Source organism: Nannobrachium achirus, assembly GCF_963921795.1.
Source record: "Nannobrachium achirus genome assembly, chromosome: 18".
NCBI lineage: Eukaryota > Metazoa > Chordata > Actinopteri > Myctophiformes > Myctophidae > Nannobrachium > Nannobrachium achirus.
The window spans coordinates 21,282,844-21,427,022 of NC_137825.1; the positions used below are offsets into that span (position 1 = coordinate 21,282,844).

Sequence of the window (144,179 nt, forward strand, 5' to 3'; positions counted from 1 at the left end):
CTCTCTCTCTCTCTGCCATACTCCACTGCCTTTCATATTTGTTCCTCGCGCAGCCCCTGCATCTCCTCGCTCGCCCGTTTTATTCCTTTTATTACGGCTCCCACTCAATACATATATCGTCGTTGTCGGGGCAGAAACCTCGTATCTCCAATAGTTTCAAATTTGTACGTTTCTTTCGCAAAGCAAAGCCCTGCTTCATCGTACAAGGCCGTCGCACAGAGGTAGTGAAAACAGCAGATCTACAAGCACACAACGCCTCGCGGCGCGAGGCGTTGTGTGCTTGTAGATCGGCTGTTTTCACTAGTTTAAATCATTTTTAACATGGTAAATGCAAAACCAACGGTTTTGGACATACAAGGTTTTCACCCCGACAACAACGATATATTTTACCCCCCACACCACCCCTACCCCCACCTTGAAACAGAGAGAGAGAGGAAAAAGGACCCCCACACACACGCACACACGCACGCATGCACACACTCCAGTAGCTATTGTCGTGCATCTTCCTCCCCATCTCTCACTTGTTGTGTAAACAAACGCCTGCCGTGTGGTTTTTGCTGTAAATCCCTGGTTTCTCAACGGCTGGTCCCGGGGCCCACCAGGGGTCCCGTATGGAACCCGTAGGGGTCTGTAACTCTGAGACAGTACAATATTATTAATATTTCATTCTTTTCATCTTTTAAAGCCATGGTCAATTCTCAGTGTTAAATTAACTCTGGGAGGGATGTTTGACAAATGGACCCTATACTGCCTATAGTTCTGTTTGGTTCCATCTAGTATACTCTGTGCGGGTCCATTTGGTCAGCTCCCTGGAGGAGGTTGAGATACTTTAGCTATTCAAAAATAGAAGATCTAAAAGCTCATAGCGCGGCTCTCGGTGCCGCGCTATGAGCTTGTAGATCTGCTATTTTTTTTAAATCATGAAAATGTCTGCATATCTTTGAATATATCCACCTGTTTCCGCCAGAATTTACTGTAGAATTATCTGTGGGACACATCCGGTGAACAGCAGACATACAAGCTCACGTCGCGTCGCAGATGCAACCGCTGTGAGCTTGTAGATCACACTCGGCTGCGACGCCGGAAATGCTGCACGCCTTCTGTGCAATGCACGACGGGACGTTGGAAATTTGTGGATATATATATTTTAAAGCTAACTTTTGTACTCAAATCTTTGCTTCTGACGTTTGTAGAATCAGCCTCATGTCTTTAATGGGATGTAATGCATTATGTGTGAGTGCCGATTTCCCACTTAACACGCCCTCTCGACACAACCACACGCCCAGCCTCTTGGGGCAACCCACCCTCCCTCCACACCCCTCCACGTTCATCAGGATCACTGGGCTAACTATAGCTGAATCAAGGCTGAATCAAGGCAAACAAGTTCACACAAGGTAATGGCGCAGAGCAAAACAATAACTGCTAACATCTGTGAGACCAAAAAAAAAGAAAAACAGAGCAAATAAAGAACCCGGGGTAGAAGAAGAGCTCATAATTGCATCGCTGTCATATCTCCCTGGCATCCCCCCTCCCTCCCCCTTTCTCCCACCATTCGATTTTAATCTTTAATTTGGCTCTTGTTAGTCATTAAAAGATGTAACGGAGGACTGGTGTTTAATTAGTGGCAAGTGAATAACGGGAAGATTAAATTATACATTGATTGTACTGTTTTTATTGTCTGGGTCTCGGTTGCTGGCTGGCGTTAGTTAGTTAGCCTTCTTTGACTGCAGGGGGTCCATGATGTGCACACAGCGCTGCTATATCGTCGTTGTCGGGGTTGGAAACCTTGTATGTCCGAAACCGTTTCTTTTGTATTTATTATTTTTAAAATGATTTAAACTAGTGAAAACAGCCGATCTACAAGCACCCAACGCCTCGCACCCGCGAGGCGTTGGGTGCTTGTAGATCGGCTGTTTTCACTACTTTTGTGCGACGGCCTTGTATAACGAAGCAGGGCTTTACTTTGCGAAAGAAACGTACAAATTTGAAACTTGGAGATATGAGGTTTCCACACAACAACGATATGCACTGTGTTGATACAGAGAGACTGATGTTACTCTGGTGATGAGAAGAAGAAGAGGAAGAAAACACACCCTTCCTCTTTTTACAGTAACTCACTGCTGGAGGTGTGTGTGAGAGAGAGAGATGGAGAGGAGAGGGATGGAGGGAGAGAGAGAGAGAGAGAGAGAGGGATGGAAGGAGAGACGGAGAGAGAGGAAGAAGCAAAAGAAATGGGAAGGAGAAGGGCAGGCACGTGCACACATAAGACATCAAAGGGGGCTTGAGTCCCTTCCCTTTTATCCGTCTGTTAAAAAGTGCCCTCTTGGGCGCCTGGTGGCCTAGTGGACCAGGCGCATACCATATAGGCATTGCCATTTCGGCATCAATGCCTGTCGGCGTCGCCGGTTCGATTCCCGATCCGAGCGACCTTTGCCGCATGTCACTCCCTGTCTCTCCCCCATTTCCTGTCAGTCTACTGTCCTATCCAATAAAGGCAAAAAGTCCAAAAACAAATCTTAAAAAAAAAAAGTGCCCTCTCCAGACCATGAATGCAGTTTTTACTATGGTGAAAGAAATGCAAATGCCCCTCCTCTTTCCATGCCATTTCTGAAGGCAGCATTCACGTCTTAGTTCAGTGGGATCAAGCACCGAAAATAGCCGACATCCAAGCTCACAACGCGTTGCAGCGCAACGCGTTGTGAGCTTGGAGGTCTGCTATTTTTGATATTTTCACCAAAAGGCTTTTTGGAAATGTCATCCCCTGCCTCTATAACATTCTCTGCACGTCCCTGGGAGTGAGTGAGGGCGGGAGAAAGACGGTTGTAAGGACAAGTGTGTGTGCGTGCGTGCGTGCGTGTGCGCGTGTGCGCGTGTGTGTGTGTTTGTGTGCGTATTGTGCGTGCGTGTGTGTGAGAGAGAGAGAGAGCAGGTGGACTCTCTCATCAATATTTAAGCACAAGGTCAGACAGGCAGTGCAGGGAGGGGAGCAGTAGAGTGGACCCCGTTAGGAAGCTGCGGCTGGAGGATTTGTCCAGCTTGTAAAGGGGCTTAAAGCCTCTTTGTGCCACCGGCCAGCCCTTTGAAGGGGCAGGGAGACACCTGCTGGTGGCTCCGGGGCACAAAGGGAACAGAAAGGGCTAGCCGGCCTGGGGCCAAGAGCTCAGCCTCAGTCCTCAGCCTCGGCCAGCATGGCTTCCTATTCCGTGGCACTGCAGGCATTCGGCTGGCTCTTAACAACAGGCCGGCCGGCTGGCTGAAGTATAGGCTACTGTATGAGCAGCACACAAGTTGCATTGTCCCACAGGCCGCAGTAAGAGCTCTCTGTGTCGTCACGTTGTGCCTTTTGTTGATACACAACACAGGGATTTTTACCCTTTTTCCATTTCAAGGACCCCCGTTTCACTTTCAGTTTAGTTTATTTACAGCTCTTTGGACAACAACATACATATCGTCACTGTCGGATGAAAACCTTGTATGTCCAAAACCGTTCGATTTGCATTTTTCATTTTAAAAAGGATTTAAACTAGTGAAAACAGGCGATCTACAAGCACACAATGCCTCGCGGTGCGAGGCGTTGTGTTCTTGTAGATCTGCTGTTTTCACGACTTTTGTGGGACGGCCTTGTATGATGAAGTAGGGCTTTACTTTGCGAAAGAACATACAAATTTGAAACTTGGAGATACGAGGTTTCCATCCGACAACGACAATATACAATGTGCATTAGTGTGCAGGATGGGCAAGACACAATCACATTAGAGAAAAACGAAAGGAAAGTCCAAGGCACAGGTTTTCAAGTCCATTTGACATATCAAAGTGTCCATGATTCTGGTAAAGGTGGAAGCGATATCATGTTTTCTATCTCTGGGTCCCCTATCTACTCTGTGTTTTACGTTCCTCAATGTTAATTGAATTCTGAATGTTTACCAGGGATGGGACCATATAAAAATGACTTGTCACGGCTATTGTGGCCAAAATATTTGAGATTAACAATATTACTGCGATGATCAAAATATGCTTAAAACTCTTAAAAATGCCACTTTTGTTGACCACTTGAACCTCAGCATCCCTATTCTGGGTGTAGGAACGTTTGGCATTTGGTGGAGAGTTGGTGTGTTGTGAAAGTGCTTTTTACAGCTCGGCAAAAGCTAACTGATCCCGTATGTATGACAGTTTCATGACTGTTTTTTCATCTCTGCGATGTGATTGTGATATAAACATTAAAAAAAAAGAAAAGAAAATGCTTTCAGACTGACATGCTATCTGCATCTGAGAAAAAAATATATATATATTTCAATCTCTCGTAGGCCTACACGCCGTCGTCCGACCTCCCTTTTGACCTCTCCGAGGAGTTAAAAAACAAATCCGCTCCATCTGCGGTGAAAGCGGAAGGCGAAAAGCTCACCCCATATGTGTTTATTTATTTTTTATGTTCAGTTTCTTTTTTTTTCTTCTTCTATGAGCGCTTTAATTTATGGAGAGGAATGTACCGGGGTGCAACCTCTCCCCTTCTCAAGTACAGGCATGAGCACAGCCTCCACCAGGCAGCATAAAAGCTCTTTAACCGTCTAGCGGAGTAGATTACTGGCCCTGCCGTTAAATCCAGCCAGAGACCTCGGAGGTGCTCCATTATACACCGTTGCACGGCGGTGTGTGTCGCACACACACACACACGCCGCCCAAACAGCAGACCTACAAGCTCACAGTGCGTCGCACCGGCCACGAGCGGCGGGCTTGCAGGTCTGCTATTTGCGGTGTGCGACACAGCGCACAACCAAAGTATACATCAATCCCTTAAGTGAGCGTTATTATCAGTATGGTGCAATGTACTGTCTTCTCTCTGCTCTCTACTCTCTTGTCTCTCTCTTGCCCTCTTGCTCTCACCTCACCGGTACTTTGTGTTCTGGAATTTTTCACTGTGTGAAGGTAATGGAGACAGAAGTGGTGCGTGCGTGCGTGCGTGCGTGCGTGCATGCGTGCGTGCGTGCGTGCGTTCGTCACAGACAGTGGTGTAAATTAACTAAGTACATTTACTTAAGTACTGTACTTAAGTACAGTTTTGAGGTATTTGTACTTTATTTGAGTAGTTCCAGTTTACAGTACTTTTACTTCTACTCCACTACATCTCAGGGGCAAATATTGTACTTTTACTCCACTACAATTATTTGAAAACTTTAGTTACTAGTTACGTTGTAGATATAAATGATTATATATTATATAACATACATTAATCCACTTAAGCCCTATTTTATACCTGGGCTATTTGAAAATAGCCGATCTACAAGCTCACACCGCGTCGCATTGTGAGCTTGCAGATCTACAATTTTGTACTTTTACTTTTAGTACTTTTAAGTACATTTTGATGCCAATACTTTCATACTTTTTCTTACGTACATTCTGAATTCTGGACTTTTACCCGTAACAGAGTACATCTACATTGCAGTATCGATACTTTTACTTAAGTACAAAATGTGAGTACTTTTTCCACCACTGTGGAGAGGGAAGTCGTGCGTGCGTGCCTGCGTGCCTGCGTGCGTGCGTGCGTCACAGAGCAGGGAGAGTGATGAGCAGAGTGCTGGAGTGAGAGATGACACACCAGGGGAGAGAGGGAAAGAAATGCACCGTGTAACGGCAACCAGGAAGAAGGAGAGGGAGAGATAGAGCCAGACAAGGCCCAGATAAAGGAAGAGGAGAGACGGAGGAAGATGGAGAGGCGTTTTCCCCCGTGACGTGCGCGTATTAATTCACCGGGGAGGGGGGAGGGGGGCCCGTGCTCGGCGCCGAGCCGCGGGTCACCGTGAGTTATGGCCGGTTTGCGTGTAGCATGATATTTATTTGACGGTGAGCGCGACATTAAATCAGAAACCCCCCCGCACAGGTGAAATTGATAACCTCTAATGTCGGGCGTAATGCTTTTAAACTTGCGATAATGTAACGTAGCCTTGTCAGATCGCGGCCCCCATTGTTTGCCTTCATGTGAAATAACTGTGCCCCATGAATACATAAAAAAGAAACCCAAAGTGTTTTCCATGAGCGGCTTCAAAAATCGCTAGTGCACTTTTAGGGGTTATAGTTGTAGAATAAGTTCACTACAAAGTGGGGTGCAGCAGCAGGGACCCTCAGGGGTTCCTTGAGAGGTTGATACCCCAAAGAGAGATTAGACGTTTGCCCGGGACCCACACTAGTGAAAATAGCAGATCTACAAGAGCTCAATGTGTCGCTTTGCGCCGCGTTGCGACCTTGTAGATCGGCTACTTTACTTAATTATTAATATTGTTTATCTATTGAATATCTATTGAATGTACTATATATATATAGTATATAGGCCTATATATGTATATGTATATACACGTGTATAGATAGGAAAAGAAAATGGAATATTTTTTACCGTAGAAAATGGGCCCGTGTGACCCACAAGTGGGTCTCGACCCACTGTTTGGGTCCCACAGTGATGTGTAGAACATGAGTTGCAGTCAGAGAACATGTCTGGACGCCGGGTTACAGATAATTGTTAAGCAGCAGGGATGACATAATGGCACAGTAATGTAAACACAGAGACCATGCCAAGTCCATGTTCTCACTGGGGCGGGTTGGAAGGGCTGGAAGCCTCTCCCTGTGCTGAGGTAATGCTCTCCGCTGCTTCCACAGCTAGGGTGGACCCTGCAAAACATACTGTGGTGGAAAAAGTACTCACATTCTTTACCTAAGTAGAAGTATCAATACTGCAATGTAGATGTACTCTGTTAGGGTGCCCTCACACCAAAGTACCTATGAGAGTGGAATCCGCGTTCCGCCAATGCATTTCAATGAGAGTGAAGCGGTTTCATGCCAGTTCTGCAAAAAACGCTCCCTACTCATAGAAATGCATTGGCGGAACGCGGATTCCACTCTCATAGGTATTTTCGTGCGAGGGCACCCTTACAAGTAAAGGTCCAGAATTAAAAATGTACTTGAGTAAAAGTATGAAAGTGTTGGCATCAAAATGTAGTCAAAGTACCAAAAGCAAAAGTACAAAATGTTTGAAAATAGCCAAGGTATAAATTACGGATAAAGTGTTTAATGTATGTTTGATAATATTAGAATTTATATCTGCAAAGTAACTTGTAACTAAAGCTTTCAAATAAATGTAGTGGAGTAAAAGTACAATAGTTGGATCCCAGATTTAGTGGAGTGAAGTCAAAGTATTGGAAATTGGACATACTCAAGTAAAGTACAAATACCTCAAAATTTTACTTAAGTACAATACTTAGTTACTTTTCACCACTGACTTGACTTTCCACCATGGCGTTCTCCTTCGCACCTGCAGCCATCAGTGATGACAAAGCACTTGACCCAGAATGCTGGAGTCAAAGTGTGGACACTCCTGGTCAAATATTATGACCCAACTGCTAAGTGAAAAGTCACTCTGTTAAATTTGGTACTTCTTTGACTTGAAGTGACTGGAGAAAATAGCAGATAGACAAGCTTGTAGATCTGCTATTTTGATTATATTTGAAATGTAATGCATATTTGAAATGGTGAATGTGGTTCATTCATATTGGACTTTTCCTCATTTTCCTCATGGAGTGAAAGTCATAAGCATCCAAAAATAAAACGACAACAACAAGTAAAGTGCAAAAGAAAATCACATTAGTAGTGTTAATGTGAAATACAGTACTCAAGTAGACGTCTACTTCGTTACTGTCCACCTTGCTTGCATCTGTAGACGATTGCGTGACAGCGAGACCTCCTCCTCCCCCGCCTGTGCTGGCCTCCACCCGGAGGTGTTGTTAGCAAGCGCGGGGGCCCGGGCGTCCGCTTGTAGCGCTGACCCACGCGTCGGACGGTCAGGGCTTGTTAAGGATGTCACACACAGGGGGGGCTGGGAGCAATGTCATCCTTTGAGCTCTCCGATGGTGCTTGTCACCTGCCAAATCGATATCGCCCCTGCTCGGCTCCCAGCGCACGCACGTGCTACAGAGGAGACACGCGCGCGCGCGCGCACACACACACACACACAACGCCAAGTACGCACTCGCTAACCTGCAATATCCTGGTGGCAGGGACGTGCTGGACATTGGGAAAAGCGGGACAACTCCCGAACGGCCGGTTCATTCCCGGCCGGTCCAGGCCGGCCATTAGGAAAAATAAATAAATAAAATGTCGGCCTTTGTTCCATTTTTTGGGCTGGGCGGCCAACAAAGTAAATCGGCACTGTCGGGCAGAAACCTTGTTTCAAATGTGTAAAGCAAAGCAAAGCCCTGCTTCATCATACAAGGCCGTTGCACAAAAGTAGTGAAAACAGCAGATCTACAGCAGATCTACAAGCACACAAGTGTGCTTGTAGATCGGCTGTTTTCACAAGTTTAAATCATTTTTAAAATGATAAATACAAAACAAACAGTTTTGGACATACAAGGTTTCCACCCGACAACGACGAAATATAACTCATGTAATTGTCACAAATCTTTGAGTAGCAGCAGCGCTATAGAGAGATCTCTCTCTCTCTATAGCACGCAATGAGGGCCTCTCCAACTCTTTTTCCCGGGCTGAATCAGGGGCCCAGCATGTCCCTGCCTGGTGGTGATGGGGTTATGGGGTTGGCAGCTTACCGGGGAGGAAGATCGTTTTGTAACTGTTTTGTCTCTCTCTCTCTCTCTCTCTCCTCCAGAGCGCCACAGTTTGATGGCTGGCAGATAGAGGCCACAGAGAGCGCGGACAATCAACATGAACTCTATTCCGTCCATGGACAGACACATACAGCAGACCAACGACCGTCTGCTATGCATCAAACAGGTGAGCTGCCGACACACACACACTGATCCCCTAGCCTGCACTCCACCAGAAAACTACATCCCCCAGCCTGCACTCCACTAGAAAACTACAACTACACTGATCCCCCAGCCTGAACTCCACAAGAAAACTACAAGGTGGCGATTCCCAACCTGTGGGCCTGTAGGATGTTCCAAGTCGGCCCCCAAATTATAAGATAAAAAAAATTCACTGTAATTTTTCTTTAAAACCTTGAAAAAATCTTGAACCAAGCCGGCAGTCAGAATGGCTGGCGTGTTAGGTGGGCAGATGGGTGGGCCACCCACCACCAAGGCTTCTTGAGGTTTTCAAATGGGCCGGGCCGAGATCCAGAGCAGGTTGGGAGCTTCTGAACTGAAAGGCTTTGTTCAGACTGCAGTCCAACCCATTGGTTTGTCTGAGGGTGTAGAAACGGAGTCAAATGGACCATGGTTTTGAGTCAACTGAACAACACTGATGATTCGTCTGTGTATATAAAGAGAACAATAAGTCAAAGGGATGTGCTATGGACACACGCGTGTGTTCTGGTTCTTTCTCCTGCCTATGGGATGAACAGAGGTGAGCTTTTCCACGAGAACCGGAGTTGGTTCCGAACCGTAAAAGTTGGTTCCGAACCGGAACCACAAACTCCTTGGTTCCTCTGGTTCCATCATGGTTCAATCTGGTGGAAACACAAGCCGGTTCGCAAGAACGAACCAAGGAAAGTAAGTTGAACCAGCACTGGTTCTTTGCCGGTGGAAAAGGCCCCTCAGAGTTATGCAGAACTGGAAGCAGCAATGCTCTCTCTCTAACGGCCTGTAGCATCAAAACTGTCCCCTCTGTCCCCAGACAGACAGACAGAAAGACAGACAGACAGAGCCTTTTATCAGGGCTAGTGGTGGTGGGACTCAGGTTACTGACTGTGGGGTCAAAGACGGTTTCCTCTGCTGTCTGTCCTGTCCTGTCTCAACCCAGCACCACTCACTCACTCCCCGCCAAGCTGCCTTTGTTCTCCTGCTGCCGGCCCGGCCTTTACTACAGGATGAGTCTCTCTCTCTCTCTCTGGCAGAATTAAACGTGCACTACGTGCGCTAAAACCCCCGGGGCTACGGGGAGAGAGAGAGAGAGGGTGGGGGGGGGGGGAAGGTTTCAGCCCCCCTTTGATCTCTCATTTAACTTTGACGGCACTGTTTTGTTTGCTTTCTTCTGGCGTTGTTGTGTGTGTCCTCCTGCCTCCACCCGAACGAACCCCCCTGCCCCCCCCCCCCCCCCACACACACACACACCCTTTTTTTCCGCCTTATTTTTCTTTTATTTCACCACTTGAGAAGAAGTGGGGAAAAAAAGTACAGGAAAGAAAGATTGTTTGAGACATTCTGTAAGGGGCTAACGTGTTCGCACACATCGCTGCAATGTCTTGTCTGCTAGCGCCTAGCTGCCACCCTCGGTGGGGAGCGCAGCGCTATTAAGAGGTCTGTTGAGAGATAGAATTGTCCTGGGACTCTGCTAGCACAGAGAGAGAGAGGCAGGGAGGGAGGGAGGGAGGGAGGGAGGGAGGGGGGAGGGCAGTGGCGTCAGTTCAGCAAAAGCTAGGGTATGGCAAAGATGGGAGTCCACACATGCGTGCGCGAAAAATCGGGGTTTGTCCGTTTTTTTCCCCCGGGTTTCTGCGGTTCCTAGGGCTGGATATGGCAGCCTGGAACGGTTGTTCAAGTGCAGCTAAACTTTGGCGTGTTAGTAAATGTGCCACAATTAACAATAAATGCATTGCACCTGTGCTGCTGACCTGCGGAACCTGAGAATATACCATTTTGTCAAGATGGGGAGAATATAATTATAATACCTTGTTAAAGTGACCATTTTGTTAAATTTTGCATTTGTAGTTATTTTACTGTGATTTAACAACATAATAACCAGCACAGATAGAAAAAGAGACATTGATGGATTTATATTTAAAAGTAACTTTTATTTTCCCCCCTGGACCCAGGGTATGGCAGCTGCATACCCCTGCCATACCCAATTGACGCCTCTGGGGGAGGGAGGGAGGGAGAGAAAGAGAGAGAGAGAAGGAGAGAGAGTTAAGGCCCCTAGTGCAGAGAAAGGCTTTGATGTTTCACAGGTAATAAGCCCAACACATTCTCTGTGTCTTTCTCTCTCTGTGAGTCTAAAGAATCCAGAGGGTTCGTTTAACTGCGGAGGGTCAATTCACACTATACTCTCATCTCTGTTGGATAATATATGTATGTATACTTAATATCATAATCCTCCCTCCACCTGTTCATTAGTCTTATAGGAGGAGGTGGCACTGGAGTCATTTTATATTAACCCATTAAGTGCAACTGTGCAAAAGGCCTGGAACGCATTATTTTATGCTTTAACTATTGAAAAATAGCAGATATACAAGCTCACAGCGCGGCACCACTGACATAGAAACAGATTTTTCAAAAAACATTTGAAGGATTTAGAAGACACTAGAATCGGGTAAAAAATATTTCACGATTAAAAAAAAAGAAGCAGATCTACAAGCTTGCAGCCACGCTGTGAGCTTGTTGATCTGTGACAGTGACATTTTGCTGTCATGACTCCAAGCCAACAGGACCGTGATGTGACAGTGGTCCCGAGAAGAGGAAAAGGGGAGGGTTGATTTGCATGTGTCCTAGTCTTACATCAGGGTCAAATGTAGCCATTAACCCCCTATAGGCACAAATTTTACCACTTAAACCCCTCTATACCTCGCTGACCGCGGTCCCCCAGGGGTCTGTACTTGCCCCCCCATTCCAGTGGTTCTCAACCCTTTCAGACCGCGACCCCCAAAATAATCATATTTTAATTGGACCCTGACGAGCACTAAGAGTTGAGGCATTACATTTTGTATAACACGGTTCTATTGTGAAAATAGCAGATCTACATGCTCACAACGTTGTGAGCGTGTAGATCTGCTATTTTTCACAATTTCTGCCTCTAATATTTGACAATTTTGGCCAATGTTTAATTTGTCAGAGGTATTAAAAAGTCCTTAAATTGTCACTTTGGAAATGTGCAGATGCCCTCTATACAATGAAACTTTGTGTTGGTTTGTTTACTGTTGAGTGAGAAAACAATGTTGCACATTAAGTTAATCCCCCCCAAATAATGTGGGCCCACAGGTTGAGAACCACTGCCCTATTCTACAAGTTCGCGATGCACCGCAGCTCGTAGAGCGTCTTATTTTCGCGGGAGCGTTTGTTCGTCTATATTGTGACACGTCCCAGAACGGGGGGTGGCTAGGGTTCATTTGGTCAAACAAGCATCGGCCCCAACGTCAGCGGCACATGGGCAAACATGCCAATTAGACAGATCCATGGCATCGGGTGGGGGGGCTCCAATTCATCAAATAAATGGTTAAACGGCGGGTTATTTCAAACCAGCCAGTGAGAGCCAGCGCCCTGCTAATAGAGGCAGCTTTGTTGCGGCAGACAATCAGGGTTTGGAAAGGCCCGTATAATAAATACCATTTATGTCCTGCCAATTAGACTAGCGCTGAGCCCATTCAGTTGGCCTTCCATTCTCCCCTCTCTCTCTCTCTCTCTCTCTCTCTCCAGGGGCGTCACACTGGGGGGGAAAGTGGGACTGAGTTACTAGGGCCCAAGGAAGGTGGAGGGACCTTAATTATTATTTTATACTTTAGCTATTGAAAAATAGCAGATTTTCAGCACTGCGAGCACTAAAAGCAACTAAAATTTTGCTTCTGGGGGTCCCTGGTACTAAATATTTTGAGATGGGGGTCCGTACCCAAATACATATCATTTTGGGGGTCATTCACATGAAAAGGTTTGAGCACCACTGACATAGAAACATAATTATGTTTAAAAAAAAAACCTAGAAGGATTTATAGAATCGTGCACAAATCTTCACGATTTTTCAAAAATAGAAGATCTACAAGCTCGCAGCGCGGCACTCGGTGCCGCGCTGTGAGCTATCTGCTATTTTTCATTGGCTGAAGCACAAAATAATGCATGATAATGCGTTCCCATTCATGGGGGCCCACAGTGAATCCTTGTACCCAGGGCCCAGAATTTGGTGTGCCACCTCTGCTCTCTCTCTCTCCCTGCCTGCACACAGCCACGATCAACAGGGGAGATCAGAACAATTAGCTCGCTATCTCCCCCTCCCGGCTCGCCCATTGTCCAATATCCACCCATTAAAATAATTAAGGGGAAAATATTGTAAACCAATCCAGCTGTTTGCTTTTAATTGAAAGTGTGCTGCGCCGCACGGATGAGAAAAAAACCTGGACGTCTTGAAAGCAAAAAATATGGACGGCGGGTGTCGGTGGCTGGGAATATGAATGAAGCCCCGTCCTTGCCATTGTGCTGTTGTTTTGTGGGGGGAGGATGGGACACGTCGTGTCTGAATGGGCCCGGGCCAGTTCAGCGGACAGGGGGACAAATTGATTTTGTTGCTCAAATGATGAATTACTGCCGAGCGCCATGATAAAGTGTAGGAAATTGGAATCGGTTGTTTGTGATTGAATAGCGGGGGGAAGAGTCGAATGGCAAATCATTATACGCCGTGGTCGTTTTCAAATTGGACCGTTGTTGTAGCATTGTACTAATGTCATTTGTACACAGCGACGCAAAGGCATTCTCAGACTGCTGGGAATGATGTGTGTGTATTTTGACCATGAAACCTAATATCAGTATCCAAAACACGTTGAAATCGGACAACTGTTTGTCCTTGGTTTTTCCCTGACAAAATAGCTTGTATATCTGCTATTTTTGAAAAGTCGTGAAAATGCTTGCAAATCTTTGAATATACAGGTATGTATTTTTAGAGCGCACATTTGTAACTCAAATTTTGCTTCTGGGTGGTCCCTGGAACTAAATATTTTGAGATGGGGGTCCGTGGCCAACCACTGACATAGAAACATAGGTTTTTCAAAAAACATTAGAAGGATTTAGAAGATTCAAAGGCTTGCACACATTTTCACGGTTTTCGGTGCCGCGCTGTGAGCTTGTATACCTGCAATTTTTTGAAAGTTAAAGCATAAAAGTCAGATGAACCGTAGTGTCCGTATTCTAGGGCGAACATTCGGAGAAAATAGCAGATCTACAAGCTCACAACATGCCAGATCAGCCATATTCGGCTATAAGAGATTTGGTGTAGAGGGAACAACGTGATTTGCGATCCAAATGAGCCCTAGGGGACCCGGGAGAAGTAAGTATGTAGGCTTTAGTGGTAAAAGAATAATAATAAAAAAGATTCATGGCTGTAGATTCAACCTCCAGTCCCTGCATAATTTAATGATTTTAAATGAGTGTGCATGAATTAATAAACTGTTATAATATGTAAGAAAGTAGTATTACAGAAGCAAATGTATGTCCAAACACATGACTATAAATGGAGCAAGGCAGCAATGCAGCTTTTGTGTGTGTTGGCCTGCGTAGCACATGGCCCAAGTAAAAAAAAAAAAAAAAAAGTTTGCGCAGGAAATCGACATGTTTATGTGTCTAACTCCCAAACACAGACCTCTTTAACCACACAAACCCTACAGCTATCCTGTGGCAAACATTCAGCGACCTACATCTACAAACTCACAACGCATCGCTCCAGGACCTTGATTTTCTCGTAGATTTCTGGGGCGGAGAGGTTTGGCTTAGAGCAGGGATCTTCAACAGGGGGTCCGGGACCCCTATGGGGTCCTCAGAGTCACTACAGGGGGTCCTCCAAATCTTTGTGTGGTAGAACCTTTTTTCTCCTTTTTTTATATTAACCACTTGAACCCTAGTCTCCATATACTGAGAACTTTAGACAAAAATAGTAGATCTACAATCTCACAACGCCTCACAGCGCTGCGAGGCGTTGTGAGCTTGTAGACCGACTATTTTCGAGAGGGAAAAAAGCACACTAAGTACAGAGTGAAAGGTCAAGTTTATTAAGTATTGACGGTTCAAGTGGATGATTGTGCTGTCAAACGATGAAACTATATGTAATCTGGGGGTCCCTGCTTCATCTCTCTCTCAGCTAAGGGGTCCTTGGCCTGAAAACGTTGAAGAACCCTGGTGTAGAGGGGGGAAAAGGAGCCCCTGGGGGACCCCTGCCCGGTCAACTAAGTATATAGTGTTTAAGTGGTTAACAAAAAAGAAATGTTACCGAAAGAACATTTTCTTTAGCAATGCAGTCTCGACCATAACCACATAGTTTGTCATCACAACGGCCTGTCGTCCTGGTGTGTTGAGAATCGCTCTGCTTGTGAACACGTCGGAAAGACGTGCAGGGATCCTTGATACTGCATGCTATGCGTTCCAGCGACAGTATTTTCTTTCTGCGCGCGGTGGGGGGAAGCAGGGGCGTCACAAGGTGGGGGAGATGTGGGACTGAGTTACTAGGGCCCAAGGTGGAGGGGCCTTAATTATTTAGCTATTGAAAAATAGCAGATATACAAGCTCACAGTGAGGCACCGAGTGCCGCGCTGCGAGCTTGTAGATCTGCTATTTTTGAAAAGTCGTGGAAATGTGTGCAAATCTCTGAATATATGTACTTTTTTCAGCGAACTAAAATTTTGCTAGTGGGGGGGTCCCTGGAACTAAATATTTTGAGATGGGGGGTCCGTGGCCAAATACATATCATTTTGGGGGCCCTTCACATGAAAACATTTGAGCACCACTGACATAGAAACATAGTTTTTTTTTTTAAACCCTTAGAAATGATTTGAAAATCTTCAGACTCCGCACACATTTTCACGATTTTTCAAAAATAGCAGGACTACGAGTGCCGCGCTGCGAGCTTGTATATCTGCTATTTTTCAATAGTTAAAGCGCAAAATGTGAGTGGATCCTTGTACCCAGGGCCCGGCATTTGGTGCGACACCCCTGGGGGGGAAGTCAGCGTGCTGTCAAGGCGCGCCGGTAGGATGATATGTACAGCGCATGGGCTTTTGGCAGAAACCACTGTATGAACTATCCTCCTCACGACAGGAGCACTTCCTCAAACTGTAAATGTCAATACTGGGAGATAAAGTGGAAGTGCCTCCTTACGTTGGCTGTGCTGTGCAGCTGTTGGGTTGCTGCATGCTGCTGCCACTGTCTGTTCCTTCTCCAGGATTATGTACGTTTAATGTGCTTTCATTACTCTGGGGGGTATCGTTGAGTACACTGTATAATGAGCGCAGTTAGCTCAGCGGATAGCCGGTCTACAAGCTCACAACGCGTTGCTTAGAGCAAGCGGGTCTCCAATGTTTTCAGGCCAAGGACACCCTAGTGGAGAGAGAGATGAAGCAGGGACCCCCACAACCTTTTAATAGATTCCATATACAGTAGTTTCATATTGACAGCACAATCATCAGTGTATTTTGGATTCATGTCAATTTGTGTTTTCAGATATTTAACCACTTGAGCCGTCAATACTTAATAAAATGTACCTTTCACGCTGCACTTGATCTGCTCTTTTTCCCCTCTACACCAAACCTCTTTGCCGAAAATAGCCGATCTACAAGCTCACAACGCCTCGCAGGCGAGGCGTTGTGAGCTTGTAGATCGGCTATTTTTGGCTACAGTTCTCGGAATTTGAAAAAAAAAAAAAAAGAAAAAATATATATATATATATATGTGTGTATGTAATTTGTCAAATTCAAGTAAAATTCTGCAGACAGGCCTTTTACTTGTAACATACCACAATATTCTTATATTGTTGTATTGTTACTTTTAATTAAATAAATACAAATATGAGTACTTCTTCCACCTCTGCCCTGTGTTGTGACTCTGATTGGAGGGAGATGATTTGCGCTGCTCTAATGTGCGCGCACGTGTTTGTGTGCGCGCGCGCGCGCGTGTGTGTGTGTGTGTGTGTGTGTGTGTGTGCATGCTCGCTAGCTGTCACATTGTGTTGTGCTGCAGATGTGCAGAACGCTGCCTGTAGATCAAGTCGTTTGAAGAAATGAGTAACAGTGGATGATTGTATCTGAGGAAGCAGTATTGTCTGGATGGCAGCATGTTACCATTCTGTCTTTGTCTCCCACTCTCCCTATCTATCTCTCTCTCTCTCTCTCTGGCTGGGCTGAGCTTTGACTGGAGTTAATCTGAATATAGCCGATCTACACGCTCAATACGAGCGTGTAGATGGGCTGCTTTTGGCGCGTGAAGCGGAACGTGTTAGTGCTAGAGAGCAGTGGTTCATTGCAAGGACCCCCAGATCTTCACGTGTTTGTCTGCCGCTCCTCTTCTGAAAATATTTTGTGCCAATCTGTACAAGATTTGGGTAAAATCAAATGTAAAAAAAATATATATATTCAAAATTCTTTGAAATGTGATTCGTTGTGAGCTTTACAGATCTGCTATTTTCAAAAGGTCCACGTCTGTACAGCCGGTTAAAGTGGTTGAACTGTTTTTCGATGCTATACTGCATTAACTGATTTAGCAGGGGACCCCCTGGAACCCCCTCAAGGACCCCTGAGGGTCCCCAACCCCACTTTGAGAACCACTGTTGTGCTAGACAGAGGATCTCTCTCTCTCTGTGTGTGTGTGGGTGATCCTCTCTCTTGTCTCTCACCCGGGGAGGGGGAGTGGGGGGTGTGGGTGGCACGCGGGCAGGGGGTCTCCTGGCTACTAGTTTAGGTTTGATTGGTGGGTCTTGGCTGGAGTAGGGGGTAACATCTGTGGCGTGGCAGTGCCAAGCTTCACCGCGTGACAGCCACACTGGTGGGACCAATTGTTCAGAGAGCAAAGAACAGTAATCACTTGGAGGCAGGCAGAGTGCTGCTGCTGCTGGTGGTAGTGGTGGTGGAGTTTAGGGATGGGACGATATGAAAATGTCATATCACAATTATTGTGACCAAAGAAATCACGATTTACGATATTATCACGATAATCAAAATCCATTATCCTGGGGCGGAACATTTAAAAAATAGCCCACAACGCGTCACAACGCGACACGTGAGCTTGTAGATCTGCTATTTTTTGGCCAAGACATCTCATCAAAAAAAGACTGTATCAAGTACGTATATTATAAGTACCTTTTACCAATTATAGAGGGTTTAAGTGGTGCCGGATATGCAGCAAATAAAATGTGAATTGATCCCAGTGCATGACGGAGGACAATATCACGATAAATTGAATCTCAGAGTGTTTTTTATCACGATAAACGATAATATCGCGTATCGTCCCATCCCTAGTGGTGTTATACCCCCCACAACCCCTTTCCTGCAGACCTCCGTCAGGGGTGTCACAACAAATTCTGGGCCCTGGGTACAAGGATTCACTGCGGGGCCCCCCATGAATGTTCTTCATAGGAGTTGGGGTTTTAACCCACTTAGACTGGCAACGCATTATTGCGCATTATTTTGTGCTTTAACTTTTGAAAAATAGCAGATATACAATCTTGTAGATCTGCTATTTTTTGAAAAAATTTGAACATTTGTGTAAGTCTCAAGAATATTTCAAATGCTTCTAAGGAAAATACTACTGTATGTTTCTATGTCAGTGGTGCTCAAACGTTTTCATGTGAAGGACCCCCAAAATGATATATATGTATTTGGCCACGGACCCCGATCTCAAAATATTTCGTTTAGTAAATTTTACTTTCCGATGTGTTCGAAAGCCCCCCAGAAGCAAATTTTTTGTTACAAACGCTCGCTTAAAAATACATATATTCAAAGATTTGCACACATTTTCACGACTTTTCAAAAATGGCAGATCTACAAGCTCGCAGCGCGGCACTCGGTGCCGCGCTGTGAGCTTGTATATCTGCTATTTTTCAATAGCTAAAGTTTGAAATAATTAAGGCCCCTCCACCTTGGGCCCTAGTAACTCAGTCCCACTTTTCCCCCCCTTGTGACTCCCCTGCTCCAGACCTCCATATTCGCTACAGCTACAGTACACTGATTGCTTGCGCGTACGTATCGCGCTCCCAGACTCGTCTAAATTTAGCATCTGTGAATGTGGAGTTCCTCCGCCAAGACTTTATCCACCAGCAGAATTCTTATGCCCCCCACCCCACCCCAACAAAGATTTACCCTGTGGTGGGGTGTGGAGGGGAGGGGTGTTGCAGCAGTGGGCTCGCACATACATGCACTAAAGATAAACAAGACTGGTTTCATCCGGCCCCCGCTTGTCAAACTGCCTGCTTTGTAAATTGATATGAAATCTTTGCCTTAATGAAATCCTGACCTCTGCTGCCCCCTAAAGGTCGTATGGGGTACAGTCGGTCGCTGCATGGGTGCTGCTGCTGTCTTGCAGTGGTGGAAAAGTACTTGATTTTTTTTTTTACTTAAGTAAAAGTATCAATACTGCAATATAGAAATACTCTGTTACAAGTAAAAGTCCGGAATTCAAAATTAACTCAACTACACATGTATTGGCATCAAAAATGGACTTAAAGTACCAAAAGAGTTCACTAGTTCAAAATGTATACAAAATCTAGTTTTCAAATAATTGCAGGGGAATAAAATTAGCTACATTATTTGAATCTGAGATGTAGTGGAGTAGAAGAAAAATATGTTTTTCACACTTTTTAGAGCATATATATTTCTGTTTTTTGTGCACCCTATTTTCAAATACCCTAAAAGTCCAATCTGAATGACATATCGGCCGGTACTAATCAATTTCAACCAATTATCGTGACATGCACAACAGTTTTGGACTTATATACAACAATATATACAATATAGGTGTGCGTGTGTGTGTGTGTGTGTGTGTGCGCGCGCGTGTGCGCGCGCGTGTGTGTGTGTATACAGTATATATTGGCCTAGTGATGATCATAGGTGACTCTATGAGATGGTGTTTTCAACAGTGGCCAGCAGCCAGCCCAGCCCAGCCCGGTGTGTAAGCTGTATACAGTAGTATACAGTAGATGTCCCCTATGTGTAGTATACAGTAGATGTCCCCTATATGTGTAAGCTGTATACAGTAGTATACAGTAGTTGTCCCCTATATGTGTAAGCTGTATACAGTAGTATACAGTAGATGTCCCCTATGTGTAAGCTGTATACAGTAGTATACAGTATATAGATGTCCCCTATGTCTCTTGTTGATGTACAGTATGAACGACAACAGGATTAGTGAGCAGGGCTGCAGCCAGGGTGTGGAGCAGGGGTGGGGGAGTGTGTGTGTGGGGGTGGGGGGGTGGGAGGGGGGACCAATGGCGTAGAGGTGAAGCTGAAGGTCAAGGAACCCCCCCAGCTGTCAGATAGAGTCATACAGGCCGAGGCCTGTGTGACCGCCCAAACCAGGTCCTGTGTGCAGTGGTGGAAAAAGAAAAGAACTCTCATTTATTTGTTAAGTAAAAGTGTAAATACTGCAATTTTAAATACTCTGTTGCAAGTAAAAGCCAGGAATAAAAGTAGGAAAGTGTTGGCATCAAAATGTACTTAAAGTACCAAAAGTACAAAGTACAAAATGTTTGAAAATAGCAGATCTACAGTACAAGCTCACAACGCGGTGAGCTTGTAGATCGGCTATTTTCAAATAGCCATGGTATAAAATTGGGCTAAAGTGGTTCATGTATGTTCTAGTAACTAAAGTTTTCAAATAAATGTAGTGGAGTAAAAGTACAATATTTGGATCCGAGATGTAGTGCAGATGTAAGTAAGTATTGGAAATTGGAAATACTCAAGTAAAGTACAAATACCAAAACACTTTTTTTTATTATTAAGCACAGTTAAGTAAAAGTTACCTTCCACCACTGGTCCTGTGTGCGACTATTCACATGCAGGCCTGGCCATACAGGGAGATTTATTACACTGGATGGGAAGGCACGGACCCACAGAGTGCAAAGTGGAAGCATGCTTGCTTGTGTCGTTTGTGTATCGGGAACACACCCTTCACTCAAGTGCATTGAAGGGTATTTCACTCTCAACAAAGAAAAATGGGCAATTTTATCATCTACCCAGGCCTTTGGGAGCACGCCAGACATTTTTGTTCCTCAATCTCACATTTTCTTTTTTTCTTTTCTTCTTCTTCTTCTTCTTATTATTTTTCATTTTCCAAAGAAGTTATTAAAAATAAATAAAAAAAGCAATTGAAAAAACATGGCCCCTCACGTATTAGGAGGGCAGTATTAGTCACCAGAACCAAGGACGGGTGCTTTCAATGAAAATAACATGGTTAAAATGAGTGCCTGATGAAAATGAATATCAAATATCTACCATGCCAAACCTCTTCGCCAAAAATAGGTGATCTACGAGCTCACGATGCACCAACGTGGTGTGTAGATCAGCTATTATTGGCTAATGTTCCCCTCAGAATATAGATGTTCAAGGTTTATACTTTCAACCTTTTCTTTCAACCGTTGCCATTTTGACATACCATTTCCTTGCAGTGACGGCCAATATTTAGTCGTAAGAATGCTGCTCTTTTGTTCGCCGTTAATCTAAATTATTCAGGATTGGTTTGCCTCTTGTTGCACTAGAACCCTGGCTGACTAGTAACAGGCATCTATCTAAAGGTTTGACAGCAGCATCTATTACGTCTCTGTCGGGTCACGGGTGGAAACCTCAAAGCTGTTACTTTTCAGGATCCAACTTCAAAAGTAGCAGATCTACAAAGCACAATGCTTCACGCCACATTTTGAGCTTGTGAATCTGCTACTTTTTCTGCTTTTGTGTGACTCTGTAGTGCAATCACGTAGGACGTTGTTTTATAAAAGAAAACACAAAAAGCTAAAATAGGTGGAAGGTTTCTGCCCGACACCAACGATATAACATACTTCTTTCTATCAAAGTTCACATGTGTTTTGTTGTAATGTTTGCAACCTTAAAGTGTTATTGAACCCTAACTTGTTTCTGTGTTTTTTTTCTCTCTTTTTGCCCCCTCCTCCACGGCCGTCCTCCAGCACTTACAAAATCCAGCGAATTTCCAAACGGCAGCGACGGAGCTGCTAGACTGGTGCGGTGACCCCCGCGCCTTCCAGCGTCCCTTTGAGCAGAGCCTGATGGGATGCTTAACGGTAAGCAGCCCGCAGGGGCGTCACAAGGGGGGTGGGGAAGTGGGCGTGAGCTACTAGGGCCCAATGTGGAGGAGGGGCCTTTTATTGTATACTTTAGCTATTGAAAAAGTAAGCCATTTACCATGAGAGGGAGTCGGTTGTTGGCGGGAGGCTGATTTGTTGGCTGATTTGTTTGTTGGCTGATTTGTTTGGCACTCGGCTTCGCCTCGTGCCACAACCCTGAAACAGTGGTAAATCAGCCAACAACCCACGACCCTCGAATGGTAAATTGCTTTTCTACCACTTCTACCATATAAATTAAAGAAAACACAGTTGTAACTTGCAAGTTTATTTAGTTATACAACTGCAACACAACAGTGGGCGGGGTCCATGATGAGCCAACTCAAGGTTGTTGACAGATTTACCACTGTTTTAAGCCAATCAGAATCCAGTATCTGAACATGTGACCACAAAAAGTGGTAGAACAGCAGATCTACAAGCTCACAGCGCGGCACCGAGTGCCACGCTGCGAGCTTGTAGAACTGCTATTTTTTAAAAGTCGCTTCTTGGGGGTCCCTGGAACGAAATATTTTGAGATGGGGGTCCGTGGTGGGCCAAATACATATCAAATACATATTCACACGAAAAGGTTTTAGCACCCCTGACATAGAAACAAAGTTATTTTTTTCAAAAAACCTTAGAAGGATTTGAAATATTAAAAGACTACTGTAATTTTCACGATTTTTCAAAAGTAGCCGATCAAGCTGCATGTGAGCTTGTATATCTACTATTTTTCAATAGTTAAAGCACAAAATAATGCGTAATAATGCGTTCCCAGTCTAACCCCCTTTCCCCCTATGAAGAACATTCATGGGGGGGGGGGGATTTGGTGTGACACCCCTGAGCAGCCCGTCTCACACCGCAGGGTTCAAGGGCGGGAGAAGGGCTGGTAAAACAAGTGCTGCATTGGCTGTTTATGTAACTCCCTTAGGGACGCCGGAATACCAATGTTCTTCTGCTGCCTGATCTTCAACCGAGGTCGTTGGAAAAAACTAAAGGAGCGCTCACCCCGATGGAAGCTATTGGAATTTAGTCATCTCTCATTGACTCGGGCCACGGCGTGTGTGTTCTGTAGCTAGCTTATGAAATCAGCTAAATCCATGAAACACTTAAGAGGATGCGGCAAACGTCCTCAAACCACAAAGCAATCAATGCTCTTAAAGAAATAAGGCTCTGTAGCCTTTAATTCCCCTATTTAAGTACCTATTGGCTTTTTCCCCGACTTGATTAATTGAATTCTGAGCATACCGTGGCGTTTGTATAAAGAAAAATTGACTTAACTTTTTGTTAGGAGGAGTATCCTGCAAGACAAAATATGTTAAAATCTTCCACAAGTTGCATAGCAATTGATTTGTTTTGATTGGAACTCGGGACACAAAGGGGCGGGGATAGTTTCCCGACAAGGTTATGCTAAACAGCCTAAGGAGATAAATTGTGTCAAGAAAGAAATGTGCTTCTTCCCTCATGTCAAATGTATATCGTTACTGTGGGGCGGAAACATCGTATCTCCACTTTTCTAAATCAGTGGTTCTCAACCTTTTCAGGCCGCAACCCCCAAAATAATCATATTTTAACACCCTGACGAGCACTAAGAGTTGAGGCATAATTACATTTTGAACACGGTTCTATTGTGAAAATAGCAGATCTACATGCTCACAACGCCTCACACACAGTTTTCACAATTTCTGCCTCTATGACAATTTGGCCAATGTTTAATTTGTCATTTTAGAGGTATTAAAAACTCCTTAAATTGTCACTTTAGAAATGTGCATACCCTCTTTACACTAAAACTTTATGTTGGTTTGTTTGCTGTTGAGTGAGAAAACAATGTTGCACATTAAGCTAATCATCTGGGGACACCCCAAAATAAGTTGGGGACCCACTTGGGGGTCCTGACCCACAGGTTGAGAACCACTGCACTAAAGTAGCAAAAAAATAGCAGATCTGCTAATATGACGCGTTTTAGCTTAGATCAGTAGATTTTTACATTTGTTTTGGAAACAAAGTTTAAAAGTGAAAGTGGTTGAGGCTATCCGTGTGTTTCATAAACAGTGAACTGTTGAACTACTGACACGCACTAACAAGAGCTTGTGTGACTAAATGATAACTGCATTGGAACCATTGGAACGCCACTTATTTTCCCCCACCACCCGACAGCGACGATATATACCGCTAGTATCATAGCATAACTTCCTCCGGATCCTGTGCAATCAGGACATGTGTCACATTCTGTTATCCAATTATGAGCGCTTTCTGTACGGCTTCTGTGGAGTTCAGCGAGGCACGCACGTGCCTTTCTCACTCAATTAGAATAAGGACTGACTTAAGACGTGTCAATCACTTGTCACCCTGGGCCATATCGCGGCGTAATATGCAGATGTTCACACAGCGCCTCCAGCGCTGGATAAGAGACACATATAGCTCTGCTCTCAGGGGTGCAATTTGTAATCCTGCATACGGAACAAGTGCCGTAGTATACGGACTGGGCCAAAAGGAATGCAGAGTATTTGTACTCCGGATGGGTTTGATGATTGTTTGTGTTATTGCTTTAATGTGCGTCAGCGGGTGACTTTCCACTCTCTATCTCGTGGTTCTCAACCTGTGGGTCGGGACCTCCAGTGGGGTCCCAACATGATTTATTTTTATTTTTGGGGGCTGGGTTATGACACTGACTGAAGTGACAATTTAAGCCTTTTTAATGCCTCAAAGAAAGAAAAGAAAAACTACCGTTACTGCATCAAAGGTAATCGACAAACTATGCTATAAAAGCTGGTCAAACATTGGTCAAATTGTCAAATATTTTATTTAAGAGGCAACATTTTTCAATATTATTTTGGGGGGGATATGATTATTATTATTTATTTTTATTCTTATAACCAACCGCTTGGATGAATATATATAGTCTTAAAAACACGCGTGTCTCACCCTAGGAAAAACCACCACAATTCTACTGGCCACATCGTACAATTAAGGTGCTGAAATTAGAACAACAGCCACTTGTAACATCCTAGACTGAAATTACCATGTAGAGTAAAGCGCTCCCTTTTTGCGCCTTTAGATTCTAATTAGACAAGTTATGCTCATATATCTCCTTAATGGGCCTCTCTCCTACCGGTCGGATAGACAGTCAGCGTATGCTCTTTCTCTCCCGTGTCACATCAGACCTACTGTATACTTACAGAAGAACTTAATGATATGGTGCAGGCAGCAGCTTGCGTTCAGCTGTACAACCTCAGCTACAGCTCCATGGATGGGTGCAACAGCAGGGTCAGTTACTGTGTAGGCCAGTAACGTTTTTGTCTAGTTTAATCGTAGTCTTTTGAATAGAATAAAATATAGTTTAGTAGGGGCGCCCGCTGGCCTACTGGTCCAGGCGCATACCACATAGGCATTGCCACATACTGTAGCCATTGATGCCTGGAGGCGTTGCCGGTTCGATTCCCGATCCGGACGACCTTTGTCACTCCCCATCTCTCCCCCCATTTCCTGACAGTCTACTGTCCTATCTAATAAACGCATAAAAAGCCCCAAAAACAAATCTTTAAAATTAAATTTAGTTTAGTCATATTTTAGTCATCTAGTCATTTAGTCAAGTTTTAGTTTTAGTCTAGTTTCAGTCGAGTAAATATCATACGAATTTGGCAGACTAAATCTACAAAGTTGATTTTATCAACAATGATGTATCAGGCCGCAACGGCTGATTTTACACTTGGTCGCATGGTGAAAACAGCCGATCTGCAAGCTAACAGCGTGTGGAGGAGAGCTTATAGATCTGCTATTTACAGAGTGCAACCCTCGAGCACAACCAAAAGTTTCTCGACAGCAACGATATAGGGCTCGCGTGGTTAAGAAGATGCCCCCCCACCTCCCCCTCCACTTTTACAAATGGAAGCCTGGTTCTATCGGGGCCATCGTGCAGGATCCAGGAGGCCCAGGCTATAACATGTCCTTGAGGTCAGGCGGATGGGAGGAGGAGGAGGAGGAGAGGAGGAGGCCTCTTTGAGCAGATAATGGCGCTGCTAAATCACTGCAAACGTGTGCCACTTAAGGCTGATTTACAGGGCCTCCTGTGGCATGCAGTGGGGCTTTCACTTAATGCTTCCTCTCTCAGTAGGACGTTGACGTTGTTGCACCCTGGCTCCACAGCACAGGCACGCCGTCTGTCTGTCTGTCTGTCCCCCATGTACTAACCTCTGTCCACGCCGCCACATGTTGGCCGGACAGTCTGTCCCCATGTATACCGCCTGTCCACAGCCACGAGTTGTCCTGTTAATAAGCCACTATGGTTCTCAAGCTTTTCTCGTGCCAACGACCCTGCAAATTAATGTGTTTGGCCATGCAGACCTCTGTTTAAAAAGGTTTTGTACCAGGGACCCCTGTAAGATTTGTGTTCTTTGAAAATATTCCAAATGTTTCACTTTTTGCTTTCTAGATGAAAACAGAAACGAAATAGCAGACCTACAGTACAAGCTCACAATGCTTGTGTTGTGAGCCCAAAGTAGGGTCCAGGGGGGACCCCCAGGGGTCCTTGAGGGGTCCCCAGCAAAATGTGTTTATTTTCCTGATGAAGATCCACAGTATGGTTGAAACGTTCGCCTTGTGATAAAACGTTTGTTCGCGGAGCTATAACTCAGATATTTTACCTCTCTTTGATTTCTGCATTTTCATCCAGCACCGGTCCTAAATACAGGTCTAAGACGTGTACACAGGGCCCTGTTTTCACCAGTGCCTTACCCCTTTTCCCTAAACTTCTTTGAAGTTTTTTTCTATTTTGGAAAACATTTTTTAGTTTTTCAAATAGCCGATCTACTACCCACTGGCCTAGTGGTCCAGGCGCATACAGTACTGCATAGGCCCTAATGCCTGACAGCGTGTTTGAGTCTCGACCCTGAAGACTTTTGCTGCGTCTCACTCCCCATCTCTCTCCCTGTTTCCTGTCTACCTGCTGTACTCAATAAAGACAGAAAAGCATCCAAATATCTTTTTTTATAAATAGCCTATCTAAAGCTCAGAACGTGTCGATGTACATCGGCTAGTTGAATACATTTAAAATGATTTTCAAAATAGTAAAAAGAAGTAGAAGTAGTTTGAGGATAAGGGTTGAAGGCACTGGTGATAACAGGGCCCACAGTCAGTCTCCTTGTGGAAGGCGAGCAGTTTGTCCTACACACTGCTCTCACTGCTTGTGGTGTTTTGTGTGTTCAGGTGGTCAGCCGCGTAGCCGCGCAGCAAGGCTACGACTTGGACCTGGGCTATCGGCTCCTGGCCGTGTGCGCTGCCAACAGGGACAAGTTCACTCCAAAATCAGCAGGTAAGAGCAGATTTTCTTCTCGTGTGCTTCTGTCTCCCTCCATCTGGCCATGCAGGCCTCCGCGGTGTCTGATATACACACTGAAATCCCCACCGTTGGATATCAGAGGGACTCTTGTTGTCCGTCCATTTATGCCCTCCCAGAGTTAACCCATTTAGAACGGGTACACAGTATTGTGTATCATTATTTTATGCTTTAACTATTGAAAAATAGCAGATATACAAGGTCACAGCGCTGCGAGCTTGTAGATCTGCTATTTTTGAAAAATCGTGAAAATTAGAATTTTAAAGTGTCTTTTGAATCCTTTCTAAGACATTTTGAAAAACCCTATGTTTCTATGTCAGCAATCTGGCCGGCCATCGTAAAAAAAAAAAAAGGTCCTTTTCACTTAACTGGAGCTCAGTTAGTCTGTTCTTGAGAGACTACTATGTCAGTGGTTCTCAAACCTTTTCATGTGAAGGACCCCCAAAATGATATTTATTTGGCCACGGACCCGCATCTCAAAATATCTAGTTCTAGGGATCCCCCAGAAGCAAAATTTGAGTTACAAACGTTCGCTTTGAAAATACATATAGTCAAAGATTTGCACACATTTTCACGACTTTTTCAAAAACAGCGCGGCACTCGGTGCCGCCCTGTGAGCTTGTATATCTGCTATTTTTCACTGGTTAAAGCATTCAATATTTCTAGGCCTAAATGGGTAAGTTAACAACCCGGAATTTCGCTGTGTATGCTGGCCGTGTTTTTCTGCGACATACGGTAGTCACACAGTGGGTTCTAACCGACGTCCCAATAAAGTTTTGCCTGATAGTTTGTTTGGCTCCATAACAAAATGTTTAAGCCCAGTCCTGACCTCACGTTATTGTGCACCATATTTCATTCAGTTTTATTAACGTCAGAGGCCCTACAGGCACAGTCATTTAAAACAGACACAATATGTACCTTGCTTGAAATACTTTTAGTCATATGGCAGCGATAAGGAAAATGACAGACTGTCCCTTTCTTTCAGTATTATTTATTATAGCAGCACCTTACTGTCGAGCTATACAAAAGGGACCAACGCTAAAGACCCCACAGCCCAATTTGTTTTGCTCTCTCACTTGTCTTTCACGAAGACTGATACACTGAACAAAATCCTCGGTTTGTTGCAGAAAGCCTAAAAATAATACCTGACTTGACGTTGAGTTTGTGTTTTTGTGCAGTGCGACGGCCAGGTTCTAGTAGTGATGGATTCTTTCAGACGCTTGTCGGCTGCTATTTGTTGTAATCAAGCTAGGGGGTAAAAAGAGCATGCTGTGGCACGATGGCAATGAAGATGTATAGGCTGTCAGAGGCTCAGAAGATAACTGTGGTTACGCTGGAAATATTTTGTAGTCCTTCAACGGTTTTTGATTTGCAGTTTCCACCTGTCTTGGGTTAACCCATTTAGGCCTAGGATTATTGACCTATTAACTATTGAAAAATAGCAGATATACAAGCTCGCAGCGCGGCACCGAGTGCCGCGCTGCGAGCTTGTAGATCTGCTATTTTTATGCAAGTCTCTGAATATATCTATTTAAAAGCGAACATTTGTAACTCAAATATTTGCTTCTGGGGGGTCCCTGGAACAACATATTTTGAGATGGGGGTCCAGGTGGCCAAATACCTGTAATTTTGGGGGTCCTTGACATGAAAAAGTTTTACTACCACTGATTTAGAGGAAGGATTTAGAAGACAGGTCAAAGATCGGCTCAAAGATATTCAAAGACTTGGTTGCGTTTTCACGATTTTTTCAAAAATAGCAAATCTACAAGCTTGCAGCGCGGCACTCGGTGCCGCGCTGTGAGCTTGTATATCTGCTATTTTTCAACAGTTAAAGCATAAAATAATGGTTAAAGTGGTTCAAATCTAACGCGACTCAGGGCGCGTTCCAGGTATTTGAGTGTTAAGAGGGAAATGTGTTTCTGCTGACTGCTGCGAGGGCAGGGGTTCCCGAACCTTTCAGCTCCAGAGCCAAAAGATACATTTGGTGTCTCCCGACCCCAGGACCCAAACTCACAGAAATACATCAGGAATTAACCACTCAAGTCCTATTTAAAAACTAGTAGATCAGCTATTTTAACTGTTTATTTTTCTTTTTTCTTTAGAGAAAAATGTTGGATTTTCTTTTTTAACTCATTCACTGCCAAGCATATTTAACCAAACCACTAAGCACTGCAAGCTATTTTTCGTTTTTCCTTACCTTTCCAAGCAGTCACAGAATATCATTCTATTTTTCAATCGACCCCCCGGTCGATCACAGACACACACACACGCTTTCACTGCTTCCAGTGAAAAGGTGACGATGTAAGCCATTTACCATGAGAGGGAGTGGGTTGTTGGCTTCGCTTCGTGCCACAACCCTGAAACAGTGGTAAATCAGCCAACAACCCACGACCCTCAAATGGTAAATTGCTTTTCTACCACTTCTACCATATAAATGAAAGAAAACACAGTTGTAACTTGCAAGGTTATTTAGTTACAGTCATTAATTGTTTCAGTGGGCGGGGTCCATGAGCCAACTCAAGGTTGTTGACTGATTTACCACTCTTTTAAGCCAATCAGAATCCAGTATCTGAACATGTGACCACAAGAAGTGGTAGAAAGGGGAGCATAAGGCAATAGGAATTGAGTGAAAAGGGACCATACGGCAACAGTGAGTCAGCAATAAGGCAGCATAAGGCAGTAGTGAGTAAAATGAACTCATCAAAGGCACCGCTTACTTCACACTGGGTGTGATTTTTCACGGTGGTACAGTATGAGCCTTCAAATCAGGTGATATTGACTTCCATGTTGTTCCCATGTTAGCCCTGGGAGAGGAATCACATCCTCTCTCCAATTAAGTTCTTCTTATAAACGATCTGACGTTGATGATTCCATATCAAATCTCAGCCTGAGACTCGGCGGGGTTTTTTGATCAGATTGCTGATTGATTCCATGTGAATAATTTCCTGCGGCGGTACAGTGTAATTTGCAAAGCAAGAAGCGAGCAGTCTGGTCCAGACAGCATCTTTAGAAGCGTATTTCATGGTCAATTATGTATGTGCATAAATGCTGTGAATGGTTTTAGCAGTCAGATGAGAGACCTGCAACGTGCTGCAAGAAGGGAGGAAGGCGAGTGAGAGACGGGGAGGACAAGCCAAAGAAAGGGAGGCAGCCTCAATGGAAACCACTGTAGAGTCTGCATTCTTGTGCAAAAAGGCTCCGATATTGTGAAAGCGTCACTAGTGGAGGCCCCAGACAAGGAGCTGTGTTACTTAAGACCAGGGGTCTTCAACAGGGGGTCCGGGACCCCTAGGGGGGTCCTCAAAGTCACTACAGGGGGTCCTCCAAATCATTGTGTGATAGAAACCTTTTTCCCCCTCCTTTTATATATTTAACCACTTGAACCCTAGCGTCCAAAAATAGCTGATCTACAAGCTCACAACGCCTCGTAGCGCGAGAGTTTTGGTGTAGAGGCGAAAAAGAACAGACTAAGTACAGAGTGAAAGGTCATGTTTTTTAAGTATTGAGGGTTCATGTGGTTAAATATCTGAAAACACAAATTGACATGATTCCAAAATACACTGATGATTGTGCTGTCAAAACTATATGGAATCTATGAACAGGTTGTGGGGGTCCCTGCTTCATCTCTCTCTCAACTAAGGGGTCCTTGGCCTGAAAACGTTGAAGTCCCCTGCTTAACTCTTTGCGTGCCAGCGCCCTCTAGGGGCCAAAGAATGCCAGCGCATCTCTCATAGGCGAGCGCTTTAGCTTCCAGGACTTCAGCTTCCAGGACCTGACGTGCTCACGTTGATGCACGGCATGGAAATGTCCCGGATGAAGATGCTAACAGAATGGCTATTCCCATTTTGTCATCTAAAAGATCATTTTTGGGCGATTTCGCCGTAAATAAACCTCGCGCCGCTTTCCTAAAACACAAAAAAGAGATATAAGCCTTTAAAGATGCGGTCTTTCATTGGATTAGGCGGAGATTGGCGATTGCGTTCGCAAATTACGGCCGGCCGGGACGTTGTTAGCTTTCGGCTAGTAGCTACAAAAATCAAGCCAGGCTTCAGAAGGCCTCTTATCATTTTATTCATTTAATTAAATAAAGCCGAACTACTTCGGGATCGGCACACTCGTGTACTCATCGGAAGCGGCGCCGAACATCGGGTGAACATTGGGGAGCTCAAAAATGTATTTTAAACCATTTTTAATGGAATATATCGTCGGACAGAGTAGAACGGCTAGCTGGCTAGCGGCTAGTGAGCCAGGACCACCCATGACTCTACAAGCAGCTCGGGGTAAGTGAATTAATAAAAAAAAGATTGTATTGGATTGAAATAAAGCCGAACTAGTTCGGGATCGGCACCAGATGAGTTAAGACGGAAAAAGTTAAGACTAAGCGCTGTTAATATGTTTAGACATACGTTTTGGGGCGGTTTAATACATCTTTAGTTAAGATTATAGGCACTGTTAATGTTGTTAAGTTTAGACATGGTTCTGGTGTGGTTTAACACGTCTTTAGCTAAGATTAGACACTGGTAGTATGGTAACGTTTGGAGAAGAGAAGAAAAAAGCCAAAGAAAAGGAGATAGCGTCAATAGAAACCACTACACACAGTCTGCATTCTTCTGCAAAGGCTCCAACTTTGTGAGAGCGCCGCAGTATATAGAGGCCCCAGACAAGGAGTGTGCTAAGACAGAAAGAGCCCACACTGGCAGCTAGGGAGACGGCTCTTAAACAAGCCTCCCACGGGGGCCCCAGGGGAAGGCCCCCACTCCCCGACATCCAGCAGGGCCGTTGCCCGGCGACCAGAGGGGAGTGAATCACATGACGCGGCCTGGATGGCGGCACCAGGTCGGCCATCCAACAACCAGAGACAGACAGACAGACAGACAGACAGACAGACAGACAGACAGACAGACAGACAGACAGACAGACAGACAGGGGAGTCAGTGTCTGTCTGTCCATTCACCCAGCAGCCATTTGGAGCTGTCTTAAGAGAGCTAGCGGAGAACAAACTGTGGTGGAAAAATTAATACCAGTGCTGTACCTTTTTGTAGTCCAATTTTGAAGTACTTTTACTTTTACTTGAGCGTGTCCGGTTTTCAATGTATTATACTTCTACTCCACTACATCTCAGGGGCAAATATTGTCTCTGAGATTGCACTACAGTTGTTTGGCAACTTAAGTTACAACTTAAGTTACAGTACAAGACTTTCAGTTTCAGATGAAATTAACTGCAGTGTAGTGATAAACGTTAACGTTAAAGGGGAAGACCACCCATTTTCAGTATAGTATTAAGTTGTGTGGAAATAGAAAAAAAGTTCCCCCTCTTCTGTGTTGCCTAGAACTGGAGGATTGATTTTGGGGGTTGTATTGTAATGACATCACACCGTTGTACTTTACTATACAAACCCCCAAATCAATATTTTCTTTGAAAATGGGTGGTCTTCCCCTTTAAGTACATTTGTAATCATAGCTGGCTTGAACAGCAAGCAACGTGAAATCACATTAACACAAACAGTCCCAAATACAGATAATGCAACAAATAAAAGGAACAAATATCACAAAAAAAAACAGTACAACACAAAACATATGTTAACTAGCAAGTTTTTGTCCGATCAAACATAGCCTACATCTACAAGCTCACAACGATATGTACAGTATGCATTTCGAGAACAAATCAAGTGGAGAAGGGGCAGATTAGCTGCAGAGCAGAGAGAGACGAGGGGAGGACTGGAATGTGAAGGGAGGAGGTGAATTCAGTTTTTTTAATTGAATACAGTGGCCTTTGCATAATGTTGTTTAAACAATAATTCATTTAGAGCCATGTCTGCCAGGTTTCCTTGGATGCCATCCAGGCCAAAGTTCAACGAGGCCTTCGTACTGTAGATTGTTGCGTAACGTTGCAGGGTGGCCAGAAACCTTGTATCTCCATAATTAAATGTTTATGTTTGTTTGTTTGTTTGTTTTCCCCCTGGAAAATGAATGCCCTACCTAATCGTACACTATAGTGTCGTGCAAAACTGGCTAAAAGAAATAGCCGATCGACCGAAGCTCACAGCGCATCGCATCGTGGCTTATACTGTAGGTCTGCAGTATTCATTAATTCGTTAATTAATCCGTCTCTGCCACAGTGTTTCAGTGTTTTTACCTTATTTTCAAAAGGCGAGTTATGGTCATGAGATACCTGTTGTACTCGCTGTCAGAGTACTTAGTGTAGGCCAGTCTATGATGACAATACTATGACATCATATTGATGCCATCATAGATCTCCATATATGAGCATAATAGGGACTCAGACAGACAGACACGTACCGAGATTCCATGGATTTATAGATACTAGAAGCTGGGCCGCCCTTCGGGCGGCCCAGCGTCTAGTCGGCAACCTGGCCAACTCGGAACAATGTAAATAGGGAATGAATGCCCCGCCCTTTAATGCAAACCCCATTATACCTGTTTTCATAGGACCCGTTTTGACCATCTGTCTGCCTGTGTCCATTTATGCCCATATATGGAGATCTGTATCTGTCTGTCTGTCTGTCGGCGTCCATTTTATGTCCATATGTGGAGATCACTGCAGTTATAGTTCTGGGTCCATTTTATGCCCATATATGGAGATATCTGTCTAAGCCGGTGGGACGAACGGTTCTCGAGATACGTGGATTACAGACAGACACACACGCAGACACGCAGACACGCAGAGACTTCTCGCATTTATAGATAGATATTTCTGGACTAGCGCTGATCCCACTGACTTCCCACTGTGCACGCACGCACGCGCACGCACACACACACAAGTAACTGTTTCGGACATACAAGGTTTCCACCCGACAGCGACGATAATGTCTTTGGGTTGTTGTCGTTTTCTTTCCCTCCCTCATGTTTCTTTCCTACACACAGACTTATTGTTGCCATATCTGGGCTGACAAAAAAACGTATGTAGTAGTGGGAAAAGTATTCAAATGTTTTACTCAAGTAAAGTATTATTTGGCCTGTGAACACAACAGGGAACATTAGGCCAGTGAAACACAGAGAACATTAGGCCAGTGAACACAGGGAACAGTGGACGAACGCTAACAAGTAAATTAGATTTGATGTTCCCTTTGGAACAGGCCCACGTTGTACTGGAGAGCTCTTGTCTTTGTGGATAGTAACTACTGTAAGTAAATTTAAGTACATCTTAAGTAAAGTTTAGATTTTTGAGGATGATTTCTTTATTTATGTGCTCCGAAATTCGCTCCTATATTCGTCCGAAAAGAAGAAAAAAAAACTTTATGTGGTTAATGATCAATACTTATAGTTCAATAACATGATTCTGTATGATTCTGAGATGGCAATTCTACATAATGTTTTATCCCAGCGTTGTGGGCTTGTAGATCTTCTATGTTCGGTTTGTGCCGGTTGTGGTGGGCCGTTCTGGGCCAAGATGCCAGGGCTGAATTTATGTCCCATTCCAGCCCTGCTATTAGTCCAACATTCTGCTGGTCAGCCATGTACCATCTCTATGATGACATGTGAATTTCACCCCTGAGCACGAGGGTGGAAACGGAGGGGAAGCTGTGCTGAGGGGGAGAGCTAATTTCAGCTGTAGGAAATCAATGTTCACAATCAACTGAGCGGCAGAAAGCGGCCGGGGCATATGACAAATCAATTCATTACAAGATGCCTTCTGTTGGCTTTCCAGGCACCGGCTTTGTTCTTTTTCTTTCTGTCGGAAACGACAAGCTTAGCAGTGCAAATCTCTGAGAAATAACACCTTGGCCGTAGCCACTTAAACTCTCTGTTATTAGTGAAACTAGCCCTTACCCGTTCAAAGATATGAGCTCCAAAATGATGTGCAGTGTGTGGGTTATGGGATGTGCACTGTGCACACAGTATATGAGGGATGGAAAGTAACTTTAACTGGTGCTTGCATGATAATATGTAGGAGCATCAATGTAAGAAATACCCGTTCCGTTTAACGGCTACAGAGATACTGTGTACCGATCTGCATGATTTTTGGACAACATCTGTAACAGGGCCAGAACCCCCCCCCCCCCCCGCCCGCCCGCCCGCCTGCACACACACACACTCCCCCCCCCCCCCCCCTGTGTGTGTGTGTGTGTGTGTGTGTGTGTGTGTGGGTTTGTGTGTGATTGTGCATGGCCTGAACAACAGCGCCCCTCCCTTAACATGTGTGGTCACAAAAGGTACTGTAGGCTAAATAGATATAGATACACCATAAAAATGCTATTATACAGCATACGATTTGTGAAAGTGACAAACGGGCTTCACAGTTATGTCAGGTGTGTTCATATGCTGATGGTGATGCGATTTCAGATCAATTGCTCCAGCCACCGAGGAGAAACGCTGTTTCATACAGACAGACACTCACTCACTCACTCAGACATTCGCAAAATTATAGTATAGATGGATCTGAGTTGCAACTGTACTTTTTCCCTGCTACAAGCTTTTTTCCCCTGTCTACACTAATCTCTTAGGCAAAAATATATATAAAGATCTACAAGCTCTTAGATCTGCTATTTTTGGCTAATGTTCCCCTCAGAAATAGAATATGGATGCTGGGGTTCAAGTGATCAATGACAGCACCGTTGTGTGGAGCTTCTGTCTGTTGGGAAAAGTGTTTCTCAATTTCACCATGGTAGATTTCCCTTCATCATCTTCTCTGTGTTTTTGTAACGTTCTATTACCAAGCCATTATCACTTGACATTTTGTTTATGCAAGTCAGAGATTTATTGAAGTGACTTGATCTAATTTGTGTTAGATTAGATTTAGAGCAGCGTTCTACAACTGTCTGCACTGTACAGTACTGTAGGTGGGACAGATAACAGTGTGAATATGATCTGAATAGTCATTCTAAGTGCCTTCCTCCAATCATGACCAAGTGGGGGCAGGCCTTGGTGCGCGTAAGGCCTGCCCCCACTCGACCATGATAGGAGGAAGGCCCCACTCTATCCAGATTGGAGGAAAACCTGTCACCTAACAGTTTTTTAAACTGCTTTTTTCTCCTCACAGGAGATAAGGCTGAAGTCCAAATACAAATATAGGCCAAACACTCTATCTATAGTAACTAGCCTTTTACTATCAGAACATAGACCCATTTCGTTGTTATTTGAATTAAATGACCTTCCCCTACCTTTAATCCTCCGTTTCGGACAGGCTTTCCAAACTATGTTTCGGAGAGTCAGGACGTCAAGAGGTGCACGAGTTCAGAGAAAATTGTATTGCTGCTTTTACGTCCACTTCCACCACTTACTAGTTAATTGTTGCACTCGACAATGAACTGCCAAATGTACTACGTACGTATACTTGATCACTTTATACAACCCCCCCAGGCTAGGTTATAGTCTTCAATTCTATCACTGGTCTTTTTGCAGGTGGCCCACAATAAAGAGGGGAGATTGCTGGGGGGGAGGGGAGGGTCACTCTGCCCAGTTGTGACCTCTCTCTGAATGGGATTAGCCTGTTCTTTTAATCTGTCATTACTTTGGGACTGTCTCGAGCACAGGGCAAAGACACGCCACGACGCCACCAAAGAAAAGGGGGTTCAGTCACTCTGTTAGGATAAATACACCGCGGGGGGCCCTTGTCCCGTCCCGTTGCACAGAACTCACCGCAAGGCCAAACAACAGTAGCCTGGTAAAAAAAAAAAAAGAAACTCCCGGTCGCCGAATTCATTCATTTCATTTTCACTCAGCTGAAATGTGAATGGTTTTACCAGGCTAATACAACATTGGTTCTCCTATATTTTTATATCAGTGATCCCCAAATTCATATTTGCCATACAAGATTTGTTTTGTTTAAAATGTTTCAAAAAATATAAAAGAATTGTCACATTATTTCGCGATTCTTTTGAAAATAGCAGTTCCACAAAAGATGTCTGACAACTATGTCTTTAAGCCAAGATTCTGATTGTCACTCCGCCACATGCAAGACAAATATTACCCTTTTGACTCCACCACTGCATTTCTAGGAAGGACCCAAACTTAAAACTAAAATGCATCCATTTCAAGAAATAATGTAAAATAGCTGACAAACTTTTAATTGTAGTTGAGTCATACATATAGTATCTTCTGTACTATGACTCAAGCAGTGAGGTTGAGTACTGCAGTCCACCAGTGTCTCTGACTGTGTGCTTTGACACAATAATCAAGGTCATAGACAGACAGACAGACAGACAGACAGACAGACAGACAGCCAGTGGTCCAGACAGGCTAAATACCCCTTATCACATGTACTGCTCTGTATTTATACTCTGTGGTGTTTGCTATCAGCACAGCAGAGCTGGAAGAAGAAGTACTCCTAGTTTTGACTTAAAGCTGCACTATGTGTAACCTAACCTTCCTCTTCTACCCCGGGCTTGAACAAAATCTATTAATTAGAGGTGGGAAAAATACTTTTAAGAAGTAGTGAAAATAGAAGATCTACAACACATCACATCATGACACTATAGTTTGGGTCCCGGGGAGACATCAAATTTCTCTTTTGGGTTTAGTCCAGGGGTCTTCAACAGGGGGTCCTCAGAGTTACTGCAGGGGGTCCTCCAAATCTTTGTGTGATTGAAACTTTTTTCTCCTTTCTAACCACTTGTTCCCTAGCATCTACTTTAGCTGAAAATAGCCGATCTACATGAGCTTGTAGATCGGCTATTTTCGGCAAAGAGCTTTGGTGTAGAGGGGAAAAAGGGCAGACTAAGTACAGAGTGAAAGGTCAAGTTCATTAAGCATTGACGGTTCAAGTGGTTAAATATCTGAAAACACAAATTGACATGAATCCAAAATACACTGATGATTGTGCTGTCAAACAATGAAACTATATGGAATCTATGAAAGAAGTTGTGGGGGTCCCTGGTTCATCTCTCTCTCAACTAAGGGGTCCTTGCCCTGAGAACGTTGAAGACCCCTGGTATAAGTTGTTCATGCCAGAATTCCCATTCCAATGAATTCCCCCCAACTGGAGCGTAACGGTCCACAGATACTATAACAGTACACACAAGTATGACGACTATGTCTTCAATCAGCACTTCATGTCATGTTCGCTGGCGGTTTCTCAAAACTGCTGCTGATATGCAAACATGGTCAAGGCCACCAACAACGTTTCAAGTCAGCCATGCTGTTTTTCTATTTAGGAAAAAGCCACAGCCAGACGAGCGAGTTCCAAGCGCACACTGAGCGGAGAGAGACAGGGAGAGAGAGAGAGAGAGAGGGGGAGACAGACAGAGGGGAAGGGAGAGGAGTGTTTCAGTCAGGGACATGCTGGGCCCCTGATTCAGCCCGGGAAAAAGAGTTGGAGAGGCCCTCATTGCGCGTTATAGAGAGATCTCTCTCTATAGCGCTGCTGCTACTCAAAGATTTGTGACAAAGTGACAAGCCAGTGGGCCAATTACATGGGTTATATTTCGTCATTGTCGGGTTGAAACCTTGTATGTCCAAAACCATTTAAAAATGATTTAAACTAGTGAAAACAGCCGATCTACAAGCACACAACGCCTCGCACCGCGAGGCGTTGTGTGCTTGTAGATCGGCTGTTTTCACTACTTTTGTGCGACAGCCTTGTATGATGAAGCAGGGCTTTGCTTTGCGAAAAGATGTACACATTTGAAACTTGGAGATACAGGGTTTCTGCCCGACAGTGACAATTTAATTTGTTGGCCTCCCAGCCCCCAAAATGGAACGAAGGCCGACATTTTATTTTATTTATTTTCCTAATGGCCGGCCTGGACTGGCCCGGGAATGAACCGGCCGTTCGGGAGATGTCCCGCTTTTCCCAATGGTCAGCACGTCCCTGGTTTCAGTGCAGAAAGCTCTGGGGAGGAGGAATCTCAGCCCTGAAGGCCTGTGTGTGTGGATTTTTGACCACTGTGTTGTGTCGAGAAGGAGACCTTTCTCCACCGCTCAATAAAAATGTCTGACAACTATGTCTTTAGCGCTATACCTCACTGGAACATGCTGTGTAAAATAGCTGACAACAGGACCCTTACTTCCTTTACAGTGCTTACTTACCTTTTGGGGGAATTTATGTTATGTTTATATATTTCAGTAGTTTGCCGTAAAGCCAGAATGTCCCGAGGGAGGGGAGGAAAAACATCACTGTGCTCGAGGATTTACGGACTAAAAATAAACGTTGAAAAATTGTTGGCCACAATCCCATTTATTGCTTAATTGTGAGGATTCTCTCGTTGGCGAGGAGGCCAAACCCTCCTGAAACTGGCTCTTCTTGCAGTTCATGCTCGGGCTGGTCGGAAGACACAGCAGCGCCTGCTTCTGTAGACTCACCTTTAAGCCTCCGCCTGTCAAAATAACTAAACAAGATGAAAGGAAAGATTTGGGTTAGCCTCGCTTTCTCTCCCCAGACAGAAAAGAAATTGTGTTGCTTAACATTTTTCTGGCAAACTACTAAATTATTTTTAGCTGAGCAGTGAGCACAAATACCACCCCAGCCAAAGAAAAGTGTTGATCAGCCCAGAAAACATCCAGCAGTTTAACTACTTAAGCCCTACACATATTCGCTGTGCGATGAATAGTGAAAATAGCGCCGAACATAGCATAGAAAATGAGGTTGTAGATCTGTTTCCATAAACCAGGGGTCTTCAACAGGGGGCCCGGGACCCCTAGGGGGTCCTCAGAGTTACTAAAGGGGGGGCCGCCAAATCTTTGTGTGATAGGAACATGTTTTTGAATCACTTCGACACTAGCATCCCTATTCTTAGTGGCACATAAGCCAAAAAATAGCAGATCTCACAACGACTCGCGCTGCGAGGCGTTGTGGGCTTGTAGATCGGCTATTTTTTGGCACAGAGGTTTGGTGTAGAGGGAAAAGAAGAGCAGACTAGTAGGTATTGACAGTTCAAGTGGTTAAATATATGAACATACACATTAATCCAACCTACACAGATGATGGTGCTGTCAAACAAGTCTAAACTAAATCCATGATCATTTTAAATCTTAAATGTTATACGATATGTAATGTACAATATGCAGTGGGGGTCCCTGCTTCATCTCTCTCTCAGCTAAGGGGTCCTTGGCCTGAAAACATTGAAGACCCCTGCCTTAACCAGTGACAACAACAACAACAAAAAACACCTCCGCGGACAAACCAGGGTGACAGAGCGAGAGTTGTGGCCCAGCTCATTAGCCTGTTGAATAGCAGATTTACCAGGCATTTTGTGAATGCCGAGTAAAAATAGTGAAGACCCCCTTCCCCCCTCCCCCTCTCCCCCTTATAAACTGGTGCCTCCTTTCACCCTTTAGAACTGAGGAATTCTGAGTGGCTGCTGAAGCGCAAGCAAAACGTGGAATGTGCCGGCAGGGGCGTCACACCAAATTCTGGGCCCTGGGTACAAGGATTCACTGCGGGCCCCCCATGAATGTTAACTATTGAAAAATAGCAGATATACAAGCTCACAGCGAATCTGCTATTTTTGAGAAATCAGGAAAATGTGTGCAAGAAACCTATGTCAAGGACCCCCAAGATGATATGTATTTGGCCACGGACCCCGGTCTCAAAATATGTAGATCCAGGGACCCCCCAGAAGCAAAATTTGAGTTAGAAATGTTCGCTTAAAAAAAATATATATTCAAAGATTTTCACACATTCTCACAACTTTTCAAAAATAGCAGATCTACAAGCTCGCAGCGCGGCACAGAGTGCCGCGCTGTGAGCTTGTATATCTGCTATTTTTCAATAGATAAAGTTATTAGGGTCCCTCCACCTTGGGCCCCAGTAACTCAGTCCCACTTTCCTACCCCTTGTGACGCCCCTGTGTGCCGCTGTGACCCACAACCAGGAAGAATTGTGATGAAGCATTTTTTTTTTTTCGTATGCACCATGCAGCGATTCTCAACCTGTGGGCCGGGGCTCCAATGGTTGGCCTCGAGAATATTGCAAGTGGGCCGTGCAAATAATTGGCAAAAACACAGAGACTTTTATTGACAATAACATGACATTAATATAGCAATAACATTTTGTATGCTGTGTTTGTTCCATTGATCCGAGACGGAACACAATCGATTGACTGCTTATTAAAATAAGTGTGCTCTGAAAATGCAGCGGAAAGGATGCCGTGTTAAGCGGTCAGATGGGTGGACCGCAGGACCGCAATAGGCTGTTCTCCCGCCGATGACATAAGGAAAAATCTGTCTTGTATGGCAGCGACTCTCACATTGGGGTCTGGGGGACCGCCAAGGGTCCTTGAGGGGCTTCCAGTGGGTTCCCGGCAAAATCAATTAACACAGCATCGCACTCAGTTTCACCCCTTTAATCATGTACACATCGACAACGCAAGGTAGCAGCAAGGCTAAGGCGAATAGTAGTGAATTGTAGTTTTTACCTGCAAGGAACTACAGACCCCTTGCACACATACGACTCATTTCATGCAGCGCAGCGTGTGTCTCAAATTAAATGTTCGTGAAAGCGTTTCAGCTGCGGATTAGTTGCACTCATTCAACAACTTGAAATGACTGCCGGGGGAGAGCGAGAGCCTTTTTTAGTTTTCTCTTTTCTTTTTTAATTCGTAGGTGGGTTTGTGGAAACCTGTGCCACCGTGATAATACCCTGAGTCCCTGAGGTGACCGACCTACCGCTGACACGTTTCATGTGACATTATTGCGACTGTCAAGTCGCATTTACTATCAAAACCTCCACCGGCTGTCAGTCTGTCTGCCCGTCACGTCACACTTTTCCCCTACTCATATCTCCGCCACCGTTGCCCCTATCCATGCCAAACGTTGCACGCACACTCCTTGGCTGCAAAACCACAACCTCCACCCCTCATTTCTCACATGGCCCTCTTCTAGCGCCACCATGAGGCAGATTCTTGCTAAATACATTTTTGGACACTGCTCCTACAGATTTTGCCCTAAAATCACACAAAGCGGTACACAGTATATCTAAAGTCATGTCATCAACATGGATCTGTCCCATTCCCTCCTGATTGGCTACGACTGCCTTCTTAAGTTTGTGTATGCGACGTGACGGTCGCTTATCTCCCGATTAGGGAGTCTTACGGGTCTATATATCAGTGGTTCTCAGGGCGGGGTCCGGTACCAGGGGGTCCCAACCAAATGGACCCTTACAGGTCTCTAACTCCGAGATTGTACCGAGATTGAACCAAATCGACCCCCTTTGGGTCGATTTGCTTCCAAAAAAAATAAGAAAAATGTTGAGGAACACTGGTGTAATTGGCCCCTCCCTCCCTCTCTGGCGGGCCCCTGACTCCTCCAGCCCCCTCAGCGCATCAGGAAGCCACCATGCCCGTCCTCCCCTCCCCTCCCCGGCCCTTAATTACAATGACTAGTTTGACGGATTAAGTCGACAGTATGCACAGAGAGACTAGGAGGGCTGGGTGGTGGGGGTGGCAGTAGCAGTAGTAGTAGGAGGACGAGGTAGAAATCATCGCTTTAAACGTGTCCGTCCGTCCGTCCGTCCGTCCGTCCCCGGAGTGTTCCCACTCGCCAGCGATTTCCGCGGAGGAGGAACTTGTAGCGTGCACCCACCTCCCTCCCTCTCTCCCTCCCCCATTCCTTCCGTCACGATAACGTTTGCTTTTTTAAAAAAATGAACTGATTGAGGCTTCTTTCCTTTCTTTTTCTTTTTTTTGTTTTGTTGTACTGGTTGCTCTGGAGCAGGGCCAAAGACACAGGGCTGTCTAACATGTTAGGCACCACCCACCCCCTCCTCTTGCAAGTTTGAAATGTGAGCTGCCTGCGCTTTTTTTTCTCTTCCCTTCTTTTTTTTCTTTTCTTTTTTTTTTAAAACTCCCCTCCCCTCCCTCCCTCCCTCCCTCCCTCCCTCCCTCCCCCTCCCTCCTGGCTGTGGGGCTGAGTGTGTGGCTGTAGCTTCTGTGTGTGATGTGTGTATTGGGAGAGCAAGCAATGGATCACTAGACAGAAGATACATCAATAACAGCTGCATACGACCGAGGTGAGGAGATAAGCGTTTGGTTCTCTCTCTCTCTCTCTCTCTCTCTCTCTCTCTCTCTCTCTCACCCTGTCCTCCTGCCACCTCCCCTCCTCATCTCTTCCCCTCTCTCTCTCTCTCTCTCTCTCTCTCTCTCTCTCCCCCCTCCCCTCTTTCACTCTCTCATGTCTTTAACCCTTTAGAGCTGCAAAAAGCTATAGTTCTTTAAAAAAAGAGCAGGGAAATATATATATTGAATTGTTTGTGACAAGAGATAGATATAGATATACTACAAGTGGGTGTCCTCCTCCTCTGGGCGGTTTAGTGCTCCTATGAACTCCCTCCCCTATTTATTTTCCTCTCCCTCCCTCCCTCTCTCTCTCTCTCTGCCTCTCTCTCTCTCTCTCTCTCTCTCTCTCTCTCTCCCTCTGTCTTTTCTTGTGCAGCTTATCCCCGTTTCCCTCTGATTGTCTCTGGGGTATTTTGTTGCTCTCTCTCTGAGTGCAAAGAGGAGAGCCGGTGGCGAGTACAGCAGGAGCCCATTAGCAATGACTCCATCTGTGATTGGTTTTGCCTTGTGAAACTGAGAGAGAGAGAGGGAGAGAGAGAGACAGCGAGAGAGAGAGAGAGAGAGAGAGGGAGAAAGAGAGCGGCCATGAATAATTGATGGGTATTGTGCAGTCGGTGGCTGGACACAGAGGGGAGGGGAGGGGTGAGGGTGCATGGTGGTGGAGGGGTGAGAGAGACAAGACAGGGTGGGAGGGGTGGCGAGAGAGATAGAGAGACAACGAGACAGAGAGAGAGAGAGAGACATTGGAGAGAGATTTAGAATAGCTGCCACTAGCCTTCAATAGTTGAAGAGAATAAATAAAAGCCTATCCGTCACACACAACAGTGTCGCGCGGGGAAAACAGCAGACCTACAAGCCCCACAACGCGGGCTTGCAGGTCTGTTATAGCATTTTGGGTGTGCAATGTGCATGCAAGATCTGCTGTTTTCAAAGTGTTGAGCCGGCAGGGGCTGAAGGCGAGGAGCCCCCGGTCCTCGCCTTTTGTTCTCGGCTGTCGCAAGGATTCATGCTAGGAAATGTTCTCCCTCTGCCGACACATGTGAGCGCCCCCTTTCTTCCTGCGCGAGGTGAATAGTGCAGGATAAGAGGCAGACAGGCAGGCAAGCAGGCAGGCAGGCAGGCAGTGGCGTCAGTTCAGAAAAAGCTAAGGTATGGCAACATGACTAGTGTCTTGCACGCGCGCCTTTGCACGCGTGCATGACACCAGTCATGTTGCCAACTTGCCATACCTTAGCAACAGGCATGATACATTTATTATAAGAAGTACATTACATTTTTCACCCCGTTTCTACGGTTTCTTGGGCTGGATATGGCAGCCGGAACGGTTGGGGAGAATACAAGTGTGGATAATATAATTATAATACCTTGTTAAAGTGACCATTTTGTAAAATTTTGCATTTGTAGTTATTTTACTGTAATTTACCATCATAATAACCCGCACAGATAGACAAAGAGACATACATGGATTCATATTTAGAACTAACTTTTATCTTCCCCCCTGGACCCAGGGTATGGCAGCTGCGTACCCCTGCCATACCCAATTGACGCCCCTGCAGGCAGGCGGGCGGACAGGCAGACAGACAGATAGACAGGCGGACAGACAGATGCAGGCAGGGACATTATCAAAGTAAAGTCTGGTTGAAATGCGGGTGGAGTTTCTTTTCGACAGGGGATAAGAGGAGGGGTGTGTGAGTGTGTGTGGGGAGGGGGTCAGAAAGGAGACGACAGTGCTGGAGCAGGGCTGTGTTTGTAGCGGGGCGTGTTGGCTTACAAGACGGAAGGTGGCAGGTCTGCCACTCACAGTAACACACTAACTGTTTTATCTAGGGCTGCACCATTATTTCCTTAGCCGTTATAGTCTCTCGATTACGTTTATCAGCACATCAAATCATTCCATTTGTTTTCTTATTTTATAATAATCAACTTGTAAACGATTGGTATGATTAAACACTTAAGCCCTATTTAATACTTTGATGAACAATAGTGTTGCACAAAAAATAGAAGAAGAAAAAACAGTTGATTCTTGATTAATTCTTTTATAATTATAATTACATTGATTAGTGGAATTAACTGTTGCACCCTTCATTTTATCTCTGGGAGGGGGCTCGGGCCAGATAGAGAATTGATGATCTCTTTTTCTATTCCCGATCCTTCTCTGGTCGTTGCCGGGTATGGGTGCCAGGTATGGGTGCCTGCCGGGCTTGCACGTGCTTAAACTAAAGCCTAATTGTATACTTTGTGTCGCTCGCCGTAAATAACTGCCTTTGAAGTGAAAAGCGGTGCATTTTCGGTGAGCGCCTTGGCCGTATAACGAAGTCTACACACTAGACATACTTTGACAGGATGACTAGTGCCTCGCAGCGCTGTGTGTGATGGAGCTTCAACAGCTTTTGACCCACTTACTTGCTCGCACATAAGGGGTCAAAATGGCCTTGATTATCTCTTGGAGGCACGCTGACCTACTTGAGGCGACTCCCCCCTCCCGTAAAACTCTCGGCAGTTTAGCACACTCTCTGCCCCCCCCCCTGCACCACGCATGCCTCCCTCCTAGGCCATCGTGCACTGCTTCTCTCCCTAGTTTCACTTCTGTCTCATCATCTGATTGCGTGGCTTTGGTGTCTCTTTTTATTTCCCCTTTATCAGATAAACCGTTTATTGTATTGATATTGGGCTGCTCCTGTGATACCACCGACCGACCTGTGAATGTGAGACCACAAACCCCCTCTGAAGCAGAGCCTAAAGATACAGAGCTATTACACGGACCTAACATTGAACCCTTCAAGGGCATAAATTAAAACACACATACTGTAGGAAAGGGTTCCCCAATTAGTTTTCCCCAATGGCCGAATTATATCTAGGGTACCAAGCCGAGGGCCACAACATTGCAGGGGGCGACGGTGGCGTTCCCGCTACTCCAGCGACAGTTCAGATATCGTCGTTGTCGGGTGAAAATCTTGTATGTCCAAAACCGTTCGTTTTGCATAAATTATTTAAACTAGTGAAAACAGCCGATCTACAAGCACACAACGCCTCGCACGCGTTGTGTGCTTGTAGATCGGCTGTTTTCACTACTTTTGTGCGACGGCCTTGTATGATGAAGCAGGGCTTTACTTTGCGAAAGAACGTACAAATTTGGAGATACGAGGTTTCCACCCGACAACGACGATATACTAGTGTTGTTGCTGCTCTTATACCACCATTATTACTGGGGTTGGTAGGGGCCAGACAGTAGCCCCCCGCGGGCCGCAAATGACCCGCGGGCCGCCTATTGGGGAACCCTGCTGTAGGAGGAGGCTGGGGCGGTGGAGGCAGTTGGATCACTGACAAGCTGCATGCAGAAGAGGTGTTGTGACCTGTGCTGAGCGTGTAGCATGAAGAGTGAACAGTATTCTACTTTAAAAGAAAAGACAGCCCTAGAATGAACAATTAGGGTGTTGGCTTGTTAGCAGATGAGAATGGAGGGTGACTGAGAGGGGTCCACGTTTTTCCCAATGACCCTACAAGCGCGACGGTGGGGGCGCGGGGGGCTGCAAGGGAAAGGAGCGCTTGTTTTCGGTGATGACGACGGAGGACGCGCCGTCTCAGGCGACCATGAGCCACGTGAGACATCGCCGAACGAGCGGTAGCTAGCGAGTCGCCGTGTTGAGCGTTGCGATGGTCGCATGAGCCGACTCAGCGTTTGTTACCGAGTTATGTGCCGTTATGGACAGAATAGTAAATCTTCATCCCCCCGACTTTCGGCACCTCCACGCGGACATCCTTGCCCACCACTGGCCCCCACCGTTGTGCTTAGGTTCCTTGGGAAACACCAGGTCGCGACTGAGAGTGGGGAACAGCCTGACTGCCATGACTGCTTGAACTATCACGATATACATACAGTATAGATATGTACTTTTACCTTTACCCAGGGTAGGTACCAGTACGGTAGCATATCGATGTTCTCGGGTGAAGACCTTGTATACTGTATATCGCAAACCGCTTGTTTTGTATTTATCATTTTAGTAATGATTTAAAATAGTGAAAATAGCAGATCTACAAGCACACAACGCCTCGCATCGCGAGGCGTTGTGTGCTTGTAGATCGGCTTGTAGATCGGCTTGTAGATCGGCTATTAGTTCGGCTATTAGCTATTAGTTCGGCTATTAGTTCGGCTATTTTCGTGCGACAGTCTTGTATGATGAAGCAGGGCTTTACTTTACGATAAAATGTACGAATATAAAACTTGGAGATACTAGGTTTCTGCCCAACAGTGACGATACGAATGCTTTTTTATCAGCGATGTCCTGCACAATCACATATAGACTCAGTGCAACCACACTCTTATGCTGTTGGCCACTGTGTGTGCAGCTCCAACACTCCTCTCATGCTGTTGGCCACTGTGCAGCTCCAACACTCCTCTTATGCTGTTGGCCACTGTGCAGCTCCAACACTCCTCTTATGCTGTTGGCCACTGTGCAGCTCCAACACTCCGCAGTTAAGTTGGGGATTCAGTGCCTTGCTCAAGCTCTTCAGCAGTGTTGAGTGGTGGTCATTCAGCTCCGCGACCCTAAATTGTCCTGCCAGTTCAGGGGCATCGAACCGAGAACCTTTCGGGCCACAATTGCGCTCCTCTAACCTTTTAGGCCACCACTGTCCCAAATGTATCTACTCATTTCCCTTGGACAGTGGTTCTCATTATCCATTAGTCCACGGAACCCCATAACTCTTGAGAGGGAGAGTTTCTGAGAGAGTCAATTTGTACAGATTTTGGTGGTGGCCTTGTACTTTGGCCTTACCTCTAGCGCTTCCCTTAGCTTAGAACAAGATTTTCATTTGTTTTCCATTTCGTAGCTTTTTTAAATTATGGTATACTACTAGTTCTTTATTTTATTGTATTTATTATTTATTGTACATACAGTATGGGTTAATCCTACAGTGAATACACAACATTGTATATTCACTCCCACCTTCAATTGTACCACTAATAATCTTATATTTTCCGCAGCCCCCACTAGTGGGTGGCACTGTGTCGGTGGGTTCAGAGACCATTAGTTCTGGTTGGTTGCCAGTAGCATTATGGCCTCTAGGGGCTGCTAATGTGGCTTTTCCATATAGACCTCTCTAGTTTGAGGGCATAATGTTTATAAGCAGTCCAATTGATGGGTTTGGACGTTTGACACGAAGCAGCAGAGTCCATACATCTGATGTTAACGGACCAAAATGGCGGTCCCTACACACCACAAGAACACAGGCATTTTGTAGCCATCTTATCGGTCTGTGCTCCCTATCTAGTCTGTGTGGTTCTCTCTAAATCAGAGTTCTTCAACGTTTTCAGGCCAGGGACCCCTTAGCTGAGAGAGAGATGAAGCAGGGACCCCCTATACATATCGTATAAATGTGTGATGCAGACTTTCATCGATTTCATAGATAGATTCATAGACTTGTTTGACGGCACTGTCATCAGTCAATGTTGAATTCGTGTTTTTAGTTACAGTAACTTGACCTTTCACTCTGTACTTGGTCTGCTCTTTTTTTACCTCTACACCAAACCTATTTGGCTAAAGTTCTCCTCAGAATAGGGATGCGAGGGTTCAAGTTGTTCATTTAAAACAATGATCCTATCACAAAGATTTGATGGCCCCCACTGTAGTAACTCTGAGGACCCCCTAGGGGTCCCGGACCCCCTGTTGAAGAAGACCCCTGCTCTAAATAAGGGGGGGGGGGGGGGGGCATATAATACAGGGGCAGAATATTTGCTTTGCCAGTTAGATATGCCTGTCATTAATCAAACTTCCAACATTGTCACTTGTTGTTGTTCGGATGAATACTGCTGGTGTAACAACCCACCCACACCATGGATCCATGGAGATTGTTTTGGCTCACAATATTTGGGAATCTTGGCACCGGGCGGGAGATTTCATTAGTGCCTGCCTGCATGGAACTCTAAGAAAACACTGCACTGGGTTGTTATAGTCACAGTGCACCACATTACTGCCCTGCCACTACAGAACACACTGTTGTTTTTTAGCCCATTAGCTCGTCTCTAAGGCTCAGTGTGGCTGCCTGTCGGTTGGTTGGTTCTTCCAACATTTTGTTCCCAAACAACATAGCTCTAAAAAAAAAAGAAAAAAAAAAACTACTGGCTGCATTGCAGTGGAATCTGCTTTATTGTCAATTTGTGCCTTTATGCTTTAAGGCAGGGGTCTTCAACATTTTCAGGCCATGGACCCCTTAGTGGAGAGAGAGATGAAGCAGGGACCCCTACAACCTGTTCATAGATTCCATATTGTTTCATTCTTTGACAGCACAATCATCAGTGTATTTTGGATTCATGTCAATGTGTGTTTTCAGATATTTAACCTCTTGAACCGTCAATACTTAATAAACTTGACCTTTCACTCTGCTCTTTTTCCTCTCTACACCAGACCTCTTTGCCGAAAATAGTCGATCTACAAGCTCACAACGCCTCGCAGCGCTATTTTTGGCTAAAGTTCTCAGAATATGAACAATAGGGTTCAAGTTGTTAATATAAAAAGGATTGGAAGATTTGGAGGACCCCCCGTAGTAAATCTGGGGACCCCCCTGTTGAAGACCCCTGTTCTAAGGGAGAACGACCCCTGTACTGGTAGTGGTGGTGATTACATTGACCTTTGCTTTAGCGCCCCCTTCAGGAACCATTGTTGCATCAGTCAGGGGTCTTAAAAAACAGCCTCTATGAGCCGCTAGCAGGGCTTTTAGATCACGCTTAACCACACTTGCTGTGCCAAAGACTGATTCAGTCTTCGGCGCTACTGTAGATATTCTATAGCCGACTTTCCGCACAGAGGATCGCGATTTCAAGAATCGCGCGCGTGCACAGAGAGTGCAATTTTTTTCAAAAGTAGGGGCAAAAACAACCATTTGGGGGCATTGAATGTGACTTAAGGCCCGAGGAGGATTCTACAAATGCCTTCTAAATGAAATCTTTCAAACACTTTCAGGATTTTTCAAAAGCTTTTGAAAGATCCGTGAGCTGAGTATATCTGCTATTTTTTGAATAGCCACAACGCCCAGAATCTAAAATGACACAGATCTTTAGGGGTTAAGGGTTGTTCACACTATTATAACTAATTTATATTGTTCACTATTTTAAAACTATATCTTTAATATCTTTAATAGTTACAATTCTTGAACAGAGCCTCTAGTCTTGTTTCAGCTATAACTTCACCTACGAGGATTTTTTTCTCTCTCTTCAAGATGTGGGGTTGTACCATCACTTCAGAGACTCTCTCACTCACAGGCTTCTGTTGTAATTAGTAAATAATGAGCCAGTGATCTCAGATATATTCGTTCGCACATCCAAACATAGCAACATTTCTCCTCTTTGTGTATTATTCAGTGACTTCAGTGAGTGTGTGCGCACGCGTGTGTGCATGAGTTCCAAACATGCTAAGACAAGAGGGGTTTTGCAACAGGGAGTGTTGGTAAGCAGATGTTTGACTCACTATGCAGTGCTGTTCCAACCATTCATTAGTGTGTTTTTTGGGGGGGTTGTTTGTCTCAATGAAACGCTTGTCCTCAGTATTGGCCATGTTTTCAAGTTGTGAAATCCCACTAACATCTTCCCAGTGGAGTATAGCCATGGGTTTTCTTTTTTTACCCAAGAAAAACCTCCAAACAAAAACATCAGTTTTCAGCTTTCGTGAGGAGGAATCTTCGCTATTCCTTGGCAGTACACGCAGAGCTAGTTCTGTTTTCTCTCTCTCTCTCTCCCCCATGTGGCTTCGATAAAAGCAATCCGCTCCGTCTAAACACAGGAAAAGACTTTGGTTTATTATGATTGTCATTTGATTGGAGCTTTTGTCATCCACTCGTAATGATGCATTAAGTGACAGGTCTGACGGCATCTCCAAAGGACTGATGTCTGATGTTGCAAAACCATGATCTGACGATTGCTGTTGCTCGTAACTGTGATGATAAGCAGTGTTGTTCAGTAATGAAGTACATTTACTTGGGTACCGTAACCTGAAGCAGCAATTCCCAAACTAGGATGAGGCATCAGTGAAATCCCAAGTGCATCCAAATGAACCAATATATAAACCAGAATTAGACTATTAAAGGTGCCAATTGGAAGTGCCAATGCGTGATGCGCCATATAGATGACCCATGTTTCTGTTCTGAAAAGAACCTTTCCGACCAATTATATTTTTATGGTCCTAGAAAGACCGATCATGTCTCCCAGGTTTCTGTACTTGTCCCCTCCTTTTTTCCCCTCACCACACACCACACATCTCTTTGTCGGAAATAGCAAATCTACACGCTCACAACACTTATAGATCCAAGGCAGTGGTTCCCAAACTTTTTATCTCGAGACCCAAAAGAAAGATTTCTTCTCCTCGCGACCCAAATTTGTGAAAATAGCCAGCTGCAGATCTAGATTGGCTATTTTGACTACTTCTTAAACATTTGCTTTCTAAATAATGGATTTCTTAGATTAAAAAAATAGTTTTTTTTTTCATTCATGAAGATTTTAGTTTTAGTTTTTAGTTACAGGTAGTTTAGTAATTAAAAACAAAATTCACGAAACAAAAAATGAATTGCTCGTGACCCATAAAATCTTGTCTGCGACCCACACAATGTGTCTCGACCCAGTGTTTGGGAAGCAGTGATCTAAAGAAGCAGTAATTTTCCATGTGTCTTTACTCCCTCCACACAGGCGGGAGGCATGAGAGGGCTCAAGCCCACTTCAACATGCTGGTTATTTGTAACCCCCTCGGAGAACAAAACAATCGGGGCCGGCAGCTGCATTTGGTGGGTGGGACATTAATTGGTCTTAATTAATCATTGGTTGCACAGACGAGAATTAATCATACACGTCCCCCCCTTGCATGCTGGGCGTTAGATATCAATAACAGTGGTTCTCAAACATTTACAATGTCAAGGACCCCGAAATTGACCCCGAAAAATGTACAGTAATTGGCCCACGGACCCCCAACTGAGGAGATGTTGTGTCAGGGGCCCCCATACAGAACATGAGTGAAAAAAAATCTAAATCTTTAATTTTCAAATGTTTCGAAAATAGCCGATCTACTACAACACTTCGCACTGTGTGCTTTTAGATCGGCTATTTTCGAAAGTAATAAAATAGGATTAAAGTGGTTATTGATTTTGATGGTACATTAGCTCATTTTGCTGGGGACCCCTTGGAACGCCCTCAAGGACCCCCACTTTGAGAAGCAAAGTCTATGAAGCGGGAAAAGGAGGAAGCACTTTACTCACTTACTGCAGCTGTGGAGGAGAGTACGTTACCCAGCAGAGAGAATGGAAGTGGCCTCCGGTTGAGAGGCACTTGAGAGGAAGCCAGATTATTAGACTGAGGCAGTTATGAGGGTCGGTATGAAGCTATGTTAAACCACTATACTTCAGCCTTCCTCTCAGTATTTACCAAAAAAAAAAAAGAGAGTGAAAAAGGAAATCAATTTTTTATTTTATTGAACAAAAATGAAAATGAAATGAAAATTTCAGATTTGATGGAGCGAGTCAGAGTGCCTTATCCAATCACCTGGCAGACTGTGTTTCCCTCATCCTATCAGCTCGCAGACTTGGGTGTCCATCATCCAATTAGCTCACAGACTGGGGTGTCAGATGGACAGGGAAACTATAGAGCCTGGTCGGTATATCGGTCTGGTCTGGATGACACTGCTTCTACAGATTTTGCCGTAAAATCACACAACCACTCTACAGTCATGTCAGCAACATGTATCTGTCCCATCTAGCGCCACCATCAGGCCGTTTTTTGCAAAACACATTTTTGGTCACTGCTCCTACAGATTTTGCTCTATAATCACACAAAGCGGGCCGACGGCCGGCCGGACTTTGGCACTCGCCCTCTCTCACACAGTATCTCTAAGTCATGTCATCAACATGGACCCAAAACATCAGCATCTCTAAAAGGACACAACCAAAAATATGTCTGTCTGTCTGTCCGTCCGTCCATTTGTTGATACATCAGAAATGTGTGAAAACAGTATTGCATTGTCAACCATAGTAAAAGATCTTACATTTAAACCCTACAGAGTGCAGCACCTGCAGGAGATGTCAGACTGACTCAGGTACTTTATGTTGCAGTGCTGTGCAGAAAACCTCATGAACATTGGCTGGTTTTCAACCAGTGGTGGAAAGTAAACTAGGAACATTTACTTTATCCGTACTGTACTTTTACTGAAGTAGGCCTATTTCCAATTTTCAATACTTTTACTTCTACACCACTTCTTAGAGGCAAATATTGTACTTTTTACTCCACTACAATTATTTGAAACATTTTAATGAATTTGCAGATTTGAATTATTATTACAAAATAGGACCAATCAGAAAAAGGGACCAATGAGCTTGTGGATCGTCTATTTTCAAACGATTTTAAATTTTATCCATATTATGATACTTTGTGAAATGGAAATTGTGCATAATGAGTACTTTTACTTTTGGGACTTTAAGTACATTTTAATGCCTTACCTTTGTACTTTTACTCAGTTAAGTTTTACTGTACTTTTTACTTGGAACAGAATGTTTCTACATTACACCTTCGATACTTTTACTAAGTAAAGAAATTGACAATTTTTTCCACCACTGTTTTCAACAACCATCATCATCATCATTATCTGTCTTTACTTTGAGTTTGCGTTCCGCCGCACTGTGGGGAACGTCATGCATCAAGCCTGAGCGAGATGTCGCGCTCCGGAAATAGCCGATCTGTAAGCCTCACAGCGCGTCGTCGTGACGCATTTTGAGCTTATAGATCGGTTATTTCCGGTGGATGTGCTTCGTGGTCGTGCCATTGGACAGAGAGCCACGTGGAAGCTTCATTGGCTGCTGATTCGTTTCGTTGTCTGCTGGCAGTTTTATGAAGCATGGTTGTTTTCACGTGGTGTTGGTTTTTGTTTTGCTGTCGTCGCTCCCCGCTTATTCATCACCAAAGGGCATCAGAGGCTACAAAACAAACCCATGTCACCTTTTGTTGATTTGCTTGTTTCATTTCAAAGCCCTCCTCAATACAAGGCAAAAAAGAAAATAGGAAATGCTGAGACTCTTGCTTGAAAAAGAAGGAGAGCCTTGAGAGTTCATTGTTAACGGAGTGACTGCCATGAGGTCGGGTGTCTACTAAGTGATAATTTTTGTTAAAAGGTTAAAGTTCTATATTATGATAGTAATCATTGCTATAGGGTGTTTGTTCAATAACTTTAATAAACATACAACACCTTTTCTGGTGGGTTACCAATTTAATCCAATCAAGAGAGAGTACCCATTTATCAGCTTCAGTTCTTACAGTGTTCCAGTTCCGATTATAGGTCTGCTCACTGCTTTGTGTCATCACTCTCCAATTTCAAGTTAATGCTGTCCTTGAAATTAAAAAGTTTGGGAAACGCTGATCTAAAGCAATGATTACGGTCAGATTACAGCGACCTTTCTTTAACACGTATATTTGAACAAAAGAAAATCACTTACTGCACCTTTAAGGCCGGGGCGGTGCCGTGCACATATGGACGGCTCTAATGAGCCCTGGTGGGGGGTCAGCGCGCTACCCGGGTGCTGCCAGTGTGTGTTTTCACCGCACCTTTAAACGGCGGGCTCTGACCCCCCGTGCCCACTGTGAAGAAGGTCGCGGGTGACGGGGCTACCGGCGCGTGCCACCGCTTGTGCTACCGCGCCAGCAGCCGCCCTTCCCCTCCCATGGCCCCCCTCCTGAGGTGGACTCCGGTCCGGGCGCATCTGCTGCGACGCCTAATTAGTATCATTGTAGACGAAGGGCTTAAGGCCCTGGGCTTGGCTGTAATGGCAGCCTGTTGCTCTGGGAGACCGTTTCCCAAAACACTCAGCCTCAGGAGGACCCATCTTCTTTTTTTCTTTTACACAAAATTAATTATTAATTATTCTAAAAGATATTCGCACTCTAAGACTTTTCAGTAAAACAACATAGGCTATTCAAAATTCCATAAATTAATAACAATAAAAAAAACTCCAATCAATAAGCTCACAATGCTTCACATTGCGACATGATGTGAGCATGTAATAGTAAACTAGTAGGTTACTACATGCTAGTATACTAGCTTGTTGTACTAGTGGTTAACTAATATGTTACTCCATGTTAGTATACAGTAGCTTGTAGTGGTTAACTAGTGCTAGTCCTTGCCCATATGCGCACCGAATTATGTGCAATTTGGGTTGTGGGGTATGCACAGTATATGAGGGATTGAATGTAGGAGTCTCAGAACCCAGACGTATCAGCGATGTCAGTCATCTCCAAATTTGGGCACTGTTTTGGCATACGGCTGTTACCATGGCGGAGACTCATGATGCAGTACAGGAGGCGGTATCAGTGATGTCAGTTGTCTCCAAATTTGGGCACCGTTTAGTATCAGTGATGTCAACATGTGTGTATACCAGACAGACATCGGACAGACAGATATTCGGTTGTTTATTAGTAGGATGTAGTAATAGTGGTAAACTAGTATGTTATGAGATGCTAACTATAGCTTGTAGTATAGTGGTAAACTAGTATGTTACAAGATGCTAACTAGCTTGTAGTAATAGTGGTGAACTAGTATGTTACGAGATGCTAACTAGCTTGTAGTAATAGTGGTGAACTAGTATGTTACTACATGCTACTAGCTTGTAGTAATAGTGGTAAACTAGTATGTTACGAGATGCTAACAGGCTTGTAGTAATAGTGGTGAATTCGTAATGTAGTTTGGGTCGCGGGGAGACAGACAGTGAGACACCAAACTGTATCTTTTGGGAATTGAGCTGAAAACTGGTCTGGATCCTGTGAGAGCTGCTGCTTCTTGGCTGCTGTGCCCTCTATCTGATAAATGTGGTTACAGTCAGTGTCACGCAGCGTTAAACACACACTGTGTACCATCACAGTCAGCAGAGAGCAGACACTTTAACTGTACTGACTTCTCAGATGAAAGAGTGCTCTCTCTCTCTCTCTCTCTCTCTCTCTCTCTCTCTCTCTCTCTCTCTCTCTCTCTCTCTCTCTCTCTCTCTCTCTACAGATGAATCTGACGGTTGTTTTGTTCTGATTGCTTAACGTCTCTCTGATACAAGACAATCTGATTCGGTTTCCTGTCTCCATTTGTAATGTAATTGTTTGTAAGCAAGGGCTTTGTGTCTCCCATGGTAAAACCGGGAAAGCATAGATTTTTGCCTTGGCTATTCAAAAATAGCAGACATACAAGCTCACAACGTGTCACTTTGCACCGCACTATGAGCATGTAGATCTGCTATTTGAAAAGTCGTGATTTATTTTGCTAATCTTTGAATATATAACTACTGACAACTCAAATCTTGCTTCTGGGGGTCCCTGGAACAAAATGTTTTGGGATGGAGGTCTGCGGTCTAATACATACAGTTTTGGGGGTCCTTGACATGAAAATGTTTGAGAACCACTGACGCAGCAACATAAGTTTTCCAGTAAACTGTTAGGATTTAGAAGACAGTTTGTAGAATCACCTCAGGTCTTAATGGGTGTTAATATAGTGTTTATCAACAAAGAGTTTCTCTTCTCCTTGGGTTTCTGCCCAAATATGGGCATACCTCAGCCCAGCTGCCTTGTTGAGGCCGCTGAATTAACCCATTTAGACAGGGTACGCATTATTACGTGTTATTATTTTATGCTTTAACTATTAAAAAAATAGCAGATCTACAAACTCACAGCGCGGCACCTAGTGTGGCGCTGCGAGCGTTTGTTAACATTTGAATTTTGACACGATTTTTACCCGATTCTATAAGTGTCTTTCTAAATCCCTCTAAGGTTTTTTTGAAAAACACTTTTTTCTTCGTCAAACTCTTTCATGTCAAGGACCCCTAGAATTATTTGTAGCCCATTTGACCGCCGACCCCCCATCTGAAAATATTCTGTATCAGGGACCCCCCAGAAGCAAATATTTGAGTTACAAAATGTTCACTTTAAAAATCAGATATTCAAAGATTTGCACAAATGTTCATGATTTTTCAAAAAATAGCAGACCTACAAGCTCGCAGCGCGGCACTTGCGAGCTTGTATATCTGCTATTTTTCAATAGTTCAAGCATTAAATAAATGAATTAAGACCTAAAGAAGTAGGTTTGGAGGACGTGTTCCTCCCAAATCAGCTTAAACCTCTTGCAAGGAAAGACGTGCATTGACAGATTGGAGATAGAATTTTGAGGTGGGGGGGGGGGGGTGGACATTCGAGGGTTTTAATGCACAGGGAATTAATTCTCAGCGGGGAGCGAATACACTATACAGACTTCCACCTTAGTGTTTTTCTGCCATGCAGAATGGCATGGCCTGTTTTTCTTTTTTTTTTATTAAAGGAAGCGATTTGTACTTTATGCCAAGAGAGATTATCTCTTATAACACTGGCCTACTTCTGCAAAGGTTGGTTATACCGTGCAAGGCAAGCATGAGCAGGAGGAGAACCGCTGTGGTGGTGAAATCTGCATAAAATCAGCTTTAGATGGTGGTGTGTGTATCTTATGCTCCAGTTAGTATTCATCCAGCGCCAAATGGATTTCTCTGAAGAGGTTTAATCCTCGGCTGAATTCTGGGAACATATACTTTATTATTTGAAAGATAAACATCTTATCTATGACGTTATTGATTTTTCTTTTCTTCGTGGAATTCTCACAGGTAGAGAGAGGTAGATATGTCTGATCTGGTCATGCAAATTAATTCACACTGACAGGGGCCATTGTGAGGTTCTTGATATACTCACAAACCGGTTTGATTCAAATCAAAAGCTTTTGAACTTTTTCGAAAACATCTCAAATCTACAGGCTCACGACATGCGGCATCATGATGATGCCAGATCCCAATGACCATGATCCTATTTCAGAAAATGTGCAAAAATAAGTAATAAAATAATATATAATAACAATAGTTTATGCCGATAATGACGTTACCAAAATAGGGGAAAAGGTGAAAAAGTTAAAAGTGTAGATGTAGATCTTTTTTTTCATGTGCATAAGAAGTAGTCAGAGAGGCCTTTTGGACACAGCAACAAAGAACACAGGATATCAAAAACGGCAAACCAAGATTTTAATCTAAATCCACAGCGTTTTTTTTTTTTTTTTTTGCGCCTGCTCTCCTTCTCACGCTGCTGGCCGCCACATGGCCACATATGCTCCTGGCCCCCAGTAATACCTTCTTGGCACGCGGCCAAAGCGCTCTCCCCGCTCGCAGGACGGACATGGCACGACACCGCGGCCATGTGTCCGGCAGGAGGCTGTATTTAAGCCGGGGCAGAGGCTCTGAAATGAGGCTCATAAAAGCTAGCCAGCTAGTCTGGCTCCCCATGAGGCGATGGGCCTAAGTACTCGTTGACAGGCCTCCAACGTCACCGGCTTCCCGGAGGGGGGAGGGGGGAGAAGGGGGGGACAGAGAGAGAGGGAGAGGAGGGGATGGGATGGGATGGACACACGTGAGGTGCAGAGGAGAGGAGTAGGTGTCCTATACGCCAGGGGTTCCCTAGATGTTTTCATATCAAGTCAAGGACCCTCAGTTTTTATATACATTAGGACATTAGGTAAAGCAAAGCCCTGCTTCATCATACAAGACTGTCGCACAAAACTAGTGAAAACAGGCGATCTACAAGCACACAACGCCTCGCGTTGCGAGGCGTTGTGTGCTTGTAGATCTGCTGTTTTCACGAGTGAAAGTTATAATGTAAGGGTTCCTCGGATTAAAAAAATATTCATGCGGTGCCCTGAGACAAAAAAGTTTGGGAACCCCTGCATTAGGAGACATTTGATAGGATCTCTATCTCTGAGACTGGGACGCATTCATTACTATTTTTTAATTTACATTTTACTTGGAACAATGAAGGCATCATCAACCTACAGTACAGTATGAATGTATGAATGAGACATCTAAAATAGCCAACCCCATTAAGCTGTGAGCCAAAGTTGTATTGTATTTAATGTTTGAATGTGAAACTGACCCTTTGTGATGGTTGAAGGCTGCTGATTCAATCAGTGTTTTCTGGGGTAGCTTTCATAAGGAAAGACCCTCGTTTGTTCCCCTGTAGAACAAATAAAAGCAATCAAGTTGGAAAAATGGTAAAAATATATTAGGTAATCTGGACATGGCGGGCTGCAAAATGTTTTGCAGCCTGCATCTGCACCCATGAAACAGTTACTATATGACGTGCACGTGGTAAATCCTAATGCAATATGGGGTATCAGACAATTTGATCATACATTTAACCGATTATCAGCCAACATGTCTATCTATATTATGTTGCATCCCTATGCCATTCACAATGCATCTACAGACACACATCACCTCACCCTACTGCCAACTTGCTGCCCACATTAATGAGTCACACTAAATGTGTCAAGAAATGTGTAATGACTCGATCGCTCGCTCCACTTTCGCGAAGTTTGTAACTGGAGCTAATTAAGCCTGCTTACTGAATTGAGTGTATTTTTGGCAACAACAAAATACCCACGTCTATCTTCTGCCGTTTCCCCCCCAAAAGAGTGTCGAGAAGGTGATCAGAGATGTAGTATGTGTGGCACGTTTTTTTAAAGCCCTATAAACTTCATCTTACTCCCGAATAGCGAAAATAGATGCATCCCCAGCTCGTAGATCTGCTGTTTTTGGTGCCAATTTTCGCTTAATTATGACATGCCCAAAATAGGGAGGCCAGGTTAAATGCCAGGCAAGACGGTGCTACTGCGACTTCTGCCGATCCCACCGTACTTGTGCTTTGCCCTAATTATCCCACCATGGATGAGAAACTAGCACAGCTGAGCATGTTGGCCTGTCATGGGTTGACAGGTCTGTAACCTGTTATACCCAATCATTGCCAGGGAGAAAGACTGTGCGTGATGGACACACACACACACGCACGCACGCACGCTCGCACACACACACACACATGTACACACACGCACACACACACGGAAGGCCAGTGCCCACCGAGTCGTTTCCATTGCATTATCAAATTGGCATCGATGAATAATTTGTGGCATCTGGTCAAAGACAAAGGGAGGGCTTGAAGGCTACCAGGCGGGCGTCTATATGGCTCCATGGTGACTGTGTGTGTGTGTGTGTGTGTGTGTGTGTGTGTGTGTGTGTGTGTGTGTGTGTGTGTGTGTGTGTGTGTGTGTGTGTGTGTGTGTGTGTGTGTGTGTGTGTGTGTGTGTGTGTGTGTGTGTGTGTGTGTCAGAGAGACCAGGCAAGGCAGTCAGTGTTGCAAAGGATGATTTACGATGTCGGGCCCGGCTCCGGCCCGTAGCGTAGGGGGCTCGGGATAAGCTTGGCGCCCGGCCTACATAACTACTGAATCAAACTGGCGTATAGCAACCAATTATTTGTGTAGTTTTACTTATTTTTTATGGAGGTTGCAAAAAAAAAAAAAACATCTCAACATTTTAGAGTTTCAGGAAGCCTGCAAGGCCCATATGGGGAGCAATTCTATGGCCAGAGCCAGACATGAATGCTTTGCATGGCCTCTGAGGTGCTTTTCAGTAACTGGGGATGCAAGGGTTCCCCAGCCACTCTCTTATTTTAATTGACTTTGGCCTGCAGGAGGCCGGGTCCATTCACAACAGTCTGGTCCGGGAGGGGAGAGGAGAGGGCCGTGAGGGAGGGGAGGGGTAGAGGGAGGGGGGCCCCGTAGCCCCCCATGCCTCAGCCAGAACAGAATGTGAACAGAGCTCCCCCTCAGAAACTAGAGTGCAGCCCCACTAGAGCCATTCTTGTTAGTTTGCCTCTGGGTCTTTTGTTTGCTCTCCAGCCTCCTTTTGGCACCGCACGTCTTCAAAACAAACCATTTGGAAGGTCGTGATTCTGTCAGACAGGTTTACAGCGCGAGATTTCCCCCGCCGGCCTCGGCCCCGTTATATAAACTCCCTATTAAAAATGAACGCTGATTTATCGCAGATTGCAGAGAGAGACAGAGCGAGGTGGAAATGTGTATGTTTGCAAGAGGGGGGGGGGGTTTGGCGAGCTAGTCGGGTTTGACCCAGCCATTTGGGATGGGGCCAGGTGGGAGTCCATAGGGCTGTGGGCTGATGAGGGAGCAGGTGTCTATTATGGGATGGAGGGGGGTGGAGGGGTTGAGGGGAGAGAGCCCTGGGCATCTGCCATACCTGCTGCCAGGGAGGGGAGGGAGGGAGGAACTGAAAGTAACTAAGTACGTTTAATAAGTACTGTACTCAAGTACAAATTAGAGATTACATTTCCTTACAAATGTAATTACAATTTTTTTATATACTTTTTTTTTAAAGAGGCAGTGCCATAATTGTGTACTTTTTCTGGTTTTCATGTGTCTAGGAGGTTGACAGTACTTCATTAGTACCCCCCCCTGGTGTGGTTGTTATGAGCAATTATGTATTCCCTTTGTATTTGGGGGTTCTTCCTGGAGGCTGACACCTTGTGGGTCAAAAGTGCAGAGTACTTTTATGCCTTTATTGATAGGACAGTAGACTGACAGAAAATGGGGGGAGAGATTGGGAGTGTCACGCGGCAAAGGTCGTCCGGATCGGGAATCGAGCCGGCGACGCCGCCAGTCATCCATGCCTCTGTGGCAATGCCTAAGTGGTATGCGCCTGGACCAGTAGGCCAGCAGGCGCCCCTTGATTATACCTCTACTCCACTACAGTACATCTCAAAGGCAAATATTGCACTTGTTATTTCAACACAATTGCCTGACAGCTTTACTTCAATCATCTATACTATAATTTTGCGAATGTCTGAGTGAGTGAGTGTCTGTCTGAAACAGTGTTTCTCCTCAGTGGCTGGAGCAATTGATCTGAAATCGCATCACCATTAGCATATGAACACACCTGACATAACTGTGAAGCCCGTTTGTCACTTTCACAAATCATATGCTGTATATTAGCATTTTTATGGTGTATCTACTATCTATTCTGCATCTAGCATGAGGCACATCTATTCTGCATCTAGCATGAGGCAAAATGTTTAACCAGCTCTGTGTGTGTGTGTGTGTGTGTGTGTGTGTGTGTGTGTGTGTGTGTGTGTGTGTGTGTGTGTGTGTGTGTGTGTGTGTGTGTGTGTGTGTGCAGGCAGGCAGGCGGGTGTGTGTGCAGGCGGGTGGGCGGGCGGGCGGGCTGGGGGGGGGGGGGGGGGCAGTATCTCTGTAGCCATTAAACGAAACGGGTTTCTTACATTGATGCTCCTACATCATGCAAGCACCAGTTAAAGTTACTTTCCATCCCTCATATACTGTGTGCACACTGCACAGTGCACATCCCATAACCCACACACTGCACATCATTTTGGAGCTCATATCTTTGAACGGGTAAGGGCTAGTTATTACAAAACATACAGTACTGTACATTAACCTAAGCCCTATTTCATGATTTGTCCATTTCAAAATACTCACTCCTGCGCACCAAATTCCAGTGCAAAAAATTAATTAATGGACTCTAGATTTAGCTGCGTACTGCGTTTCAAAACCGTCGTTCAGAACATCCTGGTCTTCCGTTACTTCCCATGCACGGGAGGAGAGGTCTGCTCCGATTCCGCTCTCATTTTAGAAAGTGGTCTCGCTTTGGTGGCGGTCGAGATGGAACACACACTTTCTTTTTTTTCTCCACTTCCTCTTGAGGTGTGTGTGTGTGTGTTGGGGGGTAAACCGGGAGCAGGCGGGTGGGTTGCATTATCATTGGAAAGAGCATTGAACAACTGTCAGGGAGGCAGTCCATGTCATTTGTCATGTGTCCCCCGGGCATTCTGACACACACACACAGAGAGAGAGAGAGAGAGACACACACACACAGGGGCGTCAATTGGGTATGGCAGGGGAATGCAGCTGCCATACCCTGGGTCCAGGGGGGAAAATAAAAGTTACTTTTAAATATAAATCCATGAATGTCTCTATCTTCTGTGTCTTTGTCTATCTGCGCTGGTTATTATGTTGTTGAATTACAGTAAAAAATAACTGCAAATGCAACATTTAACAAAATGGTCACTTTAACAAGGTATTATAATTATATTCTCCACACTTGTATTCTCCCCATCTTGACAGAATGGTATATTCCCAGGTTCCGCAGGTCAGCTGCACAGGTGCAATGCATTTATTGTTAATTGTGGCACGTTTACTAACATGCCAAGTTTAGCTGCACTTGAACAACCGTTCCAGGCTGCCATATCCAGCCCATAAGAAACCGTAGAAAGCTGTGTAAAAAAACTGACATTGTTTTCAGACATTGTGAAAATAGCCGATCTACATGCTCACAACGCCTCGCAGCGCGAGGCGTTGTGAGCATGTAGATCTGCTATTTTCACAATAGAACCGTGTTATCCAAAATGTAATGCCTAGTATTTTCCATGAGGACTCCCATCTTTGCCATACCCTAGCTTTTGCTGAACTGACGCCACTGACAGAGAGAGAGAGAGAGAGAGAGAGACAGAGAGAAGCTGAGCGCTACAGAGACCCCCATGGCTAGTGAAGCAGCCATCCCAGTCCCTGTAGACTGATGCGTTTCCTGGCCTTCAGTGTGTGGCTGACCATCAGGATGCTGCAGCTGAGCACCAGAATATCAATACAGGCCCTACCGCGGCCCAGGGGCCCCAGGGACCCCCAACCACCACCACCACCACCACCACCACCACAGGGCAGACAGGGATAGGCTGGGCTCCTCCCCCTGCTTTTATTATTATTATTAAATATTTTTACTTTGCTTTGTAGCTTTAATATTATAGTGTTGTTGTCGGGTTGGAAACCTTGTACGTCCAAAACCGTTCCTTTTGTATTTATCATTTTAAAAATGATTTAAGCTAGTGAAAATAGCTGATCTACAAGCACACTACGCCTCGCGCTGCGAGGCGTTGTGTGCTTGTAGATTTGCTATTTTCACTACTTTTGTGCAACACTCTTGTGTGATGAAGTAGGGCTTTAATTTACAAAGAACATACAGTACTATTTTTTTAAACTTCGAGATACACGGTTTGTGTGACGATATATATTAAAGTATCTATAGATTTTCCAATAAATAATACACATGCAAAAAACAAAAACAAAACACACAGGCAGTTGAAGCTAAACGAACACCCCCCTACACTCCTATATGATTCTATCAATGGTGATCATTTATCTGCGGTGTATTTCAACATATACTTAATGCAGCAAACCTATAATGTACAAAAAGAAATAGCCCTTTCTAGCAAGCAAATATTCGTAAAATGAGTATAATCTGCGACTGCGATCCCAGGTTCTGGTAATCCAACCATTCTCCAAGGGTTAGGGTTAGGGTTCCTTCCAGTACTTCTTTCCAAAAGGGTACAGTTCTACAGTAATACCACAGGACATTCCCCCAAAGCATGTCAATGTTTTCCAGTATCTCCCTTACCAGCTTTGTTTTTTTATTGGTGGACAGCAGCAACGAAGTATATATACTTGAGGATTGTGTTTGAAGACCTGAGACCGATCAGTCCAATCATTCTTCTAAATCAGCAGTTCAAACCTTTTCCGTTTTCAAGATATAAAAAAAAAGGTTGTGGTGCGTTGTGAGCTTCTATATCTGCATTTTTTGAATAGCCAACGCAAAAATCTAAAACTACACAGATGCTTTCTCGTTGTGAATCGGTTAAGACCTGAGGCTGATTCTGGAAATGCCTTAAGTCTTAAAGAATTTGAATTTGAAAAGGGCTTTGGGTCATATGAGGTATCCACCCGACAGAGACGATATATAGCCAAAATCGCAGCTTTCACTTGTAGAGTGGAGTAACATTTGACTCCACTACAGTCTTAAATCGTCACTGTCGGGCAGAAACCTATCTCCACGTTTCAAAACAGTATGTTCTTTCATAAATTAAAGCCCTAATTCATCATGTGAGAGCATTTGCGCAAAAGTAGTGAAAATAGCTGATCTACAAGCACACAACGCCTCGCGGAGACAAGGTTTCCATCCGACCGCAACTAAATACTTTATGACTGAGAGTACTGGGTTTGGGTGCTTGGTCCACCACTGGTTGTGGACGGACGGGATAGGACTTATATCAGCCTGGGACCCAACATTGGAGGGGTGGTGGAAGTGGTGGTGGGGGGCGGTGATCCTGTCGGTGAAACAGCCATTTGATCCACTGATCCACTCCTGATCTCTGTTCCCTCCCGCTGTGCAGTGGACAGGCTTCAGAATACAAACATCTGAGACCATTATCTCCAGCTTTTAGCAACCTCTAAGAGAGAGAGAGAGAGAGAGAGAGAGAGAGAGAGAGAGAGAGTACAATATTTCTGAGATGTAGTGGAGTAGAAGTATTGACAAATTGATCAAAATGGCACTTAACCACTCAAACCCCATCAGCCCAAAATAGCCAATTGAATTCACAAGCTCACAACATGTCTCGTTCTTAGCAAAGAGACTTGGTGCAGACGGAAACTAGCTAGAACTGCACTCTGTGGAGGTGTCAACTGTTATTTATATCAGGTCGCACTTGTTGATAGCGACGTCACCAAGAGCGCTGGTCCCTCATTGGCTGTTGACGGTGACATCACTAGGAATGCCGGTCCTTGATTGGCTACGGACAGATACACAACCGAGCACAGTACTTGCGCATTCTGCTGGCGCGAGTAAAAAGAGGTCCGAGTACGGAGGCAACTCATTGCCTGTCATTGTGCCAGAGAGTTTAAGGGTTTAAGGGCAGTATTTGCTCCCGCTAGCCTACCGGTCCAGGCGCACATCACATAGGCTCAGTGTAGCTGACAGCGCGTCGCTGGTTTGAGTCCCCATCCCGCGACTACCTTTGCTGCGTGTCATTTCTCTCTCTCCATTTCCTGTCAGTCTATTCTGTCCTATCATTAAAGGCATAGAATATCATATCTAAAAACATAATAATAAGGGCAGTACTTGAGTAAATGTACTGGGTTACTTCCTCCCGGCAGTGGAGGCGTGGTGCAGATGAGTCTATTGGAGGGCTGGCCGTGGGCGGGGAGAAGGAGGAGAGGAAACACTGCTCCTTTTGTGTTCCATCATCTCTGGATGATGTCCTGAGAGAGAGACGTTCTGGGGGGAGAAGAGTGGGTGGGGTTTAAGTAGAAGAGATTGCGAGGAGTGGAAAGGGGGGCGGAGTCTTCAAACCACCCACACCCCCCCCTTCCCTCCCTCCCCCGCCGTGCGATACCCCCAAGTTGATCCTTTTTGACTCGATGACAGAGCTCCGCCCCCCTTTAAAACAGGTCGTGGGGGGGTGGGTTGGGGGGGGGGGCTCAGCGGAGGTGGTAATTTTGTGGGGCGATAAGCCCTTTATCTAATGGTGGGGTAGAATAATTCCTATTTAAGTGGCAGGGCGGGAGCGGTGACTCTCTATCGCTCTCTGTCTCTCTCTCTCTCTCTCTCTGTGTGTTTGTTTTCCTCTCTCTTTATCCCAGAAACGCATCGTCACTCCTCCGCTCGTCTCGGCTCCTTTCGCAGACTGTTGTCTTTTCTCTCTATGCCTCGGTGGCGTCAGTTCAGCAAAAGCTATAGGGTATGGCAAAGATGGGAGTTCCTCATGGAAAAGAGGCATTACATTTTGTATAACACGGTTATATTGTGAAAATAGGCTTTGTGAGCATGTATATCGGCTATTTTCACAATGTCTGAAAAAAACGAGTTTTTGTCCGTTTTTTACACAGCTTTCTACGGTTTCTTGGTCTGGATATGGCAGCCTGGAACGGTTGTTCAAGTGCAGCTAAACTTGGCGTGTTAATAAACGTGCCACAATTAACAATAATGCATTGTACCTGTGCAGCTGACCTGCGGAACCTGGGAATATACCATTTTGTCAAGATGGGTAGAATATAAATACCTTGTTAAAGTGACCATTTATTTGTAGTTATTTTACTGTAATTTAACAACATGATATAGACAAAGAGACATTCATGGATTTATATTTAAAAGTAACTTTTATTTTCCACCCTGGACCCAGGGTATGGCAGCTGCATACCCCTGCCATACCCAATTGACGCCCCTGCTATGCCTTTTCTTTCACATCTCACGCCCTCTCTCTCTCTCTCTCTCTCTCTCTCTCTGTTTCTCTTTTTCTATCGCAGTGCAAACAACAAAACAGTCCCCGGGGCTGTTGATGTCAGTCTCTCTCTCTCTCTCTGTGTGTGTGTGTGTGTGTGTGTGTGTGTGTGTGTGTGTGTGTGTGTGTGTGTGTGTGTGTGTGTGTGTGTGTGTGTGTGTGTGTGTGTGTGTGTGTGTGTGTGTGTGTGTGTGTGTGTGTGTGTGTGAAACGAGGATACGGGTGCCACCCCCCCCCCCCCCCCCCACACACACACACACACCTCCTTCACCCCCCCCAACCCAAGCCAGACAGTCTCACGATGATGGCACGGTTTTTAGGGGATACAAAAAAAATGTTGCGGCGGCGGCATGTTTATCAACATAGGGAGAAGTGCAAGTTACCCCTTGTTGGAAGCAAATAATGGGCCCTAATTGAGCTGTAACATGCTGGCTGTTCGCCAGGGCCCTCCAATTGAAAAACGCTCTCCATCAGAAGAGGCTGGGTTAGGGTGGGCCAGGGGGATACCATACCGTTGAGGAGGGTTGGAGGGCTATTTTAACAGCACAGGGTGTTTTAACACAGTGATTCACAGCCTTTTTTTTATTTCAAGGATCCCCAGTCGCATATAGATCAGGCCACAGACCCCTATCTGATACCAATATTTCTCTGGGACCCTAGTCCACACTGCAACATTTGTCTTAAGTACCAGCTCTTATGCCTTAACTTAAAGGCCTGTTCCGACCACGAACCTTTTGTCGGAAAGGTCAGGTTCAACTACAAAATGACATCACTCGCATCTTCTGAAAAGCATTACGCCGAAATTCGGAAAGCTGCACGTCGGAAAGTCGGAAGTCTCAGACAAAAGGTTTGGTGTTCAGAGACAGTATGGACTGGCCTTTAAGTTAAGGCATAAGAGCTGGTACTTAAGACAATCAAAATAGAGCCCTGAGAGTGTATACTAATGGAACCATTTGGTTTAATTTGTACACGGACATTCCATACAAATGTCTGTGAACACCGACATGTACACGGTTCCATTTCCATCAAATCCATAACACCCATTTGACTGTGTGTGTGTACTGTGTACCAGTACCGCGTGCCTTCCTTTTCTCCGCTTAATGTTTGTTTGTTTGTTTGTTGGAGGGGTGGGGTGAAAGCGCGCCTCGTGCAGAAAGAGGTGTCGTTCCGTGGCCTGTTGTTGTGTCAACCTGTGAGCCCTCCCTGTGGTGCAACGCAGGCAGCCTGCAGCCCTGGAGCCCAGCAGCCCCGGTGCATCCATGCTCCGTGCGGAGCGGAGCGGGGTGGAGTGGGAGCTGTCCTCCTGGGGATCAGTGCAGGCTGTCTCCTCACTCTCCTGGCACCTGCCTTGCCAAGAGCAGGGAGGGAGGGAGAGAGAGAGAGAGAGAGAGAGGGCACGGGTGTCGCATCAAATTCTGGGCCCTGGGGTACAAGGATTCACTCACATTTTGTGCTTTAGCTATTGAAAAATAGCAGATCTACAAGCTCGCAGCACAGCACCGAGTGCCTCGCTGCGAGCTTGTAGATCTGCTATTTTTGAAAAAATCGTGAAAAAGTCTTTGAATACTTTTTGAAAAAAAAATATATATATATATGTTTCTATGTCAGTGGTGCTCAAACCTTTTCATGTGAAGGACCCCCAAAATGACATGTATTTGGGCCACGGACCCCCATCTCAAAATATTTAGTTCCAGGGACCGCCCCCAGAAGCAACATTTGAGTTACAAAACATATATATATTCAAAGATTTTGCACCCATTCTCACGACTTTTCAAAAATACCAGATCTACAAGCTCGCAGCACGGCACTCGCACTGTGAGCTTGTATATCTGCTATTTTTCAATAGCTAAAGTATATAAAATAATTAGGGCCCCTCCACCTCCTTGGGCCCTAGTAACTCAGTCCCACTCCCCCCCCCCCCCCCCCCCCCCCCCCCTTGTGACGCCCCTGGAGAGAGAGAGGGGGAGAGAGAGATGGGAGGTGGGAGGCTGTAAGGGAGGAAAAAACCCAGCTGCCACTGTGCCTGCATGGGCTCCGTGCTGCTTTCAAGAAGGAGGGAGGAGAGGAAGAGAGGAGAGAGAGAGAGAGATGGAGAGAGAGGGAGGGAGGGAGGGAGAGGCAGGGAGACTGCTGGCACCATCTGTACATGTCTTTTGTATTCCAGCCCTCATCTTTACAGAGTGAGGCTGGTGTGCTCAGTGTTCAAATGAAAGGAGAGGTGCCTTTTGGGGTGAGATGCTCTGCTTCAAGTGGGCTCGGGGAGAGAGGATAAGGTGTGTGTGCGTGTGTGTGTGTGTGTGTGTACGTGTCTGCGTGTGTGTGTGTGTGTGTGTGTGTGTGTGTGTGCGTGTGTGCGTGTGCGTGTGTGTGCGCATGTGTGCGGGTGTGTGCATTCATGCTGAAATTCCCTTTTATTCTCACATGCAAAATTGGGAATACTCCGAGGACATCTCGTGTCCTATTTATTCTGACAGAGCCTGTGTGTGTGTGTGTGTGTGCGTGCGTGCAACGCGTATAGCTACGAGCGTGTACCGTGCCCGCATGTGTGCACTATCATGAGTGTGCTTGTGCTCGCCTGTGTGAGCGAATATAAACACACGCTGTGTGTAGTGTGTGTGTGCGTGCAAGCACTCAAGTGTGTGCGTCTGCGTGTGGTTAAATCTCTGGGTTGCCATGTTTATGACGGCAGTCAGAAGCTTTTGTTTGCTCTTTCCTTCCTATCAGCCCCATTAGCCTGCTGTCTCATCTCTCTCTGTCTGTCTCTCTCTGTCTGACTCTCTCTCTCTCTATCTGTCCATTGCTTGCTCGTTCTCTCTCCAACCCCGCTCCACCCCTTCTCCCTGCGGCGCGGTGGTCTGTGTCCTTGCGTCTGACATCAGGGTGGGATATTATTCGCCGTTGCTGACAAACAAGCGCATAAAAAACACGTTTCCTGCGGCCGGCACAGTGCAAAGGATTGCATCTGCTGCAGACGAAGGCGCGCGTGATGATGTGATCAAAACACACTCTGGGGTGGGAACTTAACCGAGCAGTATATATATAGGTAGATTGGTGTGTATATACTGTATACCCAATGTATGTGTAGGAGTGAATGGGGCCGGAGCCTCTGTGGCGTGTGTGGGGCAACAGTGAACCCTAGTGGCCGGATCCTGCAATGGCAGTTGCCTTCTGAGTCCTTCTATTGAAGCCCTAGATATATTTGACATAAATGCAGATACCTCATTGGCTGCTGCTTGCTGTTCATTGGAGCGATGTCGGTCATTGTTGCGGCCAGCCATATTTTGTAGGGACAGCCGTGTCCATCTCCACAAGTTAAATAAATAATCATAACTCATCACAAATGACAGACATGGATAGTTACATGCATGTTATGATATAGGTAACATCATAACACCTACCCCATTGAAACCTGGGAAAGCATCTGTCGTTTCAGACTTTTGCGCTGACTTTTGAAAAATAGCAGATGAACTAAGCTCGCATCATGGCACTTCGAGCTTGTACATCTGGCTATCTAGAATCGGCCTCAGGTCTTAAAAAGAAAAAGGAAAAGAAAATCCCCATACCAAAGCGCTATATCATGCATAGATAGTAACAGTAAAGGTTATAAATCAGAAACTAAGTTTTAGTCTCTATAAGCAAGATGTGCAGAATTTCTCTTTTGTGTCTCGAGCTGAAACGTTTGGGAACCACTATTCTAAAATACTCTCTCCATGTGTCTCCTGCTGCTCTGCTGTGCTCCTGTCGGGCAGAAACCTTGTATCTCCAAGTTTTAAAATGTTCCCGTAAAAGTAAAAGCCATGCTTACAAGGCTGTCACACTAAACTAGTGAAAATAGCAGATCTACAAGCACACATGTGCTTGTAGATCTGCTATTTTCACTATTTCAAAATGATAAATACAAAACGAACGGTTTTGGACATGCAAGGTCTCCGCCCGAAAACGACGTTGTGAAAAAGGTTGAAAACCACTGTTCTAAAACACTCTCTCTCCCTGTCTCTCTCTCCCTGTCCCTGTCTCTCTCCCTGTGTCTCCTGCAGCTCTGCTGTCGTCGTGGTGTGAGGAGCTGGGTCGCCTCCTCCTCCTCCGCCACCAGAAGAGCAGACAGAACGAGCCTCCGGGGAAGCAGGTCCCCATGCAGCCGCCCATGAGCTCCATGAAGCCTGGACTCTCACACGGGTCAGTGTCACATACTCTGTGTGTGTGTGTGTGTGTGTGTGTGTGTGTGTGTGTGTGTGTGTGTGTGTGTGTGTCTCTCTTGAGTTTGAACAGATAGAAAGAAGCGATGAACAAGAGAAAACTAGGTGCTCAAAGGAGGTAGCGGCAAAGTTAAAAAAAACGTGTAGTGGGTGCTTTTAGGATCAGTGGGATAAAACTTGAACAAAAGAGGAAAGATCCGAGCACTCAAAAAAGTTTAAAAAAGGAGGAGAGTGGGCGTAAAAACTGGGTACTTTATTTCATAATAATAAAAGCCAACATGTTTTGACCTCTCTGGGTCTTCATCAGGTCATATATGCCCTGATGAAGATCTCTCCTCTTTTGTTCAAGATAGAAAGAAGCCCTAGCATTTCCCCAGGAACGCCACAAGGGTTCCTTAGGGCAGTGGTTCTCCAACACTTTCATGTCAAGAACCACCAAATTGATGCGTCACACGCCGTTTGACTGATTGATTGAACACTTCATCAACTTGTTAACAGCACAGCAGTAGAGTCCAGAAATGTTCAAAAAACATTCCCAAAAAAGCAATAACTTTCATGAAAAAAAATATATATATATATATTTTTCTGTAATTTCATGAAGAATTGAAAAATCAAATAAAGTTCATAAATTAGAAAACCAATGTTTAAGAAGTAGTGAAAATAGTTGATCTACAAGCTCCCGTGGTGCGAAGCCCACAAAGCCCGGCTCCAACATTTGACTACCAGGTACTCAAACAATGAAACCGTTGTCTTCCTCTCTTGTCGTTTGTCAAAAGCAAATATACGTTATGTAAGCGTGCCGCCAATCCGCAGGACAAATATTTGTGCAGTGAAGTGCGTCAAATGCTTTCCTTCTTTTGCCAACATGCTGTTTTTTCTTTTTGTCCCTTCCAGAGATGGGAACTTTCCTTATGACTCGGTGGGTCCCAATCCCTGGCAACAGAACACCAACCAGCCACCGGGATCGTTGTCGGTGGTAACCACCGTGTGGGGCGTCACCAACACCACTCAGAGTCAGGTGAGGACATGACTCAGCACGTTTACTCCACTACAATCATTTGAAAACGTTAGTTACCAGTTACTCTGTAGATTTGGATTATTATTACAAAACCTTCGGCCATTTCAAAATAGCCGATCTACAAGCTCACAACATCGCAATGTGATGCATTGCATTGTGAGCTTCTAGATCTGCAATTTTCAAATGATTTTTTAAAACATTTTATACATTTGAAAACTTGTGAAATGAGACCTTCTGGAATAATGAGTACTTTATACCTTTGGTACTCGTAAGTACAATACGTTTGTACTTTTACTCAAGTAAATTTGTTATTCCAGACCTTTACTTGTAACAGAGATTTGATACTTTTAAGTATTTGAGTAGTTGAGTAGTTTTTTTCCCCACCACTGCATGTACCACATGCCATAGAAAAGGAGAGAAACGTAAGATTGCATCTGTAACATATCGAGTCCTCAACAGGCCTGAAAATGAAGGCCCGGTCCTAATTGGGTTGGCCCGAGTCCCGACCCGGCCCGACTAATTAGCATACATTTTAGGCCCTACCCGACCCGGCAGAATTTGAGAACTCTTAATCTCTCCCAATAGGTGCTGGGGAATCCCATGGTCAACAACAACAACATGAACCCAGGGGGAAACCCCATGGGTTCAGGGATGTCCGGGAACAACCCGGGCATGAACTCCCCTCAGTTCCCTGGCGGTCCCCAGCAGCAGTTCCCCAACAAGGGCAACTCCAACCAGGCCTACATGCAGCAGGGCATGTACGGGAGACCCAACTACCCTGGTGGGGGAGGCTTTGGTGGCAAGTAAGTTGTTGTCCCGACACTTAGACAGCGAATGGGACGATGTTATGGGGAATGTCATAATAACGTTTGGGGAAAAAAATATTTTCGAAGGTTTTGACAAATGTTGAAATCCTCGCTACTTTTACTTTATTTTTTGTGTCTGTCTGGCTGCCTTTCACAGCCCATCCCTTATGGGATTTTTCAGTCACAATTTAAAGAACAGTTTTTCCAGTGCCAACATGCTGACATATAAAAATAATAAACAAAATAAAGCAATAAATACCACATATACTGTATATACCTTGCCTGGGGGTGTGCACATTATCTATACTATAATTTTGCGAATGTCTGAGTGAGTGAGTGAGTGAGTGAGTGAGTGTCTGTCTGTCTGTCTGTCTGAAACAGCGTTTCTCCTCAGTGGCTGGAGCAATTGATCTGAAATCGCATCACCATTAGCATATGAACACACCTAACATAACTGTGAAGCCCGTTTGTCACTTTCACAAATCATATACTGTATATTAGCATTTTTATGGTGTATCTACTATCTATTCTGCATCTAGCATGAGGCACATCTATTCTGCATCTAGCATGAGGCAACATGTTTAACCAGCTCTCTGTGTGTGTGTGTGTGTGTGTGTGTGTGTGTGTGTGTGTGTGTGTGTGTGTGTGTGCAGGCAGGCGGGTGTGTGTGCAGGCAGGCGGGTGTGTGCGCAGGCGGGTGGGCGGGTGGGCTGGGGGGGGGTTAGCCATTAAACGAAACGGGTATTTCTTACATTGATGCTCCTACATATTATCATGCAAGCACCAGTTAAAGTTACTTTCCATCCCTCATATACTGTATGCACAGTGCACATCCCATAACCCACACACTGCACATCATTTTGGAGCTCATATCTTTGAACGGGTAAGGGCTAGTATGAGAGATTTAATGTCAGGAGTCTCAGAAATAATGTTGGAGAACCCAGATGTATCAGTGATGTCAGTCATCAACAAATTTGGGCACTGTTTCAGCATGCGGATGTTACCATGGCGATGACGTATGTGCAGTACAGGCGGCGGTAACAGTGATGTCAGACATTTGGGCACTGTTTCACCCGTTTATGCCCATATATGGTGTTCCGTGTCCTATGCCCATATACCTGTATGGTGTTCCGTGTCGAGGCCAGTATGTGACGTCAGTACTATGACGTCAGAGTACTGTAGACAGACAGCGGACAGACAGACGGCGGACAGACAGACATTCCGTAAATTAATAGTTATTAGATAGATTAGATAGGACCACAATCATCTTATCCTTTTAGCCTTAAAGGAGTAGTTCACCCCAAAATGTTTTTTTTCTATTGATTACTCATGCCATGGAGACTTGAGTTCAATAATATTTTTTGGTATTTGTCACATTCCTAAGACAAAGATTTGATTATAGTAAATTTACCCCCATTGATTCCGGATGGGGACCCGAATGTATTTTGGTCCCCATCCAGAATCAATGGGAGTACATTTATTGTAATTCCATTTTTGTCTTAGGAATGCAGCAAATACAAAAAAATATTATTGAACTCAAGTCTCCATGGCATGAGTATTCAATAGGAAAAAAAAATCATTTTGGGGGTGAACTACTCCTTTAATGTCTGACTGTACCAAGTGCTGTTTGCATTTCTGACTAATAAAGTATTAAATAAATAAAAAATAATAATGTTGTTGCAGTTACCCCGGAGGTCCTGGGTCGGGTCCTGGCGGGATGGGCATGCCCCAGCACCAGCGGGGTCCCGGGGACTTCACCCAGCCCGCTGCGGCTGCTGCTGCCGCCGCCGTGGCCGCGGCCGCTGCCACAGCAACGGCCACCGCCACGGCCACCGTGGCCGCCATGCAGCAGGAGACGCAGAACAAGCAGGACATGAACCAATATGGACCGGTAGGGAGGAGAGAGACACACACACTAACTAAACTAGATCAAATGGCTCTCGACCTGATTTCAGACGAGCCATAGACCAAATAATCATAGCATACAACCACAACCACAGTTGTGGTTAGTATAATTCATTAACCAATTATATCTGGAATGGACACGATTACATTGAATATATCCATAGACATTCTACCCGGAAATACCACTCATGTTTGTTTACAAACGCTCTAATGTGGTCTATAGACCGATTTCTCAGAGCGGCAGCCATAGCTGGGGTGTCAAGCGGCGCCACTTGGCACAGCGACACTGCAGCTACATGGCAGCGCTCTGGAAAAAGGTCTATTAGGGGCCTTTTCCACCGGCAAAGAACCGGTTCCGGTTCTCTCTCCAGCCTATGGGATGAACCAGAGGTGTGCTTTTCCACCGAGAACCGGAGTTGGTTTCCGAACCGTAAAAGTTGGTTCCGAACCGGAACCACAAAATTCTTGGTTTTTCCAGTGAACCACCATCTGAACTGGGGGACAATGGCTCTGGTTCAATCTGGTGGAAACGCAAGCCGGTTCGCAAGAACAAACCAAGGTTCCAAGAAAGTTGAACCGGCACTGGTTCTGGAACCAAGGTTCTTTTGGTGGAAAAGGCCCCTTAGTGGTTCTCAACCTTTTCTGGTCAGGAGGACCCTTTTGAAAATCTTGAAAGTGTTCGCAACTTTCGGCTGCCGTATTAAGTACCGGTAGTCAGATGGCCCGGATGTTTTTGTTTTGAATGGTTATTTACTTTACTTAAAGGAGCTATAGTCAACTTTTTCATTGTAGGGCCGACACTTTGTTTACATCCTAGTCTATAGACTAGAATGTAAACAAAGTGTCGGTCTGACAATGGCCAAAATGATTATTTTATCATTATTTTACGCTTTTTGTGATAATTTTTGAATAGAAACACATATATGAAGCTTATTTTTTTATAAAATATTTTCGAAACATTATTTTTATTTTAGCATCCGTTTTTCAAGAAAAAGTTGACTATAGCTCCTTTAAAATATTAATGTTATATCATCATGCTAATTATTTGGGGAACCGACCAGTGGGGCCCATTCCACAGGTTGAGAATCACTGGTCTACTGTAGGACTGGAACCAAGTCACAGGTCCACTTGGACCAAAAATGAAGTGTCTTACTGAGCAATGTCTTTGTCTTCCAGATGAGTTCCTCTTTCCAGATGGGACCAAACCAGGTGTACAGCAGTCAGTTCATGAACCAGCCAGGGCCGCGCGGCCCCCCAAACCTCCCCGGCAGCATGGGCGCGGGCATGAACCCTTCCAACATGAGCGGCCCCCCCATGGGAATGAACCAGCCCAGGGGCCAGGGCATGGGGCCGTTCGGGGGCCACGGCCAAAGGATGCCCCAGCAAGGCTACGCAGGGCCCCGGCCCCAAGGCATGGGCATGCAGGGCATGAAGAGACCCTACCCTGGGGAGGTGAGCACGACTCCATTCAACACTTGTGATTATAGCCAAATGTTCATGGATTAGAGTTCTCACTTCTCAGTCGCCATTGACTGATTTCAGTCATTTGGATTCCATAGAAGCTGGCCGTTTTTTTATACTAACTGCGACCTACAGTCGCAAAAAGCTCACAACACATCAGCTATTTTCCGTTATTAGTTCAAATGAATGAGTATTTGAAGTGGTGAAATGAAACTAGAGGTAGAATACATGCTCAAAAGCTTGTATGTAACTACCCAATAATCACTAGTTAAACATGAATGGTCTCAGAAATGTCATAAAGGTCGAAGGTTAAAGCCTCAATCTGTGATTTCTTCAACTGGCATGTAGAACAGCAGCAACATATGCTGTACATGTAGGTATAGGCTGATAAACATCACATTTTCTGGCATCCCTCCTTTGGGCATGTCATTGTAGGTGACTGTAAAACGCTTGTAGATCTGCTATGTTAAGCATAATCAGGCTTAAGTGGTTAACAGTTATCATCATGCACCCCCCTCCCTCCCCTAGCCTAACTATGGTGGACAGCAGTATGGACCAAACAGCCAGTTTCCCAGCCAGCAGGGGCAGTACCCCCCCTCTAACGCCTCCCGGCCGCTGCCATCGCCCAACTACCCCGGCCAGAGGATGCCAGGCCAGCAGATCCAGGGCCAGTACCCCCCGCCTAGCGGAGCCATGGGCCAGTACTACAAGGTAAGACCAAGCACCATGGCTCCGTGTGCATGTCTATATGCCAGTGGTCAGGGTTGATTTCGTCGACTAAAGGCAAGCTATGGTGAAAAAAGTACGTTGACTACCTTTTTTCACTGACTAAAACTATATAAAAAGGTAAACTAAATAAAAACTGTCTAAAACTAAGACTAAATATATTGACAAATATTTAAAAAAAAATCAAACTAGACTAAAATGTTAGGGTGGCAGTAGGACTAGTGGAGAAGAGATCCAGTAGAACTAAAAGACAAGTCACTTTATGTTCAGTTGCACTCCACCGGTGTTGCGCTCTGAAAACAGCAGATCTACAAGCTCACAACGTGTCGACGCATTGCGTGTTTGTAGATCGGCTATTTTCAGCACTCAAACAAGTGTATTATGACGCCATCAAGGCCTGTGACTAAAATCTTATATTATTTAGTCGAGTCGACTAAAACTAGACTGGCCAGTGGTTTTGATACTTGGCCTGGTAAAGTTTGAAATACACTGGTACTGTAATAGCCTATACCATTTGGTAACCACTGTTATCCACAGTGGCATGGCTGGCACCAGTAGGGTTTCCCTCTCTGAAACCTGGCAAAGCTGGTGCATTGCATGCATGCATACATGCATTGATGTTGCTCCAGTACACAGGGTCTTTATGCAAGGTGCCTTTCTTTGCATTCTTGGGAGCATTTCTGCTAAATAGTATGTAACCCCCAGAGTCCTCAACCAAGATCGTTTGTTTTTCTTCCAATTACAGCAAGAGCCACCTTTTAATGGCCAAGCCAATAACTTCTCTGGGAGTGGATATCAGTACAGCCAAGGCAGTATGAACGGGGTAAGTTCATTAAAAACATTACATTCTAATGATTAACTCTACCACAGCTGCTATCGTATTATTGTACATACGATACTGAAGATATAGAACTGTTTCTCCAGGTCAGATCCGGGGACCACCAGGTGTCCAAATGGACACTTATGGGTCTGTAACTCAAATGGAACCAAATGGAACCAAATGGACCCTATACGGGTCCATTTGTTTCCATTTGTACACTGTCAGAGTTAAATTAACGCTGTAGATTTGACTGCAGAGATCGGGGTGCCAGAGGATATAAAACCAGTAGTCCTTGAAATCACTGCCACATACTGTAGGAAATAATGTTTGTCTTTTGGCTTCTGTATCCATGCATTGCAGCCGCCCAGACCGGTGGGCAACTACCCTCACTCCCCGGTGCCGGGCAACCCGACGCCACCAATGACCCCCGGAAGTAATATCCCTCCATATCTGTCACCAAACCAGGACGTCAAGCCCCCCTTCCCTCCCGACATCAAACCAAATATCTCTGCACTTCCTCCTCCTCCAGGTGAGTGTGCCCTGAACTTGCCAGGCAAATTGAGAATAGTGTAACTTTTAGTGTTTTGTTTTTGTGGCTCCTGAATTGGCACCGGTACTCTGTTTCTGCATGCTCTGAATGTGTGTTTGAGGTTACTTAAAGGACAACTTTGTTTTTTACAACAAGGGTTCATATTTTAGACCAGGGGTCTTCAACGTTTTCAGGCCGGGGACCCCCAAACTGATGGGGAGATGGAGCAGGGACCCCCTACCACCTCGTAGGGTGAGGGGGTCGGGGCTACGACATATTTTTATTTTAAACATGTACAAGTTACAGCGAGCAGGGTGGGCCGTACCACTACCATTTCTAAACATACTACTTATTAACTGAGAACCAATGTCAATAATATCAACAATCTGTCAATTGCATAGTAATCATGTATTCAAGCTATTCAAAATGGATAGAATCATGATTTATTTTTTAACATAAATGTGAAAAATGAAAAAAAAAAAAAAGAAAACATTTTTTGAAATCTTTTTTTTTTTTTCTTTTTTTTTTTAAGCAATAATTTCGCGGACCCCCTGCAGTACCTCCGCGGACCCCCTGGGGGTCGCGGACCCCCTGTTGAAGACCCCTGTTTTAGACAGTCATTAGAAAAAAGAAAAGATGAGTGTTAAAATGTTTTCTTTCTATCGTTTTTGTGATTTTAACGATTTTGATTTGCATGCATGCTCCCAGGTTGGGGGCATGCATGCATGTGGCTAAATATGTCTTTTAAGACACAATAAGCCCATTCCCAAGATGCACCGCAATCTTTCATGGGCAGATGTGACTTATGGGAGCTGGTGTAAAATAGTAACAAAGGAATTACCGGCTTATTGTGTCTAAAAAGACATGTTTAACCACTTGTACGCATGCCTCCAAACACTGAAATTGAAATACAAAAATTGCTAAAACAATAATAAGCAGTAAATGAAAACATTTTAACACTCATCTTTTCTTTTCTCTAATTACAATCTAAAATATGAACACTGTCTTGTTGTAAAAAGTTGTCCTTTAAGTAGGAATCCTATCCTAACAGAAAGTAGGCCACAGTTTGAGCCCGTCTGCTCTCCTCTCCTCTCTCCTCCCACAGCCAACCCTAATGACTGTCTCCTCTCCTCTCCACCTCCCACAGCCAACCCTAATGAGGAGCTGCGGCTGACGTTCCCAGTGCGGGACGGGGTGGTCCTGGAGCCCTTCAGGCTAGAGCACAACCTGGCTGTCAGCAACCATGTCTTCCATCTACGACCCTCCGTGCACCAGACCCTCATGTGGAGGTAGAACAGCGCCACGTACAATATACACCAGTGTTCCCCAAACTTATTAATTTGAAGGATGATCTGCATTATTAGGCCCACATTTTTTGTATCTCTGGGACCCCAATCTACACTGTACACTCCCCTCGTGGCCCGGGGACCCCTAGGGGTCACACCAGACACCCCATGTATTGTGAAGGTCATCTCTGACAGGCTGAAACCCCGCATCTCCATATTTCAATTTTCTTCGTCATACAAGAGTGTCAATTGAGAAAAGCTTGTCGTTTAATACATTTGATAGTGAAAGTCAGGTCTGTGGATTTTATAAATATTGAACCAACTGAACCAATGAAAAGTATTAACACAAGCTTGCAACTAAATAACAACTACATTTCGATCCATATCAGAATACAGCTTCATTTTTTTCCATTCCATACCTTGTCCGTTTTCTTTTTTTTCTTTTTTCACTTGACAGTGACTATATACATACAGTATACCCAGTTCTTTCCTGAACACACCTACAGTATCATCACACAGGGCACCAACATCCTCAAATCAGGCATAACAACAGATCTGTTATTTCTTCTCTTCTGGTGCAGGTCGGACCTTGAGCTGCAGTTCAAGTGCTACCACCACGAGGACCGTCAGATGAACACCAACTGGCCCGCCTCCGTCCAGGTCAGCGTCAACGCCACGCCGCTCACCATCGAGAGGGGCGACAACAAGACCTCCCATAAACCCTTGCACCTGAAGCACGTGTGCCAACCGGGACGCAACACCATCCAGATCACCGTCACCGCCTGCTGCTGCGTGAGTACTAGTGCACGGAATCACAATCACACTTGCGTTGGCACGTCACACAGGTTTACACAGGTGTGAAGGAAAAACAAGTGGGTGAATTTGTTTAGTCATGTGTGGTTTTCAGGAAAGGGGGAGTGGGGAGAGGGAGTGCAAGGAGAAAAACATAGGAAAGATTATAGAAACAAAAGAAGAATCAAATATATATACATTTTTATACCTAGCATAAAAAAGTAGCATAAGGTGCAGGTTTGAAAAAGATAGCAGTAGTTTGAGTACATGATATACAGCACTAGAAAGGTATAGGCATATACAGTATATGAGATATATTTGGAATATTAAAAAATGTTTTTCAAAATAGTAAAGAGATTAAGAGGGGTAAGGCATGGACAAAAATTGAGCCCTATATAGTCTTACGTGCTATTGACATAGTCCACATGAAAATAGAAAAACACATTGGTAACACAGGATGATGATGACGTTGATGTGTGCTTTCTGTCCACAGTCTCACCTGTTCGTGCTTCAGCTGGTGCACCGGCCCTCGGTCCGCTCGGTCCTGCAGGGCCTACTGAAGAAGAGGCTTCTGCCCGCAGAGCACTGCATCACCAAAGGTACGTACGTGCCAAAGCCCCGTACGGTACCATTCATGCTCCATCATACAAGGGCTTTGCGTGCCAAAGACAGGCGATCTATGAGCTATAAGCTCATTATTTTCTTAGTTTTATTTATTTATAATAACCTTCACTGTCACACCTTGATTGTTTGAAAGTGTCCTACTCTCTCGCATTGTGAGCTTGTGGATCTGCTATTTTCCAAAGATTTTTAATACATTTGAAAACTTGTGAAACAGGATATTCTGCATAATGAGTACTTTCTACTTTCGATACTTTTAGTTTCCAAGTACATTTTGATGCCAATACTTTGTACTTTCACTCAAGTGGTATTGATACTTTCACTCAAGTAGAAATACGTGTGTAACTTTTCCACCACTGCCTATTAGCAACCGCCAACCATCTTTCTCCCACCTCGGGGCGGCAGTGGCTCAGGGGTAGAGAAACCGTCATTAGAACACAGAGGGTTCCCGAGGGGGTTCCCAGTTCGATCCCAGGCTCTCCTAGAGTTAGTGTCGAAGAGTCCTTGAGCAAGACTCTGAACCCCTAGTTGCTCTTGGTGAGCAGTTTGGTGCCTTGCATGGTTTCCTTTGCCATTGGTGTTTAAATGGGTGAATGTAATGCACAATCTCTGTAACGCTACATAAATGCACCATTTACCAGGCATTTACCTTCCCTCCCTTGCAGTCAAGAGGAACTTCAGCAGCGTAGCGGCGTCCTCGGGCGGCACCTCGCTCAACGGGGAGGACGGCGTGGAGCAGACGGCCATCAAGGTGTCGCTCAAATGTCCCATCACCTTCCGACGGATACAGCTTCCAGCCAGGGGACACGACTGCAAACACGTCCAGGCGAGTGATGCTCAGCGCTTAACCCATTTAACCCATTTAGGCCTAGAATTATTGAATGCTTTAACCAGTGAAAAATAGCAGATATACAAGCTCACAGCGCGGCACCGAGTGCCACGCTTGTGAGCTTGTAGATCTGCTATTTTGGGAAAAAGTCGTGAAAATGTGTGCAAATCTTTGAATATGTGTATTTTTAAAGTGAACGTTTGTGACTAAAATTTTGCTTCTGGGGGGTCCCTAGGACAAAATATTTTGAGATGGGGGTCCGTGGCCAAATAAATATCATTTTGGGGGTCCTTCACATCAAAAAGTTTGAGAACCACTGACATAGTAGTCTCTCAAGATCAGACTAACTGAGCTCCAGTTAAGTGAAAAGGACCTTTTCTTTGATGATGGCTGGCCAGATTGCTGACATAGAAACACAGCTTTTTCAAAAAATCGTAGAAGAATTCAAAAGACACTTATAGAATCGGGTCAAAATTCAAATTTTCATGATTTTTCTAAAATAGCAGATATACAAGCTCACAGCGCGGCACTCGGTGCCGCGCTGTGAGCTTGTAGATCTGCTATTTTTCAATAGTTAAAGCATAAAATAATGATACACAATAAAGTGTACCCGTTCAAGACCCGAGGACCCTATAGGACTCTATAAATGTCTTCTAAATCCTGACAGGTTTTCTGAAAAACCTATGTTTCTATATTAGTGGAGCTCTAGTGGAATATTGAGCTGGATGTGTGATGTGATGGTTTGTGGTTTGTCTACTTGCAGTGCTTCGATTTGGAATCGTATTTACAACTGAACTGTGAGCGGGGGACGTGGCGGTGTCCTGTATGCAAGTAAGTGTCTCCAGCTCGATATGTATATTTGTATTTGTTACGAATCTCTTTATTGCTTTTGCACAGGCACAAAAACCAAGAAACCGTGACACATTATAATTACAAAGAGTTCTGTCATTCTTTGTAAAATATATATTTTCTTTGTTAAAATTGTATAGCATTTCGATAGTAATCATTGCTAGAGAGTGTTTGTTCCATAAAATGGGTCTCCACCTCATGAACATAAAGTTTGGTATGCACTGTCGTGTAATGTCAAGTCTCATCTGTCTCCCTTTGTTCCTCCCTTAACAGTAAAACAGCATTATTAGAAGGCCTGGAAGTGGACCAGTACATGTGGGGAATCTTGAACGCTATCCAAAAGTAAGTGACAAAGTACCTTTCACAACTTCTTATTAGTGTGATGCCCATTCGGAATGCATGCCCCTTCAGTTATGCATTAATTACCCTTTGCAGCCGTATGTTGTCAGAGTATTTAGTGCAGTTCCCATTATCATCGTACTTGGAGGACATTAGTCCTCCAAGTACAGTACTGTTTAGAACAACAGTACAAGTACTGTTTCCCAAGCAGTCAGGACCCATACAGCCAATTTTGTGTTGCGAGTTAATACGCCTTTATTTTTTTGTTCCCTACATTTTGTTTTGAATTATTAGTTCAAAAGATAAAAAAAAAAAAAAAACACCAAATTTTTCACAAGTTAAAAGCGAACCGTAAAAAAATACTTTTATGAAATAGTAAAAATAGAAGATCTACAAGCTGATGCTAAGTGTTGTGAGCTTGTAAGATCGTCTATTTTCAATAGTTTGGGTTCCCGCGGAGACATACGGTAGAATTTCTCTTTTGGGTCTCGAGCTAAAACGTTTGGGAACCACTGGTCTATGTTGTTTCACCTCCTCGCAGTTTCACCAATTAAGATATATATATATTTATTTTTTCTTCTCTCTACCCAGCTCCGAATTTGAGGAGGTGACGATTGACCCGACATGTAGCTGGCGGCCGGTGGCCATTAAGTCAGACATCCACATCAAAGAGGATCCAGACGGACCGCTGGCCAAGAGGTTTAAGACTATGAGCCCCAGCCAGATGATCATGCCCAATGTGATGGAAATGATAGCCCAGCTCGGACCCGGGCCCTCGCCCTATCCCTCGTTGCCCAACCAACAGGGGGGCAACAACAGCGAATACGGCAACCAAGGTGGGCTATACCTGTTGCCTGTTACCTTCCTGCCTTGTGGCACATAAGGCTATGCCAGTGTTGATCAAACCTTCTCATTTCAAGGACCCAAGTTTGATAAGCATGAGACCACGGACCCCCATCTGATTTGAGTGGTGCTCCTAGAAGGAGCTAAGCTCCAACATCTGGCTTTGTCAAAAGTTTATTGTACACCCAGGGTCACATTGGCCAAGCTTTGCAGGGCGCTTAATGAAATTAACTCATAAATGGCAACGCTCACTTCACACTAGATCTGATTTTTATTAGAATCTCTGGGCTCTACACATTTCTCAGTATTAATTTACAGTTACAGAGTTACAGACCCGTAAGGTTCTATTTGGTTCCTAATGGTGATTGGTGATTTCGCTGGTGATAATCTAAACCCGTGGTCATCTAAACCCGAAGCTCAGCAATGACTTTGAAGATAGTGATACAGTATGTACAGTACAGTATATGGACGTTTAGCTGGGTGAATGTAAAGTCCTTCAAATGATACTGACATCTTGGCACGTGTATTGACTCTTTTTTTGATTTTGTCTTGCAGGCAACAGTTACCAGGGGCACGGGAACTTTGATTTCCCACATGGCAACCCTGGTGGTACGTCGATGAATGACTTCATGCACGGTCCCCCGCAGCTGTCGCACCCGCCTGACATGCCCAGCAGCCTGATGGCTCACGACAAGCCACTCTCTCACAACATGCCAGACTCAGTGAGTTTTGTAAATTTATACACAGTGGCTCCAGCGTTAGTGTCTCTTTGTTCTGTGCTTATTTATTAAAGCTGCGTAAGACCAGACCATAGACGTAAGCCATTTACCATGAGAGGGAGTGGGTTGTTGGCTGATTTACCACTGTTTCAGGGTTGTGGCACGAGGCGAAGCTACCACTTCTACCATATAAATGAAAGAAAACACAGTTGTAACTTGCAAGGTTGGAAACGTTACAAATGCAACACAACAGTGGGCGGGGTCCATGAGCCAACTCAAGGTTGTTGACTGATGTTTTAAGCCAATCAGAATCCAGTATCTGAACATTTGACCACAAAAAGTGGTAGAAATAGAGGTAAACGCCTCCTTCGGCTCTGGGGTGTCTGTATCGCGGGTGTCATTTTGGCAGAGGGCAAGCTTCCGTGTGCGTCACAATATCAGAAGTTTGTTAGGCCAATCAGACACTGGTGGGGGGGCGGGTCTTTTTGTAACAGGGTGTGTTCCGATATACAGTAGCAACTGAGATTACTGGTCTGCCCCCTGGTCGTTGGTTTATTCGAACGCACCCAAGATTCTGATCTGAGTCCCGGAAAAGACTCACTGTGATTGGCCAGTAGTCACTTTGAGTGGCAGCGTGCCTTCCGCACTTCTGCACTCCCGTTTTTACAGGTCGCGCCAATAAACTGCAGTGGCGAATGAGGTATCTAGCTTTTATATCTATGGACCAGACGATCAGACATCTCCTACAAAGTCTGGCCCGGGGGCCGATCGTGGCACGATTGCAGATTTGATATGGCCCGTGGCTTCCTTCCTAAAAAGTATTATCTATGGTCTGCCAGTGTACTGTAGTCATGTGAAATTCATACGATGTTTTGAAATGAACTTGGGCAGATGACCCTTTAGGCCTATATTATCAATAATTAAAGTGCTCTACCACACAAATCGGACCAACATATTCACCCAAAACAAAGCTACGATTTGCAGCTTTAACGTCTTATTTTTTTTAACTCCCCAGATACCTCATCCTGCCAGCACTGACCAGCCTCACAGCTCCTTGCAGCAGAGCTTGCAACACGCCTCCCCGCACCCTGGCAACCACTCGGGGCAGCAGCTACACCACGGCGGGCCTCCGCAGTCCTCGCGGCAGCCTCCAACTCCTCAGCAGCAGCAACAGCAGCAGCAACAGCAACAACAACAGCAGCAACATCAGCAACAGCAGCAACAGCAGCAGCAACAGCAGCAGCAACAACAGCAGCAGCAGCAACAACAGCAACAACAACAACAGCAGCAGCAGCAGCAGCAACAGCAGTCTGGTCCCAACAGCCATCCACACGGGGACTTGTCCTTCAACCCCTCGTCCTTGGACAGCCAAGCGGGGTCGGACATGCCCGAGCCTTCCTTAGATGTGAGTTGGTGCAAAGCAGCGGACGCGGGAAGGGGTCATCATTATGTCCTATAATCCAGTGTTTCTCAAACTTTTACATTTCAAGTTCTCCCCTTAACTCTGACAGTGTACAAATGAAACGAAATGAACCCTAACAGGTCCATTTGTACACTGTCGGAGTTACAGACTTGTAATGGTCAATTTAGACCCCCATAAAGGAACCCACAGAGTCCCTGGGTCCCCAGTTAAAACATGATTATTTCGGGGGTCACGGCCTGAAAAGGTTGAGAACCACTGGCTACCTGTCTTTGGGCATTGCGCATAGGAGTAAGTGACCTGTTATTGAGCTGAATTATTGTTATATAGTCCTGGAAATTGGGTTAAATATTCTGGAAAACTTTTGGAAATTAATTGGTAAAAATGTGTGGGAACCCTGTAAGAAGCGATGGTTCTAACTTCTCTCCCCTCCCCTTCTCCTCCTCCTCCGTGCAGCTTCTCCCAGAGCTGGCCAACCCAGACGAGCTGCTGTCTTACCTGGACCCTCCGGACCTCCCCAGCAATAGCAACGATGACCTCCTGTCCCTGTTTGAGAACAACTGAGGCAATTCAGACACACAACACTCTCTCTCACACACACCCACACGCACACACACACAACACACACAGATATAAACTTCTCCGAATGCCCAGGCATTTCCCTGTGAGCCCCGGGCAGCACTCTCTCTCTCTCTCAGTACTTGATGAAAACACAAAGATGCACTCCCTCTCTCTTCTTCCTCTTGTACAGTTTTGATTCGCCAGCAGCACAGACTGACTGAACGAGGTTTGAAAAAAAAAAAAAAACTCAAAGGCGTGCGGCGCTAAATAGCGCTAGCGCGGCGATACCTTTTTGAACTGTGCAGCTATATTCAGTTGTCGTTTTTTTGTTTTTGTTTTCGTTTTGTTTTTTTTGTTTAGTTTTTTAAAACGTCACACGTGTTTGTGTGCACATTTAGGAGAAAAAAACTAAAGTGTTGTAGCATTTTTGTTTTTTATATTCACGTTTTATTTTCCTTTTTTTATTTTTATGTTTTTGAGAAGAAAAAGGAATCCATTGTATAAAACAGAAAAAGAACTGTAAAAAAATTAGAAAAAAAAAGAAAAAGGAAAAATAATATTAATCTGCGCTATCTGGCCAGTATGCATTATTGTCTCTATACGTTGTTCCCATCTTGCAAAGGCCACCGCTTCTCTCTGTCACCGTGCCCTGTTTCCAAGTCTGGGTGGTTAGCACTGTACTGTTCTGTTGTGTTCTATTCTGTCAGCCACTCATCACGCAGAGCAGCGCTTCTCAAAGTTTACGGAACCAAATGTTAACTCTGAGAGTGTAAGATTTGGTTCCATTTGTACACTCTCAGAGTTACAGTCCTTTAACATCCATTTCGTCATTGTCGGGTGGAAACCTTTTATGTCCAAAACCTTCCTTTTTTGTTATTATTTAAAAAAACTATTTATAGTAGTAAAAATAGCAGATCTACAAGCACACAACAAGGCGTTGTGTGCGTGTAGATCTGCTCACTTTTGTATGATGTAAGTAAGGCTTTCATTTATGCAAAAACATACAGAACACATTTTAAACTTGGAGATACAAGGTTTTGACCTGACAGTGACGATTTGGTTCCTAACTATCTACAATTCTGCGGGGGACCCCTTGTAACTCCCTCTTATCATTTCAAGGACCCCCCCTCCTAGTTTCATATGCATTAGGCCACAGCCCCCTCCCCTCCCTTTTGATCTCTGGGACTCCAGTCTACACTGTACATGTTTTTATTTTATTTTAACTTTGAGAGTGTACATAATGGAACCAAATGGACCCATACAAATGGTCCATTTGGTTCCGTTGAGTTAAGAGACCGGTAACTCCACCTCCTCACTCACAGACCCCTGGGGGGACCCCGGACCCCAGGTTGAGAACCAGTGATGTAAAGCACAAGAGATCACGGCGATGCAAAAAAAAGGAAAAAAGAACAGCAGGACGCAAGTGTCACCTTTAGTTTCTTTTCTCCCCTCCTCTCCCCTCCCCCACCCTCTCCAACCCATACGTTGAACATATTTGTGTTGGGGTGGGGGGATAACCAGCTTCCACTTTCTCCAGAACTGCTATGTGTGATGATATATGTGTCGTTTAAAATATAAATAAAACGACATGTCCTCTCGAAGGGACGGCTGGAACGGAGAGTATTACGGCCCGAACCATCTACACGGGGAGAGAGACTCTGAAATAACGAAGATTTCTAATCCCGACAGAGAATAGCATTTCTTTTGTTTGTTTGTGTGTGTGTGTGTGTGTGTGTGTGTGTGTGTGTGTGTGTGTGTGTGTGTGTGTGTGTGCACGTACTGCTTCTTCCTGTAGCCCATATGTATTTATCATCTTTCAACAACAGAGTGGAGCAGAGCAGTACGTATATTTTGTGGGAGAATGGCTGTTCTTATCGCTGACCCGTTTGGCTCTCAAAGCAGGTTTCATTTCAAGGACCCGAAGGTAACTCTGGTGCTTGCGTTCACAGACTGGCAGCTACAGTACGAAAGATACAGAACTACAAAGAGGCACACTAGTGTATCTGTCGATGTCCGGTCACTGGCGAAGTGACATAATCGAGCGTGCGTCTGGCAAATAAAGGAAACGAAAGCCTGGCTGTTAAAAAGAACATGAACAAAAAGAACTAGTCGACTAGGGGACGGAATTAATTCGTTTCCCCCCATTATACAAGCAGGGATTTTGTGAAGAGAGAAGTTGACTGGAAATGGTTAACCTACTTATTTTTTATTGTTGCTATACTGTAGGCCTATATCATCGTTGTCAAGTGGAAACCTTGTATGTCCAAAACTCTATCATTTTAAAAATGATTTAAACTAGTGAAAACAGCCGATCTACAAGCACACACCGCCTCGAGGCGTTGTGTGCTTGTAGATCGGCTTTTTTCACTACTTTTGTGCGACGGCCTTGTCTGATGAAGCAGGGCTTTACTTCGCAAAAAGAAACGTACAAATTTGAAACTTGGTGATAAGAGGTTTCTGCCCGACAGTGACGATATAGCAAGTCGCTTTGTTTCCATGTTGCTGGCTTCTGTTAAAAATTAATGGTTACTGTACCATTAGCTTTGTAGCTGCCAATGTGAACACAACATGAGAGGGGTGTACAAATGGAACCGACAACCAATTTGGTTCCATTTATACACTCTCGGAGTGTACAAACCTCAAGGGTCCGTTGGGGTCCTCCTAACTTATCAACCCCTCCCCTGGTGACCCCTGAAGGACACCTGGGGGTCCCCGGACCCCCCGAACTTTGAGAACCACTGGTCTATCAGGCGTCTTCCTTCCTTCCACGGCGCCACGCTCTGCACCAGCTCACGTCCATCCATCCACAATTAGATTTTTTCAAGGTTGCATTTCTCCTCCCTGTTGAACGACGTAGCGTTGAACCTATTTAGGCCTAGAATTATTGAATGCTTTAACCAGTGAAAAATAGCAGATATACAAGCTCACAGCGCGGCACCGAGTGCCGCGCTGCGAGCTTGTAGATCTGCTATTTTTGAAAAATCATGATTTTTTTTTGCAAGTCTTTGAATATATCTACTTAAAACCTAACATTTGTAACTTTAATATTTGCTTCTGGGTGGTCCCTGGAACAACATATTTTGAGATGGGGGTCTGCGGCCGAATACATGTAATTTTGGGGGCCCTTGACATGAAAAAGTTTGAGAACACATGATTTAGAGGAAGGATTTAGAAGTCGGGTCAAAGATCGGGTCAAATATATTCAAAGACTTGCACTCATTTTCACGATTTTTCAAAAATAGCAGATCTACAAGCTCGCAGCGCGGCACTCGGTGCCGCGCTGTGAGCTTGTATATCTGCTATTTTTCAATAGTTAAAGCATAAAATAATGGTTAAAGTGGTTCAAATCTAACGCGACTCTGGCGCGTTCCAGGTATCTGAGCGTTGAAGTGGTCTCCACAGTGCATGAGTGCCAAGCCCTTGTATAGTGATATTCCAAGTGGTAAAAAGATAGTGTGTTTTTTTTGTTTTGTTTGTTCTTTTTTTGATTTTATTTTTTAATCAGTTGCTGTTTCCACAGGTCTTTTATTGTTCTTGTTTTCATTTCTGTCTGATTTAATCTTGATTTATTTAACACTAACAGTGAAGGGATAATGCTGATACCAGCAGTACATTTATTATGTATTTGCTGCAGACATCATGTTTATGTGTTTGTCCTCGTCCCCCCCCCCCCTGTCCCGTCCCCCCCCCTCTTTTTTTGTTTTGTTGTTGCTGCAAATTTAACCTATCTGTAACGTCTTTGGCAAACTGCTCAACAACCATCACCAAAGTCGAGCCTAATTTATACCCTGTCGCATGGCGGAAATAACCGTTGTGCGATGGGAAAACAGTTTTAGGGGAGAGTGAATGGAGTGGAATGGAATGGATGTGTGTTTGCCCTTTGAATGTGTTTACTGTGTATGTCTGTGTGTGCGTGCGTGTTTGATTGTGTGATTGGAGGTAATTGATTTCAAAGATGTATGGGGAAGACAGTTTATCCATCACTATACTGTTCTAAAGATTTGGTTTTTAAAACAGTATTGGAGCAGATTTTTTTTGCCATGTTTTCTTGTTTTGTTTTGTTTTTTTTTTCTTTCTTTTTTGGCGTTTTTAATTTCACTTTTTCAGAAGAGTGCTGTTCAGTATGCAAAATGTATTATTTTTTAAGAAAAGCTATTGTGCTGTAAATATCATTGTGAATATTTTTGTATCATCTTGATAACGTTTTGTCCTTTTCACGATTTGGTTGTCGAGAAAACCGTAACCACATGAACTCTAACGTCCCTATTCTGGGGTGAACATTCGGAGAAAATGGCCGATCTACAATCGCACAATATGTTGCGTCGCGACGTGTCGTGAGCTTGTGGATCGGCTATTTTCGCCCTTAAGATATTTGGTGTAGAGGGGGGGGGGGGGGGGGGTAAAAAAGTACAGAGCTAAGTATTAGTTTACTAAGTATAGTGTCGTTGTCGAGTGGAAACCTTGTATGTCCAAAACCGTTCGTTTTGCATTTATCATTTTAAAAATGATTTAAACTATATTGAAAACAGCCGATCTACAAGCACACAACGCCTCGCACCGCGAGGCGTTGTGTGCTTGTAGATCGGCTGTTTTCACTACTTTTGTGCGACGGCCTTGTGTGATGAAGCAGGGCTTCACTTTGCGAAAGAACGTACACATTTGAAACTTGGGGATACGAGGTTTCCGCCCGACAACGACGATAGAGGGTTTAAGTGATTAACTGTGTGTCCTCCCGTACTCCATCCGACCGCTGGCCTTCTTTTTGTACAAACAACAACTGGTCACACTGTCTTCTCTCTGGGCAAAGCTAATCCAAAACGTCTCATAAGCTACTGTCATTGTGCTTTTTCTATTCATTCACACTAACCGCCATCATGCGCTCGCTCAGTTACTGTAGGATCTGCAGTTTAAGAAATAGCGACATGTAACTCTCTCTGCCTTGAGCTCTGCCACTTTCAACCTGGCCGTCCCTATTCTGGCCATGGTGAAGGTCCAATTTAAAAGATTTAATTATACTTTAAAAACCGGTCAGACATTGGCCAAATTGTCAAATAATATAAGAAAGAGGCACATTTTTTGAAAATATTCTGCTATTTTCACAATATTTATCGGTGGAAAAGAGTCAAGCTAAATGTAATAATGCCTCAACTCCTACAATTCCAAGTGCTTATCAGGATGGGGGTCGCCAGTTCAAATGTGATCATTTTGGGGGGGTCACGGCCTGAAAAGGTCGAGAACCACAGGTTTGGAGTAGGCTATACATTACGCACGCTTTACATTTTCCTCGCTGTATCTGGTCTAGATGGCCATGCCTAACATCACATTTCTGATGTACAAGCTCCGATTAAGCAATATTTTTCTTTAAACGTGGTATCAGGCTGAAAGATGATCCCTCCTGTCTCCTCCATGCATTTCAATTATTAATTTTGAGATTTCATCTGTCAAAACGAACCGAAGCTGTGGTGTCCGCCGGCTTTCTATGTAATCAGTCAAACCTTGTGAATATCATAGTTGTTCCTACTTGTCAATACACATGTGGTATTTTAAAGTTATATCACAACCTTATTTTAAAGAAATCCATGATATTATTTTTGTTACTGCAAATTTGGCTTTTTTAAAAGCTTGAGACCATACCTTGTTTTTATCCAATTTCCTTTCTTTAAATTTTCTTTCAGTAAATTATTTTGTATCGGTTTTCTTTATTATTAAACTGTAAGGCTAGAAATATAATTTCCTTCAATTGTAGCAATGTGCTGATTAAAACATCTTGATTATACAGTATGTAAGCATTATTTTAAACTCCATTATGTATTAGAAATATGATTTATTCCATTACAAAACAGTGATATATATATGTGTTACATATTTGAATCACAGATACGTAGATATCAACAAGAGTATCATTGAAATCGAGTGTCTCTCTTTGAACACGCACTCACTGCCACATTATTTCTTTTTCATTTGCGATCGGTCCCATGGGGATATGGCTATCATTTCATATTTTGTTCTAATTTACATATGAGCCAGTTTTGTGTATCAGGCAGCACCCCGAAAACTGTAGTTGCACAATCACGATAAAGGGCCATTTCTCTGGGGGAAATAACTCTTTTTTTCATTTCTTTTTTTTGGGTTTGTTTTTGAAGGAGAAAAAGAAAAAGAAAAAAAGAAGAATTGATAGGAAAAGGGCACGTGCACCTATTCTGGCCTAGACGATGATCTTTTAGGGTTTACGGCTAGGTTGAAGTGGGCTAAATGTCCCATGGATGTCTGTATATATGTAAATGAACATAGAGACATGTGAACAGAAATGTATTCATTTTCCCTGGGAATGTGCATTGTTATTTCAGAATAATAAAAAGCTTGCAACCCCCTCTACTGGAAGTGGCTGAATATGGACAAAACGAACCTGGTTAGTCATAGCCTGTGGATTATCTCTCATTATTCCCCCCCACCCTCCCCCTCCTCTCCTCCTCTGTAATATACTTTGACTCCTTGTGTCAGGGGAACTGGGACAGCTATGTTTTACATGTAATATTTAGCCTACGTGTTCTAGTCTCACCTGCATACTCTTGGGGCGCTCGAGTAAAAAAAATAGCAGAAGCAAAGGGTTTCAAAAGAAATATCGGGGTTACGCTTGGAAGGTCGGGGGGAGCAAGGCATCTTGGGTGGGAGGGACATGTGTCCTGCAGATTGTACCCAAACCCATAGTTTGTACAATTTTTGATATGAACAGATGAAGAGGGAAAGAAAAGAAAACAAAATGGTACAATCTAAAGGTGATTCATGCAACGTGGCCATTGTCTATGTTTGTACATTGTATGTACAATCATTTCATATTCTAAGCTGGTCAGAAAAATAAAGGAACTAATTGTGATTTTTAGTCTTGCAGAATTGTATGTAGTTAGATGATGTGACAACCTAATATTTATCTAATAAATATGTATTCAGATCATACCTGTATGCCACTGTGGTCTTGTGTTTTGTGCATTACATAGTCGACACCAGTGGTTCTCAAACATTTTCTTGCAAGGATTCCCTAATTGACAGGTATTTTGCAGAGGAAAGATTTTGTGCCAGGAACCTCCAAAATTGAAGATTTCTCTATTCTCTCTTTCCCAAAATGTTTCAAAGTTTTGGCAAATGTTTCAAGATTCTTTTGAAAATAGCAGATCAAGAATAGGGTTAAAGTGCTTAAGCGTTTTTTGTTGCTGTAACTGATTTTGTTCGGGAACCCGGTCAAGAACCCCAGGGGGTCCCCGGACCCCACTTTGAGAACCACTGGTCTACACACTCATTTGGCTTTTCAAGGTATAGTATAGTAGTCAGGGAGCCAAATGGTGATTTTTGGCTGAACGTGGATTCGCCTGTAAAGGTTTTTTTCTCAACTGATTCTTGTAGCTTGGGGTCACCTCTTAAGGATTCAAGATGATGACCAGTGATATCCATTGAGCATTTTTTATTAAAATGCTCAATGGATATCACTGGTCATCATCTTGAATCCTTAACTCAGTTAGCGCCGGGCGACTTTACGAGCGACTAGTTCACTATGGCGTTTGGTGCCGAGCGACTCGGAGCGACTTTTATATAAAAGCATTGTTTAAGCTTTTAATATGTGTTTATAGACGGAGCGAAATGGTTAGCTTACCTCAGCTAATGTCCACACGTAAACCGTGAAAAAAAAGGATACGATTATGACGTCACCTTTAAACCAGGGCTTCCTGTTGACAACAGGCCTCTGCTAGCGTTAGCCTCAATGCAACCATCCGACCCTCACGTAGCTTCACTAGGTCGGATTTTGATTCTGAAACTTTCTGTGTGGCATCTATATACGTCCCGATGCCCATACCAATGGTGGTTTGAGACGATCAAGCACGAATTGAACAGTATTGAGCTGAAATGGTGACCGGCGGCCCGTCCATGTTAAGTCAATGAGGACCAAGTCAGCGTCTCATCCTGTTATGTGGATTTAAACAGGCTTAACATGGGACCATGTCAGTGTATGGTGTATGGTGGTCTCTAGTGGTCATCTGGTGGTATGGTATGCTGAACGTGCATTCGTTAAGGTGGTCTGGTTAAGGTGGTCTGGGGGGATACAAAATAGCTATTTCCTGGCGTTATAAGCGCACATTCATATTCATATTTTGGAAATCTGGCCCTGTATGGGTTAAGAGGTGACCCCAAGCTACAAGAATCAGTTGAGAAAAAAACTTTTACAGGCGAATCCACGTTCACCCCCACGGCTCCCGGACTATAGTATTTAAATGATGTCCTTACATTGGAATGCTTATTATTGTCAAGAATGATAAGCATGGATCTTGTAAGGAGAGATTCAGCTTTGTCAGAAATTCTTTTAAGGAGTCAAGGAGTTATTTTCCTCTGCTAATCAATGGTGCAATAACCATAGTGTCAAGCCTGGAATTCCATTGTCTAGGGGCAAGGCCACTCTGCCTTCGATGTAGTCAAAATGTTTAGGGCAAAAGTTACAAATGCCAGGGTGGCAAGACCATCAAATAAAGATTTTTATGAATTGAATTTAACAGTTAGGAATGATTTCCTTTTAAATACACAGTATAACTATCAATGAAATGAATAGGTTACATACAGCTTTTCACTATTTCAGAATTCAGAATCTCATCAAAACAATTGTGTCTAAAAAACATATTGACAGAAAAAGAGCAAAGGAGAAAACTGAAATCAGCTGGCACACTGTGGCAGTGTGGACAGGGCATCGGCCACTGTGGCCTTATGGTATAGACCTATCATTTTTTGAAGGGCATAAGGTGATAGTCTCACGTGGCCAGACTGTTGCCTCCCAAAATGTTCAAATGCTTCCAGCATACAGTTTTATCTACTAGGGGGTGGCAATAGACCAGACAATTTTTGTTGTGGGACAAAACAAAATGTACATGGGAGTTGCTAAAGTTTACAGTTTACACAGCAACTACAAAGAAAAGACTATGTGGGTCAAATATCTATTCAATTGTAGACTTTAGTGTTAGGTAGCATTAGCACCTTCTGGTTAACAAGTAGTAGTACTGCCTGAAGCTGTCCTAATTTAATTATCAGCGGTGGGAAAAGTACTCAAATGTTTTATGTAAGAAAAATAATCACTACTGCAATATAGACATTCTCTGATTGATTGAATACTTTATTAGAAGTTTGCATAGGAAAAGGTAGGCCTACTGTTTCATGACAGTACAGTTCACTGGTAGCCTACAATGGAGGAAGTATAGGTAACTACTACTACTATTAACAGAACACAGTACTAGGCAGATAGCATCAGAAAAACAGTAACAAAAAACAAGAAAGGTCAGGGGGAGGTAAGGATAGACAATGCAAAATAGATGTTATTTACAATAGAAAGATCAGGGGGAGGTATGGATAGGCTATGTTTTCATTTACCAGTTGCGAGTAGCTGCTGCTTCTAAAGTGGATTTTCAGTGCCATTTTAAAGGAAGGTAGGGATTTACATTCCTTTGTGGCCTTCGGTAGAACACATTTGACCCCTTTTTGTGCCAAATCTGGGTTGGACATGATCTGTGGAGCCGCCTCTGGTGTTGTAATTGTGTACTACTAGCCTACTCAAGTGTGTGTGTGTGTGTGTGTGTGTGTGTGTGTGTGTGTGTGTGTGTGTGTGTGTGTGTGTGTGTGTGTGCGCTCCTCCATCCGCCTAATGCTGAAAAAAACAAAACCCTTGCTTAAAAAGAGAAAGAAAAAAGGTGAATTCACCCTGAATTACAGAGATGTCGATTCGCACTGGATTAGTTTTATCAGAGGAGGTATGTTATGTAATTATTATGGTAAGTAAAACGGCCTGTAATGATTACACCACAACGTCTGTGATTATTACAGACATGGTCGATTAAAAAAATCACACCCGTGTGAACTGAGCGGTGGTCGTGGAGGCTGCGCAACAGCAAAACAAATATATATATAATAAAAAATATTAAAACAATATTAAACAAAATATTAATAATAAAATGCATGTCTCTCAGGCCGCCACTGGTATCCATCCATCATCCGTGTGTGTGTGTGTGTGTGTGTGTGTGTGTGTGTGTGTGTGGTCTGGACAACAGCGCCCCTCCCTTAACATGTGTGGTCAAAAAAGGTACTGTAGGCTACAGACAGACAGACACGGACGCAGACAGACAGACAGACATACCCACACACACGGCCACGTATAGGAGCGTTGTGACCACCGCTCAAAAACAGAAGACCTTGGTGATCTTTACATTTCACCTGGCGTCCTATGATAAAACTAATCCCGTCTGAATCGGGCTTTAGAATTGGTTATGTTTAACATAGGATTTAATAACACATCCTCATTACAGCCAGTTTATACTCTCTCACACAACAGTGTCAAAATGTATTTAAAAGAAATCACACCCTGTGTAAAGTGATCGGTGCTATGAGTTCAATATGTGCAATCATTTCAATACGTTATAAATAAACATTGAACCAGTCCGGACAGGGGTGAAAACATATAAAGCCATGACAATGATGTAGTTTACCGTCTGTAGAGACCAGTAAGAATCCCTAATCGGGTGATAAGCAACCGTCAGGTCGCATTATACAAACTGCTAAAAGAAACCTCATGGTGGCGCTAGAAGAGGGGAATGTGAGAAATCAGGGGCGGAGATTGTGGTTTTGATTGATTGAAGACTTTATTAGAAGTTTGCATAGGAAAAGGTACAGTTTCATGACGGTACAGTTCACTGGTACAAGGTCTACTAAAAGGAGATCCTAGAAAAGACTAAGCTTATTGATAAGTATAAAATAGGACCTTTTAACCTTATAATTAAAAGCTCTGATAGACGGTTATTTCTGAATAGTAAAAGACGCGAAGCCAAATATGAGAAGAGAAAACGGAGTACAATAATACATTGGTTTATTCAGAGAAGGCGTTCTGAGAGATACAGAGAAAAGCCACAGTTTACATACAGGAGTTAGACACTCCCCTCAGAGGGGAGAAAGCAAGACATCAAAGATAAAGGGTCCTGTGTACTATCTTTCTGTACCAGGCACCTGGGTAGCACAAAGTGGCAACAATATAATCTCATCTCAAGTTGATGAACACAGTTCAGGTTTAAGGTCAAACTGACACAGTTTCAGGTTTATGCTAGTGGAAACTCAAATAATATGATGAGCTATTTTTAATGACAAGACAAATGTAAACACTTTAAACATACAAATGTTTAAAATAGAAGCACACTATAAAACATTCTTTTCAACTCCCCCCTGTTTTAAACATTTGTATGTGGCACAGGTATACAGCATGTCCGCAGTCAACCATTCAAGGCCTCATTTCTGTTTTACACAGTGGATCAAGTTAGGGAGAACAGAGCCAAATGTACAAAATCCATACAAAGTTAAAACAGGAGGGTGGGTCAGCATAATCATGTTGACCTATCTCCTAGTGAGTAAAAATGATAACATAAGGACACAATTCTAAGCAGAGAAACTGTGTGGGTTACGAGATTTAGGGTACAGGTCAGCCCATTCAGGCTGCCTATCATTGACAGATGAGGGATGAAGAAGGGAGTCCAGTTCTATCATGAGAATTTCAAAATCAACACTATAATGATGGGGAGATTAGAGGGAGGCTGAGGCATGTACAGCGCCACAGATAAAAGTATTGAGAGGACCAGCGGAGGGAGGAAAGAGTTATAGGTTATAGTTACATGCAATTCATTTCTTCACATTTTTCAAAAGGACTGTATCTTAAAGGTTATTTTTTAATGAGAAAACATGACATGACATCTCCGAGATTATTATATCTGAAACCTGAGAAAGTATTTTTCAAATAATATTAAAAATATTTGATTTGACTTCTTACATGACAAAAATCTCTATTTTTTTCCGTACTTACAACAGTACCGAAGATCCGTCCGACGAGCATGCCGGTGATCCATCGGCCAGCATTACGTAGATCTTTCCAGAACAGTGTAGATCAGGTGCACCCCTTTAGATGACTCATGACCAGCTCTTGACCAGTTTACTTACACAGGCGTGACTGCCTATGAAGCGAGCATGTTGCTCGAAAAGAGGGGTGTTATTCTCCCTGGGGAGATGTCAAGATAGATTGCCAACTGTTGTTTGCAGTATCAAAATGAGCCAAATATATATATAACATTTTTTAGAGTTTTTGTCGTGTCTAAAATCAAATCTCTTTGAACTCATCTAATAGTTATTACATTCATAGGCCTACTGGGAAAAAGCTTGGAGGTGTCAATACAGAGGTTGAAAATAAATATGACTGAAAGAACACTAAAAGGTAACAAGGTTGACAGGCGACACACAGGACAGGACCAACCCGACACAGCATATGACCGATTCTTAAAGACAGGGTGAAATCAAAAACATGTTTTTCACACTTTTAGAGCATATCTGTAGTGATAATGTGGCCATACCTAACACTAGATGCCCAAAAAATAGAAAATAAATAAATAAATACATTTGTGTATATTTATATCAAAGGTCCCTAAATAGGCCATTCCTAATAACTTCCTGTGAACAGAAATTCAAAAAGTGATGACAGATAGACTTTTTGAATATAAATGAACCTTTGATTACATTCACCTGTTTCTTTCCCATTGCTGGCTCCCATTACTCCCATTACACAGATTTTAAATCCCATCGCCTGAAGGGCTGGTCCCCTCAGCTGGCATATATTTCTTCACTAGTGCACAACTGACTTCAAGCTGGCATATACTCAATATCTTGAGCACAACTCACATCGAACTTACAACGTAAAGCTGGCTAATACTCTACAGGCCTGTGTCTGTGTGCACAACTCACGTCGAACTTACAACGTAAAGCTGGCTAATAACTGAAAAATATTCTCTTTAACAGAAAATGAATCTACACATCTGTCAAATAAACAGAAATAAATTAAAATAATAACTCAAATCTACACAATACAACAGGACGTCCAACAAAACATAACATATCTTTTTACTTGTGCACTTAACAATAACTTAGCCGGCAAACTGGTTTTGAAAATGGGGAACCCTACCCCAGTCAGGTTTTGGAAATGGGGGACCCTACCCCAGTCAGGTTTTGAAAATGGGGAGCCCTACCCCAGAAATATAAATAAACGATACAAATAACTGGTTTTGAAAATGGGGGACCCTACCCCGGTCAGGTTTTGAAAATGGGGAGCCCTACCCCAGAAATATAAATAACGATACAGCTGTCGACAAAACTTTCTTTGATTTCCTAATCCTAAAACAATAAATCAGGCAACTTAGTCTTGTATGTGACATCTTGTTTTAATGCAATACTATTTAATACTACCACTTTGCTTGCTTCGTTGCACTGAAATATGAGATAAAATACAGTTGTCGAAGAAAGCTTTAAAAAGGTGCTATAACATTTTAAATCTGTTTTAGAATTTAGTAGGCTAGATGTTAAGCAGAATGACTGTAAGATATAATACACCAGATAACAACCTCTAAGGGAGGAGTTGTTAATAATTGCCCCCCCTCCCAAGGAGGATTTTAGGGGAGGGCCATGCTATTTTGATTTTAATCTCGGGGAGGGTGATGCTATTTTAATTTTAGTCTTGGGGAGGGTCATGCGATTTTGAATAAAAAAATAGTCCAGGTTTTTATAGGCCTATAGCCTATATATTTTACTACAGCGTTCCTTTCAATAATACTATTATTTAATTAAGGAACGCTGTAGTAAAATACAACAATAATACCCCCCTCTGCTTTCTCCTCAATGGTACAGCCCAGCTATCACTGACGCGCTTCACAGAAGTGCGGAACTTCAGTCTCTCAATCAGTGCTTGAATGTGCACAGAGCGGAGAGATGCTCTCAAAAGTTTGTGCACGACGATATTTCATGATTATTGAGGGCTCTAATTGACCTTGTGCAACTTGACAGTGTAATGGAACCAAATGAACCCTACAGGTCCATTTTCCTTTTTGGACAGTTAGTTGAGGGCTTGGATGAGCCAATGGATTTTATTAAATCAATGATGTTGGAGATGCGACACTCTCAGCCGTGTCTTGGACAGTAGGCTAATAAAGCTCTGTCCAGACCGGCGAATTAGCGAAAACGACGTGAATAAGCGAACCAAAAAGGCGGAGAATTCGCGATTCACTTTTTTCCATACACACCAAAAAGCGACGCGAATATGCCTATAATATTCACCTAACCTCTTAAGCCCCAGGGGGGTCCAGGGGAAAAATCCGCCTAAAATGTATGCCCAAATTGGAACAGTTGTGGAAACAAAACTACAATGATTGTGGCTACTCTTGACCCACCAAATGTCAGCTAACCCCTGAAAATTCGCAAATGCAGTGTAAAACATCACATTTCTCTTACCAAATTGTCCTGCTGTGATCATTTAGCTAGGAAAAGAGGATTGAAAAAGACCTCCGCCTATGGAGATTTTGCCTTCTGAATAGTGAATGAGCCTCAAGACCTCATTGAAAACATAAATATTGAATAGAGAAATTGTTCACCAAGGTGTCATCAATTTATAGGCAAAATTGTATGAATATATTCCAAACTATGTAAACACTACAGATGTTTTAGTGGGAGTAGTGCTGTAATATTAGTAATGTTAAAGTATAGGGTGAAAAATCATAAAAACGAGTAACAATAAGTAGTAATAATACTGTAATATGAGTAATGTATGGATGAAAAGTACAATGGCAGCTGATTACTATGCTTTAGGACCACTGTAACAATAATCAACAATGAAATTGTAGTTTGATTTGGTCTCTATTGATTTATTGACATTTATTGACAGCTGTTCAGAGGTCAACACCTTTTGCCCCCGCCGGCGGGGGCAATGGGGTTCAAGAGGTTCGCCTAAATACGAGGGGGTGATATAATCTGCCTGTAGCCACAGGTGAAAGGAGAGAGAGGAGAGAGAGGAGAACAGACGGGGAAATGGACCCCCGGCCGCACCGCACCGCACCCCACCCAACCCCCCGCTGCCCGTCCCGCCGCCAGAGTTGGGAGAGATTTGTCAAATCAATTTGATCATAGCTCTCTCTCTCTCTCTCTCCCTCTCTCTGTCATATGTAGGCCTATATGTGATGTCCTTTCACTATCATATATAGGCCTATACTGTATGTGATGTCGACGCCCGTGGCTGCCCAATATGCGCAGTTGCGCACCTAGGCCTATATTGTCTCCAAAACGGCCTGGCTATGGGCATGTACTGTAGGCCTATATATAGCCTACATGAAATGTAAAGCATATATTATTTTCTAAACCTGCTGTCGTGAAAATAGGCCTACTTGTGCGTGCGAAACGCCAGGCGCCAGGCGTATACGGGGCGCGCCGTGCGCCGTCGGAGTTGTTCAACTCCCAGCTGGTAGATAGATCAAACAGAGTTGATGATGGCCCATCAATTAAGCTACACAATGTACCTAAGTGGCCAATTGGAACTTCAAAGGAGTAGAGATTACGTAACTGCACGGACCATCAGAGAAACTGTTATGACTTTCAATCATGATTTCCCCTGTATTTTAACAAATTACAGCGGTGCGGGCGAATGGATCAATCAAATAGACTATAATTATTAATCATTTTTGGATAATCGCAGATGAAATAATGCAGGAAATAAATTATGACACAATCTATCAGCAAAAACCTAAATCTTTGAATGCTTGTGTCTGTGTGTGAGTGTTCAAAAATGAACAAATGATACAAAATAGCCTAACTTAGGCTATTTTGTATTATTTTTAATTTTTCACACTAGTCTGTCCACGAAACAGCTGTGACCACCACTTGACTCGAGTCGGATCAGCATCACGGCATGCCTGGTCGCACTGACCCACCTTAATTACCTCTATGGTAGGCTGGTAGCGGTGCCGGTGCAAATTCAATCTCTTTCATAGATCCTTCACGCATAGGCCTATATAAAGTAGCAAGTAGGCTAGCAAGACTAACAAGCTGTGTGTGTGTGTGTGTGTGTGTGTGTGTGTGTGTGTGTGTGTGTGTGGGGAGAGAGCTCGCTAGAGATGTTGCATCTGTCCAAAAACAAAAAGGTCTCATCTCACAGTGCACTCTAACTTCTTCATTATGTTAAACTTGGTCACACATAGGTTTGAGTGATTAGGCTACTTTGTCTGATGTGAAAACATTGTGATGGATAAAGACATGGATGTTACCTTGTGTGTTGGATCCAGTCAATTTGAAGAAAGTAAATAATCCAGGGTTTAATTTGAGGTGAGGAGAATAAGAAAGCACAGGACTAGTTTTCATCACAACTGCTTGGCTGAAGACCCATTCTATAGCCTATTATGTCATTTTATCATTCAGACCAGCTGACTGGAGTGAGAGCTTAATTGAAATGAACTACATTGCGCAGTGAACTGGAATTAGGTGTATGATTAATCGTCTCGACAGTCCTAACTATAAGTTAACTATAAGTTAAGGTTTTAGGCATAATTTCATGTGGTAAATGTCATGTTGTTAGGGGAGGGTCAATCCTTTTTTTTTATGCCAGGGGAGGGTCATTGATTTTCCCCCCAATTGAGAGGGAGGGTCATGGCATTTTATATCAGGGCTTATACAATTTCTCCAGTAACACCCCTCAATAAAAATCGACCCCTCCCTAATGTATTATAATTTAATAGCCAATCGTTCAAATTAACCTATTTTAATAAATAAACCAATACTAACCGAAATTTGAGGTTCGTATCTCGTCACTCTGAGTTCGTCTACTGCGGTGCAGTTGGCCTTCTTGAAGTTCCTATCAGAACCAGGACTTTGAGCAACGCAGGGAGTCCTGCGCCGGGTACCCACTCAACCGCGGTCCACAGCAGCACACTCAGAGATTTTGAGAATCTGGCTCGAAGACGACCAAGTTGATAAGTATAAAATAGGACCTTTTAACCTTATAATTAAAAGCTCTGATAGACAGTTATTTCTGAATAGTTAAAGACGCGAAGCCAAATATGAGAAGAGAAAACGGAGTACAATAATACATTGGTTTATTCAGAGAAGGCGTTCTGAGAGATACAGAGAAAAGCCACAGTTTACATACAGGAGTTAGACACTCCCCTCAGAGGGGAGAAAGCAAGACATCAAAGAAAAAGGGTCCTGTGTACTATCTTTCTGTACCAGGCACCTGGGTAGCACAAAGTGGCAACAATATAATCTCATCTCAAGTTGATGAACACAGTTCAGGTTTAAGGTCAAACTGACACAGTTTCAGGTTTATGCTAGTGGAAACTCAAATAATATGATGAGCTATTTTTAATGACAAGACAAATGTAAACACTTTAAACATACAAATGTTTAAAATAGAAGCACACTATAAAACATTATTTTTACTTATTTCCACAGGAAACCATTTAAGTATCTCATATAACATTGAATGACAGACGAATAGAACACAGTTTGCCAGCCAAGGAGTGTGTGCAAGGATATAGGGCCAACGGTGCCGGAGATAAGAATAGGGCCAAACGTGTGACGTGACGGACAGACGGGGGACTGACAGAGGGACATCTGGTGGAGGTCATAGTAACGGTGCGACCTGACGGTCGCTATCACAGTAATCAGCCCGACAGTCTGCACCCTGACACACACACACACACACACACACACACACACACACACAGTAGCCTACAGGCATATCAGCAATGCAATTGTGAAAAATAAAATATTGACAATGACAATAACACTGTTGTTGACTGTCCCTTTTATCAACTTTGTGCAAAGTTGTATAGGCATTTCCCAAGACTTTGTGGGTGGTTTCAGGGAGTTAGGTTCTGTAAAATAAATGCATTGGGAAAACAACAGAATATATCCACCATCTGGCCATGTGTGAGCAACCCAAATCTATGGCATTGGTTCTCAATGTGGGGTCCGGGGACCCCCAGGGGGTCATTTAGGGAGATCCAGGGGCCAGGGGGTCCCCAGCTCAATGATAGTTGTACTGTACACTCTGAGAGTCAGAGATTAACATCGATTTTACACAATAATGTGGGGTCTCTGAGATAGAAATGGCAGTTTCTTTGGGTGTGTCTCTGTGGAAGAGTGAAGCACGTGTTGACTCACGGGGGGAAATCTCCCTTTTCTCACGGCGTCACAACAGAAGCCAGAACTGTCTTTTTCCTCGGCTGCAGAGCCAGCCACAGTCTGTCACACCACGCTGCGAAGCGAAGGAAGGCGCTGTGTTGACGGGTGAACCTCTTCAAAGGAAGAGCGAGGGATTAGATACCGATACCGTTGCGCTGCTGGAAAGGAAGGAAGGACGAAGAGAGATGAGCTGAGACACTGTATTCGAACTCAAATTAAAGGTAAGATTCAAGCAATATTCCAAGTTTCATTTATTTGTTAAAAAAAAGTGGTGGAAACTGTATACAACGAACGGGTGTGAGCGCGACGTCCCCTCTCTACAGCTTTCTTGTCCCCGGCGAGGAAGACAGATCTAAACGGTTCATTTGACTTCGGTGAACTGTTTGGGGTTCCTTTAGTTAAGTTTAGGGGGTTTAAATAAATGGACCCATACAAGTAGGCCTATAGGCTATGGCTATGTAACTATGACAGTGTACAAATGGAACCAACAGAGTTAATGGGAGACCTTTTGAAATTTAAAAGTTTGAGAAACACTGCTCTAGGCCAGGTATGGTAACAGCTTTGCATGGTCATAGTGATTATCAGCCAGGTTCCCACAGCACATGGCATATAAAAAATAGTAGGCTATATAAAAGTGATCAAAAACCACTAAGGAATAAATAAGAGTCAATTTCATACATAAACGTTTATTTAACACAGCTTTCAAAGAACCTCAAAAACAATATTTAAATACAGTAGGCTATAGGACTGGATTGCTCACACCTACCATTCCCTCCCTCACCTCCCAGGGTTAAACAAAAGTAGCCTATATTGATTTGTGTGATGTTTAGTACTTTGGACAAAATCTTTAAGAGTTATAGCCCAAAACACATTACCCCCCCTCTTCTCCCATAGACAGGCGAGGAGTGAGCCCCCCCCTTAATTACCTTAGCCCCACCCCCATGTTTCCCCTACCCTGTACATAATAGTGTTTTTATAACTGTGATGATATTTGAATGTTTTCTTTGCTTGCTATTTGTTATGTCCATGAATTGAATACAAAAGACCATAAAAGGACTTCTTTGGGATGTTCCTTTTAGGCAGGGTGTTTACTTGTACTGAACTACATTTTTATTGTATTGATTATACTTGTACTGTTCTCAATTTTGTCTCAAAAACATGATGCTACTACACTGTCCCAAACATGGCCACACCTTCAGATCATGTCTCAGGGAACAACTAGTGTGCTAACCTAACCATATCTTCTTATGTACTGTGCAGCGACTTCCTCTTTTGCGTGGCTCAGTTCCTCTTTTGTCTAACAGTATTTTTTCCCAACTAGAATTCAGTATACAGTCAATATACCAACACAACAGCTACTAACAGACAAACAGATGTCATACAATGAATAGAATATGGAAACAATTGGGCCCGATTCATCAATCTGCTCATAAATATAGTGTAAATAAAGTGACTAAATCTGGCTTATATTTCTGTCTTACCTTCAAAATCCCTTTAAAATCCCAGATAAAAACACATTGCTGAATCTGACCCCTAACATGGGAATTGCCCTAAATGCAGATAAGATCCAAATATGGGTGTAATTTGGCCATAAAGTGCTTGATGAATCTGGCCCATAGCTTACACATTCAGAACTTGTTACAGATGCATGGAAATAACAAACAATTTTTATAAATTCATTAGTCATTTTATCAAGACAAATTAATGTTCTATACTTGCTCGAGCAAATAAATAACGTGTTGTGACTTCAGCTAAAACACGGTGCCTACAGTAGTTACACTTTTGGTCAGGGTAAGCTAAAAAACAACAGTTTTGTTTGTCATTACTCACCCAAAGATGTCAACGTCTTCTCCTTTTCTTTTATCTTCTCAGTCTGAATCCGGTTTATTGCTGTGATGCATCCAGTGCAACGCAACATCTGACAAAACTCTGTAGTGTCGACTAGAGACAGCAGCACGAACAAATCTTGCTGTCCCGCCCTCATGGCGTGTAGCTCCTTACCGCCTCTGTTGAGCAGATCGCCCCCGCTAGCCCCCCGCCTCCTCTCCCAGACCACGGCCACTGACGCGTCTCATTGGATAGACACACACACACACACACACACACACACACACACACACACACACACACACACACATGCCCGCACGCACACACACACACACACGCCTCACCACACTCGCACACATTTTGGTAAGCACACATAAACACTGATGATTCTACATTACACTGTATATACTGCATAAAGTATAACGCTAAAATGTGAAATGACAATGAAATGTTTTGTTGGGTTAACAGTATTAACAGGTCTTACAGTAGGCAAGTACAAGTACAGTAGTATGAACCCCCTAAGGCGTTGGTTCTCAAAGTAGAGGTCCGTGAGGGAGGTCCCCAGCTAAATGACAGTCAGGAACCAAATGGACCCTTTAATACATACCACATACCATCTGCTTTAGGCAACACACTATTATTCTAGGTCCGAGAATGTTTTGTCATCAAAGCAAACCTGTTTCTTATTAAGTGTGCCTGCCATGCAACGCAATGGCAAAACACTTATTGTAATCCGCCATACTTAATGATAATAATGATCCCACAAATTTGGTGCGGTAATAACTGCCGCACAATTTACGCCACCGCCGCAATATATACATCAAAACGTGCGGCTCGGCCGGGAATGGTGTGCTATTACTTTTCTTTCCGATCCGCGTTACCATTGCGACGTAATTCGCAAAAAACGACGCCAAAAAACCCCATTCACTTAGAATGGGGGAAATTTCGGCACGTAATAACTGCCGCACGATTTACGCCACCCCCGCAATATATACATCAAAATGTGCGGCTCGGCCGGGAATGGTGTGCTATTACTTTTCTTTCCGATCCGCGATACGATTGCGATGTAATTCGCAAAAAATTACGCCCAAAAACCCCATTGACTTAGAATGGGGGACTCCGAAAAAAACCCAGAAACTTTGGCGCCACATAACTCTGCCATACTTTTGCCTAGCAACGTGATTTAAACTTTAAAATGCACACACAACTTTGGTCTTTTTCCGGCCAATAGGGATGAGCTGTAATTGATTAAGCCCCGCCCCCTCTGTAACAGGAAGTGTCCTTCGCCAAACAGGAAGTGCCTCTATAACTCATGAACCGTTTGTCGTACAGACTCGCGGCTGGTGTCATAATTTTTTTTTTCTCAAAAAAAATTTTTTCTCAAAAATTTTTTTTTATCAAATTTTTTTTTCTCAAAAAATTTTTTTTTCTCAAAAAAATTTTTTTTTCTCAAAAAAATTTTTTTTCTCATTTTTTTTTCTCAAATTTTTTTTTTCTCAAAAAATTTTTTTTTCTCAATTTTTTTTTTTCTCAAACTTTTTTTTCTCAAAATTTTTTTTTTCTCAAAAACATTTTATCTCAAAAAAATTTTTTCTCAATTTTTTTTTTCTCAAAATTTTTTTTTTCTCAATTTTTTTTTCTCAAATTTTTTTTCTCAAAAATTCTTTTACTCAAAAATTGTTTTTTCTCAAAAAACTTTTTCTCAAAAAACTTTTTTTTTCTCAAAAAACTTTTTTTCTCAAAAAACTTTTTTTTTTCTCACAACTTTTTTTTTCTCAAAAAAACTGTCGTTAAAGTGCGACCCGTGATAACGGCCAAAAATGCGCCAAAACACCACTAATTAGTCGAAATGGCTGTGGGTGGTGTCATATGAAGAACCATAATGTTAAAGCTTATGCAAAAAATGCTAATGTTAAAAAATTTAACGCTAATGCTAACACCAACCGCTACACAAGGTTGCACAGACTTAGCGAGCTGCAGGCACACTTAAAATTTCTTGGAAATTTTCTTTTCTAGTAAAAGATGCAGTGCCATGATCCCCATGAAAAAACATGATGATCAGCTATTATATACTAGGAGGAAGATCTTTTCCAAAAAAGTGTACAGAAAAAAAAATCTGTACGAGGCGAGGCGGACGCGGGGGTCTGAAGGCCCGGTCCGCGGCGAAAAACGGCCGAAAAAAGCAGACACGACCACGGTAGTTGAGCAACTTACACATTATAGCTTTAACCTTTTGACACACATCTTATTTACTAGCCTACGCTTGTACGCTTTTTACCACGACGCAAATATGCATATCAAATTTGCCAAATTGGATAAAATTATCTGTGGTGAAAATTGTTTCGGGCTGGCATCACACTGACACCACCCATCATCATTCACAGCAGAGAGGCCACCGCCTGAAGGGTTCCCCAGCAGCAGCCAGGCAGTCACATTTAGCAGCAGCCAGTTGTGTAAAGTAACTAGTACATTTAATTGAGTACTGTACTTGTAGGCATTTGTAGTTGAGTATGTCCAATTTCCAGTACTTTCCCTTCTACTCCACTACATTTCAGATCGTATTGTAGGCTATTTTTACTCAACTATTTATTTTAAAACATTGGTTATAATAAAACATACATAAACCATACTTTTACTAGTAAGACATTTGCATACCTTTTCCACCACTGACGGCAGTACTAGCAAGCAGCCACACAGACGGGACGAGACACGGAAAAGGAGAGAAAACGTTCCACTTTGCCCCAATGCAAAGGGATGGTCCCTCGACCATGCTCTCTCTCTCTCTTTCTTTAAAGAGGCTGTGCCATAGTTTTGTACTTTTTCTGGTTTTCATGTGTCTAGGAGGTTGACAGTACTTCATTAGACCCCCTGGTGTGGTTGTTATGAGCAATTATGTATTCCCTTTCTATTTATTGTTTTTCCCTGAGGCTGCCACCTTGTGGGTCAAAAGTGCCTGTCCAAAAACACAGATACAATTGCATCATAGAATCAACCCCTCCCCTAATTACCATTCACCCAACACACGTGGGTGTGGCTAACCACAGCTGGGTCACCACCCACCATGACAACCAGGCATACTTATTGAACTGGTCATGGCACCCCGTCTTTAAATTGGATAGAGTGAGCTTTGATACTTACTGAGAGAGAGAGAGGAGTTTGCCAGTGAATGTTCGCAAAATTCAACACGAGCGAATACATAAACAGATGCTTTTGCGACGCGATGCGACGCGTTGTGAGCTTGTAGATCGGCTATTTCCACTATCAAAGTTATTTTTTAAGTAGTAAGTTGTCAAATATGTCAGTAATTTATTTGTGTATTTAGGTTATGTGTCATATCTGCCATGTGCAATTTCAAAGCCTAAAAGCTAAACAGAAATGTAATTATCAACGACAAAAACACAATTAAATTGTTAATCGCCAATTATTTGAGTGACAATTAATGCGCTTAAGGTATTCGATAGGAAACCCCGCTCATATCACCATTGTAATATTCTTCAGAGGTACCGTTTTTTGAGTTTCGCTAATTTTAAGGTATTTAAACAGGTCAGTATCATATATAAGACCCTAAATGGTCTATGCCCACCTCCCCTAAAGGAATTCATAAAAAGGAAGCCCGATAGAGGACTCAATACTAGAGCAATCACTAGAGGGGATTGCGAAGTACCGTACCGGGTAACCGCTTTTGGAAAAAACACCCTTTCAGTGCAGGGATGTTCAATCTGGAATGACCTACCTCTAACAATAAGAGACTGTTTGTCATTTCCATCCTTCAAGTTCAATCTAAAAAAATGGTTAGTTGACAATCAAACCTGTGACCATGTATAGTTTTAAGAGTACAGCTCATGTCATGTACGTATTTTTTTAACTTTTCTTTTCTAATGTAGGGTACTGTTAGTAATATGTGTTGTTTTGTTGTTTTCTCCTGGTTGAGGAAAAATAGTATTTGTATGTATGTTCTTAGGCGCCCTCTCCTAATGTAGGGTTACTGTTTGTTGGTATGTATTGTTTTGTCTTCATGTGGGGACTACGGATGAAATTTAGCATTCTTGCTAATTCCGGCTTATTTACATTGCTTTCATGTAGTGTTCATTAATATGCATTGTCCCGTCTAAATAAACAAATAAAGTAAAGTAAGTAAAGTCCTGTAAAATGTCATATCGTGACAGCCCTATGTGTGTGTGTGTGTGTGTGTGTGCGTGCGCGCGCGCGTGTTTGCGTGTTTGCTTTACGGTGGAGAGAATGGGTTGTTGCCTTGGCTTGGTACGGGGTGTGTGTGTGTGTGTGTGTCTGTCTGTCTGTCTGTCTAATAGAGCCTGCCTGCTTGTTCTGGGTAGAAATTACATTTGGACCCTCAAGTCCAGATTTGTGTCAAACCAGAAACAGGTTGGTAAAGGTCGTGTCTAACCTGGACGCAGGATCCAAAAGTATAAATAAGAGAGCAGCGAGACTAAACACAGTTGTAATACTTACAAAATCTCATTTCATTCACTTAAAAGGTTACATAATGCAGCTTTAAACTTTTGTTGCTTGTTTTATGCAAAGTCTTCTTTGTTGTTTTGTCCCCTGTATTGTATTTTATATGCTATTAGAGTCTAAAATAAAGATTGATTTCACTGTTCTTTCTCAGGAGACTCAAGATGCTAAAGACTTTCTTCTGTGCCCTCTTCTGTGCCTGCTCGGGGGGTCACATCAATCCCGGGGACACGAGCAACTTGAACAGGCTGATCAGGAGAGCCGTCAGCGGGGCTACCCTGGACAGGGTGGGGGAGGTGGAGAAGGTGTGTATGTATAGCAAGGAGGAAGGTGGATGTTATTGTGGACAACCACTCTACTGCAAGGGAAAATATGGCAGACTTAAAGCGTGCGTGCGTGCGTGCGTGCGTGTGACACACTGACATTCTCTGACACAATGATTTGACACAATGCTATTGTGGCACTTTAAAGGCATTCAAATATGTAAATACTCTAAATAATCTTCACCTCTGTCCTACACAGAAGGACTTGAAGTGCTTCTTCAGCACTGACGCAGGCAGTGTGCATGTAAACCACATATATAATGACCTGGATGACGAAGGCTTCCTGTGGAGAGGAAAACCGTCTAGCATCTTGAGATGTGCTGACACCAGTCCTCCTGCTTCGCCCAACTGTGTACCCTGCCTTCTGGACCAGGCTGTCTGTGTCATCTGTAATGGCATCGCAGAAACAGTCCAGCTGATGATGGAGGCAGCGGATAAACACTTTGATAACATTAAAGCTTGTAACACCAACGCCAGGAGACGTCACATAATTGTCAGTACAGTAAGTGTTGGGGCACAACTGTTTGCCCCAACAACACTGCATCATGAGAAACCAGCATTCCTGTGCAAAACATTGTTGGTACATTCTCCCACTTGTCCGTAGACTTAAGGAGATGGGGGAGGAAGCACATTCCTTTTCTCTCTCCCTCTCAGAGCTCCGTGATCAATACCGCATCTTTCCCCCCCGTCACGATTGTGTAAACAGACGTGCGTCGCTTTCCTGGCCAAAACGGACACTTCAAAGCAGGTTTATGGCCTACCAACACGAGGGGGGTGAAAAGCCCTTTTAAACTTTCGAACTCTGCTGAGCCTGCACAAGCAGGGGAAAAACACTGGAACTGCATTTTCTAAGACAAAGGAAAGTGTTAATGTTTTATCTGAGCGCGCGAAAAACAAGGGAGGGACCAGCCTTGTCCACTCCAAATATACTCTCTGCCCTGGCAGAAATCTATGCTTCCTTCAACCACCAGCCAAAGGAGAAGAGGTGTCAACAGCTCTCCTCCCGACCAGCGCGCTCCACCGCGCGGCTGCGCTGCCGTGCCGTGAACACGGCGCGGAGAGACACTGAACTGAACTGAATAGAATTTAAAATGCAGAGCGTTCGCCCGGGTTTGAAGCACCGCGGCATATTAACGCTTAGCCTCATTTTTGAATAGGGGCTTAATCACATGGGCACATTACATCCTTTTTAACTTCATTAGTTGGCAGCTAAAACCAAGTTATTATTTTTGTTTTCTTTCCCTGTTCAATCTATCGGTAAGCTGCAATGCAATTACATTGTCATGTGTCGCTATTATGATAGAATTGTTGGCAAAACTCTTTTGCATTAAAGTAGATTGTTCCCTCATTTAAGAGAGAAACTTCAAGCTATTTTCATCTCTGAATAGTCAATAGAACTTTTCTTTCTTTTCTTTAGGCTACTAATGAGACAGTCTTGGCTCTATTTGTTATAATCCTCCTATAACTATTCTCATACTCTGAGAACCATATAGCTTACAGTAGTCCGCATATTTTGTTAGAGAAATGTGTGCGCCCTGATATATAAGCTCAATTAATTGAGCAGCGGTAAGCATCCAGACAGAGGCGATTGCCGTGACGTTTAATATATCAGGGCGTCACATGACTCCCTCTCTCTTTTCTTTCATTGTGCATGATATGAAAAGTCAGGTTTGATATTACTCTAGTGTGTGTGAGACTACACAAAGATAACGCTTTTGGAATCTGAAGTGATGCAGTTCGATCGGCGCATAATGTTATTATGCTCTATAACCGAACTGACACTTATCACCAGTCAGCCAACTGGGTGCATATAGCCTTAACACTTCAGATCCAGCGGGGTTATTAAATATCTTCCGTATCACGGGGAATAGTTAATAACCTACGCGCGTTACCTTCATCCTGTGTTCATTCATGGAAGAAATGTAGTATAGCAATACGGTATGCACCTTGTTTATTTGTTTTCATAAATAAACATCTTTCTTTGTACCTTATCATACTGTCTGGACATTTGATCACTTTCTGTTTGTTATATAACTGATGTGCTCACTCATGTATTTGGATTGGTAAATTAATCAAGAATCCACGGTAAAAACGTGAAGAGGGATTTGATTTTCATAGTGATATGACTATCGTATCGTTATGAAATATAATCCCTTTCTTTGCATAATATTTGATACTGTATTTGGGTACAGTTGATCAGAACCTCATGCTACAGAATGGCGACCACGAAGGGACTAATAACGGAATCCAAATATAGAGCATATTTGTTTGTGATAAATAAGAGAGTGATTATCGTATACTTTGCTGTATGCATCAAGAGACAGGGCGACGTTATACGCTGGCCGTATAAACAGTGGTTCTGTCCCGGGGCATATAGCAAACTATAATGTCACTGACGTAAGATAGGTCTACCTTTAACTATAAACCAATAAATCAGCCGAGGCCACGGCTTGGATAATGGTGAAAAAGTTAACAACATAAAAACGTGGGCGATGTTGAATCTCCCAGTGGCGTGAGAATTGATTTTAAGTGGAAGCTACACTATAAGTTAATGCTCATTGCTCAAGCCAGCCTGAAATCATTATCAAGGAAGGAACCCCCACTTTGGATTAAGTAATTAAACTAAAGCAGCGAACGGAGTTCCCTTTATATTTGATACTATATGGCATTTCAACTGAGGAGGGATTTATGTTAAGGATTGGTCTCCCCTCTAGTGTAGAACAATTCTTAACTCAAAGCTGTGTGTGCGTGTGTGTGTGTGTGCGTGTGCGTGCATGCATGCGTGTGTTGTGTAAAGTGCATCTCAACGGCTACAATGTCTATAGATCCATGCACACTGGTTTCTTAGAGAGAAGCCATTTTGAAAGGAGGGCGTGATCTTTCACGTCTCCCCTCAAACGCAACACCCCCACCCGGGTGCGCTCTGCCTGCCCCCTGTAGTAGAGAGCCGCCTCCACTAAAAGGCACCTCCTACTTCAGTGCTGCTGTCTCCCTCTGCTGGGTGAAGCCCAGCACTACAACCCCAGAGGTATAATTAATCAGTTCCTCACTCTAAAACGTCCCATGACCTTACACATAGGTGTCTAAAGCGATTCATTTAGGCAGTTTTAACCACATATAACTCTAAATAGAGTTCACTAATGGTTTATGCCCACACATCTATAATCTACCAAGGTGATACTGAGCTGTGTTTCTTTTAAAGCGTTTCCTTTCATTATTATTATCCATTTCTCTCCATTTACGAGTTGCTTTGATATTTTACAAATCCAAGGGCTTACTGAATTCTATAGCTGACACACTGATTGAATGATTACTAAACCTGATTTAGTCAATTCAAGCAAGCAGTGTCCTAGCTACTGGATAAATAGATTGGTTTAATCCATTTTCTTTTTATCCAATTTAATTTGTGTAAGTAATTAACTTTTTTTCATCAACATTTGGAGAATATCATTGACAATCTCGCTAGGAAAGCTTAAGGACTCGAATCTTTTGTGCGTCATCTAATCATCAAGGATAATTATTTTAATTAAAATTCAAATTTCAATTAAAATATTTTTATTTGAAAAAGGAAAGTTTTTTTCCCTTTCTCCTTTGTCACCTCTGAAATCCCTTTAGTCATACCCATCATTAATTTAATTGATAGGACTAAAGTAGGAAATTCTGAGCTGTATGATTAAAATTTAAACGCCACTCCTTGGAGGAAACACGAAAGATTGTGTCCCTTACTTTACTAATTTAGAGGTGAAGAATAAAATCCAAACCAAACGCGTAAGAACACTTAGGTTTTTGTTTAATTCCAAGCTCTCAAACATACACCCCTGGTATCTCAGCCCTATATAGTTAGACTGACGTCAACTATTTATAGCAATAATGGATTCCTTTGTAGGATTGGTTAAAATCATTGTGACCAAGACCGACATCCCCTACTCAATGGCTCCCGAGGACGAAAAACACTCATACCGTAAGGTTTACGAGACTCTGGAAAACACAAATAAATCTCATGAGGCTTTAACCCCCAGCAGTAAACAAGCCAAGCTTGAATGTATTGCTCTACTTCTAGGAAACCTCTGTCACCTCAGAGAACTTGGTGTCAAAGAGCTGACGAGTGCAGCTAGAGAACTAGAGGAGGTTAAAGCAGAAGCACGGAATGCTCATTCCAAACTAGATAGTGCGGAAATTGAACTAGCAAACTCAGAGCAGCAGGTCCAAATCTTGAACACGTCCATTCAATCTATGAAGGACGAGGTCATACAGTGTGAACAGCTAAAAACTCAATGCCAAGCCATGGATGATGACATTCTGGCTGCAAAAGGAGAGATTAGCGCCCTTATGGCTCAACTTCAGGTAAAAGACAGTGAGCTAGAGAATGCTAAAAGAGAAATCCGCTATCTGCAAACGGATGCCAGCACACTAAGTGATGGTAATCGAGCCCCTAGTGAGGATGTACTTCAAAAGGTACGAGATTTAGAACAGGAGAACTTCCAACTCCAGCGAGAAATCACCAAAAACAGTAAGGATAGAGTCCAACAAATAGTAAAAGTCGCTGCCCTAACACAAGAACGAGATACACTATCTGACCATCTAAAAAACAATGAGATTGCGAGGTCTGTGTCTGACACTTGGATGTTAACACAAGACAATTGCCTGCAAACCCAAAAAACTCAAATTGAACAGTTTGAGATAGAAAGGCAAACTCACGACAAACTCATTGATGAGAAAGATCAGTTGTGTACTAAATGGAGAGAGCTTGCAGCCTCAGCTCAATGCGAGCTGGCCAAGTTGAAAATAGAGAGGGCTACCGCTACCCACCGGCCAGGGGGGTCAGGTAACTTCTCCCCAGCTGACGAGCCACTGACTGTCGGTCCAGACAGTCAACGACCCAGCCTGGGAGTCAACCCTCTAGCACAGAGTTCTCCTGTTCACGTACTTGTCGATGGCTCCAGCGACAGAGGACCGATTCCAAACTTAGGGCAGGCTGATCATGTCATGCCCGACAGGGTCACGACCTTGCCAAGGGGAACCTTTTCTTACGGCGCTGTTTCAGCACCCTATGGGCCAGGCAACTCTGTCTTGGACCAACACGGCCACTATCCGACCCGTTCATACTATGGGCCAGGCAACTCTGCCTCGGACCAACACGGCCATCTACCGGGCCGCTCTTATTGTGCAGGTAACATGCCTGTGAGTCGAGACACTCCGGTTTTGGATCGTCAAGGTCAGAGTGGCGATCTGGCCACCGCAGGTAGATATCAAGGTGCCTATTCATATGGCACGGACGTCTTGCCCCCATATCAATATGGACCACAGGGCACCATACGGCAGCCAAAAGACCCGAGCGTCCCTGGGGAGTATGAACAAAGCCGACCGGTTTGCGTAACCGGGCACGACTTGCTCGACATAAAAAAAGCCATGAACTACCGCTTTGAACCTAGCATACAGGGGTCAACGGAGGTCAAAGCCTACTTGGACGATATAGAGGATCACCTCTCTGCATATGGCCATGTCGATGCAGCGTCAAAGGCAAGACTGATCCGGTATACGGCCGCCCCGAAAGTACATGATTTTATCAAGAGACAGTCCGAGAGAGACCGCAATGACTGGGTGTCTCTCCGACGTCTGCTGATTGAGGAGTATACTGACTATGGAGTTCGGAGCGGAATTAGTGTCGCTTTAACGGTTCACCAAAAGAGAGATGAACCCGTCAACGCCTACTACAATAGGATGAGAACGGCCTACTTCGGAGACTGTACCGAACCAGATTTAGACGAAACTAGAGAATTCAAAACTCTATTCCTAGAGAATCTGCAACCCGCCGTTAAGAAGCATATGCCGCTTGGTATATCACCTGAACGAACAGATGCGCGTAGACTGAAAGGCATCGCCCGCTTAGCTTTCGACAGGGAACGGCCGTCGGCCAAGCCTGACAGAGAGCTCTACGATCTAGGACTTGAGAGTGGCTACTCCAGCAACTCCAGATCAGGATACTCACCAGGTGAGAGAAGTTTTCAGAGGAGACAGGTCAATAGCGGTCGTGATCAAAGGACGGACCAAACGGCACTCTCATGGCGCCGCAGCCGGTCCCCTTCAGTTAATTACGATCGTCATTCTTCCCGGGACAGCCGTTATCGTGATTACTCACGGGATCGTAGCCAGAGCCCGTCCCGTAAGATTCCTTTACGTGACGAACCCTCTGACGAGCCTAAGTCTCTCAGGTCTAGCAACTTCTCACCCCAGCCTGAGAAGCAGGACCAAACAGAGCCCGATGTCGGCAGCATGCCTGCGGTCATTGACATGGAAACCCTGTCCAAAATGATTGCAGAGGTTTTACTGCCACAGATTGCCTCTGAAGTTGGCGAATCCCTGAAAGTGGGTAGACCACGACTTAGGAGATCTAGAAAACGCCCCAAAACACCCAACGCGGCACCTGAACAGGAAACAGATGCTCCGGGTCCCTTGTCAGAGGTCCTATGTCTCTCCGTTGATGGCTCTACACAGGTGACATGTGACAGTCCAGTCCAAACGGCGATCCAGTCATATGGGTCACCTGTACAGGACGCATCGGGCACAGAGAACACTCTGTGCACTGAGGACAGTGCTTGCATCTATACCCTTAAGGTAGATGAGGAGTACGGACACGACACTGTTGGCATAGCCTCGTCGATGGCACAAAGCGGTGGTTTTTCACTCGCAACGCAACGTAACCCGGCCGTCCGTAAGACGGAACAGCGCCCGTGTAGAGCTCGCAAGCCTCACGTGCCCTCTGAAAACACTAGGCAGACCCGAAGGTTAGCCAAAATCCTGCAGAAGGGTGTTTATAGGAAGCTGTTCCTGCCGGTGACGTTGCAACGCGAAGTAGACCACGAAGCGCTGTTGGACACGGCAGCGGACATTAGTGTGATGTCACGGAGTGTGTTCCTTGACCTGCAGCATCGTGCACAACGTGCCAATCGTGAGATGCACATGTTGTCTCACCCCATAAATATTCGGCCGTATGCTAAGACTACTACTCAAATGGATCAGGCCCTTTTGTGTCTCATTCAGGTAGGGCACATGACTGTGGAGCATCCGATATATGTGTCCGAACTGGAACACGTCCCGTTGCTCTTAGGACGCGATTTTTTACTAAGATTGCGTCCTATAATCGACCTTTCAGAGGAGGATTCCACCCTGTCCACTAACCTACTCAGGCCAGATCCTGTGGATTTGACTGACTTTGTGAAGTGGGACTCTCTACAGGGGGGGGGACCAGTGACACCGTTGAACAGGGAGGACTCCCTCCAACGGCAACAGGAAAATATTGTTTTGAAACCCACCCAGTATGTCTGTCCGTTCCCAAACCTTATTAACGTTAGTTCTCGTCAGACCCCACCCCTTAGTGAAGTGCGCCTTGTGTTAACACTCATGGATTTGTGTATGCTGCTGGTGCATTTTACGCTCTGCGTTTGAACCGCAACAGCCGCACAGGGGGGTAGACACGACTGACTAACACCGACGCCCTGCAAAAAGGGGGGTTGGGGGGTTTGGATGGCCATTCAAACCACAGTGGTAATTTCAAAATAATACTTCAACCCAATATAGCACATATAATTTTGTTGCGCACCTTCAATGCGGGACAGTTACATTATGTGTGCCTCTCTCTTTACGGTTTTCTCCTGACATTGGGGGGGAAAAACTTTAACTCTGTTTGTTCCCTTGATAGTTGAAAATCGGATCCGGATCCGATCCAAAATATTCATGGAGACAAATCCCTCGGAATTGTAGTTAGGAACTAGTCGGTTTGCTGATCACAGACTTCCTAGACCACTATTTACAAAACCACCTCTCATGCTTTTGTACTTGTGCTTTTTTCCCTACTTCACCATGGGACGACCTGTTCATTTCTGACACTAAATATTTGGAACCCGACGTCCTCCCTTGACATAGGTCAAGAGAGTGAACTCCACCGATATTTGTACTTAGAGAGTAGGCAGGACCACTAATAACCAAGTACAGAACGTATACTCAGACGGTCAAACACAACCAAGTTTCAATCTTAACAGAATACATGACGATATTCTTAACGGGCCGCAACGGAGATGGCCATCAGTACCACTAATGTTTGTCCCATCCAAGACAAACTAAAGCATTTAGGCTGAAGAGAATTATAATGACAAACTAATTTAAAGAACAATATTGATAAGCATGAATGCTTTCCCTCTTACGAAAGTGGGAATGACCTCGTTCTATATATGATTATAACTTTTGATTTGTATTAGTTTTCCTTTGTTTACCTTTTCATGTAAAAGAGGAAACCAACACGTAGATAGGAACCTGTTAGATTTTATTCTGATCTCCCATTGGGAAAGTCGACCCCTATACGCAATGCCTATAACTATCTCTCTCTTCGGAGAAACCTTTTGAATGTACACCATGTTCCCACCAGCATTGTGTAGAGGGTCGGTTATGATCTTTGTTTGAAGTTATTTTCTTTTTGCTCTTGTTTCTTTGATATATAGTTTCCCTGGATAAAGACAATCAACATCCTACCTCTAAATGTAGTGCATCTACTTCTGAGCCATGGTTCAGTACTGGACCACGTTAGAATAGGAAGAAGGCACCTTATGCTTTAAACGAATGGGCCTTGCCCCATCTTATATTTTAAGTGTGTGATTTGTGTATGGGTTCAGGCCAGACCACTTTTAGTTTACCAGGATTTTATCGTATCCTGTGTTCCGTGGTCTAACTACTACGCCTGAGTTTTGTTTTACTTTTTTTACTTTTGGGCCCCCAATACTTTATGGCCAACATAACAAGACTGATGCTCAACTTAGAATGTAGGACACTCTTCTTTCCTCCTCTCTTCCCCCTTCACCCCTGTCACTATCACATTGAGTCATACTCTCAAATACTTAGTTATGAAACATGTTGATTATTGATTGCGACTATCATGACAATGTATTTTGAATTGATAGCTATACAACCCTTAAGGACAGTGAAGGTGGAGCACAAGATGTGCTCTGTTTTGTTTTTGCCTTGTTTTGCTTTCTTTTCGTCTCTATGGACCCACAATGACCAAGCTGTTGCTGCCGAAACCTGCTCCACTCCTGGTGTCTCCCACTGCGGCTACACCCGTCGAGCTGCTACTGCCGAACCTGCTCCACTCCTGGTGTCTCCCACTGCGGCTGCACCCGTCGAGCTGCTACTGCCGAACCGGCTCCACTCCTGTGTCTCCCTCACCATCTACATCCGTCATACCGTTCAGCGATCAGGTGATGTCTCCCACAGGAAAACATCCCTACTGCCGAACCTGCTCTGTTCCTGTGCCTTCCCAAACGTCTCCACGTGCTGTACTAGATGAAGACCAGGAGGCATTTGGCTACTACGATCTGCAATGCCTCTAGTCTCCATCGGGGGGATATGTAACACCAACGCCAGGAGACGTCACATAATTGTCAGTACAGTAAGTGTTGGGGCACAACTGTTTGCCCCAACAACACTGCATCATGAGAAACCAGCATTCCTGTGCAAAACATTGTTGGTACATTCTCCCACTTGTCCGTAGACTTAAGGAGATGGGGGAGGAAGCACATTCCTTTTCTCTCTCCCTCTCAGAGCTCCGTGATCAATACCGCATCTTTCCCCCCCGTCACGATTGTGTAAACAGACGTGCGTCGCTTTCCTGGCCAAAACGGACACTTCAAAGCAGGTTTATGGCCTACCAACACGAGGGGGGTGAAAAGCCCTTTTAAACTTTCGAACTCTGCTGAGCCTGCACAAGCAGGGGAAAAACACTGGAACTGCATTTTCTAAGACAAAGGAAAGTGTTAATGTTTTATCTGAGCGCGCGAAAAACAAGGGAGGGACCAGCCTTGTCCACTCCAAATATACTCTCTGCCCTGGCAGAAATCTATGCTTCCTTCAACCACCAGCCAAAGGAGAAGAGGTGTCAACAGCTCTCCTCCCGACCAGCGCGCTCCACCGCGCGGCTGCGCTGCCGTGCCGTGAACACGGCGCGGAGAGACACTGAACTGAACTGAATAGAATTTAAAATGCAGAGCGTTCGCCCGGGTTTGAAGCACCGCGGCATATTAACGCTTAGCCTCATTTTTGAATAGGGGCTTAATCACATGGGCACATTACATCCTTTTTAACTTCATTAGTTGGCAGCTAAAACCAAGTTATTATTTTTGTTTTCTTTCCCTGTTCAATCTATCGGTAAGCTGCAATGCAATTACATTGTCATGTGTCGCTATTATGATAGAATTGTTGGCAAAACTCTTTTGCATTAAAGTAGATTGTTCCCTCATTTAAGAGAGAAACTTCAAGCTATTTTCATCTCTGAATAGTCAATAGAACTTTTCTTTCTTTTCTTTAGGCTACTAATGAGACAGTCTTGGCTCTATTTGTTATAATCCTCCTATAACTATTCTCATACTCTGAGAACCATATAGCTTACAGTAGTCCGCATATTTTGTTAGAGAAATGTGTGCGCCCTGATATATAAGCTCAATTAATTGAGCAGCGGTAAGCATCCAGACAGAGGCGATTGCCGTGACGTTTAATATATCAGGGCGTCACATGACTCCCTCTCTCTTTTCTTTCATTGTGCATGATATGAAAAGTCAGGTTTGATATTACTCTAGTGTGTGTGAGACTACACAAAGATAACGCTTTTGGAATCTGAAGTGATGCAGTTCGATCGGCGCATAATGTTATTATGCTCTATAACCGAACTGACACTTATCACCAGTCAGCCAACTGGGTGCATATAGCCTTAACACTTCAGATCCAGCGGGGTTATTAAATATCTTCCGTATCACGGGGAATAGTTAATAACCTACGCGCGTTACCTTCATCCTGTGTTCATTCATGGAAGAAATGTAGTATAGCAATACGGTATGCACCTTGTTTATTTGTTTTCATAAATAAACATCTTTCTTTGTACCTTATCATACTGTCTGGACATTTGATCACTTTCTGTTTGTTATATAACTGATGTGCTCACTCATGTATTTGGATTGGTAAATTAATCAAGAATCCACGGTAAAAACGTGAAGAGGGATTTGATTTTCATAGTGATATGACTATCGTATCGTTATGAAATATAATCCCTTTCTTTGCATAATATTTGATACTGTATTTGGGTACAGTTGATCAGAACCTCATGCTACAAGCTGGTGAGTCTGACTATGAGGTATAACAGTAGATCAGATACTGTAGGTACATTGTGCCCGTAAACCTTATCAAAATGCTGACCTTTTGACCTTGGTTTCATTGCAGACTGTCCATCCTTCACTGAACCCTCTGGTGAGTACCATTAAGTAGTATAAATATCAGTGTGAGTCAGCCTTCCAAACTGTGGCTCGGGACACATAAAAGTTTGGGACCCACTGCTTTAGGGCAGGGGTCTTCAACAGTGGGTCTGGGATCCCTATGAGGTTTCTCAGAGTTCATACAGGGGCCTCCAGATGTTTCTCTGATTGGAACTTATTTTAGTTTTTACCACTAAAATAGAATGTTAAAGTTATAATCAACATAATCCTGCTTTGCAGTGTTCATCTTCTTGTAAAATGAATGGTTTATTATATTTTCTAGGCCCAAAAGAACAGCAAGAAGAACAGCTACCAGAAACAGGTGAGTGAAAGTGTTTGTTGATGTCAGAGCAGGTCATTGTGATGTCAGAAGAGCATGAGGTGTGAGAGACAGACAGACAGACAGACAGACAGACAGACAGACAGACAGACATGAGCTGGAGGTTTTCATACTAAGTACTAGTGTCCTACGTCCTTTTGAAGGGTGAAAACGGGTGGAAAGAGTGCCCGCTGGCCTACTGGTCCGGGCACATCCCACATGGGCTTTGTGTAGCCTGGCGGAGCCGGCGGCGCCGGCATTGCCGGCGCGATTCCCAGTCCGGACAACCTTTGCTGCGTGTCACTCCCTGTCTCTCTCCCCATTTCCTGTCAGTGTACTATCCTATCAAATAAAGGCATAAAAAAGCCCCAAAAACAAATCTACTATTATAAGTTTGGGGGTATGGGGACGGACTAAACATAGGCAGGTGTCATGTTATTGTAAAAATCAGAGTGGACTGTTTCCGCCCAAAGGATGTCACCTCACAGTAGCGCACACAGTAAGCAGCAGGACGCACAGACAACACACTACCACAGCATGCATTGCATATAAACAAAGTAACACGGATGTTCTTCACTTCTGCATTGAGTGCGTCCTATGTTCTCATAGCAAGGCTGGTTTAAAAGGCTATCTGAAAGAACTAAGAGTGGCAGCCGACCTGGCGTTTATGTAGGCTAATATAAATAAAACTAGTGCGAGGTCGCGTCAATTCTTGGCCATCTGGCCAGTGATGTATATCGGACCAGTTACCCATATATGGAGACCCATGTACTGTATATGGTATATCCCTTTTATGCCCAATTGCCCATACATGGAGATCCCTGTCTGAACCAGCCACACAGATATGGGCTGTCTTCCTCCATATATAGGCATTCCCATATGAAGTCCTGTTAGATATGGGCTTAATATTGATGACATCTGTTAGAGTGGTTCCCATGACACAACACACAATCCCTTTTATGCCCATACATGGAGATCCCTATCTGAACCAGCCACACAGATATGGGCCATGTCTTGGCCATCTGGCCAGTGATGTATATCAATGACATCAGGGATCATCATATATGGGCATCAACATAATTATGTGTTCAGCTTCATGTAAACGTATGTTTGCAGGGGTTATAGATCTCCGTCCTAGGGATGGATTTCCGTCTTGAGGATTCCCTAGGGGCTATTTATGAGATCATTGCACTTGTTTGATTCGAGCCGTCTGCGCTAATTATTTTTATAGCATCAGTTACTACTGTGGTGCGGTGTGGTGTACCTCTAATTCAGTCCAACTTCCTGTAAGTAGACAAGTTGACTTGACTGTTGACTTGATCAGATTACAGTAGGCTCTTGTTTTGAAATCCGCCGTACTGAGAGGAAATTCATACGCTGCAAAAACTAAAATGTCTTGGAGGACACAGCCCCTAATGCACACACCTGAGCCTTGCACTAGTTATTATGATAGAGTAGTTACAGTATTATAGACGGACGGACGGACGGACGGACGGACGGACGGACGGACGGACGCTATTGAGTACTGAGTTATAAAAAATAGTTGATCATGGAGCTGTAAGGAGGATGGATGACTGAACCTCTGATCTTCATCTTTCACTTTTCTCTTCCCTCGTCTTCATCTATCTCTCATAGAGGTTCCTACAGATCGACAGTTTCCTGTTTCATGGGCTGTTCCTATCATTATCCTTGGTGTCATCATCGTGGTCTTCCTCATTGTCTGTGTGTATAAGAGACAGGCTATTAAGGAGTTTTTTAAGAGAAGATTTTGCCCACCTCCAGCTGTTGATGTGGACAGGTACAGAATGTTTCATATTTGGAATTCATGTCAACTTACTTCGTTGTCATTTTCAATCAATCAATCAACAAGTCAATCAGTCTTGAAGGTTAATTTTTTTCTACATTTCGATAACTCATCTTCCTCTTTGTCTGCCTCTGTGTCTCCTGTCCAGGCCGGATGAGAACACTCCTATGAATGAAGTCTAGGTCCAGGATGAATGAAACGCACCAAACGCCCTCACATTGGACTGAACAACCTTGTCCGGATACGATTAGGCATTTCACAATCATTTCCTTCTTAAATGCATGCATAGGAGTCAGACATTGGAATAGAATGAATAACAAAAGTACTGTAACGACCGTGGAGGGAACGCTTGCTCCCTCCACCCTCTACTCCATAATATGGGCTAGGGCTGTTTTTGCATGATTCAACGGAGAGATTGGCCTAATTTGTTTGGGAAAAATAGGAAAAAAATAGGATATATATCACGATTTATATTCTATTAGTCTAATAATACACACTTTTCATGTAAAGGTGCTTAATTTCTGTCCAACAACAGTAGGCCTATAGATGCTTTCTTGATTATAACCTAGCCTAGCTACATACATCACACTAGTGATGACCAATGACTTGGCTTTGATGCTACAGTCAGTGTTGGGAAAGTTCACTTAAAACACAAACTAGTTCAAGTTCAAAACTTCTAAAATGAACTAGTTCATAATTCCTTTATTTTTTAAATATTTTGTTTTAAATATTTTGTATTTGTTTTAGATGTTGCTGCAACCTATTATTTGTCAAAAGTATTGGCACAGCCCATATAGAACCACACACAGCAATTATTTCATCCAACTTAACATTGAGGTGCCCACAATATTTAGGTTCCCAGTCTTCCTGCACTCTTATTGTGGAACAAGTGTTGTTGATGACTTTATCATGGTTAAAATTTAGTTTAAAGTTACAGTGGGAAGGGGCCTGGGATGGGGAGTGTCTGATAATATCTAAATACTGAACAAAGCGAAATTGTGTGAAATACCAATTAGGGCTATATGAAGATAAGGTTGACCTGAGAAAGACACTGAAGAACTGCTCTGCTATTCTAACCACTAGGCCCCTGACCTGGTTATATAGATATACAGTATATATATATAGGCCTATGTATATGTACGCGTGCGTGCGTGTGTGTGAGTGTGGATAAATGGTACACACACGTGAATGTATGTCATTCATGATGTCAAATCCAATGTCCTGCTACCAGCTGGCTGGTCAGATGTCTTTTACCAGCTAAATACCAGCTAGCTACCAGCTTTGTTTTGCTGGTCAGTCCGACCAGCCAGGTGGCAGGCAGACCAGCAAAGACCAGCTTAATGACCAGCTCACTAATTACAAACCAGCAATACCAGCGTATCCAGCCTGGTATACATTCCAAACCAGCTTAAAACCAACTAAATCCAGCTAAATATCATAAGCTGGTTTTTACTGTGTTTTTCTTTTTTCAGCAGGGTAATCATGTCACTGATGCCACCACTGTACCCATCAGAACAGGCATAGTCGAGGTGACACTGTTTTGTACATACCGGTATACAGCTATGTTTTCGTCCATATCTTACCCCTTATCACCTTTTTTCTTTAAGTATTTTAAAATGTATGACGTGTATTATTGCAGTGATTCTCACGTGTACCCCTAGGGGTACACAGAGGTACTACAGGGGGTACTTGAGGAAAAAAATGGAAACATTTATTCGACTTGCACAACCGTTAATGAATAGAAAAGGGAAGGTACCAAGTACTGTAGATGTACCAAGTACTGTAGATGAGAGGGGTGTTTGAAGTTGAAGAATGTTTATAGGGTAACCTTTTTTTCATATTCATATTTTAGATTGTAATATAGTAACTAATATATTTTTTATTCTATATAGTTGTTGAAAATGTTTCTTAATACAAATTTTGACCTTTTTTGTGTGATGTCCATATATGGCACTTGTGATTTAGACCCATACTCCTATCTTAATTGGTCTGACCCCAAGTACATATTGAATAACGCTCACTGATATTGATTATCCATTTTGTTATATTTGTATATATTCCTGTATATTATTTGTCTGGTCAGACCCTCACCGTGTGTAACAGTTGCAAATACTTGGGGCACATCATTAATGATAAGATGGAAGATGATTCTGACATGCACAGACAGAGACGTATGTTGTATGTGCAAGCAAACATGTTAGTCAGGAAATTTTACTACCGCTCAGATGAGGTTAAGGTGAATTTGTTCAGAGCCTACTGTACTTCTTTATATACAGCCCCCTTATGGGTGAACTATAAAAAAGAGAGCTTGCGCGGGCTGTTAAGTATGACATCATTTTGTAGGCAGAGGAGAATTTCTGCCCCCAGTTTCTGTGAATCCTTTTACTATTTTTACTATTTACACATTTTTCTTCTCTTTGTTGTTGAAAGGAAAGTGTTAGAATTATACTTTAGTCGTTATTTTTTAGTCGTTGTTTTTTTAAATAGCGAGGGACAGAAAATGCTCTGGGGGCAGATTCTCCTCTGCCTACAAAATGATGTCACGGCTTAAAAGCCCCATAATGATGCACTAAGGATCCTCCTGAAGCGGCCTAGGGGTGGCAGTGCTAGCCAGTTGTTTTGTGACTCAGGTCTAGCCACCTTTCAGGCTCTCCTGAGAAATCTTATGTTTAGTTTTAAAAGTAGACTTGATGGGTCTCAATGAGGTGATTAAGATGTTGATCAATCCTAAGTGCAGCTCTGTAAGATATTCTCATATGTGGAAACATTGGTACGAGTGTCTTTTATAGATGTTTTTTTTATCTGTGTTTTTGTTTTTAGATCTTTACTGATTTTATATTGTATTTTTAACTGTTTGTATGTCTACCTTTGGCTTCGGCCGTAATAAAGTTTTGATGATGTAGTGTTTTATGATATTGTTCTCTCAGAATAGCACTTTTTACTGTGTGCAAAAATACCTTGTGCACCCACCTGTAAGGGCTGCCCCTCAGTCTAGGTATCAGAATGGTGTGGGGCTCTGATTGGCCCCCACCATCCTTGTACTATATATATAGGCCTATCTTGGCTCAGTGCCATCTTACTTCTTTATCCCTGATGAAGGTCTGAACGACGAACCGTTGTAATAAATGTATTGTGAGTGAAGACAGTGTGCGGGACTCTTTTTCTCCGATTGTCAACGTCGCTGTTCCAACGCACCTGCCCTTGTAGGTGTGCAAAAGGCCTTCTCCAAGATTGTAATTAGAGAAAAGAAAAGATGAGTGTTACAATGTTTTCATTTGCTGCTTTTTATATATAGGCTATTTCGTTCACATAATATAAAGTATAGCCTATATATTGGGTAAAATAAAACCCACAAACTTTGCATCTTGGGCTTTTGTCAACTTTTTGGAACCGTGGCCCTCGGTCAACCTTTACAGCATGGCTCTTCAACAGGGGGTCCGGGACCCCTAGGGGTCCTCAGAGTTACTACAGGGGGTCCTCCAAATCTTTGTGTGATAGAAACCCTTTTTTCTCCTTTTTTATATGAACCATTTGAACCTATAGCGTCCATATTCTGAGAACAAAAATAGCAGATCTAGCTTGTAGATCGGCTATTTTTGGCAAAGAGCTTTGGTGTAGAGGGGAAAAAGAGCAGACTAAGTACAGAATGAAAAGTAAAGTTTATTAAGTATTGACGGTTCAAGTGGTTAAATATCTGAAAACACACATCTATGAAAAGATTGTGGGGGTCCCTGCTTCATCTCTCTCTCAACTAAGGGGTCCTTGGCCTGACAACGTTGTGTTTCTTAGGGCGAACAAGATAGACTCTGGTAAAAATGCCATAGTACTGAATGTTGTCTGTACCATACATGTAAAATAGGAATAATATTATTGCTATACTTATGTGCAATACATGATACAGGACATCACAATTTGCATTCCCATTGCCCCTCCTGCTCACACCTGGTCTGACCACAGTCTATGGGTCTGACATACTACACTATACTATACTATACTATACTACAGGTATACTATACTAACTACGGTATACTATACTATTGCATTTTTTGTACTATACTGGCATAAAATCTAAATAGATAATGTCACCTTTAATTCAATTGGGGTCTCACTTCTCAACTGTCTTGGGAGAAGTGATGACTACCTTCTCCTCAGGGCCGTTTTGAAGGAGGACAGCGATTTACACACACTGAGGGCGGCTTGCACCAAGAGGGTTTAAATAAATCTTAGTTTAGGGTTAATCATGGTTTTGTTGATCTATGATTTATTTTAAATCGAGGTGTGTTGCACCACTTAAATGTAAGCATTGCTTAACAAATCTGTGATTAAACCCTTAACCTGTGATTAAAACTATAACCTGCGATTAATTCATGGTTTAAATGTCCTCCATCTTGGATTTGCGATGTAAACACACTGGAATAAACTATTCTCTTGAGCCTAATATCATTAACGTGACTTATATATTTACTTTGGGGAGAATGTGGGCAGGCCTATCACCTTCTATGTTAAGAAGAGCGCCTGTAGCCAAAAAATATTTAATTTTATAACGCGCCGTCATACTACGGTGACGCTCGGCTCGCTACAGCGCGGTGCGGTGCGGCGCGGTGATGCGCGACTATCTAGGAACTAGGAAGCAAAGAAATACAACACAGTTTGATAGTTTTGTCAATTATGAAGCGATTTCGAAAATTAAAACGTCTGCATATTGGTTGGGAAGTCCACTTCCATGACAACTGACTGTTATGTCCCTGTAAATATTTAATAGTTCGCTATTTTAAAATAGCCGATGTACAAGGAAGACAACAATTATGATGAGATTTTTGTTTTCAACTGTGAAACGCTGTACTGGAGTGAAGCCATCCGACTTTGCCAAACGGGAGGTGAAGTGAGCCGACGTCCAAAGTTCGCTGCGCATCATGTAGTAATTACCGTAGGAGCTCGCTGGGGCTGTGACGAAAGCAGGCAATGGTCCTGAAAGATACATAACGTATCTTTTGAGTCTGTTTTATCAACACAAAGCAGCTCTACGTTTTACCCTATAACTCTATGGGTTTACCCAGAGGAAAGTAACTAATTATTTACTCAAGTACTTTTAATTTACCAGAGTATTTTCTTTTTTTCTCAGCTTGTAGATCTGCTATTTTCAAACATTAGTAGGCCTATTTTTACTTTTTCTACTTTTACTTTTATTCCAATACTTTTGTACTTTTACTCAAGTACATTTTGAATTTTTACTTGTAACAGAGTATTTCTATATTGCAGTATTTATACTTTTACTCAAGTAATGAATGTGAGTACCACTGGTTTTACCTCATACTATAATCCAACAATAATAGTAGGCCTAATAATAATAATAATAATAATAATAAATTGGCTAATCATTGACAGCAACTTAAAAAAAAAATAAAAAAAAAAATCAGTGACCTCATTTTGATTGAATAGTCATGATATTTGAATATTCATGATATTTGACATCTATCTATCTATCTATCTATCTATCTATCTATCTATCTATCTATCTATCTAACCATTACGGCCAAGACCCTTGCAAATTAATGCTGTCCTTTGCCGCAGCGTGATTCACACTTGCAAGGGAATTCTGTCCTTGTCCCTTTTATGCACATATATGAAGTACCCTGGTGTCATAAATATTAAGCCCAAATCTGGGAATGCCCATATATGGACTTATTGTGTCAATCTCATGTGGTCTATGACATCAGACATCTATGATGTGAGAACATCAGTCATCTCCATATTTAGGAAAATATGGACAGATTTTGGCCAACTTAAACAACCAACCAGGCATTGTCTGTCTGTCTGTCTGTCTGTCTGTCTGTCTGTCTGTCTGTCTGTCTGTCTGTCTGTCTGTCTGTCATATATTACTTAGACAATTTATCTGAAAATAAAATAAAAAAAGACTCCACAATAGGTTTGTTCACAATTCCAATTGGAATCAACTCACATTATCCAACTGTACATGTGATAACAATTTTTTAAGGTTTTATTGTAGAAAGTGCCTACAGGTAATATAGTAATAATATAGTAATATAGACTTTCTATGGAAAACTTCCTTCATAGGTTTGTTCACCATTCCAATGGGAATCAACTAACAATGTCCCAATATACCTCTGATAATAGTTTTGTAAGGTTTTACAGTGGAAATGTGGAGTAATATAGCTCCAAAGTGGCCTACAATTACATATTTTAGACGATTTCTCTAGACTTTGAGCATTAACCAAAAAACTTCCTTCATAGGTTTGTTCACCATTCCAATTGGATTCAACTAACAATGTCCCACTGTACCTCTGACAATAGTTTTGTAAGGTTTTACAGTAGAAAAGTGGAGAAATATAGCTTCAAAGTGGCCTACAACGCATATATTACTTTGGCTATTTCTCTGGACTTTGAGCTTTAACCAAAAACCTTCCTTCATAGGTTTGTTCACCATTCCAATTTGTATCAACTAACAATGTCCCACTCTACCTCTGATAATAGTTTTGTAAGGTTTTACAGTAGAAATGTGGAGTAATATAGCTCCAAAGTGGCCTACAACGCACATATTTTAGACACTTTCTCTGGACTTTGTGCATTAACCAAAAAACCTCCTTCATAGGTTTGTTCACCAATCCAATGGGACTCAACTAACAATGTCCCAATGTACCTCTGATAATAGTTTTGTAAGGTTTTACAGTGGAAATGTGGAGTAATATAGCTCCAAAGTGGCCTACAATTACATATTTTAGACGATTTCTCTAGACTTTGAGCATTAACCAAAAAACTTCCTTCATAGGTTTGTTCACCATTCCAATTGGATTCAACTAACAATGTCCCACTGTACCTCTGACAATAGTTTTGTAAGGTTTTACAGTAGAAAAGTGGAGAAATATAGCTTCAAAGTGGCCTACAACGCATATATTACTTTGGCTATTTCTCTGGACTTTGAGCTTTAACCAAAAACCTTCCTTCATAGGTTTGTTCACCATTCCAATTTGTATCAACTAACAATGTCCCACTCTACCTCTGATAATAGTTTTGTAAGGTTTTACAGTAGAAATGTGGAGTAATATAGCTCCAAAGTGGCCTACAACGCACATATTTTAGACACTTTCTCTGGACTTTGTGCATTAACCAAAAAACCTCCTTCATAGGTTTGTTCACCAATCCAATGGGACTCAACTAACAATGTCCCAATGTACCTCTGATAATAGTTCTGTAAGGTTTTACAGTAGAAAAGTGGAGAAATATAGCTTCAAAGTTGCCTACAACGCACATATTTTAGACACTTTCTCTGGACTTTGTGCATTAACCAAAAAACTTCCTTCATAGGTTTGTTCACCATTCCAATTGGAATCAACTAACAATGTCCCACTGTACCTCTGATAATAGTTTTGAATGGCTTTACAGTGGAAATGTGGAGTAATATAGCTCCAAAGTTGCCTACAACGCACATATTTTAGACACTTTCTCTGGACTTTGTGCATTAACCAAAAAACTTCCTTCATAGGTTTGTTCACCATTCCAATTGGTATCAACTAACAATGTCCCACTCTACCTCTGATAATAGTTTTGTAAGGTTTTACAGTGGAAATGTGGAGTAATATAGCTCCAAAGTTGCCTACAACGCACATATTTTAGACACTTTCTCTGGACTTTGTGCATTAACCAAAAAACTTCCTTCATAGGTTTGTTCACCATTCCAATGGGACTCAACTAACAATGTCCCAATGTACCACTGATTATAGTTTTGTAAGGCTTTACAGTAGAAAAGTGGAGAAATATAGCTTCAAAGTTGCCTACAACGCACATATTTTAGACACTTTCTCTGGACTTTGTGCATTAACCAAAAAACTTCCTTCATAGGTTTGTTCACCATTCCAATTGGTATCAACTAACAATGTCCCACTCTACCTCTGACAATAGTTTTGTAAGGTTTTACAGTAGAAAAGTGGAGAAATATAGCTTCAAAGTGGCCTACAACGCATATATTACTTTGGCTATTTCTCTGGACTTTGAGCTTTAACCAAAAAACTTCCTTCATAGTTCTGTTCACCATTCCAATTTGTATCAACTAACAATGTCCCACTCTACCTCTGATAATAGTTTTGTAAGGTTTTACAGTAGAAATGTGGAGTAATATAGCTCCAAAGTGGCCTACAACGCACATATTTTAGACACTTTCTCTGGACTTTGTGCATTAACCAAAAAACCTCCTTCATAGGTTTGTTCACCAATCCAATGGGACTCAACTAACAATGTCCCAATGTACCTCTGATAATAGTTCTGTAAGGTTTTACAGTAGAAAAGTGGAGAAATATAGCTTCAAAGTTGCCTACAACGCACATATTTTAGACACTTTCTCTGGACTTTGTGCATTAACCAAAAAACTTCCTTCATAGGTTTGTTCACCATTCCAATTGGTATCAACTAACAATGTCCCACTCTACCTCTGACAATAGTTTTGTAAGGTTTTACAGTAGAAAAGTGGAGAAATATAGCTTCAAAGTGGCCTACAACGCATATATTACTTTGGCTATTTCTCTGGACTTTGAGCTTTAACCAAAAAACTTCCTTCATAGGTTTGTTCACCATTCCAATTTGTATCAACTAACAATGTCCCACTCTACCTCTGATAATAGTTTTGTAAGGTTTTACAGTAGAAATGTGGAGTAATATAGCTCCAAAGTTGCCTACAACGCACATATTTTAGACACTTTCTCTGGACTTTGTGCATTAACCAAAAAACTTCCTTCATAGGTTTGTTCACCATTCCAATGGGACTCAACTAACAATGTCCCAATGTACCACTGATAATAGGTTTGTAAGGTTTTACAGTAGAAAAGTGGAGAAATATAGCTTCAAAGTTGCCTACAACGCACATATTTTAGACACTTTCTCTGGACTTTGTGCATTAACCAAAAAACTTCCTTCATAGGTTTGTTCACCATTCCAATTGGTATCAACTAACAATGTCCCACTCTACCTCTGACAATAGTTTTGTAAGGTTTTACAGTAGAAAAGTGGAGAAATATAGCTTCAAAGTGGCCTACAACGCATATATTACTTTGGCTATTTCTCTGGACTTTGAGCTTTAACCAAAAAACTTCCTTCATAGGTTTGTTCACCATTCCAATTTGTATCAACTAACAATGTCCCACTCTACCTCTGATAATAGTTTTGTAAGGTTTTACAGTGGAAATGTGGAGTAATATAGCTCCAAAGTTGCCTACAACGCACATATTTTAGACACTTTCTCTGGACTTTGTGCATTAACCAAAAAACTTCCTTCATAGGTTTGTTCACCATTCCAATTGGTATCAACTAACAATGTCCCACTCTACCTCTGACAATAGTTTTGTAAGGTTTTACAGTAGAAAAGTGGAGAAATATAGCTTCAAAGTGGCCTACAACGCATATATTACTTTGGCTATTTCTCTGGACTTTGAGCTTTAACCAAAAAACTTCCTTCATAGGTTTGTTCACCATTCCAATTTGTATCAACTAACAATGTCCCACTCTACCTCTGATAATAGTTTTGTAAGGTTTTACAGTAGAAATGTGGAGTAATATAGCTCCAAAGTTGCCTACAACGCACATATTTTAGACACTTTCTCTGGACTTTGTGCATTAACCAAAAAACTTCCTTCATAGTTTTGTTCACCATTCCAATTGGTATCAACTAACAATGTCCCACTCTACCTCTGATAATAGTTTTGTAAGGTTTTACAGTGGAAATGTGGAGTAATATAGCTCCAAAGTTGCCTACAACGCACATATTTTAGACACTTTCTCTGGACTTTGTGCATTAACCAAAAAACTTCCTTCATAGGTTTGTTCACCATTCCAATGGGACTCAACTAACAATGTCCCAATGTACCACTGATAATAGGTTTGTAAGGTTTTACAGTAGAAAAGTGGAGAAATATAGCTTCAAAGTTGCCTACAACGCACATATTTTAGACACTTTCTCTGGACTTTGTGCATTAACCAAAAAACTTCCTTCATAGGTTTGTTCACCATTCCAATTGGTATCAACTAACAATGTCCCACTCTACCTCTGACAGTAGTTTTGTAAGGTTTTACAGTAGAAAAGTGGAGAAATATAGCTTCAAAGTGGCCTACAACGCATATATTACTTTGGCTATTTCTCTGGACTTTGAGCTTTAACCAAAAAACTTCCTTCATAGGTTTGTTCACCATTCCAATTTGTATCAACTAACAATGTCCCACTCTACCTCTGATAATAGTTTTGTAAGGTTTTACAGTGGAAATGTGGAGTAATATAGCTCCAAAGTTGCCTACAACGCACATATTTTAGACACTTTCTCTGGACTTTGTGCATTAACCAAAAAACTTCCTTCATAGGTTTGTTCACCATTCCAATTGGTATCAACTAACAATGTCCCACTCTACCTCTGACAATAGTTTTGTAAGGTTTTACAGTAGAAAAGTGGAGAAATATAGCTTCAAAGTGGCCTACAACGCATATATTACTTTGGCTATTTCTCTGGACTTTGAGCTTTAACCAAAAAACTTCCTTCATAGGTTTGTTCACCATTCCAATTTGTATCAACTAACAATGTCCCACTCTACCTCTGATAATAGTTTTGTAAGGTTTTACAGTAGAAATGTGGAGTAATATAGCTCCAAAGTTGCCTACAACGCACATATTTTAGACACTTTCTCTGGACTTTGTGCATTAACCAAAAAACTTCCTTCATAGTTTTGTTCACCATTCCAATTGGTATCAACTAACAATGTCCCACTCTACCTCTGATAATAGTTTTGTAAGGTTTTACAGTGGAAATGTGGAGTAATATAGCTCCAAAGTTGCCTACAACGCACATATTTTAGACACTTTCTCTGGACTTTGTGCATTAACCAAAAAACTTCCTTCATAGGTTTGTTCACCATTCCAATGGGACTCAACTAACAATGTCCCAATGTACCACTGATAATAGGTTTGTAAGGTTTTACAGTAGAAAAGTGGAGAAATATAGCTTCAAAGTTGCCTACAATGCACATATTTTAGACACTTTCTCTGGACTTTGTGCATTAACCAAAAAACTTCCTTCATAGGTTTGTTCACCATTCCAATTGGTATCAACTAACAATGTCCCACTCTACCTCTGACAATAGTTTTGTAAGGTTTTACAGTAGAAAAGTGGAGAAATATAGCTTCAAAGTGGCCTACAACGCATATATTACTTTGGCTATTTCTCTGGACTTTGAGCTTTAACCAAAAAACTTCCTTCATAGGTTTGTTCACCATTCCAATTTGTATCAACTAACAATGTCCCACTCTACCTCTGATAATAGTTTTGTAAGGTTTTACAGTAGAAATGTGGAGTAATATAGCTCCAAAGTTGCCTACAACGCACATATTTTAGACACTTTCTCTGGACTTTGTGCATTAACCAAAAAACTTCCTTCATAGGTTTGTTCACCATTCCAATTGGTATCAACTAACAATGTCCCACTCTACCTCTGATAATAGTTTTGTAAGGTTTTACAGTGGAAATGTGGAGTAATATAGCTCCAAAGTTGCCTACAACGCACATATTTTAGACACTTTCTCTGGACTTTGTGCATTAACCAAAAAACTTCCTTCATAGGTTTGTTCACCATTCCAATTGGTATCAACTAACAATGTCCCACTCTACCTCTGACAATAGTTTTGTAAGGTTTTACAGTAGAAAAGTGGAGAAATATAGCTTCAAAGTGGCCTACAACGCATATATTACTTTGGCTATTTCTCTGGACTTTGAGCTTTAACCAAAAAACTTCCTTCATAGGTTTGTTCACCATTCCAATTTGTATCAACTAACAATGTCCCACTCTACCTCTGATAATAGTTTTGTAAGGTTTTACAGTAGAAATGTGGAGTAATATAGCTCCAAAGTGGCCTACAACGCACATATTTTAGACACTTTCTCTGGACTTTGTGCATTAACCAAAAAACCTCCTTCATAGGTTTGTTCACCAATCCAATGGGACCCAACTAACAATGTCCCAATGTACCTCTGATAATAGTTTTGTAAGGTTTTACAGTAGAAAAGTGGAGAAATATAGCTTCAAAGTGGCCTACAACGCACATATTTTAGACACTTTCTCTGGACTTTGTGCATTAACCAAAAAACTTCCTTCATAGGTTTGTTCACCATTCCAATTGGTATCAACTAACAATGTCCCACTCTACCTCTGACAATAGTTTTGTAAGGTTTTACAGTAGAAAAGTGGAGAAATATAGCTTCAAAGTGGCCTACAACGCATATATTACTTTGGCTATTTCTCTGGACTTTGAGCTTTAACCAAAAAACTTCCTTCATAGGTTTGTTCACCATTCCAATTGGTATCAACTAACAATGTCCCACTCTACCTCTGATAATAGTCTTGTAAGGTTTTACAGTAGAAAAGTGGAGAAATATAGCTTCAAAGTGGCCTACAACGCACATATTTTAGACACTTTCTCTGGACTTTGTGCATTAACCAAAAAAACTCCTTCATAGGTTTGTTCACCAATCCAATGGGACTCAACTAACAATGTCCCAATGTACCTCTGATAATAGTTTTGTAAGGTTTTACAGTAGAAAAGTGGAGAAATATAGCTTCAAAGTGGCCTACAACGCACATATTTTAGACACTTTCTCTGGACTTTGTGCATTAACCAAAAAACTTCCTTCATAGGTTTGTTCACCATTCCAATTGGTATCAACTAACAATGTCCCACTCTACCTCTGACAATAGTTTTGTAAGGTTTTACAGTAGAAAAGTGGAGAAATATAGCTTCAAAGTGGCCTACAACGCATATATTACTTTGGCTATTTCTCTGGACTTTGAGCTTTAACCAAAAAACTTCCTTCATAGGTTTGTTCACCATTCCAATTGGTATCAACTAACAATGTCCCACTCTACCTCTGATAATAGTTTTGTAAGGTTTTACAGTAGAAAAGTGGAGAAATATAGCTTCAAAGTGGCCTACAACGCACATATTTTAGACACTTTCTCTGGACTTTGTGCATTAACCAAAAAACCTCCTTCATAGGTTTGTTCACCAATCCAATGGGACTCAACTAACAATGTCCCAATGTACCTCTGATAATAGTTTTGTAAGGTTTTACAGTAGAAAAGTGGAGAAATATAGCTTCAAAGTGGCCTACAACGCACATATTTTAGACACTTTCTCTGGACTTTGTGCATTAACCAAAAAACTTCCTTCATAGGTTTGTTCACAATTCCAATTGGTATCAACTAACAATGTCCCACTCTACCTCTGATAATAGTTTTGTAAGGTTTTACAGTAGAAAAGTGGAGAAATATAGCTTCAAAGTGGCCTACAACGCATATATTACTTTGGCTATTTCTCTGGACTTTGAGCTTTAACCAAAAAACTTCCTTCATAGGTTTGTTCACCATTCCAATTGGTATCAACTAACAATGTCCCACTCTACCTCTGATAATAGTCTTGTAAGGTTTTACAGTAGAAAAGTGGAGAAATATAGCTTCAAAGTGGCCTACAACGCACATATTTTAGACACTTTCTCTGGACTTTGTGCATTAACCAAAAAAACTCCTTCATAGGTTTGTTCACCAATCCAATGGGACTCAACTAACAATGTCCCAATGTACCTCTGATAATAGTTTTGTAAGGTTTTACAGTAGAAAAGTGGAGAAATATAGCTTCAAAGTGGCCTACAACGCACATATTTTAGACACTTTCTCTGGACTTTGTGCATTAACCAAAAAACTTCCTTCATAGGTTTGTTCACCATTCCAATTGGTATCAACTAACAATGTCCCACTCTACCTCTGACAATAGTTTTGTAAGGTTTTACAGTAGAAAAGTGGAGAAATATAGCTTCAAAGTGGCCTACAACGCATATATTACTTTGGCTATTTCTCTGGACTTTGAGCTTTAACCAAAAAACTTCCTTCATAGGTTTGTTCACCATTCCAATTGGTATCAACTAACAATGTCCCACTCTACCTCTGATAATAGTTTTGTAAGGTTTTACAGTAGAAAAGTGGAGAAATATAGCTTCAAAGTGGCCTACAACGCACATATTTTAGACACTTTCTCTGGACTTTGTGCATTAACCAAAAAACCTCCTTCATAGGTTTGTTCACCAATCCAATGGGACTCAACTAACAATGTCCCAATGTACCTCTGATAATAGTTTTGTAAGGTTTTACAGTAGAAAAGTGGAGAAATATAGCTTCAAAGTGGCCTACAACGCACATATTTTAGACACTTTCTCTGGACTTTGTGCATTAACCAAAAAACTTCCTTCATAGGTTTGTTCACAATTCCAATTGGTATCAACTAACAATGTCCCACTCTACCTCTGATAATAGTTTTGTAAGGTTTTACAGTAGAAAAGTGGAGAAATATAGCTTCAAAGTGGCCTACAACGAACATATTTTAGACACTTTCTCTGGACTTTGTGCATTAACCAAAAAACCTCCTTCATAGGTTTGTTCACCAATCCAATGGGACTCAACTAACAATGTCCCAATGTACCTCTGATAATAGTTTTGTAAGGTTTTACAGTAGAAAAGTGGAGAAATATAGCTTCAAAGTTGCCTACAACGCACATATTTTAGACACTTTCTCTGGACTTTGTGCATTAACCAAAAAACTTCCTTCATAGGTTTGTTCACCATTCCCAATTGGTATCAACTAACAATGTCCCACTCTACCTCTGATAATAGCTTTGTAAGGTTTTACAGTGGAAATGTGGAGTAATATAGCTCCAAAGTGGCCTACAAGTACATATTTTAGACGATTTCTCTAGACTTTGAGCAATAAACAAAAAACGTCCTTCATAGGTTTGTTCACCATTCCAATTGGTATCAACTAACGATGTCCCACTCTACCTCTGATAATAGTTTTGTAAGGTTTTACAGTGGAAATGTGGAGTAATATAGCTCCAAAGTTGCCTACAACGCACATATTTTAGACACTTTCTCTGGACTTTGTGCATTAACCAAAAAACTTCCTTCATAGGTTTGTTCACCATTCCAATTGGTATCAACTAACAATGTCCCACTCTACCTCTGACAATAGTTTTGTAAGGTTTTACAGTAGAAAAGTGGAGAAATATAGCTTCAAAGTGGCCTACAACGCATATATTACTTTGGCTATTTCTCTGGACTTTGAGCTTTAACCAAAAAACTTCCTTCATAGGTTTGTTCACCATTCCAATTTGTATCAACTAACAATGTCCCACTCTACCTCTGATAATAGTTTTGTAAGGTTTTACAGTAGAAATGTGGAGTAATATAGCTCCAAAGTGGCCTACAACGCACATATTTTAGACACTTTCTCTATCTAGGTCGTCCTCAGACGAGCCCTCCATCGTTGTTTCCAGTCATCTCGGTTCTCCATACATCTGGCCAGCTCATTGGTGTTCTGTGTCCCTACGTCTTCCTTGAGTACGTCCACGTATGTTTTTGTGGGACGTCCTCGCGACCGGTGCCCATGTGTTGGCTCCCACAGTACCAATTTGCTGGCGTGGGCAGTTGGGGTTGCTGTGGGTGTAGAGGTTAAGAGGGGGTTTAGAAGCCCTTAACCCATCTACATTAAAAACCATTGAGGACCCAGTGTTTACACTCCACTTTTCTACAGCAAAATCTTACAAAACTCTTATCTGGAGTACAGTGGGACATTGTTAGTTGAGTCCCATTGGATTGGTGAACAAACCTATGAAGGAGGTTTTTTGGTTAATGCACAAAGTCCAGAGAAAGTGTCTAAAATATGTGCGTTGTAGGCAACTTTGGAGCTATATTACTCCACATTTCCACTGTAAAACCTTACAAAACTATTATCAGAGGTAGAGTGGGACATTGTTAGTTGATACCAATTGGAATGGTGAACAAACCTATGAAGGAGGTTTTTTGGTTAATGCACAAAGTCCAGAGAAAGTGTCTAAAATATGTGCGTTGTAGGCAACTTTGGAGCTATATTACTCCACATTTCCACTGTAAAACCTTACAAAACTATTATCAGAGGTAGAGTGGGACATTGTTAGTTGATACCAATTGGAATGGTGAACAAACCTATGAAGGAAGTTTTTTGGTTAATGCACAAAGTCCAGAGAAAGTGTCTAAAATATGTGCGTTGTAGGCCACTTTGGAGCTATATTACTCCACATTTCCACTGTAAAACCATTCAAAACTATTATCAGAGGTACAGTGGGACATTGTTAGTTGATTCCAATTAGAATGGTGAACAAACCTATGAAGGAAGTTTTTTGGTTAATGCACAAAGTCCAGAGAAAGTGTCTAAAATATGTGCGTTGTAGGCCACTTTGGAGCTATATTACTCCACATTTCCACTGTAAAACCATTCAAAACTATTATCAGAGGTACAGTGGGACCCTGTTAGTTGATTCCAATTGGAATGGTGAACAAACCTATGAAGGAGGTTTTTTGGTTAATGCACAAAGTCCAGAGAAAGTGTCTAAAATATGTGCGTTGTAGGCAACTTTGGAGCTATATTACTCCACATTTCCACTGTAAAACCATTCAAAACTATTATCAGAGGCACAGTGGGACCTTGTTAGTTGATTCCAATTGGAATGGTGAACAAACCTATGAAGGAAGTGTTTTGGTTAAAGCTCAAAGTCCATAGAAAGTCTATATTACTGTATTATTACTATAGTAGTTGTAGGCCACTTTGAAACTATATTACTCCACATTTCTACTGTAAAACCTTACAAAACTATTATCAGAGGTACAGTGAGACATTGTTAGTTGATTCCAATTGGAATGGTGAACAAACCTATGAAGGAAGTGTTTTGGTTAATGCACAAAGTCCAGAGAAAGTGTCTAAAATATGAGCGTTGTAGGCCACTTTGGAGCTATATTACTCCACATTTCCACTGTAAAACCTTACAAAACTATTATCAGAGGTAGAGTGGGACATTGTTAGTTGATACCAATTGGAATGGTGAACAAACCTATGAAGGAGTTTTTTTGGTTAATGCACAAAGTCCTGAGAAAGTGTCTAAAATATGTGCGTTGTAGGCAACTTTGGAGCTATATTACTCCACATTTCCACTGTAAAACCTTACAAAACTATTATCAGAGGTAGAGTGGGACATTGTTAGTTGATACCAATTGGAATGGTGAACAAACCTATGAAGGAAGTTCTTTGGTTAATGCACAAAGTCCAGAGAAAGTGTCTAAAATATGTGCGTTGTAGGCCACTTTGGAGCTATTACTCCACATTTCCACTGTAAAACCATTCAAAACTATTATCAGAGGTACAGTGGGACATTGTTAGTTGATTCCAATTAGAATGGTGAACAAACCTATGAAGGAAGTTTTTTGGTTAATGCACAAAGTCCAGAGAAAGTGTCTAAAATATGTGCGTTGTAGGCCACTTTGGAGCTATATTACTCCACATTTCCACTGTAAAACCATTCAAAACTATTATCAGAGGTACAGTGGGACCCTGTTAGTTGATTCCAATTGGAATGGTGAACAAACCTATGAAGGAGGTCTTTTGGTTAATGCACAAAGTCCAGAGAAAGTGTCTAAAATATGTGCGTTGTAGGCAACTTTGGAGCTATATTACTCCACATTTCCACTGTAAAACCATTCAAAACTATTATCAGAGGCACAGTGGGACCTTGTTAGTTGATTCCAATTGGAATGGTGAACAAACCTATGAAGGAAGTGTTTTGGTTAAAGCTCAAAGTCCATAGAAAGTCTATATTACTGTATTATTACTATAGTAGTTGTAGGCCACTTTGAAACTATATTACTCCACATTTCTACTGTAAAACCTTACAAAACTATTATCAGAGGTACAGTGAGACATTGTTAGTTGATTCCAATTGGAATGGTGAACAAACCTATGAAGGAAGTGTTTTGGTTAATGCACAAAGTCCAGAGAAAGTGTCTAAAATATGAGCGTTGTAGGCCACTCTGGAGCTATATTACTCCACATTTCCACTGTAAAACCATTCAAAACTATTATCAGAGGTACAGTGGGACCTTGTTAGTTGATTCCAATTGGAATGGTGAACAAACCTATGAAGGAAGTGTTTTGGTTAAAGCTCAAAGTCCATAGAAAGTCTATATTACTGTATTATTACTATAGTAGTTGTAGGCCACTTTGAAGCTATATTACTCCACATTTCTACTGTAAAACCTTACAAACCTATTATCAGAGGTACAGTGAGACATTGTTAGTTGATTCCAATTGGAATGGTGAACAAACCTATGAAGGAAGTGTTTTGGTTAATGCACAAAGTCCAGAGAAAGTGTCTAAAATATGAGCGTTGTAGGCCACTTTGGAGCTATATTACTCCACATTTCCACTGTAAAACCATTCAAAACTATTATCAGAGGTACAGTGGGACCTTGTTAGTTGATTCCAATTGGAATGGTGAACAAACCTATGAAGGAAGTGTTTTGGTTAAAGCTCAAAGTCCATAGAAAGTCTATATTACTGTATTATTACTATAGTAGTTGTAGGCCACTTTGAAGCTATATTACTCCACATTTCTACTGTAAAACCTTACAAACCTATTATCAGAGGTACAGTGAGACATTGTTAGTTGATTCCAATTGGAATGGTGAACAAACCTATGAAGGAGGTTTTTTGGTTATTGCACAAAGTCCAGAGAAAGTGTCTAAAATATGTGCGTTGTAGGCAACTTTGAAGCTATATTTCTCCACTTTTCTACTGTAAAACCTTACAAAACTACTATTATCAGTGGTACATTGGGACATTGTTAGTTGAGTCCCATTGGATTGGTGAACAAACCTATGAAGGAGGTTTTTTGGTTAATGCACAAAGTCCAGAGAAAGTGTCTAAAATATGTGCGTTGTAGGCAACTTTGAAGCTATATTTCTCCACTTTTCTACTGTAAAACCTTACAAAACTATTATCAGTGGTACATTGGGACATTGTTAGTTGAGTCCCATTGGATTGGTGAACAAACCTATGAAGGAGGTTTTTTGGTTAATGCACAAAGTCCAGAGAAAGTGTCTAAAATATGTGCGTTGTAGGCAACTTTGAAGCTATATTTCTCCACTTTTCTACTGTAAAACCTTACAAAACTATTATCAGTGGTACATTGGGACATTGTTAGTTGAGTCCCATTGGATTGGTGAACAAACCTATGAAGGAGGTTTTTTGGTTAATGCACAAAGTCCAGAGAAAGTGTCTAAAATATGTGCGTTGTAGGCAACTTTGGAGCTATATTTCTCCACTTTTCCACTGTAAAACCATTCAAAACTATTATCAGAGGTACAGTGGGACCTTGTTAGTTGATTCCAATTGGAATGGTGAACAAACCTATGAAGGAAGTGTTTTGGTTAAAGCTCAAAGTCCATAGAAAGTCTATATTACTGTATTATTGCGACCGTCAGGTCG

At 43.1% G+C, this 144,179-nt stretch overlaps 1 protein-coding gene across 1 annotated transcript; it reads left to right on the forward strand.

The window, feature by feature from the left end:
• Positions 1–8,652: 8,652 nt before the first annotated feature.
• LOC308303377 (zinc finger MIZ domain-containing protein 1-like) lies at positions 8,653–86,710 on the forward strand (the record flags this gene model as incomplete). The annotated part of the gene is made up of 21 exons (XM_080747730.1): positions 8,653–8,772; positions 21,571–21,684; positions 26,929–27,034; positions 71,025–71,163; positions 72,078–72,201; positions 72,787–73,004; positions 74,691–74,898; positions 76,107–76,364; positions 76,902–77,084; positions 77,845–77,922; positions 78,280–78,448; positions 79,596–79,737; positions 80,316–80,526; positions 81,020–81,125; positions 81,813–81,973; positions 82,740–82,807; positions 83,099–83,167; positions 83,756–84,000; positions 84,563–84,729; positions 85,742–86,131; positions 86,603–86,710. Exons 1-21 carry the CDS (start codon positions 8,704–8,706, stop codon positions 86,708–86,710), a joined length of 3,333 nt encoding a protein of 1,110 aa, XP_080603856.1. The 5' UTR covers positions 8,653–8,703.
• Positions 86,711–144,179: the final 57,469 nt, after the last annotated feature.